The following is a 144,179-nucleotide window of genomic DNA, read 5'->3' as shown; positions in this document are numbered from 1 at the left end:
ATGCGCTTAGCGGCTATGATAGGTTCCAGCTCTTCATTATGAGATTGAAACCAGTCTGCATTCCTCTTCGCACGTTTGCCGTAGGTGGTCTAAGCTGACTCATAGATGGCGTCTCTGATGTGGGCCCACTTGGTCTCAGCATCCCCTGTGGGAGTGTTTTGAAGGGCTGTTAGAAGTGAATTTGGAAATTTTTGTAACAGCTGTGAATGAGAAATTCTGCTCGTGTTGATGCGTGGGTGGCCCTTCTGCTTGGAATGATGCAACCTCTTCACGGTGGTAGTGCTACACACGATAGGGGGTATCCTCAGTGTGAAGACAGCACCGTCTCCAAAAGGACTGTTTGGTGGTCACTCTTACTAATACTGCTATGGACAGCTGCGTCTGTAATAGGTAGATTGGTGAGAATAAGGTCCAGTGTTGCCAGAAGACTGGAGAATTGCAAATGATCAAAAAGTTGGAGAAGGATAAACCTGGCAATTAATGATGGTTTTGGGGAAGCTTTCAGAAACAATAATCCAGGACAAATTTAACAGCCACTGATGGACAGTCTCTCGAAACCATGTACTAATAATGAAATCCTCTGCATCAAAAAGAGACCTTCTGAAACACATACTGCCTGGCAACAGATGATGCATTGCAGATATATAATTTCATTGGTTGAAGTGTGTTTGATTTTATAATATTAATTACACCATGCAGGTTGAGAGATTGCAGTAAATCTGTTTATCTGCTGTTTGCATTCGGGGATTTTCCACTCACGCCCTTACCCCTCCGGGCAAAATAGGACCCAAGCGGAACTGCTTTGCACGTTCTGTGTTTCGCAATCTAGTGTAAACATACCAGTATCTTAATAGTAAATCTCCTATCCAGAAACTCCCTCCTCTGCCTGACTGAACTTATTCTCACATCAAATAACTTTTCCTTTTGTTCCACTCACTTAATCCAAATAAATCTGTTGCTATGGGAACCCCTATGGGTCCAAGCTATGCTTGTCTTTTTGTGGGTTATGTGGATCATTCCTTGTTCCACTCCTACATTAATGACTGTATCTGTGCTGTTTCCTGATCTCGCTCTAAACTGGAAAATTTCATCAACTTTGCTTCCTACTTCCACCCTTCCCTCACCTTCACATGGTCCCCCTCTGACTTTTCCCTTCTCTTCCTTGACTTCTTTGTCTCCAGTTCTGGGGATAGGCTGTTGACAAATATCTACTAGAAACCCACTGACTCCCACAGCTACCTTGACTACACTTGCTCACACCGCGCTTCCTGTAAAGGACTATTCCATTCTCCCAGTTTCTCCATCTGTTACATTTCTTCTGACGATGCAAGCTTCCATACCAGTGCTTCAGATACGTATTTCTTTTCCTTCAACTGAGAATTCCCTCCACCATGATTGATAGGGCCCTCGACCATGTCCATTCCATTTCATGCAATTCTACTTACACCCTTCCCTTCCTCCTAGAACCACGAAAGGGTTCCCCTTGCCTCACCTTTCACCCCATCAGCTTTCATATTCAGCAGCTCTGCCATTTCTACCACATCCAGTGTGTTTCCACCATCTTCCTCTCCCCTCTCCCTTTAGCATTCCAAAGGGACTGTTCCCTCTGTGACACCCTGGTCTACTCTTCAATTGCCCCCAACACCCCCTCCCCTTCCTATGGCATCTTTCCATCCAACTGCAGGAGATGAAACACCTGCCCTTTTATCTCCTCCCTTTTCACTGTCCAAGGCCCCTCTTTTTCAAATCTCTCTATGATCTTGTCCCACCCTATGCCTGTTGTTATGACCAAGGTGCGAGTAATGCACTGTTAATTCAGTCCCGCTACTCCACAGGTCATAGCATATTAGTAAAGTTTCCCACCTACTGGAAAATAACCAAATTAAACACTACATTTGTCCCCCGGAATAAAGCACACCAAACCAGGTTTCTTTTAACAGCAAAATTAACTATTTATTAATAAACTAAGTTTTAAACAATAATGAGATAAATCTATATGTAAAAAAGATTTTGTAACTCCTTGTTCTTCCTAACCCTCATGTACATACTTATGCATTCAAAAACCAGTTAACCGGGGAAAACTTTTCAGTTTCGAATAGTCTGATGCCACTCAAAGTCTCTCCAGGTGAGATTGATGAACACTCTGTGATGGGTAGGTGTTCACGGCACTTCGTCTGCAGCATGCATCACAGAGATCTTTCAGCAAAGTGTTTAGCAACAGGCCTACTTGGGTTTTGAAATAGCAATCTAGCAATGGAAGCTTTCTTGAGTTTTCAGGATCTCCCAAAACATAAGAGGCAACAGGGATCACTCCTGAGGCAGAGATTTTTCAGATACAGGTGGCCATAGGAATTGGCTACCTTTTAAAATGCAGGGTTTCCTCTCAGCAAAGGAGTCTTTCTCCACAGAGAGCAGCAGCAACTCTTTTCCTGGGTCTTTTCCTCTGTCTCCAGGCAGACCACAGCCACCACCTCAAATGTAGAAATTCTTTTTACAGGAGAGGCAAACCTTTTTTTCAGAGAGTAGATCTTTTCTCTGGACTGCAAACACAGGTCCCAGTCAGCTCGCTACTAGCTGCTTCCAGCTCCCTGGTCTTTTTCACACTGCAAAACTGAATCGCTAACGATAAGTCATGTGACATCCATAAATCTTCCTGTCATTTCCCTGTTGAGCTGCTTGGAAACAGGTGTCTTGCTGTCAATGCACTCAGGTCAAACACCAAGTTTCAGCATTCAGTGTTCACAGAGAAAAATCCTTTGTCTCAGTTTTTAAATGCACACTGAATTCTTAGCTTTCAATAAAAAAACAAAGCTCTTGTGACACTGTAACCTCCTCCAGCCCAACAACCCTGCGAGAACACTGATGCCCTCCAATTCTGAATTCTGGCCTCTTGTGGATCTCCTACTTTCACCACTCCATCACTGGCGGCTGCACCTTCAGTTGTCTAGACCGTAAGCACTGGAATTCCCTTTGTCCTCTCCGTCTTTCTACTCCTCTCTCCTCCTTTAAGATGCCCCTTTGACCAAGCTTCTGTCTGAACCTGCCCTAATATCTCAGCATTAATTTATGTCTGATAATGCTCCTTGTGATAGTTTACTATCGGAATGGTGCTATATAAATATAAGTTGTTGTTCGAATCTTTCAGATAAACCCCTGACCCCATGTAGCATGCACAGCTGGATGCTGTGAGTCTGAAGGAGACAGATAGGGGAATGTTTGGAGTGATATAGAGTTATTATAGATAGAGAATTGAAAGCACAGCTTGAGTGTGGTATACAGGTTACTGGGAGGTGCCGACAGGTAGATAGTGAACCAGTTAAAGAGCAGGTGTTGGTGTGTGTGGTACTGGTTAGTCCCCATGTGGGGTACTGTGCAGCACTGGGATCCACGACAGATAAGCAAGTGATATTGTGATATTGTGCCTATGGCAATTCTCCTGTGAAGTGCAGCACACCCAGCATGATTTCCCATCCATTAATATTACAAAATAATCTAACAGAGATTTCCAGAATGACAAAGAATTGATTTACATTGATGAAGGATTTAAAAACTAAGGGCCTGGTTTAAAGTGAGGAGTAAGTTCAAACAGATGTGTTTTACATGTGCAGCCACTAACATTTGATATAAGTGAGCAAGGAAAGGCAGGACAACCACATGACCTCACCCAGGTAGTTGGAGACCATGGACATATCTTGTGCTGAAACTCCTGATGAAGTATCTCAAACACAGCCTTGTATAACCTCATGCTTGTAGTTTAAGCAGAACATCCCACTGGAGGAGCATCACCGTGCACATTGTAGTCACACCATCCATCTAGGCCTCCCCAATACAACTGTCCCTTCACCAAGGGAGCCCAGTTCACTCGGCTGTACGAAGTCCTGTTGTCCAAACTGGCTGCAGTTACAGACAGCCTGGCATCAGAACATAAGAACTAGGAGCAGGAGTAGACCATATGACCTGTCGAGTTTGCTCTACTATACAATATGATCAGGGCTGACCTTCTGCCTCAACTCTACTTTCCCGCCCGCTCCCCAAATTCCTTGATTGCCTGAGAGACCAAAAATCTGACTATCTCAGCCATAAATATATTCAATGATGGAGCATCCACAACCCTCTGGGGTAGAAAATTCCAAAGATCCACAACCCTCTGAGTGAAGAAATTTCTCTTTATCTCAGTCCTAAATGATCCCCCCCTTATCCTGAGTCTGTGCCCCCATGTTCTAGATTCCCCAGACAGGGGTAACAACCTCTCAGGTTCGACCCTATCCAGCATCTAAATTGTGTATGTACATTAATGTATATTGTGAATAGCTGGAGTCCTAGCACCAATCCCTGCGGTACCCCACTAGTCACTGCCTGCCATTCAGAAAAAGACCCGTTTGTTCCTACTCTTTGTTTCCTATAGTTCCCTGTTTTCTCTCTCTCTCCTTTCTTGAATAGCAGTGTTACATTTGCTAACTTCCTGTCTACTGGGACCATTCCAGAATCCAGGGAATTTTCAAAACTTAAGACCAGTGCATCCACTATTTCTACAGCCACCTCTTTTTGTATCTGGGATGTGAACCATCAGGTCCTGGGGATTTGTCAGATTTCAGTTCCTTAAGCTTCTCCAATACTTTTTTCTACTGATAGTAATTACCTTACTTTTCTCACTCTTTCTAGCCCTGAGGTTACCCTCTATTTCTGGTATGCAACTTGTGTCTTCTATTGTGAAGAAAGACATAACATATTTGTTCAACATCTCTGCCATTTCCTTATTTCCCATAATAGTGTCTCCATCTCTGTTTCCAAGGGGCCAATTTTACTTCAGCTACGCTCTTCCTTTTTATATACTTGTCAAAGCTCATACAATTATGGGGCGGCATGGTGGGGCAGTGGTTAGCCTCACAGCTCCAGCGACCTGGGTTCAGTTCTGGGTACTGCCTGTGCGGACTTTGAAAGTTCTCCCTGTGACTGCATGGGTTTCCGCTGGGTGCTCCGGTTTCCTCCCACAGCCAAAGACTTGCAGGTTGATAGGTAAATTGACCATTGTAAATTGCCCCTAGTGTCGGTAAGTGGTAGGAGAATGGTGGGGATGTGATAGGGAATATGGGATTAATGTAGGATTAGTATAAATGGGTGGTTGTTGGTCAGCACAGACTCAGTGGGCCGAAGAACCTGTTTCAGTGCTGTATCTCTAAATAAATAAATCTGTTTTAACATTCCAAGCTTGTTTACTCTCATCCTTTTTTTTCTTGTTGGCCCTTAGCTGGTTTCTAAAACACTCCCAATTCTCATGTTGCTACTTATCTTTGCAACATTATAAGCCTCTTCTTTTAATCTAATGCTATCCTTAACCTCCTGAGTAAGCCATTGATGGATCTTTCTTGTTAAGTTTTTATTTTTTAATGGAACATATTTTTGTTGAACATTTTGACTTGTTTCTTTAAATGTTTCCCACTGTTTATTTACTGCCAGAATTTTAATCTACTTACCCAATAAACCCCAGGCAACTCTCTCCTCGTAAGCTTAAACAAAGCCAATAACATAGTTAAAATTCTAGTTTGTGATTGGAGTATGTCGCTTTCAGACTTAATATGGAACTCAATTGATTATGATCACTATTTCCCAGTGGATCTTTTACTATGAGATTGCTAATTAACCCTGCCTCATTACACAATACTACATCTAAAATAACTTTATATCTTGCTGGTTCCACGATGTATTGCTCCAGAAAACTGTCATGGAAACATTCTACAAATTCATCTTCGAGACCACCCTTGCCAACTTGATTGGTCCAGTCTATATGAAGATTAAAGCCCCTCACAATTAGTACATTGCCTTTGTTACAAGCTTCAATAATTTCTTGTTTAATACTCTGTCCAATGGTATAATGACTGTTAGGGGGCCGATAAACTGCCACCAGTGTTTTCTGACCATGATTCCTAATCTCCGCCCATACTGATTCTACTTCCTGATCTTCTGAGTCTAGGTGCTTTTTTTTTTACTAATTCCCTGATGTCATGCTTCACTATCAGGGCTACCCCTCCTCCATTGTCATTCTGTCTGTCTTTTTGAAACATTGTGTACCCTGGAATATTTATTTCCCAACCTTTGTCACCTTGTAATCAAGTCTCTGTAATGGCGATTAGATCTAAACCATTTATTTCACTTTGTGTCACTAGTTCATCTGCCTTATTGCAGCTGCTTCATGCATTCTGATAAAGAATCTTAAATTTCATTTTTTTACTGCTATTCCCTGCATGGGTATTACTCACTGGTGCACAATTACTGTTCAACTCTCTGTCTTTTCCTGTCTGTCTCTACTTGTTTTTACCCACATAACTAGACTGTTCTATTGCCTCGACTTTTCTCTTTGGATTTCTAAATTTCCCCTCACCCTTTGTTAGTTCAAAGCCCTATCCACAGGCCTAGTTATACTATTTGTCAGGACACTGGTCCCAGCCCATTTTAGAACAAAGAACAGTACAGCACAGGAACAGGCCATTCGGCCCTCCATGCCTGCCTAAACGAACACCTTCTGCACTTCCGGGGCCCATATCCCTCTATTCCCATCCTATTCATGTATTTGTCAAGATGTCTCTTAAACGTCGCTATCGTATCTGCTTCCACCACCTCCCCTGGCAGCAAGTTCCAGGCACTCACCACCCTCTGTGTAAAAAACTTGCCTCGCACATCCCCTCTAAACTTTGCCCCTCGCACCTTAAACCTATGTCCCCTAGTAACTAACTCTTCCACCCTGGGAAAAAGCTTCTGACTATCCACTCTGTCCATGCCGCTCATAACTTTGTAAACCTCTATCATGTCGCCCCTCCACCTCCGTTGTTCCAGTGAAAACAATCCGAGTTTTTCCAACCTCTCCTCATAGCTAATGCCCTCCAGACCAGGCAACATCCTGGTAAACCTCCTCTGTACCCTCTCCAAAGCCTCCACGTCCTTCTGGTAGTGTGGCGGCCAGAATTGCACGCAATATTCTAAGTGTGGCCGAACTAAAGTTCTGTACAGCTGCAGCATGACTTGCCAATTTTTATACTCTATGCCCCGACTGATGAAGGCAAGCATGCCGTATGCCTTCTTGACGACATTATCCACCTGCGTTGCCACGTTCAGTGACCTGTGGACCTGTACGCCCAGATCTCTCTGCCTGTCAATACTCCTAAGGGTTCTGCCATTTCCTGTATACTTCCCACCTGCATTTGACCTTCCAAAATGCATTACCTCACATTTGTCCGGATTAAACTCCATCTGCCATTTCTCCGCCCAAGTCTCCAACCGATCTATATCCTGCTGTATCCTCTGACAATCCTCATCATTATCCACAACTCCACCAACCTTTGTGTCGTCCGCAAACTTACTAATCAGACCAGCTACATTTTCCTCCCAATCATTTATATATACTACAAACAGCAAAGGTCCCAGCACTGATCCCTGCGGAACACCACTAGTCACATCCCTCCATTCAGAAAAACACCCATCCACTGTGACCCTCTGTCTTCTGTGACTGAGCCAGTTCTGCATCCATCTTGCCAGCTCACCTCTGATCCCGTGTGACTTCACCTTTTGTACCAGTCTGCCATGAGGGACCTTGTCAAAGGCTTTACTAAAGTCCATATGGACAACATCCACCGCCCTTCCCTCATCAATCATCTTCGTCACTTCCTCAAAAAACTCAATCAAATTAGTAAGACACGACCTCCCCTTCACAAAACCATGCTGTCTCTCGCTAATAAGTTCGTTTGTTTCCAAATGGGAGTAAATCCTGTCCCGAAGAATCCTCTCTAATAGTTTCCCTACCACTGACGTAAGGCTCACCGGCCTACAATTTCCTGGATTATCCTTACCACCCTTCTTAAACAAAGGAACAACATTGGCTTATCTCCAGTCCTCTGGGACCTCACCTGTAGCCAATGAGGATGCAAAGATTTCTGTCAAGGCCCCAGCAATTTCTTCCCTTGCCTCCCTCAGTATTCTAGGGTAGATCCCATCAGGCCCTGGGGACTTATCTACCTTAATGCTTTGCAAGACACCCAACACTTCCTCCTTTTTGATAATGAGATGACTGAGACTATCTGCACTCCCTTCCCTCGGCTCATCATCCACCAAGTCCTTCTCCTTGGTGAATACTGATGCAAAGTACTCATTTAGCACCTCGCCCATTTCCTCTGACTCCACACATAGATTCCCATCTCTGTCCTTGAGTGGGCCAACCCTTTCCCTGGTTACCCTCTTGCTATTTATATATGTATAAAAAGCCTTGGGATTTTCCTTAATCCTGTTTGCCAATGACTTTTCATGACCCCTTTTAGCCCTCGTAACTCCTTGCTTAAGTTCCTTCCTACTGTCTTTATATTCCTCAAGTGCTTCATCTGTTCCTAGCCTTCCAGCCCTTACAAATGCTTCCTTTTTCTTTTTGACTAGGCTCACAATATCCTGTGTTATCCAAGCTTCCCGAAACTTGCCAAACTTGTCTTTCTTCCTCACAGGAACATGCTGGTCCTGGTTAAGTGGAGACCATTGCAACAGGACAGTACCCTTTTCCCCCAGTACTGATGCCCCATGAATCAAAACCCCTTCTTCCCACACATTTTGTGGGATTACACAGGTCAATGGCTTTGCACTGTGAAATGTGTTAACATAATGCATGCATATTTCTAGATAAAAAGGCTAGAGCTGACTGTTTCATACTATGTGGGTCCCATGTGAGGCTTTCTGGTGTGTCAGTGTTCCCATGAACAGCATGGAGAGTATCCTGGGCAGCATCTACTCCTCATGGATCCTGCTGATTGATAATCAGATACAAACACCATGTTATCGACAAAACAATGGCTTCAAACAGGGGTTTTGAGAACGTTGACCATTAGCTATGAGGTACCTTTGAGCCACACATTTAATTTTCTAATCTGCTTGATCTTATGTGATTTGGTGCATTTCTCAGGTAACAATCCAGAGATTATTACCTTTGATGTTCTGCATTTTAATTTGGACCCAAACTCCTCACACTCCCTCAGCAGAACATCATTCCTAGTTCTACCTATTTCGTTGGTTCCTACATGGACCACGACAACTGGTTTCACCACCTCCCACTTCAGATACTCCTCCAGCCATGTGCTGTCCTTAACCCTGGCACCAGTCAGGCAACACAACCTTCAAAAGTCCCGGTCGTGACTGCAGAGAACAGTATCTATCGTTTGGTTCTGATGAAAGGTCACAGATCTGAAACGTTAACTCTGTTTCTCTGTCCACAGATGCTGCCAGACCTGCTGAGTATTTTCAGCAACTTTCTGTTTTTATTTCCAATTCCCAGCATCCACAGTATTTTATTTATATATCAGTATCTATCCCTATGACTATACTGTCCCCTATCACTAGTACATTCCATTTCACTCTGCCCATTTGAATGGCCTCCTGCGCCATGGTGCCATGGTCAGTTTGCTCACCCACCTGCAGTCCTTGTTCTCATCTGCACAGGTAGCAGGTACCTCATAGCTAATGGTCAATGTTCTCAAAACCCCTGTTTGAAGCCATTGTTTTGTCGATAACATGGTGTTTGTATCTGATTATCAATCAGCAGGATCCATGAGGAGTAGATGCTGCCCAGGATACTCTCCATGCTGTTCATGGGAACACTGACACACCAGAAAGCCTCACATGGGACCCACATAGTATGAAACAGTCAGCTCTAGCCTTTTTATCTAGAAATATGCATGCATTATGTTAACACATTTCACAGTGCAAAGCCACTGACCTGTGTAATCTGTAGACACAGATTGGAATGGCTGGATACCAAACATTGACTGTGTGACCTGCTCGTCACATATTGCAATGGCTCATTAGTCACGGACAGGTGTGATCTGCTAGGACATAAATAGTTCCTTTGGACATGATCATTTGCGAGGGCAGAGATTTGTGATGATTATGATGGGTTTGACACATTAAGGGTCTGATTTCCAGCTGGCCGATGCACAGTTTGTTACATATTTGTCTGCTTTTCTGTTCTGGGGCAAATGCGCAGCATCACTTCAGGCTCTCTGTGTCATTTTCTGAGATTGAGATGCTCAGAGTGAAGAGGCTGAGGGTGGAGAGGCTGAGGGTGGAGAGGCTCAGTATGGAGAGACTCAGGTGGAGAGGCTCAGGGTGGAGAGGTTCAGGATGGAGGGGCTCAGGATGGGGAGGCTGAGGGTAGAGAGTCTGAGGGTGGAGAGGCTCAGGATGGAGAGGCTCAGGATGGAGAGGCTCAGGGTGGAGATGCTCAGGATGGAGGGGCTCAGGATGGAGAGGCTCAGGGTGGAGATGCTCAGGGTGGAGATGCTCAGGATGGAGAGGCTCAGGATGGAGAGGCTCAAGATGCAGAGGCTCAGGGTGGAGAGGCTCAGGGTGGAGAGGCTCAGGGTGGAGAGGCTCAGGATGGAGAGGCTCAGGATGCAGAGGCTCAGGGTGGAGAGGCTCAGGGTTGAGAGGCTCAGGATGGAAGGGTCAGGATGCAGAGGCTCAGGGTGGACAGGCTCAGGGTGCAGAGGCTCAGGATGCAGAGACTCAGGGTGGAGAGGCTCAGGGTGGAGAGGCTCAGGATGGAGAGGCTCTGGATGCAGAGGCTCAGGGTGGAGAGGCTCAGGGTGGAGAGGCTCAGGGTGGAGAGGCTCAGGGTGGAGAGGCTGAGGGAGGAGAAGCTCAGGATGGAGAGGCTCAGGGTGGAGAGGCTCAGGATGGAGATGCTCAGGGTGGAGAGGCTCAGGGTGGAGAGGCTCAGGGCGGAGATGCTCAGGGTTCGATAGGCTCAGGGTGGAGGGGCTCAGGGTGGAGAGGCTCAGGGTGGAGGGGCTCAGGATGGAGAGGCTCAGGGTGGAGAGGCTCAGGGTGGAGAGGCTCAGGATGGAGAAGCTCAGGATGGAGAGGCTCAGGGTGGAGAGGCTCAGGGTGGAGAGGCTGCGGGTGGAGAGGCTGAGGGTGGAGAGGCTCAGGATGGAGAGGCTCAGGATGGAGAGGCTCAGGGTGGAGAGGCTCAGGGCGGAGAAGCTCAGGGTGGAGAGGCTGAGGGTGGAGAGGCTCAGGGCGGAGATGCTCAGGGTTCGAGAGGCTCAGGATGGAGAGGCTCAGGGTGGAGATGCTCAGGGTGGAGAGGCTCAGGGCGGAGAAGCTCAGGGTGGAGAGGTTCAGGGTGGAGAGGCTCAGGGTGGAGAGGTTCAGGGTGGAGAGGCTCAGGGTGGAGAGGCTCAGGGTGGAGAGGTTCAGGGTGGAGAGGCTCAGGGTGGAGAGGCTCAGGGTGGAGAGGTTCAGGGTGGAGAGGCTCAGGGTGGAGAGATTCAGGGTGGAGAGGCTCATGGTGGAGAGGCTCAGGGTGGTGAGGCTCAGGATGGAGAGGCTCACGGTGAAGAGGTTCAGGGTGGAGAGGCTCAGGGTGAAGAGGCTCACGGTGAAGAGGCTCAGGGTGGAGGGGCTCAGGGAGGAGAGGCTCATCGTGGAGAGGCTCAGGATGGAGAGGCTCAGGATGGAGAGGCTCAGGGTGGAGAGGCTCTGGGCGGAGATGCTCAGGGTTCGATAGGCTCAGGGTGGAGAGGCTCAGGATGGAGAGGCTCGGGGTGGAGAGGCTGAGGGTGGAGAGGCTGAGGGTGGAGAGGCTGAGGGTGGAGAGGCTCAGGGCGGAGATGCTCAGGGTTCGAGAGGCTCAGGATGGAGAGGCTCAGGATGGAGAGGCTCAGGGTGGAGAGGCTCAGGGCGGAGATGCTCAGGGTTCGAGAGGTTCAGGGTGGAGAGGCTCAGGGTTCGAGAGGTTCAGGGTGGAGAGGTTCAGGGTGGAGAGGCTCAGGGTGGAGAGGCTCAGGGTGGAGAGGCTCAGGGTGAAGAGGCTCAGGGTGAAGAGGCTCAGGGTGGAGAGGTTCATGGTGGAGAGGCTCAGGGTGGAGAGGCTCAGGGTGAAGAGGCTCAGGGTGAAGAGGCTCAGGGTGGAGAGGTTCATGGTGGAGAGGCTCAGGGTGGAGAGGCTCAGGGTGAAGAGGCTCACGGTGAAGAGGCTCAGGGTGGAGGGACTCAGGGAGGAGGGGCTCAGGGTGAAGAGGCTCAGGATGCAGAGGCTCAGGGTGAAGAGGCTCAGGATGGAGGGGCTCAGGGAGGAGGGGCTCAGGGTGAAGAGGCTCAGGGTGAAGAGGCTCAGGGAGGAGGGGCTCAGGGTGGAGGGGCTCAGGATTCGACTTTGCACATTTGGTTCGGTTGGCATCCTTCCATCTATGAAAGATGATGGATGTGCAGTAAACAGTCCGTTTCGGTGTGGTGTCTTCTCTTGGAACACCTTTGCTGATGTCTGTGAAGGCCATTCCTTGAGAGACAAGTCCCACAAGTGCCGAATGTGAAGCTGCCAAGTGTCGCTGTGATTTGTTATTTTTGATATTGGTGCCTGTTGCCAAGGCGCTGCTGCAACAGGTCATCGTGGCCATGCACACCATTCCACAGGAAGTGTCGCCATTTCCCTCTTTTACCAGCTAGTGACTCCCAAGTGTGATGATCGACATTTAGGGCCTTCATGTTATGCTTGCAAACATCCTTGAAGTGGAGCTTTGGGCGCCCCACTGGTCTTCTGGCCCTGGTAACCTCACCATACAGAAGCAGGGGCTGCTTACAGCTACCAGGAAAAGACGCTCAATAACGTCTTCACTGTCTGTGGCATGTTATGACTATATCCTGGCAGGACAAAATCACAATTACGACATTCTCTTAAAGGCAGAGTTTCCAAGATTGTTGGCACTAGACGAACAGAAGTGGCTTTGGTGGATCAACCACGTCTGCAGGATCGAAGATGATCACATGCCCACAATGCATATTGCTCGCTGCTTTAAACAAACACTGGCACATTCTGTGCTCTTCACTGGAGAATGTCCATTGTTAAAGCTGGGACTGGCTGTGTTTGGTAAAATTGCTTACAGATACGTTTTCTTACTTGCCTTATGATTGATGCAATACTAATACAGTGTCGTGGGGAAAGGCCCTCCAATAGATGGTGATGGGGAACAGCGATGGACAGCTTTGTCTTATCTTGTGCAAATGACCACTTATTGATTGTGAGGCTGCAGAGTGTTGAAGTGTTCAGGATTTGGGGATTATTCTTCAGACCCACATTAAGACTCTCACATTCCGGATATTGGCCCATGGCTCCCGGTGAACTCACCATCTGATAAGGTCCATCACAGTCAATTCTGTTCCTGGTTCCACTGCACTTCCACAACAGCAACAACCTACATTTATATAACGCCTTGAATGTAATGAAACTTCCCACAGGAGCATTATAAAACAAAGTATGACACCAAGCCACACAAGGAGCAATTGGGCAAATGACCAAAAGCTTAGTCAAAGTGAGAGTTTTTATGGAATGTCTGAAAGGAGGAAAATGAGGTAGAGAGGCAGAGAGGTATAGGGAGGAATTCCAGAGCTGAAGAATGAGGCAACCGAAGGCACGGTCACCATTAGTGGAGTGATAAAAATCAGCGATGCTCAAGTGGCCAGAATTAGATGAGCGCAGATATTTCCGAGCATTCTCGGGTTGAAGGAGAATTTTTAAATCAAAATGTTGCTTGACTGGGAACCAATGTCGGTCAGTGAGCATAGGGGTGATGGGGTTAGGACTTGGTGTGAGTTAAGACACGGGCAACAGATTTGGATGAACTCAAGTTTACAGAGGGTAGAATGTGGGAGAACAGCAAGGAGTGCATTGGAATAGTCAAGTCTCCGGGTCATGAAGGCATGGTTGAGGGTTTCAGCAGTAGATGAGCTGAGACAGGGGCGAGGTCAGGCGATGCTATCTATAGAGGTGGAAATAGGCAGTCTTAGTGATGGTGCAGGTCTGAGGTCAGAAGCTCATCTCAGACTCAATTGGGAAAGCAAGGTTACAAACAGACTGGTTTAATCTCAGACTATTGCCAGGGAGAGGGATGGAATCACTAGCGAGGGAACGCAGTTTGGAGCGGGGACCGAAAACAATGGCTTCAGTCTTCCCAATATTTAATTGGAGGAAATTTCTGATGATTCAGTGCTGTCAGATATGCAATCTGATAATTTCGCAATAATCAAGAGAGGTGGTGATGAGGTAAAGCTGGGTGTCGTGAGTGTACACGTGGAATCTAATACAGCACTTTTGGACAATGTAACCAAAGGGAAGCATGTAAATGAGAAAGAGGAGGGGTCCAAGGGTATTTCTTGAGGGACACCAGACATAACTGTGCGGGAGCAGGAAGAGAAGCCATTGCAAGTGATACTCTAGAAATGATAGGTAAGAATGGAATCAGGCAAGTGCAGTCTCACCCAGCTGGACAATAGTGGATGTACATTGGAGGAGAATCATGTGATCAACCATGCCAAAGGCTGCAGACAGGTCAATAAGAATGAGGAGGGAAAGTTTACTTTTGTTACAGTCACATAGGATGTCATTTGTGACTTTGATAAGAGCTGTTTCAGTACTGTGGCAGGGGCAGAAACCTGATTGGAGGGATTCAAACATGGAGTTCTGGGAAAGATGGGAATGGACTCGGCGGTGACTTGCTGCTGTTCAATATTCAGTGTATTCACACCTAATCTGTACTAATGCTTTGTCTTTCAACACACCATTAACATATTGTTTGCCTGTTCTCCGTGACCCTTTGGTCAGCTATGTGGCCTGGTCCAATCTGCACCTTCTCCTTTGTTATCTCTTGCCCCACCCCCACCTCACTTGTTTATAATCTGTGACTTTTCTAATATTTGTCAGTTCCGAAGAAGGGTCACTGACCCGAAACGTTAACTCTGCTTCTCTTTCCACAGATGCTGCCAGACCTGCTGAGTGATTCCAGCATTTCTTGTTTTTGTTTCAGATTTCCAGCATCCGCAGTATTTTGCTTTTATTTAAGCTGCTCACTGATGCTCAGTTTGGGTTCTGCCAGGAACACATAGCTCCTGACCGCATTATAGTCTTGATTCAAAGATGGACAAAAAGGCTGAACACAGGAGCTGAGGTGAGAGTGACTGACCTTGGCATCAATGCAGCATTTGTTCGAGTGTGGCTCAAGGAACCCTAGCAAAACTGGAGTCAAGGGGAATTGGGGGAAAACTCTCCACTGGTTGGAGTCATACCTAGTACAAAGGAAGATGATTCTAGTTGTTGGAGGCCAATCATCTCAGTCCCAGGACATCACTGCATGTTAATGTGCATGTATGTGAATGTACGGAGTGTGGTTAATAAGACTGGTGAGGTATAGGCACAGATTGCCATGTGGAAATATGATGTTGTGGCTCTAACAGAGACCTGGCTCAAAGAAGGGCAGGTCTGGGTGTTAAATATTCCTGGATACAAGGTGTTCAGGAAAGGTAGGAAAGAGAAAAAAGGGGGAGGATGAGAGTATTGATTAAGGAGAGCATTGCAGTGCTGGAGAAAATGGATGTCCCAGAGGGGTCAAGGATAGAATCAATTTGGCTAAAGCTATGGAATAAAAAAGGTGCAGTTATATTGCTTGGTGTTGTCTATAGGCCACCAGCTAGTGGGAAGGACGTGGGGGAACAAATTTGCAAGGCAATTACAGAGAGATGCAAAAATGATAAGGTAATTTTAATGGGGTCTTTAATTATCCAAAAATAGTCTGGATAATAGTACAGTAAAGGGCCGTGAGGGGCAAGAGTTCCTAGAGTTTGCTCAGGAAAATTTTCTCCAACAGTATGTTGTGAGTCCAATTGGAAAGGAGGGAGTGCTAGACCTGGTTCTTGGGAATGAGGTGGACCAAGTGGATCAAGTATCAGTCGGACAGTATTTAGAGGATAGTGCTCATTGTATCATAAGGTTTAGGCTGACTATGTAAAAGGACAATGAGCAATCCAGGGTGAGAATAATTAACTGAGGGAAGGCCAACTTCAATGGGGTAAGAACGGAGCTGGGGCAGATAAACTGAAGTCAAAATCTGGCAGGAAAACTAGTAGATGAACAATGGGCTACCTTCAAAGAAGAGATGGTTCGGGCACAGTCAAGGTATGTTCCCTCGAAGGGGGAAAGTAGGGCAAATAAATCTAGAGCTCCCTGGATGACAAAAGAAGTAGAGATTAAGATAAAGAAGAAAGAGCGTGCTTATGACAGATGCCAGGTAGAAAATACTGTTGAGAATCAGGCTGAATATAGAAGGTACAGAGGAGAAGTGAAAAAACAAATAAGAGAAGCAAAGAGAGAACATGAGAAGAGACTGGCAGCCAGTATTAAATGAAATCCCAAAGTTTTCTTTCGGCATATAAATAGTGAAAGGATGGTAAAAGGTGGAGTGGGGCCGATTCGAGACCAGAAAGGGGATTTATACATGGAGGAAGAGAGCGTAGCTAAGGTATTAAATGAATACTTTGCACCTTTCTTTACCAAGGAAGAAGATGCAACCCAGGCAATGTTGAAAGAGGAGGTAAGTCTGACACTCGAGGGATTTAAAATTGATAAAGAGGAAGTATTAATAGGTTGTCTGTACTTCAAGTGGATAAAACACCAGGGCCGAATGAGATGCATCCAAGGATACTGAGGGAAGTGACGATAGAAATCACAGAGGCAATGGCCATAACTTTCATCTTCCTTAGACTCAGGGGTGGTGTCAGAGGACTGGAGAATTGCAAAAGTTATACCCTTGTTCAAAAAAGGGTGTAAAGATAGGCCCAGTCAGTTTAATTTCGGTGGTGTGAAAAGTTCTCGAAAATAATAATTCAGGACAAAATCAATTGTCACATGGACAAATGCGAGTTAATTAAGGAAAGCCAGATGGATTTCTTAAAGGAAATTCATGTTTAACTAACTTGCTGGTGTTTTTTTGAGGAGGTAACAGAGAGGGTTGATGAGGGCACTGCTGTTGATGTGGTGTACATGGACTTCCAAAAGGCGTTTGATACAGTACCACACAACAGACTTGTGAGAAAACTTGTAGCTCATGGAGTAAAAAGGAATGGCAGCAACATGGTAATGAAATTGGCTGAGTGACAGGAAACAAACAGTAGTGGTTAATGGATGCTTTTTGGGCTAGAGGAAGGTTTGTAGTAGAGTTCCCCAAGGATCAGTGTTGGGACCCTTGCTTTTCCTGATATATATTAATGACCTAGACCTTGGTGTACAGGGCACAATTTCAAAATTTGCAGATGATACGAAACTTAGAAGCATTGTGAATTGTGAGGAGGATAGTGCAGAGCTTCAAAATGACATAGACAAGTTGGTGGAATGGGCAGACAGATGGCAGATGAAGTTCAATGCAGAGAAATGTGAAGTGATTGATTTTGGTAGGAAGAACATGGAGAGACAACATAGAATAAAGGGTACAATTCTAAAGGGGGTGCAGGAGCAGAGGGACTTGGGTGTATATGTGCATAAAGAACAAAGAACAGTACAGCACAGGAACAGGCCATTCGGCCCTCCAAGCCTGCGCTGATCTTGATGCCTGCCAAAACTAACACCTTCTGCACTTCCGGGGCCCATATCCCTCTATTCCCTTCATATTCATGTATTTGTCAAGATGTCTCTTAAACGTCACTATCGTACCTGCTTCCACCACCTCCCCTGGCAGCAAATTCCAGGCACTCACCACCCTCTGTGTAAAAAACTTGCCTCGCACATCCCCTCTAAACATTTCCCCTCGCACCTTAAACCTATGTCCCCTAGTAACTGACTTTTCCACCCTGGGAAAAAGCTTCTGACTATCCACTCTGTCCATGCCGCTCATAACTTTGTAAAGCTCTACCATGTCACCCCTCCACCTCCGTCGTTCCAGTGAAAACAATCCGAGTTTTTCCAACTCTCCTCATAGCTAATGCCCTCCAGACCAGGCAACATCCTGGTAAACCTCCTCTGTACCCTCTCCAAAGCCTCCATGTCCTTCTGGTAGTGTGACGACCAGAATTGCACGCAATATTCTAAGTGTGGCCGAACTAAGGTTCTGTACAGCTGCAACATGACTTGCCAATTTTTATACTCTATGCCCCGACCGATGAAGGCAAGCATGCCGTATGCCTTCTTGACTACCTTATCCACCTGCGTTGCCACTTTCAGTGACCTGTGGACCTGTACGCCCAGATCTCTCTGCCTGTCAATATTCCTAAGGGTTCTGCCATTTACTGTATACCTCCCACCTGCATTAGACCTTCCAAAATGCATTACCTGACATTTGTCCGGATTAAACTCCATCTGCCATTTCTCCGCTCAAGTCTCCAACCGATCTATATCCTGCTGTATCCTCTGACAATCCTCATCATTATCCGCAACTCCACCAACCTTTGTGTCGTCCGCAAACTTACTAATCAGACCAGCTACATTTTCCACCAAATCATTTATATATACTACAAACAGCAAAGGTCCCAGCACTGATCCCTGCGGAACACCACTAGTCACATCCCTCCATTCAGAAAAACACCCATCCACTGTTACCCTCTGTCTTCTGTGACTGAGCCAGTTCTGTATCCATCTTGCCACCTCACCTCTGATCCTGTGTGACTTCACCTTTTGCACCAATCTGCCATGCGGGACCTTGTCAAAGGCTTTACTAAAGTCCATATAGATAACATCCACCGCCCTTCCCTCATCAATCATCTTCGTCACTTCCTCAAAAAACTCAATCAAATTAGTAAGACACGACCTCCCCTTCACAAATCCATGCTGTCTCTCACTAATAAGTTCGTTTGTTTCCAAATGGGAGTAAATCCTGTCCCGAAGAATCCTCTCTAATAGTTTCCCTACCGCTGACGTAAGGCTCACCGGCCTACAATTTCCTGGATTATCCTTGCCACCCTTCTTAAACAAAGGAACAACATTGGCTATTCTCTAGTCCTCTGGGACCTCACCTGTAGCCAATGAGGATGCAAAGATTTCTGTCAAGGCCCCAGCAATTTCTTCCCTTGCCTCCCTCAGTATTCTAGGGTAGATCCCATCAGGCCCTGGGGACTTATCTACCTTAATGCTTTGCAAGACACCCAACACCTCCTCCTTTTTGATAATGAGATGACTGAGACTATCTGCACTCCCTTCCCTAGGCTCATCATCCACCAAGTCCTTCTCCTTGGTGAATTCTGATGCAAAGTACACATTTAGCACCTCATCCATTTCCTCTAGCTCCACGCATAGATTCCCATTAAAGTCATTAAAGGTGGAAGGACAGGTTGAGAGAATAGTTAACAAAGCATGCAGTATCCTGGACTTTATTAATAGGGGCATAGAGTACAAGAGCAAGGAGGTTATGTTGAACTTGTATAAGACACTAATTTGGCTTCAGCTGGAGTATTGCATCCAATTCTGGGGGCTGCACTTAACGAAAGACGTGAGGACATTGGAGAGACTACAGAAAAGATTCAGAAGAATGATTCCAGGGATGAGGAATATCAATTATGAAGATAGATTGGAGACGTTAGGACTGTTTTCCTTGGAGAAGAGAAGGCTGAGAGATGATTTGACAGAGGTATTCAAAATCATGAGGGGTCTGGACAGAGTAGACAGAGAGAAACTGTTCCCATGCATAAAAGGATCGAGAATGAGAGGGCACAGATTTAAAGTATTTGGTAAGAGAAGCAAAAGTGACATGAGGAAAATCTTTTTCATGCAGTGAGTGGTTAAGGTCTGGAATGCGTTGCATGAGAAAGTGATGGAGGCACGTTTAATTGAAGCATTCAAAAGGGAATTAGACAGTTACATGAAAAGGAAGAATGTGCAGGGTTATGGGGAGAAGGCAGGGGAATGGAACTGAGGGAATTGCTCTTCCAGAGAGTCAGTGCAGACATGATGGGCTGAATGGCCTACTTCTGCACTGTAACAAATCTGTGAATCGGAGAAAGATGGGCTGGTTGTCTCCTGGCAGGTCAAGAAGCAAACTGGCTTTTTTAACAGTCCAAATTTAAACTAAAACCTTCCAGAAGTCCTGTCTTATGACATCTATAAACCTTGGCCTGTCACTCTTTTGTAAACATCTCTCCAAGTTAAAAGAACCCCTGTTGGTTCCTTTGAAAACAGATGCCTTTCAGTAATTGTTAATATTCACAGAGTGGAATTGTAATCATTTGTCTGTCGCATGAGGCCACCTGTGATGGGTTACTTTTTTTCCTCCAGTAGCTTTTCCGCCAACATGGTGGATACTCTGCATTCATAATATTTTCAAACAAAATTAACCTCATTATTATTAAAGTTCTGTTTAGCTGGATTAACTGTCTTTGTTGACATTCCTTTTAAAAAACCCACAATGTTCAGCTTCTGCAAGGTTCCAGATAAATCAATGCCCATCATTCAACTATAGTTCCTTTAACAAAGAGATGGCAGTAATCTCATAATACCTCTATCCTTGGAGAAATGAAATACCATTTTAAAATGTGTTTCATTACAACATATAAAAAACAGTAGTTGAAAATATTTTTAAAATACATTTTCCACGCTCATTCCCATTCATTCTTTCCCTGCAATTAATACAATTTTGCTTTGCACCAAACAACTCAAAGTTAAATTTGCAATAAAGCAGCTGCAGTAACATTATATTTGCCCGAAATGTTGACAATCTTTCAGTGATAGGGCTGTAATAGTAGATTCCATTAGAATAGACTGACATTCTGGTTTTTAAATTTTCCCACGAAAGCTATCACCAAATCAGCCGATTGCAACCTTCCAAACAGAACCCACCAGTTGTTCCAAGTGTTTCTTCTAAGTATCACTGTAGACCAGCACGTCAGCAAGGTAAACTACAGAGTTGGAACACAGGCTACCACTGGATTCACTAGTCTCTGAAAAGTTTCTGGAGAACCCCCTAGCCTGTATGGTATCACTTGGCACTAAACAAACCGATCCATTGTGACAAAAACTGATATTTCTTTCACCTAGGGTGTTGAAAACAATAACTTATACAGCATGAGAGGAGAGTGCTGATTGGTTGGCAAGTGAACTCTGATTGGTAGAGGCATTCCTATGGAAAATGCACCAGTTTACGATGACTGATAGTTAACTGCCAAGCTGTGTTTGAAATTCAAACCAGGCAGCTTGAGTCTGATTGCCCTGAGGAATGAACCAGCGAATGGCTGTCATTTATTTTGTTCAGCTGGAAAAGGCGCAATGTGTATATGTGTTCTTTCTATCTGCAAAGAACAAGGCCCTGTCTATTAATATATATAGCTTTCAGCAAGTGCAGGTACGCCACACTGCGAGCCCTACTGACAATCTTAAATTGATGGTAAGCATAACTCAGCGTAACCAACCAGCCCATGCTTGCAAAACATTAGATCTGATTCTGCGATTGTGCGATTGGATAACATTTGCTAAATAATCCACAGTGTGCTAAGACTTATGCAGACAACATCCCAGACACTGCCATCGCCAACCCTGGGTTAGTCCTGTCACACCAGCAGAACAAAACCAACAGAGGTGGCGGCACAGTGGTATACAGTCATGAGGGTGCTTCCCTGGGAGTTCTCAACATCAACTCCAGACTCCATGAAGTCTCATGGCATCAGGTCAAACATGGGCAAAAAAAACGCCTTCTGATTACCACCTGCAGCCCTCCTCAGCTGATGAATCAGTACTCCTCCATATTGAACACCACTTGGAGGAAGCACTGAGGGTGGCAAGGGTGCAGAATGTATTCTGGGTGGGGAACTTCAATGTCCATCACTAAGAGTGGCTCATTAGCACCACTACTGACCGAGCTGGTAGATTTTTAAAGGACATAGCTGCTAGACTGAGTCTGCAGCAGGTTGTGAAGGAACCAACAAGAGGGAAAAACATACTTTGTCCTCACCAATCTGCCTGCCGCAGATGCATCTGTCCATAACAGTATTGGTAGGAGTGACCACTGCACAGTCCTTGTGGAGACAAAGGCCCGTCTTCACAGTGAGTATACCCTCCATTGTGCACAGCATTGTCAGTTTTAAGCCTGGTACCTGTCTCCCTCTTTCACTGTCTCTCTACAGATACAGCATAATCAGTTTTAGGCCACTTGCTCTCTCTACATACAGACATGGGTTGTGAATTTTAAGCCTGCTCTCTTGCTGTCCCAACATATACACAGCACTCACAGTTTTAGGCCTGGTCTCGCTCACTCTCTCTAACTGTACAGATGCAGCCTGGTCAGTTTTTGGTCTTTCTCTCTCTCTCTCTCTACAGATACAGCACTGTCATTTTTAGGCCTGGTCTCTCTCTCTCTCTCTACAGATACAACTCTGATAGTTTTAGGCCTGGTCTCTCTCTCTCTCTACAGATACAGCACTGTCAGTTTTAGGCCTGGTCTCTCTCTCTGTCTCTCTCTCTCTCTACAGATACAGCACTGTCAGTTTTAGGCCTGGTCTCTCTCTCTCTCTCTATAGATACAGCACTGACAGTTTTTGGCCTGGTCTCTCTCTCTCTCTCTCTGTCTACAGATACAGCACTGTCAATTTTAGGCCTGGTCTCCCTATCTCTCTCTCTCTATAGATACAGCACTGACAGTTTTTGGCCTGGTCTCTCTCTCTCTCTCTCTCTCTTTCTACAGATACAGCACTGTCAGTTTTAGGCCTGGTCTGTCTCTCTGTCTACAGATACAGCACTGTCAGTTTTAGGCCTGGTCTCTCTCTCTCTCTCTCTCTCTTTCTACAGATACAGCACTGTCAGTTTTAGGCCTGGTCTGTCTCTCTCTCTCTCTCTCTCTCTCTATAGATACAGCACTGACAGTTTTTGGCCTGGTCTCTCTCTCTGTCTACAGATACAGCACTGTCAGTTTTAGGCCTGGTCTCCCTATCTCTCTCTCTCTCTATAGATACAGCACAGTCAGTTTTCGGCCTGGTCTCTCTCTCTCTCTCTCTTTCTACAGATACAGCACTGTCAGTTTTCGGCCTGGTCTCTCTCTCTCTCTCTACAGATACAGCACTGACAGTTTTCGGCCTGGTCTCTCTCGCTCTCTCTGTCTCTCTGTCTACAGATACAGCACTGTCAGTTTTCGGCCTGGTCTCTCTCTCTCTCTCTCTACAGATACAGCACTGTCAGTTTTCGGCCTGGTCGCTCTCTCTCTTTCTACAGATACAGCACTGTTAGTTTTCGGCCTGGTCTCTCTCTCTCTCTCTGTCTCTCTCTCTACAGATACAGTACTATCAGTTTTAGGCCTGGTCTGTCTGTCTCTCTCTCTCTATAGATACAGCACTGTCAGTTTTAGTCCTTTTCTCTTTTGATTTCTACAGCATTGAGTGGTCCAGTTCTGTTCTTTGTGTTTCCTTGTTCTTCTCTCTGTGAGAAACGTAGCCCACTTGATAACAATTTACACCAAGTCAAACTCTGAAGAAGTAAGTTTATTTAACGGTCTTGCAAGATCGGGTGTCCTACAAGCAGGCACACCGATCAACATATTCAGTTCATGTTTATACAATACAAATCCATTTGTCCACGCCTTTATTTTACATTATTGGTTATAACGTATTATGACACTAACCTATCCTATGGTTGCTACAGTCTCCTCCTCTGTTTACTTCTCCCCCTACTCTAACTTTCTAGCCCCTAACTCTTGTTTTTGTTTTACCTTATTTGGCTCTCCATTATGTGTTTTAACTTGCAGCTGTCAGCCTTTATCTTAGTGGGGCAGTTTCTTATTCACTACATCCGTTGTTCTAACTCTTGCTGTTTCTCTGTTATCCGCCTAAGCACAATTTTTAAGTGATGTACTGTCCCAAGGTCTGTACTTACATACCCTTATCAATTCTCTTTGTCAGTGATGTACTGTCTTAAGGTCTCCACTGACATATCCTTATCAGTTCTCTTTTTCAGTGATTTCATTATGTTGTGCACAAATGACTTCTTGGTAACTTTCCACAAGCTGTAGAAACAACATTTCAGTATTTCTTATTCTCACAATTCCCCCTTTTCTTTTACTTAATCCTTGTTGTTTTCTACATACTGCGGAGGTTTCTCATATGTCCTCTCAAATCCTCTGAGCATTATTTCAGCCGCCTTTTCAATGTCTGTATCTCCGTTGATACTATCCACTTTGTCATTACCTAACAGGTATATACTTTCTTCCTGGCCTCTTTGTATTGACATCTGCTTCGTCAAAGCTGTCTCAATCAATCGCTGTGTCAGCCCTCTTACACAAGGAATAATACAACACCCGATGGCTATTAGTATTCCGACAACCATGATCAGGGAGGTAAAAACCGAGATTATCATGCCTTTCCATTTTCCAAACCAGGATTCAAGCCACCCCGTCAGGGAAGTGTCTGCTCCTGAATTTTCAGCCATCTCTTCTGCTAAAGTTGTTAACCCTTGCAGTGCTCGGGTGATTGAACCATCGGGTGCTGTGTTATTTGGGATAAATGTGCAACATTTCCCTCCTAACATTATACACACACCTCCTTTTTCTGCTAAGATCATATCTAGAGCCAGTCAATTTTCCCAAGCCATTCTACTAGTGGCATCTAATTGTTCAGCTATACCTTTTACCGCATCTCTAGTATAATTTATAAATCTTTGTTGGTTGTAATAAATATAATTTATCCAATCTACATTTTTGTTAATAGTGACCCACCACAACAAAGACTCGAAACCGGCGGTTATTTGGTTTCGGGCCTTGAATTCATCAGGTTACCCCTCTTGGGACCCCTATGAAATCCATGTATACCTGGTTGTCAAAAGAGTTCGCTATCGCTTCCCTTTTACCCCTTTCCCTCGTTATTATCTTTTGTTTCTCAAATGCCAAGGTGAATGGTATTGCCAATTGAACAATTGCGCACGTCCCCTTCCACTGGGAGGGTAGGGTCTGTCTCAGGATTTTTCCTCCGCAATACCACCATAAATCCGCTCTGGGGACATTCAATGATGAGTAGTTCCCTCCCCTGACTCTTCCAGTTACGTCCTCAGTCTCTATGCATGACTTCAACTCTCCCATATTTCTGGTTAGCTCCGCACCATGTCGACGTACGCATGATGTGTGATTCACACTGGTGGCTAAAAATGAAGGGGGAGTCCTTGAATCTTCTTTCTCTAGGGGAGGGAACATTATTGACAAGGATATGCAAGTTTGAATACCCCAAGCCGTCTTATCCTGATATAGGGCTAACATGCATTCCATGCCCTTTCGGTCACGCTCCCACCCCAGCGGGAAAGGTACTACTTGAGCTATCGGTCTACCAGATGCACAAGCATAGCAATTGTTTTTGTTCAAACTTTTTACAGGTAATTTTATCCATTCTACCCAGGCATTTGTGTCCCCGTAACCGGTTTCTATCTCAATTGTCTTTCTCAAGTCTTTTACCTCTATTATTTTTACTATGTTAGGATCGTTATGAGAGGTCCCTTTTAGTTTGTTAGATGGTTTACCAGTCTTATCTATTGTTACCTGAAAACAACATTTTAATTCACCTTTCTTTTTCCCTTCTCTAACTGTTACTCCAAACACCTTGTTGTCTAATTGGAAGTGGGTAATACAAAAACATCCAACCCATTTTATTTCCTGGCTATTTTTGAAAAGAAAGAGAGAAGGCACACAATATTACAGACAGTATTCCCGCGCTCGTGCCGCTATATAAAAAAAAGTTCGTTACTCAAAGTCTTTTAAGCTTTATTTTCAATGGTTCTTCCGTTAATTCGGTTGTCCAAGTTCCTTCCTCGGCCGGGGGTTGTACCGGCCCCTTGATTCTTGTGTAGTGGGTCCAACCTCTTTCTGCCGTTCTTCTGGCTGTTTCAGTGGTTAGGAGAGTCTAGTATGGTCTTTCCCAGTTCAGTTGTAGTTTAGTCTCTTTCCACGATTTCACCAGAACCCAATCTCCTGGTTGGATCTTGTGCACTGCAAATTCGAGAGGTGGGGTCTGTGCTAACAGGCCTTGCTTCCTGAGGAATGACAATGAGGAAGACAACGCCAGTATATAGTTCTTGAGAAACGAATCTTTAGTTTCTAAGGTTGGCATCTTGCCCCTGGTTCCCATATAGGGTAATCCGAATAGCATTTCATAGGGGGACAGTCCCACATCTTTTCTAGGGGCTGTCCGAATTCTGAGTATCGCTATAGGTAAACATTTTGTCCAGGGTAACCTTGTTTCAAGTATCAGTTTGGACAGGTGTTTCTTTAAGGTCTGATTCATTCTTTCCACCCGCCCTGAAGAGGGAGGGTGCCAAGGGGTATGGAAGTCCCATTGGATTCCCAATCCCCTAACTATTTCTTGTAATAGCTTCGAGGTAAAATGACTTCCTTGGTCTGAAGTGCTGTGGCTGCCACAGCTTGCACACACTCTGGCCATCCCTTTTAGCTATTTCATTGTGGTTTCTGCCACTTAAAATTAAAGCTCAGCAAAGCTACTATTCTTAACTTGGCTATATTTCCCATTAAGCATTGTGCCATGCCTTTCTGCTCACTTCCACATTCCCCCCTTTTATCATTCTATGATAACCTTCTCTCTACTGATCAACTTATATATGATTATATATATATATTCACTAGGATTATGTGGATCCATTTACTCAAATAACATTTAAAAAGTATAATATAAAAAACTCAGCAACTGCTGAATCAGAAGGGTAGGCTGAGCCACCCTCTAACAAGGGGGCGTGTATTAGCCTGGTCGGTATGTTTTTCATTCTAACTTTTCCCTAGGATTGTCATGTCTGGGTGATAAGAAGAGTGCTGTTGAAGTACAATGTCTCTCTCTCTCTTGCTGTACCAGCTGCAAGGCCAAGTTGCCTCTGCAGCCCTGAAGTTATGAAGTCATTTCTGATAAGCTGTCCCTCCCTACAGCACTGAAGCTAGCTTGTTAGCAGTACATGACTGATTAATTGTTTCAGGGTAGGCTGAGCCACCCTCTAACAAGGGGGCGTGTATTAGCCTGGTCGGTATGTTTTTCATTCTAGCCTTTCCCTAGGATTGTCATGTCTGGGTGATAAGAAGAGTGCTGTTGAAGTACAATGTCTCTCTCTCTCTCTCTCTCTCTCGCTGTACCAGCTGCAAGGCCAAGTTGCCTCTGCAGCCCTGAAGTTATGAAGTCATTTCTGATAAGCTGTCCCTCCCTACAGCACTGAAGCTAGCTTGTTAGCAATACATGACTGATTAATTGTTTCATCTTAAATGTTCCCATGTAATTCTGTTCTTAAAAATTCTAAAATCTAAATTCTGTTTACAGAATTCACAAAAGTCCCCCCTTTTGATTCTTCAAAACATTTTTAAAAATCAATCCCTTGATCCCACCTAGGTGCCTTTAATGGTCTCTATTTGTCTAGAAACAGCCTTCAACACCCAGAGGGGTCGCACTCAATACGTCGCCTGCTTGTGCCATAAGAGGGGCCTGCGGTAACTCTGTAAAGGCATAAGTTTTGCAGGGGCTTCAACTACTTGTTTACAACAATGCCTTTTACTATCAGATTTCTAAGGTCTTTCATCTGGCCCCTATGGCCGATATTATTGTTCTGCCACTGCGGGTCTTGATTAGGGTATTTTTGTTCGGCTGGTTCGTTTCCCCCTACCCCGGGAGGGTTTTCTCTTTCCCAAATTTTCAGGGGTCTTCTACGAGGACTTTCATTTCCTTTTTAAACACTCTTACCTCTCCTGATGTTAATGGTGCACTAACAAATCCAATTTCATTATTTCCTATTGGTACCTCTCTCAAGGTCATCATTGTCTTCGGAGACTCTCTGTCTCTATCGTCGTCGTTATCGTCGGGTTTAGGGGTGGTCCTTCTTGCTGTCCTTAGATCATATTTGGGTCTTTTTCTCCTTGGTTTTTGACTCTAAATCCCAATACTCCAACATCCGTCCCAATGGACTTTCTGGAGGGATGTTGCCGGCAGACTTTCCTTGTCTCCCATCGTCTTCCTTTTTAGACGATTTATTTCCCATGGTTAACTGAAGGGTCTTATACCCGGCAGTATTCACCTCCTAACTGAAGGGTCTTGTACCCTACGGTATTCACCTCCTAGCTGAAGGGTCTTATACCTTACGGTATTCACCTCCTAACTGAAGGGTCTTATACCATACAGTACTCACCTCCTAGCTGAAGGGTCTTATACTGCCCCACAGTATTCACCTCCTAACTGAAGGGTCTTGTACCCTACGGTACTCACCTCCTAGCTGAAGGGTCTTATACTGCAGTACTTAGAAGGTCTTATCCTACAGTTAACCAGTATTCACCTCCTAACTGAAGGGTCTTATACCTTACGGTATTCACCTCCTAGCTGAAGGGTCTTATACTGCTCCACAGTATTCACCTCCTAACTGAAGGGTCTTGTACCCTACGGTATTCACCTCCTAGCTGAAGGGTCTTATACCTTACGGTATTCACCTCCTAACTGAAGGGTCTTATACCATACAGTACTCACCTCCTAGCTGAAGGGTCTTATACTGCCCCACAGTATTTACCTCCTAACTGAAGGGTCTTGTACCCCACGGTATTCACCTCCTAGCTGAAGGGTCTTATACCTTACGGTATTCACCTCCTAACTGAAGGGTCTTATACCATACAGTACTCACCTCCTAGCTGAAGGGTCTTATACTGCAGGACTGTAAAATTCACTCCTCAAGGACTTTTGGTACTTAGAAGGTCTTATCCTACAGTTAACCAGTATTCACCTCCTAACTGAAGGGTCTTATACCTTACGGTATTCACCTCCTAGCTGAAGGGTCTTATACTGCCCCACAGTATTCACCTCCTAACTGAAGGGTCTTGTACCCTACGGTATTCACCTCCTAGCTGAAGGGTCTTATACCTTACGGTATTCACCTCCTAACTGAAGGGTCTTATACCATACAGTACTCACCTCCTAGCTGAAGGGTCTTATACTGCCCCACAGTATTCACCTCCTAACTGAAGGGTCTTGTACCCCACGGTATTCACCTCCTAGCTGAAGGGTCTTATACCTTACGGTATTCACCTCCTAACTGAAGGGTCTTATACCATACAGTACTCACCTCCTAGCTGAAGGGTCTTATACTGCAGGACTGTAAAATTCACTCCTCAAGGACTTTTGGTACTTAGAAGGTCTTATCCTACAGTTAACCATAAGTCACCAAGATAATACTTAAAAGTCGTTTTTCTTACCTTGGTCCGTGCACGGAGTTGCCTGACTTCACGTGTGTACCTGCCGCACTAAATACTCGTTCAGAGTGACTTCCCTAGGATCATTTTCAGTCGATTACTCGGGTCCGCTACCAACGAGAGAAACGAGACCGTTTTTAAATTAACGGGACGCGTCTTCTCGACTGTCGTCGGCCGCGGTCCCGGCAATGATGAAGAGATCCCGGACGAGCCCCCAATTGTGAGAAACGTAGCCCACTTGATAACAATTTACACCAAGTCAAACTCTGAAGAAGTAAGTTTATTTAACGGTCTTGCAAGATCGGGTGTCCTACAAGCAGGCACACCGATCAACATATTCAGTTCATGTTTATACAATACAAATCCATTTGTCCACGCCTTTATTTTACATTATTGGTTATAACGTATTATGACACTAACCTATCCTATGGTTGCTACAGTCTCCTCCTCTGTTTACTTCTCCCCCTACTCTAACTTTCTAGCCCCTAACTCTTGTTTTTGTTTTACCTTATTTGGCTCTCCATTATGTGTTTTAACTTGCAGCTGTCAGCCTTTATCTTAGTGGGGCAGTTTCTTATTCACTACATCCGTTGTTCTAACTCTTGCTGTTTCTCTGTTATCTGCCTAAGCACAATTTTTAAGTGATGTACTGTCCCAAGGTCTCCACTTACATACCCTTATCAATTCTCTTTGTCAGTGATGTACTGTCTTAAGGTCTCCACTGACATATCCTTATCAGTTCTCTTTTTCAGTGATTTCATTATGTTGTGCACAAATGACTTCTTGGTAACTTTCCACAAGCTGTAGAAACAACATTTCAGTATTTCTTATTCTCACATCTCCGACATCATTTTCTGAAGATTGGGGGAAGTTCAATCCTTGTATCTTCGATTGTTTTTTATTGCCCTGTTTATTTATTCAGAGGTTAACCCTGGGACATGGCTGATTAATGTCTACTCAAGGGTCTCCTCCTGATTCTACAGGTATTTTACCAGCTGCAGGGGTGACGATCCTACATGGCGATGCCGCCAGGCTATAACCAGGTGGCCTGATTGCAGGCTCGGCTGGGGGATGTGGGGGCCGTGGTCTCTCCTGCCTGTTCACCCCATGGAGGCCCCCCAGTGGAAAGGTGACAGCGGCTTTATTCCACCTCCCCCTCAACTACAGCTCCTGATTGCCTGCACCAACCCCTCCCCCCACCTCTTCCCTGAACTCTGTGTCACATTTGCTGGTTGGGTCTGGGTGGAGTGTGGTCTAACCATATTATAAGTGACCTCCTTGTTTATCTCATCAAGATGTGATATCTCACACTGATCTGTGCTGAAACTTTCCAAATACAGGCCCATTCTGCAAGATTATTGTTGTTTTTTTGTAATTTGTTGCAGTCCTCCTCAGTATTGATGATCCTCCAAATTTGGTCTCATCAGCAAATCTAGTTGCAAATTCTAAATCGTGATTATAACTTGTGAACAACTGTCGCACTGATCTTTGTGGTGCCCCACTTCCTACTTGCAGCCAGCTCGCTATGTATTCTGCAACTTACCCCCTGTCACGGCCTGTTCTGACCTTATTTATTTGTCTATGATGGGCTCAGATGTTACATTATGAGTTAAAACAGAACTGTTAACATTTCTGGGAAATGGTTTCATTGTGGAGAACTGATAAAGAAAGTAAAGTAAATTGGTTGCGACTCCACCTCTGAATCTCTCAGAGAAACCTGCAGCATTTCCTGTACAAGTTCAGAATGTTGTTACCTGCAAACACAGTCGGTTGCATCAGTGTCTATTGTAAAGAATCTTTTTCTGGATCTGACAGCACCGTTACTGCACATCAAAAACTGTTTGACACAAGACTTTTAATCACTGAAACACTTGGAGCCTGACTTCATCTCCCACCAGTCAGGAGAGTCTGAGCCAGTTTTCCTGGAGGTGAAAGCATTGTTTCCATCGTGCTGCTACAGCAATTCCCCCTCAGCTGGATAACAGATACTTCATGTACTGGTCAGTGAAATAATTTCATCGATAAGGGAACTTGTGAGTGTGAGGCTACCTGTTGATCTGTGTGAGTGTGAGGGTGTGCTTGTGTGTTAGTGTTAGACAGTGAGAGTGTGGGTGAGTGTGACAATGGTTGTGTGTGGTTAATAGTATTGTGTGAGTGTGAGCCACCATTCAGTTTTGTGTGAATGTATCACATTAGTGTGAGACAATGTTTGTGTGCATGTGTATGAGTGTGAGAGCATGATAGTGTGCTTGTGTGCAGCTAAGTGTGAGACAATGCTTATATGTGTGTGTAAGAGATTGTTTGTGAGTGTGAGACCATGAACGTATGTGGGTGTGTTTGATATTGGTGTTTGTGTGTGTGTTTGAGTGTGAGATATGTTTATGAGTGTGTGAGTGATCTTTAGTTAATTAATTTCTGTGTGTATGTAACAATGTGTTTGTATATCTGTGTGTGGGACAAGTTCCCCTCCAAGCCACACACCATCCTGACTTGGAACTATATCGCCGTTCCTTCACTGTTGCTGGGTCAAAATTCTGGAACTCCCTTCCTAACAGCACTGTGGGTGTACCTACCTCACATGGACTGCAGCTGTTCAAGAAGGCAGCTCACAACCACCTTCTCAAGGGAAATTATGGAGGGGCAATAAAGGCTGGCCTGGCCAGTGACAGTCACAGCCCGGGGACAAATTTAGAAACGTGTGTGTGTGAGACAATTTATGTGTGTGTGTTAGGGTGGGTGAGGAGCGGGGTCAGTGTGTGTGTGAGGAGGGGGGGCAATATGTGTGTGTGAGGAGCGGGGGCAGTGTGTGTGTGAGGAGGGGGCGCAATATGTGTGTGTGAGGAGCGGGGGCAGCGTGTGTGTGTGTGTGAGGAGGGGTTAGGGCCAGGCCACAACTTGAGTACTGTGTGCTGTTCTAGTCACCTCATTACAGAAAGGATGTAATTACACTAGAGAGGGTACAGGGGAGATTTACGAGGATGTTGCCAGGACTGGACAAATGCAGCGATGAGGAAAGATTGGATAGGCTGGGGTTGTTCTCCTTGGAACCGAGAAGGCTGAAGGGAAATCTGAGTGAAATGCACAAAATTTTGAGGAGCCTGGATAGAGTGGAGGTGAAGGGTCGATTCACCTTAGCAGAGAGGTCAGTGATGAAGGGGCAGAGTTTTAAAGTGATTGGTAAAAAAATTAGAGGGAGATGAGACCAAACTGGTTTTCACCCAGATGGTGTTGTATGTCTGGAACTCACTGCCTGAAAGGGCAGTTGAGGCAGAGACCCTCAGTTCATTCAAAAGGAGTCTGGATATGTACCCCAAGTGCTGTAATCTGCAGGGCTATGGGCAAAATGCTGGAAGGTGGGATTAGAATAGGTGGATCGTTTTTGGGCCAGCACAGATACGATGGGCCAAGTGTCCTCTTTCTGTACCATAAACTTTCTATGATTCTATGAATGTATGGGCCAATGTTTGTGCATGTGTGTGGATACTTATCTGACTGGGTGGGTGAGACAATATTTGTGTATGTATTTAAGACAATATTTGTATCTGTCAGGGACAATGTGTGTGTATTTTACATCAATAGAATGTGTGGCACAGAAACAAACATTCAGCCCAAATATTCCATTCTGGTGTTTATGCTCCATTTGAGCCTTTTCCAGTCTTTCTTTATCTAAATCTATCATCTTAACCCTCTATTCCCTTCTCCATGATATGCTTGTTCAGCCGCCCCTTAAATGTAGACCTCAATTGTTGACAACGCGATCGGTAGGTGGCGCTGTTTTGGCACATGCGCAAATACAGCATGTGCCACGAAAACGTCACAGCTTGCGACTGTAGCAGCTGCCAGGACTAAAGATGGCGCTGCTCAAAAAATCACAGAGATGAAACCTAACAAACACGTGGCAGAATACAATGGCTGGAGTGAGAGAGTGGAGCGGGCCGGGGAGAGCTGTGCGGGGGCCGGGGAGATCAGCGCGGGGGCCGGGGACAGCAGCGCGGGGAGACCAGCGGTAGCGGCGCCGGGGGGCGAGGGGGGGGAGGGAGAGGGAGGGGGGGGGAGAAAGGGGGAGAGGGAGGGGGCGGAGAAAGGGGGAGAGGGAGGGGGGGAGAAAGAGGGAGAGGGAGGGGGGAAGAAAGAGGGAGAGAAAGAGGGAGAGGGAGGGGGGAAGAAAGAGGGAGGGGGGAGAAAGAGGGAGGGAGAGGGGGTAGAAAGAGGGAGGGAGAGGGGGGAGAAAGAGGGAGGGGGAGGGGGGAGAAAGAGGGAGAGGGAGGGGGGAGAAAGAGGGAGGGGGGAGAAAGAGGGAGAGGGAGGGGTAAGGAAGGGGGGAGGGGGAGAAAGAGAGAGGGAGAGGGAGGGAGAGGGGGGAGGGGGAAAAAGAGGGAGAGGGGGGAGAAAGAGGGAGGGGGGGAGAAAGAGGGAGGGGGAGGTAGAGGGAGGGGTAAGGAAGGGGAGAGGGGGAGGGAGAGGGGGAGAAAGAGGGAGAGGGAGGGGTAAGGAAGGGAGGAGGGGGAGAAAGAGGGAGAGGGGGGAGGGAGAGGGGGGAGAGGGAGGGGTAAGGAAGGGGGGAGGGGGAGAAAGAGGGAGGGGGGAGGGGGAGAAAGAGGGGGGGAGAAAGAGGGGGGGAGAAAGAGGGGGAGGGGGAGAGGGGGAGAAAGAGGGAGAGGGGGAGGGGGAGAGAAAGAGGGGGAGGGGGAGGGGGGAGAGAGAGAGGGAGGGGTAAGGAAGGGGAGAGGGAGAAAGCTGGGGGGAGAGGGAGGAAGGGGAGAGAGTGGGGGGGGGGGGTGGGGGGAGCAGCGGAACGGAAGAGGAGTGCCTTTTTCTGTGCATGCGCTATAAACACAACAGCAAAAGACTTACTGGCCAGTCCCTGGACCCGGTGACACCAAGGTCTTCGCACGCTCGCTCCCCGCGGCTCTCTACGGCCTCTCGCTTCCGGCCCTCTCCATTCAGCCGTTCCCTCCAGCTGCGGATGCCCAATCCAGTTGCTTTCTCCCCTACCTAGTTGCTTTCTCTACTTCTCCACAGTACTTCAGGCATTGCAACTGTTTGGTCCCTGCATTTTGCATGCTCCCTCTCCCCACCCCTCCCCGCTCTCCCCACCCCTCCCCCTCTTCACCCACCCTTCCCTCTACCCTCCCCACCATAGTTGAATATCTGAAGTGCAGTTGCAAAGTCGGGGAAATAGCATGCAAAACAAAACCTCAACAATTCTGGGTTTAATTATTGAAAAGTTTTATTAAGTTCATTAAGTATCCGAGGAACTGCTGTGCATGGATACATGAGTGTTGTGTCCAGCATTCCCGTTAGACAGACAGGCCGAGTCTCTGCTATGCACAGCTAAAGAGATTGTTCCTGGAGAGCCTTGTGGTGAATAAAAGCCTGGCTCTCTATTCCACTACTGTATTGTCCATGTGAAGAAGGCAAAGTCACAAGAGTCTGAGCTCAGTCTATTCTTGGTGAATGTTCCCCAAGCGCATCCCAATGTGCATTCCCAATTCATCCATAAATGCAATGTTCCTTTCCACATCGTGATGAGCTCCGCAGCATGATCTAGTTGCCTTCGTTGCTTGAATGCTGACCTTAAGTCTCAAGGATTGTTTTCTCGACGGCATGTTTTACATGAAAAGAAATAAAGCAAATCAGAGTCAGAGCTTGCCTCCGTCCATCCACTGAAATTACTGTTGCGCACACCTTTTTAAGTTCTGCAGTGAAGGCACCAATTGATAATGTCGCCAATGAAGCACTTATTACCCACCTCAGATGCAGGAATCAGCACATCCTTGCGTCCTCTCCTGCACTGCCTCCTTTGCTGGAATGCCGTCCTTAAGTGTCAAGGATTGTTTTCTCAAGGGCACGTTTTACATGAAAGAAAATAAGGAAAGAACATCAGTGTCAGAGCTTCCCTCCCTCCAATGAAATTACTGTTCAGCATGCTTTGTGTTCTGCGGTAAAGGCATGTACTGATAACACCGCCAATTAATCACTTAGTACCCACCTCAGCTGTAGGAGGCAGGATGATGTTACTGCCCCTATCTCGTGATGGTTCAATGCTGCTCTCAGGGAAAACATGAATGATGTGAGGGTGCTGGAAAAGAAGCACATTTCTTTTGAGCTATGAACATAAAGCTGGCCATTTAGCCCAGCAGTTCCCTGCCAGTGGTTATGTTACACGTGCGTCTTCCCATCCATTCCCATTTAATCCTGCCTACTACTGTCACCAGTTGTGTTCACAGCAAGAGCATTCACATTTCTGCTACCACTGGACACGGCCTGCTTGTTTCTTTTAGTGCTCAGTCTCTTCTTGCTGAATGTTCCCCAAGTGCTTGACCCCTTTGGACACCCTCTCTGCTTGACAGGCAGCAACTGGCAATTGCGGAGTCTCACAAGGCTCTGCATGGTTGTTTCAACGTCGGATGGGGTAACAGGTGGCTGTGTGTCCATGAGCACTGCCCTGATGGGTGTAGGAGCAGGTAACTGTGTGCCCATGAGCACTGCCCTGATGGGTGTAGGAGCAGGTGACTGTGTAACTGAGCAGCAAGGAGAGGGTACCGCAGGTAGGGGAAGTGGAGATTTGAACAGGCAGGCATATGTATAGTCCATCAGATCATTAGGCTAGGGGGTGAGACGCTCAGGATCCAGGGTTTGTGACACGTGACTGATGTCCAGCGCGCGGCCACCTCCATCTGAAGGTGCTTCCGGGCAATTGTTGGGCATAGTAAATGGCTCCATCTCATCAGCCAGTCCTTGCTGCCAGCGGAGAGTCTGTTGCCGCAGCCAGTCCAGTCTCCTCATGAATGCTGCCGTTCCACTCTGCAGAACGGCCTGTTGTAGCTGGTACAATTGATCTGAAAGCAAGCGGTATTTTTCATTGTGGCTGAGGGGCCTTGGCTGTTCCTCTGTAATCACAATGGCAGCAGCCATGCCTGTCGTCGTTGGTGTCTGAGATGCACGCCAGCGACAATTGGGGGCGAGCCTGTCCAAAGGCAGACCCAGATGCCTCTGCACAACAACAGCATGTTTGCAGGGCAACAAAGTCTGAATGGAGAAGATGCAGCTGCAGGTAGCCTGGCCATCATGTATCTGCAGTGTGTACTGTTTGGCGCCAGAAATCACAGTCACTGTGCCTTCATCCTGCTACATGCGGTGGCCCAGCCAATGGAAATGTTTTCAGAGCAACTCACAACAGGGACTGGAGAACATGCGGTGGCCCAGACAATGGAAATGTTTTCAGAGCAACTCACAACAGGGACTGGAGAACATGCGGTGGCCCAGACAATGGAAATGTTTTCAGAGCAACTCACAACAGGGACTGGAGAACATGCGGTGGCCCAGACAATGGAAATGTTTTCAGAGCAACTCACAACAGGGACTGGAGAACATGCGGTGGCCCAGACAATGGAAATGTTTTCAGAGCAACTCACAACAGGGACTGGAGAACATGCGGTGGCCCAGACAATGGAAATGTTTTCAGAGCAACTCACAACAGGGACTGGAGAACATGCGGTGGCCCAGACAATGGAAATGTTTTCAGAGCAACTCACAACAGGGACTGGAGAACATGCGGTGGCCCAGACAATGGAAATGTTTTCAGAGCAACTCACAACAGGGACTGGAGAACATGCGGTGGCCCAGACAATGGAAATGTTTTCAGAGCAACTCACAACAGGGACTGGAGAACATGCGGTGGCCCAGACAATGGAAATGTTTTCAGAGCAACTCACAACAGGGACTGGAGAACATGCGGTGGCCCAGCCAATAGAAATGTTTTCAGAGCAACTCACAACAGGGACTGGAGAACATGCGGTGGCCCAGACAATGGAAATGTTTTCAGAGCAACTCACAACAGGGACTGGAGAACATGCGGTGGCCCAGACAATGGAAATGTTTTCAGAGCAACTCACAACAGGGGCTGGAGAACATGCGGTGGCCCAGACAATGGAAATGTTTTCAGAGCAACTCACAACAGGGACTGGAGAACATGCGGTGGCCCAGACAATGGAAATGTTTTCAGAGCAACTCACAACAGGGGCTGGAGAACATGCGGTGGCCCAGCCAATGGAAATGTTTTCAGAGCAACTCACAACAGGGACTGGAGAACATGCGGTGGCCCAGACAATGGAAATGTTTTCAGAGCAACTCACAACAGGGACTGGAGAACATGCGGTGGCCCAGACAATGGAAATGTTTTCAGAGCAACTTACAACAGGGGCTGGAGAACATGCGGTGGCCCAGACAATGGAAATGTTTTCAGAGCAACTTACAACAGGGGCTGGAGAACATGCGGTGGCCCAGACAATGGAAATGTTTTCAGAGCAACTTACAACAGGGGCTGGAGAACATGCGGTGGCCCAGACAATGGAAATGTTTTCAGAGCAACTCACAACAGGGGCTGGAGAACATGCGGTGGCCCAGACAATGGAAATGTTTTCAGAGCAACTCACAACAGGGACTGGAGAACATGCGGTGGCCCTGACAATGGAAATGTTTTCAGAGCAACTTACAACAGGGACTGGAGAACATGCGGTGGCCCAGACAATAGAAATGTTTTCAGAGCAACTTACAAAGGCAGAGCAACTTACCTTGGAACAATCTCCTGTGTCAAATAAAAATGAAGCAAGTCTCCAAAACGAATAAATAATTCAGATAAAATGCGAGAAAATGCCCGACGAAACCTCCCCTCCTTCCACTTTCAAAAAGTTGCGCCGAAGCTTTGACGCATGCGCAGAGGCCAAACTGGCGCGTCGGCGAGGAAGACGAAATAACGCGATGACGTCAACTGCGCCTGCGCACGACGGTCCTGGCAGGTCGGACCGCAGCGCATGCGCAGAGATGAGGAGACTGTGTGTGCATGCGCGTACCGTGTCGTCTGCGCATGCGCAAAGCGGTCCTGGTAAGCCGGACCGCAGCGCATGCGCAGGGGGCATGAGACCGTCTGCGCATGTGCGCACCGCGGCGCATCCTGATGACGTGACCGATGAAGTAGCGTTGTCATGAATTACTTTGTTTTTATCAGTTCAAACACTCCCGGTGTTAGCGAGTTCCACATTCTCACCACTCTTTGGGTGAAGATGTTTCTTCTGAATTCCTGATTGGATTTCTCGGTGACTATGTTATATTGATGGTTATACTTTTCCCCACAAGTGGAAACTGTCTCTCCCTATCCACTCTATCAAACCCTTTCATAATTTTTAAGACCTTTCTTCAATCATCCCTCAGCTGCCTTTATCAAGAGAAAATAGACCCAGCTTGCTCATCCTTTCTTGATAGGTATACCCACACATTTCGGTTATCTTTTCTTTTGCTGAAAATAGAGACATGTTGTCGAAGCTTTTCGTCTTGCACTCATCAGGACAATCACAAGAATAACCAATGTAAGGGAAAACAATAACTTATACTGCGTGAGAAGAGAGTGCTGATTGGTTGGCAAGTGAACTCTGATTGGTAGAGGCGTTGCCATGGGGAATGCACCAGTTTACAATGGCTGACAGTTAACTGCCAAGCTTTGTTTGAAATTTAAACCAGGCAGTTTGACTCTGATTGGTCATGGCATTGCCCTGAGGAATGAACCAGCGAATGTCTGTCACTTATTTTGTTCAACTGAAACAGGCGCAATGTGTGTACATGTTCTTTCTGTCTGCAAAGAACAGGGCCCTGTGTATTAATACATGTAGCTTCCAGTACACGCAAGTGTACTGCACTGTGAGCCCAGCTGACAATCTTAAATTGTTTGTCAGCGTAATTCAGCATAACCAACCAGCCTGTGCTTTCAAAACACAGTGTCCAACATTAGATGTGATTCCACGATTGGACACTTGCTAAATAATCCACAGTGTGCTAAGACTTACACAGACAACGTCCCAAACATTGCCATCGCCATCCCGGGTATGTCCTGTCCCACTGGCAGGACAGACCCAGCAGAGGTGGCGGCACAGTGGTATACAGACGTGAAGGAGTTTCCCTGGGATTCCTCAACATTGACTCCGGACTCCATGGAGTCTCATGGCATCAGGTCAAACATGGGCAGGGAAACCTCCTGCTGATTACGACCGACTGCCCTCCCTCAGTTGGTGAATCAGTACTCCTCCATATTGAACACCACTTGGAGGAAGTACTGAGGGTGGCAAGGGCGCAGAATGTACTCTGGGTGGGGGACTTCAATGTCCATCACCGAGAGTGGCTCGGTAGCACCACCACTGACCGAGCTGTCTGAGTCCTAAAGGACATAACTGCTAGACTGAATCTGCGGCAGATTGTGAAGGAAACAACAAGAGGGAAAAACATACTTCACTTCATCCTCACCAATCTGCCTGCCACTGATGCATCTGTCCATGACAGCATTGGTAGGAGTGACCATCACACAGTCCTTGTGGAGAGGAAGACCAGTCTTCACATTGAGGATACCGTCCATCGTGTTGTGTGGCACTATCGCCGTGCTAAATGGGATAAATTTCGAACAGATCTAGCAATGCAAAACTTGGAATTCCATGAGGCACTGTGGGTCATCAGTAGCAACAGAACTGTATTCAACCACAATCTGTAACCTCATGGCCTGGCATATCCCCCACTCTACCATTACCTTCAAGCCAGGTGACCAACCCTGGTTCAATGAAGAGTGCAGGAGAGCATGCCAGGAGCAGCACCAGGCATACCTCAAATTAAGGTGACATATGCTGAAGGTATAACCCAGGACTATCTGTGTGCCAAACAACATAAGCAACATGTGATAGACAGAGCTAAGCGATCCCATAACCAATGGATCAGATCTAAGCTCTGCAGTCTTGCCACATCCAGTCGTGAATGGTGGTGGACAATTAAACAACCAGCTGGAGGAGGTGGCTTCACAAATATCCCCATCCTCAATGATGGGGGAGCCCAGCACATCAGTGCGAAAGATAAGGCAGAAGCATTTGCAACACCCTTCAGTCAGAAGTGCCAAGTTGATGATCCATCTTGGCCTCCTCCTGAAGACCCCAGCATCACAGATGCCAGACTTCAGCCAATTCGATTCACTCCGTGTGATATCAAGAAACGATTGAAGGCACTGGATACTGCAAAGGCTATGGGCCCTGACAATATTCCAGCAATAGTACTGAAGACCTTTGCTCCAGAACTTGCCACGCCCCTAGCCAAGCTGTTCTAGTACATCTACAACACTGGCATCTACCTGGCAATGTGGAAAATTGCCCAGGTATGTCCTGTACACAAAAAGCAGGACGAGTCCAACTTGCCAATTACCACCCCATCAGTTTACTCTCAATCATCAGTAAAATGATGGAAGGTGTCATCGACAGTGCTATCAAGCGGCACTTGCTTAGCAATAACCTGCTCAGTGATGCTCAGTTTGTGTTCCGCCAGGGCCACTCAGCTCCTGACCTCATTACAGCCTTGGTTTAAACATGGACAAAAGAACTGAACTCAGGAGGTGAGGAGAGAGTGACTGCCCTTGACATCAAGACTCAGAGTCAGAAATTTAGATGCTACTAATGCCTTAGTCACCACAAACCATATAAATGCCCCTATTGCTAGTGAAAATGCTATGCCCATGAGAAAGTCAGTCATACCCAGACAGCATGCAGGAGGAGAGGAACCAGTCATGGTAAAGTTTCAGGTTGCAACAATGCAACAGATCGAGGTTGTGGTAGATCTAAAGCTAGTTCAGGAGCCTGGAAATCCTCAAATGTACATATAATAGAGATGGAAACAGAGTTGATGTTATCAAGCTGGAAGATGAAGTGTTGTACTCAGTCAGAGAGCAAAGAAAAACACATGGATGATTGGAATAATAAGGTTGACGATAAAATTCCAGCACCCACAGTAAAAATTTACAGTTACTTTCATCATTGATACAGCTGAAGCAGTGTTTGTTACCTTAGAAGGAGAGTACAAGAAGTCTCTAAATCACATTCCCTTACAAAAAACTGGTGTAAAACTGACTAGTTACCTGTGAATGACTTTACATACACAGAATCACATACCAGTGTCTGCCAGGGAAATTAGTGAAGAAGCTCACAAGGATGTGGTGCTCAGTAAAGTGCTCAAATATGTCTTGAATGGCTGGTCTAAAGAGTGTGATGATGAGAAATTGTCAGAATATTGGTAGATCAAGGCTGTCTTCTATGGGGTTCAAGAGCCATTATTACACCGAGACTTAGAGAGAGATTGTTAGAGGAATTTCATCAAGAGCACACAGGGATAGTCTGTATGAAAGCAGCTGCAAGAAGCTATTTTTGGTATCTAAAGGTAGATAGAGATATTGAAAAGTTGTTGTGAAGTGTGCCTTATTATGAGAAATGATTCAACTAAGGTCCCTTTCATTCCGTACACAAATACAAGAAAACTGTGGAAATGAGCACGTCAATTTCTTTGAAGTGGAAGAGAAAGAGTATTTTGTTTTGATTGATAGTTAGAGCAAGTGGATAAATGTTGAGTCTCTGCCCAATACCACAACTGACGAAACTATTGAGGTTTTGAGAAGTTGCTTTGCATCTTTTTATTTATTTCATAGGATGTGAGCATCACTGGCAAGACCAGCATTATTATTTTCTTCCACAGTTGCCCATCCCTAATTGCCCTTAAAAAGGTGGTGGTGAGCTGACGTCTTGACCCGCTGTAATCAATCTGGTGCGGGAACGCCCACAGTGCTGCTAGGGAATGAGTTCTCGGATTTTGATCCAGCAGCAGTGAAGGAACGGCGATATATTTCCATGTCAGGATGTTGTGTGGCTTGGAGAGGAACTTGCAGGTGGTGGTGTTCCCGTGCATCTGCTGCTCCTGTCCTTCTAGGTAGAAGAGGTCGCAGATTTAGAAAGTGTTGTCAAAGAAGGTGTGGTGAGTTGCTGCCGTGCATCCTGTATGTGGTACACACTGCTGCCAGTGTGTGTCGATGGTGGAGGGAGTGAATTTTAAGGCCATGGATGTGGTGAAAATCAAGTGGGCTGCTTTTGTCCTGGATGGCAAGGAGCATCCTGTGTGTTGTTGGAGCTGCACTCATCTAGGCAAGTGGAGAGTATTCCATCAGACTCCTGACTTGTGCCTTGTAGATGGTGGACAGGCATTGGGGAGTCAGGAGGTGAGTTACTTGCCACAGAATTCCCAGTCACTGACCTGCACTTGTAGCCACAGTATTTATGTGGCTGGTCCAGTTGAATTTCTGGTCAATGGTAACCCCCAGGATGTCGATGGTTGGGGATTCAGCGATGGTAATTTCATTGACTATTAAGTGGAGATGGTTAGATTCTATCTAATTGGGGATGGTCATTGTCTGGCACTTGTATGGTGCAAATGGTTCTTGTCATTTATCAGCTGAAGCTTGAATGTTGTCCAGGTCTTGCTGCATTTATGGGTTGCCAGATGTGTTGAGATCAGATAATTATCTATAGTGTGTGTCAGCAGAGTTTGAAATATTTGTAAAAATGGAGTCAAACACACCCTAACACTACAATATTACCCAGCATTGAATGGTGCTGCAGAAAGAAGTGTACAAATTGTGAAGACGTCTTTGTAGAAGTATTTGCTAGTGACAAGCTGGGCAGTAATTTCCCTATTTCTCTTCAACACAGGCTTGAATTTTTTCTATTCAGTTGCAGAATAATCCGACAGTCGACAACATGCTGCTCACCTTATGAGTTGGTATTTAAATATGCTCCTAGGACAAGGTTTAGTTTGCTTAAGCCTGACATTAGTAGAAACGTGCAAGCAAAGCATGACAGAGTGAAAATGAGTCATGATACACGAGGCTTGAGAATTAGAGCGCTCAGTACTAGTCAGTAGGTCATGTTGAAAAGCCACCGAGGTGATGAGAAGTATGTATTTGGAGTTGTTGTAAAAGGACTAGGTGCATTCATATATCTAGGGAAGACTGGAGAGAGACTCTGTCAGTGTCAGGCAGATCATTTGCTTGAAAGGGGAAATCTGACAAAGGGAGAACATGAGTCCGAATTCCTACAGTCCAAAGTGAAAGTCAGAAAGAAAGTACAAGTTTGCTGGTATTACAGAATCCACCAGTAGAACAAAGTGAGTTTGGGTGTTTGATTAAGATTAATCAATCAATTTCACAGTCCAACCTATTAATTGGAGTTGGTAGTCAATGTCAAAGCTCAGAGTTGACACAGTCTGCGATGTAGAGAGAGCAGAGTCAGGCTAATGAAAATGGAAAAGTTACCCAGACAAAGAAGCCAGATATATTAATTAAAAGTATGTAAGAAGAAGAAATAAGTTCTTTTCATTACTACTTGTCTTTTTTTTATTTTCATGGGATCTGGACATCACTGGCAAGGCCAGCATTTGTTGCCCAATCCTTAACTGCCCTTGAGCTGAATGGCTTAGTAGGCCATTTCAGAGGGCATTTAACAGTCAACAACATTGCTGTGGGTCTGAAGTTACATGTAGGCCAATAGATTTCCTTCCCTAAAGGACATTAGTGAACCAGATGGGTTTTTATGACAAATGATAGTAGTTGCATGGCACCATTACTGAGCCTAGGTTTGTAACTCCAGATTTTTATTAATTAATTGAATTTAAATTCCACCAACTGCTACGATAGAATTTGAACCCATGTTCTTGGATTACTCTAGTTTATTAATCCAGTAATATTATCACTGCACCACCATCTCCGCAGATAATAATATCCTGAGTGTGCTAAGAATTACACTAACAATCACTGTAAGATTATCAGTCAGGCATGCAATGTTGCTCACTCACACTTGCTAGAAGCTACATATATTCATATGGAGGGACCTGTCCTCTGCAGGCAGAAGGAACATATCCAGGCGTTGTGCCTTTTTAGAAGTAAACAAAGGTTTGAGGGACAATAGGTTTCTTGTGCATTCTCCATGGCAACACTTCGACCAATCAGAGTTGGCATGCCAACCAATCAGTACCCTTTCTCATGCAGTATAAACTGTTGCTCCCTTTGAAATTTGGCATTCTTGTGTATGTCCTGATGAGTGCAAGATGTAAAGATTCAATAGCATGTCTCTTTTTCAGCAAACTCAAGATGATATTTTTGGTAAAGGCATACTGGTGTTAAGGAAAACTGTTTTTTAACACACAAGTTATTGTGGAAATATTGGTCATATACCTTTTAGTTTTGATTACAGAAACAAACATGCAACCCAACCTGTACAATTTCAGGTATTATTATTTTATTCTGGGAAATTTTGCACATGTACCATTTTACATTTTAATGTATAAGCTTTTTTTAAGTGGGGACGGAGTGTAGTATATTTTAATAGCTCAGCATTTTGTTTTTCTGCCCTCTATTCTGCCCTCTCTTTGTTGGGGAGTTGTAAATAATGTTTGTTGAATAATGGCTGCTTGCTGTCCACATGTTAGACTTATTGAGTGAAATGCACAACAGTACTTTTACTACTTTCTGTGCATCCCTTTGCTGTTCTTTCTATCTCCCCCAGTCCTCAGGATCTCTACTGTTCTGTTCATTTGTACAACCTCTTTCTTTTTATTTTATACCATCTCTCCCTGCCCTTTTTTGACGGAGGTTCTTTAATTATACAAGTACAGTCCTTGCTCTTTCGAGGTATGTGCAGACCTTAGGTTCTATCAAATACTTTTTTTAACACCGCCCACTCCTCCTCTGCAGTTTTATCTGTTAACTGCTCTGTCGGTCTATTCCGGCCAATTCCTGTTTCATCCCTCATCAGCCTTGCCTAAATTTAAACCCTTAGCTTGTGACTTGCCCTTCTTCCTCTTGAGCCTAATATTGACTTTAATCCTGTTATGGCCACATTATTGCCCGGTACAGGCTCATTATTCATCACTAAACCTAAGATGGCCTGTTCTCATGTCGGTTCAAGAACAGATTGTTTCAGAAAACTGTCTCGAATACACTCAAGAAATTCATTGTCTTTGGGACTCCAATGTTTCCCAATTTAACCACTTTATTTTGACACCAAACCTCTCTGACCTCTATGTTTATACATCTCACTACCTTATCACTGCAATCAGGTCTGTAGATAACTCCCAACAAAATCTTACAGCAATTCTCCTCCTGCCTGTTCACCCTTACTGGAATTCCCTCTCTCCAATGCTGTAATGGGGTCCCTTACCAATATTGTTTCTCCTCCATATTTACCAATTTCCCTGTCCTTTCGAAAGACCTTTCACCCTGATATATTTGTCTCCCAATCCTGTCCAGCTTGTACCCGAGTCTCAATAACGGCCACAACGTCATACCCATTAATCAGAACTGGCATTTCTAATTCAATAAAAAAACCAAGAGCGAACTAGTCACCAATGGCGCATCACAGATGAATAAAGAGATAAGGGCAAAACTGAAACTAAAGGAAAAGCCATCCATTCAGTAAGTAGACATTAAAGGAGAGGAATACAAAAGGGGTTACAAAGAGATTAGGGAAGAATTTAAAAAAACACTCTTGGTTGGAACACACAGAGTCGAGTGAATGGTCCTGAGCTCCATATTCAATAGGGTAGATGCAGACAGGAAGTTACCACTTGTAGCTTGTCCAAAACTAGAGTCCATGAAGATAAGATAGTCACTAATAAATTTAATAAGGAATTCAGGAGAGATTTCTTTATTCAGAATGTGGAACTCACTACCACAGGGAGTAGCTCAGGTGATTAGATAGATGTATCAGGGAGAAGCTAGATAATTACATGAGGAGGAAAGGAATAACTGGATGTGCTGATAGAGGTAGATACAGTATGATAGGAGGGGGCCTGTGTGGAGCAGAAACACCAGCACTAAGCTGTTGGGCCGAATGGCTTGTGCTTTCTGTAAATCCCATTTAATCCCATATAATTCCCCAGTCTCTCACTCTCCCCTCTCAGTGTCCTGTACTCCCAGTACTGGAGATTCCCTCACACTCACTCTGTCCCCTCAGTTCCACATGCCCTCTCTCTCACTCTCCCCTCTCAGTGTCCTGTACTCCCAGTACTGGCGATTCCCTCACACTCACTCTGTCCCCTCCCATCCACATTCCCTCTCTCTCACTCTCCCCTCTCAATGTCCTGTACTCCCAGTACTGGAGATTCCCTCTCACTCACTCTGTCCCCTCCGTTCTACATTCCCCTCGCTCTGATTCTTACCTCTTCACTGCCTTTTCCAGATGACTATTCCGATTATTTTTTTTACTTTTATTTTATTTAGAGATACAGCACTGAAACAGGCCCTTCGGCCCACCGAGTCTGTGCCGAACATCAACCACCCATTTTATACTAATCCTACATTAATCCCATATTCCCGACCACATCCCCACAATTCTCCTACCACCTACCTACACTAGGGGCAATTTACAATGGCCAATTTACCTATCAACCTGCAAGTCTTTGGCTGTGAGAGGAAACCGGAGCACCCGGCAGAAACCCATGCGGTCACAGGGAGCACTTGCAAACTCCACACAGGCAGTACCCCAAATCGAACCCAGGTCGCTGGAGCTGTGAGGCTGCGCTGTTTGTCCTGTTCATACCATCTTAGATCTGAACGTAAGGCAACAAGTTTTATGCTTCTGCAAAATAATTGCAAAAGAAAATTGCAATATAATCTGTTTGAATTGGAACAACTTCTTTGTTTGAAGCTTCTGCAACTCTTTTCAAACATTGGAAACAGGTGTTAGAAACTTGCAAACCCCCACCCCAAGTGGACAAACATCACAGCACTCTTGCTGAAAGTAGAATGACCCAACAAGTCACTACCCTCAAAATATACATATCATAGAATAACACAGCACAGAACGAGGCCATTCAGCCCATTATGCCTGCCCCAAATACACACAGACACACCTGCAGCGTATTACAAACTCCTATTGCTCCACACCATGTGGGCAACTCCACCCTGAATTGAACCAATTCTACATGCTTGAATGTTGTGCATTAGAACAGATTACAATGACAAGAGAGTACCATAATTTGGGCAATAAAACATCTCCATGTTAGTCAAAGTATCTAACTGCAAAATACTGCGTCGTGCAATTTACTTTTAAAATAAAAGAATCCACTGTGCAGGTCCAGATCAGTACCTTGGATAAAATGTCCCACCTGGAGTCATTTTCACTTTGAAATGAAGTAATGAGATAACAGAAACTATGCAATATGCCAATAACCATGCATAGTGCCCCTTAACAGAGTACATTCATTCTCAAACTAAATTCTTGTAGTAAATGACTGAAACATTAATTTTTAAAAAGAACTTAAAACTCCTGAAACCGCTTCCTGTTAATAGGATCACAGATAATCTCCAACCCTACCCTTCTCCACAAAATTTTGAAACCCATTATGTTTTACTAATTGGAGCTGAAACAAGTTTTTCTGGAGTTTTCAAGTTCTCAATATTTAAGTTTAATCCTTTTAGGTGAATATACATATAAAGATAGGGAGTAGAAAGTACAATTGCAGCAGAATGAGGGAAATACAGTCAGTAACAGCTCAAAACCTGGAATATAACCAGAGGCTCATTAATAAAAAAGTGTTTGAAGTTCTGAAGCTTTGTTCTATCCCTACCCAATACATATACCAGAATTGTTGAATGAATGGTTTTGATATAGCAAAAGCTGTATTGCAGTTCTTATGACTTCCTGAAGTTCTAACAAAACTGGATGTTTCTTCTTTAAATGAAAAGAACGTTAGATGATACTGTTCTTGTTTGAAATCCAAATAAGTGTACTTGCTTACCATAAGTGCTTTTAGCACACATATTTGTGGATTAGAAATTACAGCAGATACAGAAAAAGAATGGTGACCAACCATAAGTTAAAGTTTTTTTTAAAATACTTTTTGTTACGTGTATGAGGCAAAATACAATCAAAATTGTTGAGACACAAACAAACCTACCCCCTCAACAGGAGACAAACTCACTTTTAGGCCAGTGCAACATTTGGCACTGTACCTTGTCTATCCCACTAATAGCCATGCTGTACTCCCATTCTGATTTCTTCCACATGACACACCATTCCCCAGCTGAAAGGGTGGCAAATGTCCTGGTTTCAGGCCTTTACCAATGTCTCCATTTGATCTGGACATTAGAATTACAATTTAACATCACGATGACAACACATCCTGCCAATTTTCCAGGTTGTGTTTCCAGAAGCATGAGTGGAGTACAGAAAGTGTAGGATGGAGCTTAAGAAAGCAATTAGGAGAGCAAAGAGGGGATATGAGAAAGCTCTGGCTGGTAAAAGTTGGGAAAATCCCAAGATATTCTATAAGTATATCAATGGGAAGAGGATAACCAGGGAAAGAGTAGGACCCATTAGGGACCAAGGGGGAAATCTGTGGGTGGAGCCAGAGGACATTGGTAGGGTGTTGAATGAATACTTCACATCTGTCTTCACCCCAGAGAATGAGGATGCAGATATGGAACTCAGATAGAGACTGTGAGGTTCTTGAGCAAATTGTCATAGGGAGTGACAAGGTATCGGAGGTTTTGGCAGGCTTAAAAGTGGACAAATCTCCAGGTCCGGACGATTTGTGTCCCAGGATGTTGTGGGAAGTGAGAGTGGAGATTGCAGGGGCTCTGACCCAAATTTTTAATTCCTCTCTAGCCATGGGGGAGGTGCCAGAGGACTGGAGAACAGCTAGTGTGGTCCCACTATTTAAGAAAGGTTGTAGAGATAAGCCAGGGAACTACAGACCAGTGAGTCTCACGCCAGTGGTAGGGAAACTATTAGAGAAAATTCTGAAGGAGAGAATCTATCTCCACTTGGAGAGGCAAAATTTGATTAGTTATAGTCAGCATGGCTTTGTTAGAGGGAGGTCATGCCTAACAAATTTGATTGAATTTTTGAGCATGTGACCAGGTGTGTAGATCAGGGTAGTGCAGTTGATGTAGTTTACATGGATTTCAGCAAAGCCTTTGACAAGGTCCCACATGGGAGACTGATCAAGAAAGCAAATGCACATGGGATACAGGGTAACTGGATAAGGTGGATTCAAAATTGGCTTAGCTGGAAGAGACAGAGAGTGCTGACAGATGGCTGTTTTAGTGACTGGAAGCCAGTGTTGAGTGGCATACCACAGGGATCTGTGCTGGGTCCCCTATTGTCATTTATATAAAACATCATGGATGACTATGTGGGAATAGGATCAGTAAGTTCGCGGATGACACAAAGATTGGCCGAGTGGTTAACAGTGAGGTTGAGTGTCTTGGGTTACAGGAAGATATAGACGGGATGGTCAAATGGGCAGAAAAGTGGCAGATGGAATTTAACCCTGAAAAGTGTGAGGTGATACACTTTGGAAGGAGTAATGTGACACGGAAGTATTCAATGAATGGCCTGACACTGGGAAGTTTCGAGGAACAAAGGGACTTTGGCGTGTTTGTGCATAGATCTCTGAAGGCAGAAGGGCAGCTTAATAGGATGGTGAAAAAGGCATATGGGACACTTGCCTTTATCAATCGAGGCATAGATTACAAAAGCCAGGAGGTCATGTTGGAGTTGTACAGAACTTTGGTAAAGCCACAGCTGGAGTACTGTGTGCAATTCTGGTCGCCACATTATAGGAAGGATGTGATTGCATTGGAGGGGGTGCAGAGGCTTCTGAATATAACATCCAGTGCAGCGATCACTAATCCATTTATAATTCCATGATAGGACAGTCAGTACTGAGGGAGTGCTACCCTGTCAGACAGTCAGGAATGAGGGAGTGTTGCACTGTCAGAGGGTCAGTACTAAGGGAGAACAGCACTGTTGGAGGGTCAGTACTGAGGGAGTGCTACACCATCGGAGGGGCAGCAATGAAGGAGCTCTGCACTTTTGGAGGATCAGTAATGAAGAAGTGCTGTACTGTCGGAGGGTCAGTACTGAGAGGTACTGCTTTGTTGGATGTGCAGTACTGCGAGAGTGCTGCACTGTCAGATGGTCAGTTCTGATGGAGTTTTGCTCTTTCGGAGGTGTAGTACTGCAGGAGTGCTGCACTGTCACAGGTGAAATAGTTCTATGAGATGTTAAAACAAGACCTGAATGCCCTCTCAGGTGGCCTTAAAAGATCCCATGGCACTATTTCAAAGGAGGTTAGGGAAGTTCTCCCCTGTGTCCTGGCCAAAATATTTTCCAGTCATTATCATATTGCTGTTTGTGGGAGCTTGCTGTGTGTAAATTTCTGCTGTGTTTCCTGCATTGCAGCAGTAACTACACTTTAAACGCTATAAATGGCTTTGGGATGTCCTGTGCTAGTGAAAGGTGTTATATAAATGCAAGCTTTTTCTTCTGAATTCCTCTGTTCATGTGCACCTGTGTCCACTTCAGTCACAATATCTAATGGTTATTAAGTAAGCACAGGCTCAAAGGTCATTCAGAGTTCAATTGTTACAGATTCAGGGAATTAAGAGATTGGAATTGCTTGAAGAAGAAGGGATTGTTTGCTCCGGGGGCTTTAGGTAAGAAAACAAGAAGAAAGGTCTGGCTTCTCTTTTCTGCTTGCTAAGATTGTTTGTGAAGTTATAGGACACAGACATTACAGCTCCCATGTCATTAAATTATTTCTGTTGTTGGGAGTCACTCTGCATCATCCAAATGATTGACGTTCTCTGTTTGTTTAATGATTGTTGGAAATGAACTATTTACGAGTAATTGGCTGCAAAATATTTGCCTTGAACAACATTTCTTCAAATTCCCTCTATATAAGTATGACAGACTGGCGATGTGCACAAAAGCCACATTTATCTTAGTGTAGAGATCTTTTTAACTATTCATTGTACACACACTCTTGCATGTATTACACAGTTCTGTCACACTCCCTGCATGTGTCATGAATATGATTACTTCCTGACTGAATTTAATGCATCGAATTATTTAGATGTTTGTACCGCCTTCTCTCAGGACTGTTAATTTCTCCAACTCCCCATCCCAGTGCCTTGAGTCTGACCAGCCCATTCCCCCGTCCCCCAGTCCCAGTCTCTCGAGTCTGACCAGCCCATCCCCCATCCCCCAGTCCCAGTGTCTCGAGTCTGACCAGCCCATTCCTCATCCCCAAGTCCCAGTGTCTCAGGTCTGACCAGCCCATCCCCTCCATTCCCCAAGTCCCAGTGTCCTGGGACTGACCAGCCCTTCCCCCATCCGTCAGTCCCAGTGTGTCCCGGGACTTACCAGCCCTTCTCCCATCCCCCAGTCCCAGTGTCTCTAGACTGACAAGCCCATCCCCCATCTCCCAGTCCCAGTGTCTCAGGTCTGACCAGCCCATCCTCCATCCCCTAGTCCCAGTGTCTCAGGTCTGACCAGCCCATCCCCCATCTCCCAGTCCCAGTGTCTCAGGTCTGACTGGCCCATCCTCCATCTCCCAGTCCCAGTGTCTCACGTCTGACTGGCCCATCCCCCGCCCCCTAGTACCAGTGTCTCAGGTCTGACTGGCCCATCCTCCATCCCCCAGTCCCTGAGTCTCAGGTCTGACTGGCCCATCCTCCATCCCCCAGTCCCAGTGTCTCACGTCTGACTGGCCCATCCCCCGCCCCCCAGTCCCAGTGTCTCACGTCTGACTGGCCCATCCTCCATCCCCCAGTCCCAGTGTCTCACGTCTGACTGGCCCATCCTCCATCACGCAGTCCTAGTGTCTCAGGTCTGACTGGCCCATCCTCCATCCCCCAGTGCCAGTGTCTCACGTCTGACTGGCCCATCCTCCATCCCCTAGTCCCAGTGTCTCAGGTCTGACCAGCCCATCCCCCATCTCCCAGTCCCAGTGTCTCAGGTCTGACTAGCCCATCCTCCATCCCCCAGTCCCACTGTCTCAGGTCTGACTGGCCCATCCTCCATCCCCCAGTCCCAGTGTCTCAGGTCTGACTGGCCCATCCCCCGCCCCCCAGTCCCAGTGTCTCACGTCTGACTGGCCCATCCTCCATCCCCCAGTCCCAGTGTCTCAGGTCTGACTGGCCCATCCCCCGCCCCCCAGTCCTAGTGTCTCACGTCTGACCAGCCCATCCCCCATCCCCCCAGTCCCAGTGTGTCTTGGGTCTGACCAGCCCACTCCCCATCTCCCAGTCCGAATGTCTCAGGTCTGACCAGCTCACCACCCACCCATTACACAGTCCCAGTGTTTCGGTTTGCCCAGCCCATGCCCCGTCCCCCAGCCCCAGTGTCTCGGGTCTGACCAGCCCATCCCCCATCCCCCAGTCCCAGTGTCACAGGTCTGACCAGCCCATCCCCCATCCCCCAGTCCCAGTGTCTCAGGTCTGACCAGCTCATCCCCCATCCCCCAGTCCCAGTGTCTCAGGTCTGACCAGCCCATCCCCCATCTCCCAGTCCCAGTGTCTCAGGTCTGACCAGCCGTCCTCCATCCCCCCAGGCTCAGTGTCTCAGGTCTGACTGGCCCATCCCCCATCCCTCTGTCCCAGTGTCTCAGGTCTGACCAGCCCATCCCCCATCTCCCAGTCTCAGTGTCTCAGGTCTGACCAGCAAATCTCCCATCCCCCAGTCTCAGTGTCTCGGGTCTGACCAGCCCATCCCCCATCCCCCAGTCCCAGTGTCTCAGGCCTGACCAGGTCATCCCCCATCCCCCAGTCCCAGTGTCTCGGGTCTGACCAGCCCATCCCCCATATCCCAGTATGCGTGTCTCGGGTCTGACCAGCCGTCCCCCATCCCCCCAGTCTCAGTGTCTCAGGTCTGACCAGCCCATCCCCCATCCCCCAGTCCCAGTGTCTCAGGTCTGACCAGCCCATCCCCCATCTCCCAGTCCTAGAGTCTCGGGTCTGACCAGCCCATCTCCCATCCCCCAGTCCCAGTGTCTCAGGTCTGACAGGCCCATCCCCCATCCCCCAGTCCCAGTGTCTCAGGTCTGACCAGCCCATCCCCCATCTCCCAGTCCCAGTGTCTCAGGTCTGACTGGCCCATCCCCCATCCCCCAGTCCTAGTGTCTCGGGTCTGACCAGCCGTCCTCCATCACCCAGTCCCAGTGTCTCAGCTCTGACCAGCCCATCCCCCATCTCCCAGTCTGCGTGTCTCGGGTCTGACCAGCCGTCCTCCATCCACCCAGTCTCAGTGTCTCAGGTCTGACTGGCCCATCCTCCATGCCCCAGTCCCAGTGTCTCATGTCTGACTGGCCCATCCCCCACCCCCCAGTCCCAGTGTCTCAGGTCTGACCAGCCCATCCGCCATCTCCCAGACCTAGTGTCTCGGGTCTGACCAGCCGTCCTCCATCCCCCAGTCCTAGTGTCTCGGATCTGACCAGCCGTCCTCCATCCCCCCAGTCTCAGTGTCTCAGGTCTGACCAGCCCATCCCCCATCCCCCAGTCCCAGTGTCTCAGGTCTGACCAGCCCATCCCCCATCTCCTAGTCCTAGTGTCTCGGGTCTGACCAGCCGTCCTCCATCCCCCCAGTCCCAGTGTCTCGGGTCTGACCAGCCTATCCCCCATCCCCCAGTCCCAGTGTCTCAGGTCTGACCAGCCCATCTCCCATCTCCCAGTCCTAGTGTCTCTGGTCTGACCAGCCGACCTCCATCCCCCAGTCCCAGTGTCTCAGGTCTGACCAGCCCATCCCCCAGTCCAAGTGTCTCGGCTCGGACCAGCCGACCTCCATCCCGCCAATCTCAGTGTCTCGGGTCTGACCAGCTCATCTCCCATCCCCCAGTCCTAGTGTCTCGGGTCTGACCAGCCCATTCCCCATCTCCCAGTCCTAGTGTCTCAGGTCTGACCAGCTCATGCCCCATCTCACAGTCCCAGTGTCTCGGGTTTGCCCAGCCCATGCCCCGTCACCCCGCCCCAATGTCTCGGGTCTGACCAGCCCATCCCCCATCCCCCAGTCCTAGTGTCTGACCAGCCCATCCCCCATCCCCCAGCCCCAGTGTCTCGGGTCTGACCAGCACATCTCCCATCCCCCAGTCCTAGTGTCTCGGGTCTGACCAGCCCATTCCCCATCTCCCAGTCCTAGTGTCTCAGGTCTGACCAGCTCATGCCCCATCTCACAGTCCCAGTGTCTCGGGTTTGCCCAGCCCATGCCCCGTCACCCCGCCCCAATGTCTCGGGTCTGACCAGCCCATCCCCCATCCCCCAGTCCTAGTGTCTGACCAGCCCATCCCCCATCCCCCAGCCCCAGTGTCTCGGGTCTGACCAGCCCATCCCCCATCTCCCACTCCTAGTGTCTCGGGTCTGACCAGCCGTCCTCCGTCCCCCCAGTCAGTGTCTCGGGATTGACCAGCTCATCCCCCATTCCCCAGTCCCAGTGTCTCGGGTCTGACCAGCACATCTCCCATCCCCCAGTCCCAGTGTCTCGGGTCTGACCAGCCCATCCCCCATCTCCCAGTCTGCGTGTCTCGGGTCTGACCAGCCGTCCCCCATCCCCCCAGTCTCAGTGTCTCAGGTCTGACCAGCCCATCCGCCATCCCCCAGTCCCAGTGTCTCAGGGCTGACCAGCCCATCCCCCATCTCCCAGTCCTAGTGTCTCGGGTCTGACCAGCCCATCTCCCATCCCCCAGTCCCAGTGTCTCATGTCTGACTGGCCCATCCCCCACCTCCCAGTCCCAGTGTCTCAGGTCTGACCAGCCCATCCGCCATCTCCCAGACCTAGTGTCTCGGGTCTGACCAGCCGTCCTCCATCTCCCAGTCCTAGTGTCTCGGATCTGACCAGCCGTCCTCCATCCCCCCAGTCTCAGTGTCTCGGGTCTGACCAGCTCATCCCCCATTCCCCAGTCCCAGTGTCTCAGGTCTGACCAGCACATCTCCCATCCCCCAGTCCCAGTATCTCGGGTCTGACCAGCCCATTCCCCATCTCCCAGTCCTCGTGTCTCAGGTCTGACCAGCTCATCCCCCATCTCACAGTCCCAGTGTTTCGGGTTTGCCCAGCCCATGCCCCATCCCCCAGTCCCAGTGTGTCGGGACTGACCAGCCCATCCCCCATCCCCCAGTCCTAGTGTCTCAGTTCTGATCAGCCCATCTCCCGTCCCCAGTCCCAGTATCGCGGGTCTGACCAGCCCATCCCCCATTCCCCAGTCCCAGTATCTCGGGTCTGACCAGCCCATCCCCCATTCCCCAGTCCCAGTATCTCGGGTCTGACCAGCCCATCCCCCATCCCCCAGCCCCAGTGTCTCAGGACTGTCGGAAAATCCACTCTAACGTCTGTATCACCCAGTCACTCTCTGATAAATTATATTTGCCACTTGCCTGCACTTTCTGCTCGCCTGTCTATGTCCTGTTGCAGTCGACTTGTATCATCTCATTGTTTGACATTCGTCCAAGTTTGATATCATCAGTAAATTTTGAAGTGTTACTCACTACTCCAATACCCAGCTCATTTATATACAGATCAAAAAAAGTATGTCTCCATGGAATTAACCTGGTCCTCTGAAGTACTAATCCAGTGAAATTACACTGCCCCACTGTCTTCTCTGTATTCTAAGATTCAAGTCAAACTACACTGTTACTGCAGCAAAAAATTCAATGCGGTTAGTCAAGCATAATTTGCTTTTTATAAATCCATACTGGCGATCCTTAACTAACTCAAACCTCTCCAAGTGTCTGTTGATATTTTCCCCCTGATTATTGTTTCTAAAACCTTACCCACCACTGATGTTAAACTGACCAGCCTGTAGTTGCCAGCATTGTCCTTACACCCTGTCTTCAATAAGGGGGTCATATTTGCCATTCACCAAGCCTCTGACACATCCCTGTATCTAGGAAAGATTGGAAGATTATGGTAAGCCCTTCCGTTATCTCCATTCCCATTTCATTTAGCAACCCGGGAAGTAAGCCATCCAGACCAGGTGACTTTTCCACTCTAAGCATAGCCAGCCTTGCCAGTACATCCTGCCTTACTGGCATATCCCTCATTCTACCATTACCATGAAGCCAAGGAATCAACCCCAGTACAATGGAGAGTGCAGGAGGGCATGCCAGGAGCAGCACCAGGCATAGCTAAAAATGAGATGTCAACCTGGTGAAACTACAACACAGGACTGCATCCATGCCAAACACAGCAGCAGCAGTGAATAGACAGAGCTAATTGATCCCACAGCCAAAGGATCAGATCTAAACTCTGCAGTCCTGCCACATCCAGTCATGAATGATAGTGGACAATTAAACAACTAACTGGAGGTGGTGGCTCTGCAAATATCTCCATCCTCAATGATGGGAGAGCCCAGCACATCAGTGTGAAAGATAAGGCTGAAGCATTTGCATCCATCTTAAGCCAGAAGTGCCGAGTGAATGATTCATCTTGGCCTCCTCCTGAGCTCTCCAGCATCACAGATTCCAGTCTTCAGCCAATTTGATTTACTCCACGTGATAGCAAGAAATGGCTGAAGTCACTCAATACTGCAAAGACTATGGGCCCTGATAACATCCCGGAAATAGTCCTGAAGACTTGTGCTCCAGAACTGGCTATATACAAAAAAAGGACAAATCCAATCTAGCCAATTACTGCCCCATCGGTCAACTCCTGATAATCAGTAAAGTGATGGAAGGTGTCGTCAACAATGCTATCAAGTGGCACTTGCACAGCAATAACCTGCTTACTCACACTCAGTTTGGGTTTCGCCAGGCCCACTCAGCTCCTGACCTTGTTACAGCCTTGGTTCAAACATGGACGAAAGAGCTAAACCCCAGAGCTGAGGTGAGAGTGACTGCCCTTGACATTAAGGCAGCATTTGACCGAGTATGGCATCAAAGAGACCAGGCAAAACTGGAGTCAATGGGAATCAGGGGGAAAACTCTCCGCTGGTTGGAGTCTTACCCAGCGCAAAGGAAGATGGTTGTGGTTGTTGGAGGTCAATCATCTGAGCTCCAGGACATCACTCCTCAGGGTAGTGTCCGAGGCCCAACCATCATCAGCTGCTTCATCAATGACCTTCCTTCTATCATAAGGTCAGAAGTGGGGATGTTCGCTAATCATTGCACAACGTTCAGCACCATTCGTGACTCCTCAGATACAGAAGCAGCTCATGTTCATATGCAGCAAGACCTTGAAAATATCCAGGCTTGGTCTGATAAGTGGAAAGTAACATTCGCACCACACTAGTGCCAGGCAATGACCATCTCCAACAAAAGAGAATCTAACCATCTCCCCTTGACATGGTAATACAACTGGTGAATTCCCCCACTATCAACATCCTGGGTGTTACCATTGATCAGAAACTGAATTGGACAAGCAATATATATACTATGGCTACAAGAGCAGGTCAGAAGCTGGGAATTCTGTGGCAAATAACTCACCTCCTGACACCTCAATGCCAGTCCACCATCTACAAAGCACAAGTCAGGATTGTGATGGAATACTCTCCACTTGCCTGGATGGGTGCAGCTCCAACAACACTCAAGAATCTCAACACCATCCAGGACAAACTGCCCGCTTGATTGGCACCCCATCCACAACATTCACTCCCTCCACCACCGATGCACAGTGGCAGCAATGTGTACCATCTACAAGATGCACTGCAGCAACTCATCAAGACTCCTTCAACAGCAGCTTCCAAACCTGCAACCTCTACCACCTAGAAGGACAAGGGCAGCAGATGCAGGTGAACACCACCACCTGCAAGTTCTGCTCCAAGTCACACAACATGCTGACTTGGAACTATATCACCATTCCTTCTCTGTCACTGGGTCAAAATCCTGGAACTCCCTTCCTAACAGCACTGTGGGTGTACCTACCCCACATGGACTGCAGCGGTTCAAGAAGGCAGCTCACCACCAACTTCTCAAGAGCAATTATGGATGGGCAATAAATGCTGGCCTAGCCAGTGAAGCTCACATAGCCATGAAAGAATTTGAATAAGCACTGTATCTGCAGAGAGACAGAGAGAGAAAGACCAGGCCTAAAACTGACAGTGCTGTATCTGTAGAAAGAGAGACCAGGCTCAAAGCTGATAGTACTGTATCTGTGGAGAGAGGGAGAGAGACCCAGTCCAAAACTGACAGTGCTGACTTTTCAAAGATTTTCCGCATCATTGCTGGGATTCCTTACTGGTGTCAGAAGCCATGTGCAGCCCTTATCCCGAAGATTCCACCCTTGAAGCCGAGTGGGATGGGTAGGGGGGGGGGGGGGGAGTGGGTGGGGTAGCACCTGGGACTGGCGAAGTATGTATGAGTCATGGCAGCTTCCCAGGAAGCAGGTACACACTTGAAGGAATCGCTTTCTGTGGTTACATACTAGTTGTTCATTAATGGAATGAAAATCTTCCTGTTGATGTAGGTGGCTGGTTGGTCGATGGGAGTCTTGATGTAAACATGCGTGCAGTCGATCACACCTTGGACTTGTGTGAATCCCACAATGGCCCCAAATCCAATGGCCTCCTGGGCCTGACTCTCTGTGTCTGTCCTGTAGTGCACATACGCGCCGGTCCTCCTGAACAGAGCATTGGTGACCTCCTTGTTGTAGTGGTGTGCTGTGGATTGAGAGATCCCACACATGTCCCCAGTAGATCCCTGGAATGTTCCAGAGGCATGGCACAGGTCGAGGGCGATGACTGAAACCCATTGGTCACAAATTGTCATTGAATATTCGCAGAGGTCTGTGGCGGCTCACTGGACAGCCACAGACTTCTCCGGCAGGCCCACTCAGACATCGACAGCTATATCAGGTGAGTTCTATATACTTACTGCTGTATCTTTGTTTTTTGTTGCATTCTCAGCTGCTGCTGCTCATGTCTTGGAGGCTCTTCTTGCCCAACAGTTGCCTCTTGGGCCCATTTCCAGCAGATACAACAGAGCAAGGTACAGAGATCCAAGACTCCAGGGTGAATCATTCCCAACTCTATCCTCCCCAGTCCCTCATATTCCTTCAAAGATTACGTTTGCCGATCTGTGCAAAGAGATGTTGGAATGTGGTGACAGGAAACTGACATTAGATCCATGGTATGGATTGATGTTGAAACCAGAACATTTCCAAAAGTGCAAGGTTTCATCAGCAAAATCAACAACAAATCACTGCTCCTCGCAGACACTCCACTTACAGAGTTCACCCCCCCTCACAGACACATCACTTACAGAGTTCACCCCCCCTCACAGACACATCACTGACAGAGTTCACCCCCCCTCACAGACACACCACTTACAGAGTTCACCCCCCCTCACAGACACACCACTTACAGAGTTCACCCCCCCTCACAGACACATCACTGACAGAGTTCACCCCCCCTCACAGACACACCACTTACAGAGTTCAACCCCCCTCACAGACACATCACTTACAGAGTTCACCCCCCCTCACAGACACACCACTTACAGAGTTCACCCCCCCTCACAGACACATCACTTACAGAGTTCACCCCCCCTCGCAGACACTCCACTTACAAAGTTCACCCCCCCTCACAGACACACCACTTACAGAGTTCACCCCCCCTCACAGACACTCCACTTACAGAGTTCACCCCCCCTCACAGACACATCACTTACAGAGTTCACCCCCCTCACAGACACACCACTTACAGAGTTCACCCCCCTCACAGACACACCACTTACAGAGTTCACCCCCCCTCACAGACACATCACTTACAGAGTTCACCCCCCCTCACAGACACACCACTTACAGAGTTCACCCCCCCTCACAGACACATCACTGACAGAGTTCACCCCACCTCGCAGATCCATGACTTAGAGTTCATCCCCGCCCCCCCTCTCCCCCACCCACACAGAAACACATGGATGAACTGCAACAATTGTTTATCCCTGTCTGGCACAAACGTAAAACGGGAAAGGTATCCAAACCATGGCTTACAAGCGAAATTAGAGATAGCATTGGATCCAAGGAAGAGACATATAAATTTGCCAGGAAAACAACAGACCAGAGGATTGGGAGCAGTTTAGAATTCAGCAAAGGAGGACCAAGGGATTGATTAAGAAGGGGAAAATATCGAGTACGAGAGCAAGCTTGCAGGGAACATAAAAACTGACTGTAAAAGTTTCTGTAGGTATGTGAAGAGAAACAGATTGGTGAAGACTAATGTAGGTCACTTACAGTCAGAAACAGGGGAATTTATTATGGGGAACAAAGAATTGGCTGACCAACTAAATGCATACTTTGGTTCTGTCTTCACAAAGGAGGACACAGATATCATACCAGAAATGTTGGGGAACACGGGACTTAGTGAGAGAGAGGAACTGAAGGAAATCAGTATTAGCAGAGAAAGGGCGTTGGGGAAATTGATGGGATTGAAGGTCGATAAATCCCCAGGGCCTGATGGTCTGCATCCGAGAGTACTTAAGGAAGTGGCCCTAGAAATAGTGGATACATTGGTGGTCATCTTCCAAGATTCTATAGACTGGAACAGTTCCTACAGATTGGAGGGTAGCTAATGTAACCCCACTATTTAAAAAGGGAGGTAGAGAGAAAGCAGGGAATTATAGACCAGTCAGCTTGACATCGGTCGTGGGGAAAATTCTAGAGTGCGTTATCAAAGATTTTATAGCAGAGTACTTAGAGAACAGTGGTAGAATCGGACAGAGTCAGCATGGATTTACGAAAGGGAAATCATGCTTGACAAATGTACTGGAATTCTTCAAGGATGTAACTAGTAGAGTTGATGGGGGGAGCCAGTGGATGTGGTTTATTTGGACTTTCAGAAGGCTTTTGATAAAGTCCCACATAAGAGTTTAGCGTGTAAAATTAAAGTGCATGGAACTGGGGGTAATGCATTGTGATGAATAGAAAATTGGTTGGCAGGAAACAAAGAGTAGGGATAAATGGGTCTTTTTCCGAATGGCAGACAGTGACTAGTGGGGTACTGCAGGGATTGGTGCTCGGACCCCAGCTATTCACAATATATATTAATGATTTAGATGAGGGAACTAAATGTAATATCTCCAAATTTGCAGATGACACAAAACTGGGTGTGAGGGTGAGTTGAGAGGAGGATGCAGAGAGGCTTCAGGGTGATTTGAACAAGTTGAGTGAGTGGGCAAATGCATGGCAGGTGCAGTATAATGTGGATAAATGTGAGGTTATCCACTTTGGTTGCAAAAACAGGAAGGCAGATTATTATCTGAATGGCTATAAACTGAGAGAGGGGAATATGCAGCGAGACCTGGGTGTTCTCGTACACCAGTTGCTGAAGGTAAGCATGCAGGTGCAACAGGCGGTAAAAAAGGCAAATGGTATGTTGGCCTTCATAGCGAGAGGATTCAAGTACAGGAGCAGGGTTTTCTTGCTGCAATTATACAGGGCCTTGGTGAGGCCACACCTGGAATATTGTGTGCAGTTTTGGTCTCCTTATCTGAGGAAGGATGTTCTTGCTATAGAGGGAGTGCAGCGAAGGTTTACCAGACTGATTCCTGGGATGGTGGGACTGACGTATGAGGAGAGATTGACTCGGTTAGGATTATACTCACTGGAGTTCAGAAGAGTGAGGGGGGATCTCATAGAAACCTATAAAATTTTGTTTAGTTTAGTTTAGTTTAGAGATACAGCACTGAAACAGGCCCTTCGGCCCACCGAGTCTGTGCCGACCATCAACCACCAATTTATACTAATCCTACACTATTCCATATTCCTACCACATCCCCACCTGTCCCTATATTTCCCTACCACCTACCTATACTAGGGGCAATTTATATTGGCCAATTTACCTATCAACCTGCAAGTCTTTGGCATGTGGGAGGAAACCGGAGCACCCGGAGGAAACCCACGCAGACACAGGGAGAACTTGCCAACTCCACACAGGCAGTACCCAGAATTGAACCTGGGTCGCTGGAGCTGTGAGGCTGCGGTGCTAACCACTGCGCCACTGTGCCGCCCCATTCTAACAGCACTTGACAGGGTAGATGCAGGAAGGATGTTTCCGATGGTGGGGGAGTCCAGAACCAGGGGTCATAGTCTAAGGATACGGGGTAAACCTTTCAGGACTGAAATGAGGAGAAATTTCTTCACCCAGAGAGTGGTGAGCCTATGGAAGTCGCTACCACAGAAAGCAGTTGAGGCCAAAACATTGTATGTTTTCAAGAAGGAGTTAGATATAGATCGTGGGACTGAAAGGGATCAAAGGATATGGGGCAAAAGCCCGAACAGGTTAATGAGTTGGATGATCAGCCATGATCATAATGAATGGCGGAGCAGGTTCGAAGGGCCGAATGGCCTCCTGCTTTTCCTATTTTCTATGTTTCTATGCCCACCACCATTCTTGACTGGATGCAGCAGGACTGCAGAGCTTAGGTCTGATCCGTTGGTTTTGGGATCGCTTAGTTCTGTCTATCGCATGCTGCTTACGCTGCTTGGCACACAAGTAGACCTGGGTTGTAGCCTCACCAGGTTGACACCTCATTTTGAGGTATGCCTGGTGCTGCTCCTGGCATGCCCTCCTGCCCTATTCATTGAACCAGGCTTGGTATCCCGGCTTGATAGTCATGGTAGAGTGGGGGATATGCCAGGTCATGAGGTTGCACATTGTGGTTGAGTACAATTCTTCTGCTCCTGATGGCCCACAGCGCCTCATGGCTGCCCAGTTTTGCTTTGATCCCACTGCTGTGTACACAATATCACACTGTCACTGTGCCTGCCGAATATACTGAGTGTATTTCCACTCTTTCAGTCCCTCCTTTTGGCCCTTGGTGACTACTCACCTATGATAGCCATACTAACTATCTACCATTGCTCTGGACTGCCTGCCCCATGCCGCTGGCCAGGCGGCTGTATAGGGCGGTCCAGGGCTTTGCTTTTGCTAGTCTAGATTATGCTAAGGCTTTGTACTTCCTGATCCCTTAACAGTTCTTTATACTCATGTACCGTGTCTTTAAGTTTCTGCCTCCTTCTCTTCCTTCTCTATGACTTACAGGCCAGGATTGACCATACCAGGGACAAGACAAGTTGTACAATCACAAGGATATGGGACACTATCCTGATCCAGGGCTGGATGTTTACATTTAACCCCTAATTCCAAATTTGTTGCTATCAGGGGTCTGTGCTCAGGGTATGATCTATATCCTCCCGGATGCGTTGTAGCTCCTCCTCCAACTCGTAACACCACTTGACCATCCGCTCCAGCTCTGCCCAGAGGGTGTTCAGCCTCTCTGGCAGCCTGGGCAATGGTGGTGCTGTCTGGGGAAGGTATTGGTCTAGGCCTCCTCCAAGTTTTCAGTGGCATGCAGACAAGCCTCTTCTCTCTTGTGTATGTAGACCAGATGGACCCCCCCTATGGTGGTTGGAGCCCGCGGCAACAGGCAGAAATTGGGGCTTGGTATTGGGCATCTTAAGGGTCCTTATAGGTACTCTGTTTCTCTAGTACTCCCCTTTTGCCCTGTATGCTTCGTGTGTGTGGGCTCATGCCTCAAGCTGCTGATTTGTACGGTGCAGTTCGCCATCCTGCTGAACCCGCACAATGCCTTCTCTCCCCTTCCGATGGGATGGGGGCATATGGTGTAGTCCCTGCCTTCCTACACCCCGTCAATATCACCCCGGTCATGGTCCCATTCCTGTCAACAGCATAGCTGGACACCTGGTGGTACTTGTCTCAAAGAACAAAGAACAGGACAGCACAGGAACTGGTCATTCGGCCCTCCAAGCCTGCGCCGATCTCGATGCCTGCCTAAACTAAAACCTTCTGCACTTCCGGGGACCGTATCCCTCTATTCCCATCCTATTCTCCTCTTATTACTCCAATGTTTTCAACCAGATATTGTGGATAGGCTTCCTGGTCATTTGGAACCACTGGTACCATCAGTATTAACCCTACCATCATCAGATTTACAGCAATACATCCTTGGATTACAGGATACACTCTGGTTAGAGCCTTGATCCTGCAATCATTCATATTGCCAGATGCTGTGCCATTTCCCTTAGGTGGGTGTAATTAATCCAATCTGGGATTTGTTGTTCCTGTATCTACCTGAGGTTGTGCCTGACCTGTCCCACTATCCGTGCTCCCTATGCATGGCATGTGACGGTCTTTTGTTCCTCTCTCCCTTGCTACTCTGTACGGTCTATCAGGCAGTTAATGGTATTGGCATGGCCCTCGATAATCGTTACCTACTCCAATATTTCCTCGATGGTGTGTTTTCCCAGTGTGGTCACTTTCTGGTCCACATCATTAGCCCTAAGATTCAGCTGCCACAGGTTTTCCGTCAGCATCTAGGTCTTGGTGTTTAATCCTGCAATATCTGGTGAGTTGATAGCCTGCTGCCCACCAAGTGGCGACATCATTCACCAGGCTTCGTTTGTGCCGGCTGAATGGGTCTCGCCCTCTCTTGGTGTGGTCATATACACCAACAGCGTCGGCTGCCTCCCTCACTACTCTACCATTCTCTGGTATAGAGCCCGTATCTTGGTTCACTTGCACCATTGTGGGAGGTTCAGTTGCGTCAGGCCAATTGCAACCGGTATTAGCTCACACTGTACATTATCATATAATTCACCCCTTTCGCGTCACATTGCCAACCCATTAGTTAGGCCAGGTGTCCATGGTGGGCATGTCCATGGGGTTGATATGGGGGCTAGAGTACTAGTTGGTGACTCGATCGTGGGGATCGGCCCCTCCCACCCTCGAAGAAAGATGGTCTGTATTTGGTTCTGCCCCACCTTGTCCTCACCCTGACAGATGGACATGAAGGTTTTGCAGGTATTGGGTTTGTTGGACGTTAACTCACAGTCATCATTGTTGCATGGTCATACCCATGTCTAGTGCTTCCACCTGGTTTTGAGTCCCTTATTCCATACCCTCCGCCCAGCCGAATCCCTCCAGGAGACTTTGTGCCGTACTGGGTTCATTACTGCTCCCAATTCTCTCAGCAGGTCCATCCCCATGAGGGTATCTTCTGGATTCTTACAAACCCAGAACAAACAGGAATCACCATTTCCCCCAAATCTGACATACAGGATTGTTGTAAATTTACCCCCCTGCCCACTCCCTGTCTGGTTAAAGTTATCTCCATAGTGTGAATTGTTAAGTCAGTTATTGAGACTGTGACTCCTGGGTCCACTACAATTTCCCAGTGCCGGCCCTCTAACACTGCTTCTATGTGGATCCTGGGGTCTTCATCCCAATTTGTCCCAGGGCCCGAGGCTACTTATTCGTCTGTTAGCTCCTTCACCAACTGGAGGCGCTGTTGTTGTTTATTCTGGTCTATTGGCTTAGCTTTTCCCTGTTGCTTTGATCCCTTACCTTCTTTGCCTCCACCTTTGGACCAGCTGTCCATCTTAGTATGTCCAGCCTTATGACAATTATTGCATGTTACCCTTTTGACCCCTTCCCTCAGAGCTCAGCAGTTGTGATGTATATGTCCCGGCTTTCCTCACTTATAACACTCACCTTTCAGACTGCCTGTTTCCTTTCTGCAAAGCGTCCACTACTGCTGACACCTCCCTCTGCTTGTGTGCGTCTACCTGACTCACCCAGTTAATCAAGTCCTTGTAAGTCTGTGAAATCACCAGGACTGCTTGGTGATACGGACTTAGCCCTTCCTTAAACATTTTAAGGAATGTGGGGTCAGTCCTGGCCGGATAAACCTGGCCCGAATACTCCTGGTCGGTGGTCCACAGCCGCTGCCCTTATTCGATAGACAACTCTCCCTTCTTCTGCCTGATCAAGGTAATTGCTCCCCAGATGGACCCATTGTATTTTGGACATCCTGCTTAACTTGGTCATGTGTGGTTCACTGTTCTGCTGTCATATCCCTCAGATCCGGGATTCAGTCCACATTCAGGATTTGATCCGGCATTTTAGTCCAACGTTCCCGTGGACACTTTGTCCTTACCAACATGTGAATGTCCCGACCATCATCCCGTGAATGTCAATCATTTCCTCCAACTTCCACCAGAACTGGGCATTGCTGCGTTTTAGCTACAATGTTGGGAGGTTTGTAAGAATAATTGTTTCTCTCTTGCTGTAAATGGTGTCTAAGGGATCAGCATTTGTCCCTGTCCGGCGATATGTGCATAGGCAAGTGGAACCATGTCCACCAGGCCATGCCCGTGATCCTCCATGGGTGCTGATGGAGGAGGTTGGGATACCTCTCCATTCGGAGGGGGTGGTGCCGATCCTTCAGCGCCATCACCCCCCCTTTGTTCCTAATCCTCATCTAATTAACTGGTCCTTCAAATTATTGAACTTAGATTCCAGGTCCTTGCACATTAAGTCAAGTTCTTTAACCTTTTCCTGGACTCGTTTTGAGAACCCTAGATACCTGTTAACTACGATGATAACTGCCTTTATCATCTTTATCCTTTTTCTGTCCTTGTCACCACTCCTTCTGTTCGAATGGTTCAGACTCTGCATCCCACTGGTCTTTAATCATTTTGTCATAGACTTTCTTTTGCTATTCCATGACTATTTTGGTGAGTGAGTCTTCCGGGCCCTACTGAGGGATCGATTCCATCATGATTACAAAGTCCAGATTCCCATGAGGTCCAGCTAACATCCGGGTATTTCCACAACTTAACAAGAGTGATTGATATTCACTTGTTGCTGTTGTTCCATCGTGCAGTGTTCCCGACTTTCGACGTGAATCTTGTCGACGACAACAAAATGTTGTGGGAATCAATTACAATCAATTAATCACTCTCCACACCATCTGATAGAGATAAACAGTGTACCGTTTTGTGTTAATTGCAAGGGAGAAATCTCTTCAGTCTCTAACCATCTTCCCTTGTCATTCAATGGCAATACAATCACTGAATCCCCCACTATCAACATCCTGGGGGTTACCATTGACCAGAAATTGAACTGGAGTAGCCATCTAAATACCGTGGCTACAACAGCAGGTCAGAGGCTAGGAATCCTGCGGTGAGTAACTCACCTCCTGACTCCCCAAAGCCTGTCCACCATCTACAAGGCAAAAGTCAGGAGCGAATGGAATACTCTCCACTTGCCTGGATGGGTGCAGCACCAACAACACTCAAGAATCTCGATACCATCTAGGACAAAGCAGCCCGCTTGATTGGCACCCCATCCACAAACATGCACTCCCTTCACCACCGACGCACAGTGACAGCAGTGTGTACCATCTACAAGATGCACTTCTGCAATGCACCAAGGCTCTTTAGACAGCACCTTCCAAACCCACAACCTCTACCATCTAGAAGGATAAGCACAGCAGACGCATGGGAACACCACCACTTACAAGTTTCCCTCCAAGTCACACACTATCCTGACTTGGAACTATATCGCTGTTCCTTCACTGTCACTGGGTCAAAATCCGGGAACTCCCTTCTTAACATCACTGTGGGTGTAACTATCTCACATGGACTGCAGCAGTTCAGGAAGGCAGCTCATCACCACCTTCTCAAGGGCAATTTGGGATGGGCAATAAATGCTGGCCTAAATAATGGGACAGACAGACTCAGTGTGAGAGCATATAGTGAGGGTGAGAGCTGCAGTCAGTGTGTGTGTACTTTAATAATGGGACAGACACTCAGTAAGAATGGGTACCATGGGAGTGAGAGCTGCAGTCAGTGTCTGTATACTCCCCCAAAGTCCTTCCTGTTGTCTCCCTTCCTCTTCCTCTTCCTCCACATCCTCTTGTACTTCTTGCTCCTCCTCCTGCATCTTCTCCCTCTTATAGCAGCTTGTCCTGCTGTGTATGACCTCTCTTTATTCTCTCAGTCATGTATAATTACCAGAGGAATTCCTCCCATGCCACCCATATCATCAAGCAACTTCTTTCACCACAATATTTTAGATGACATAAAACGTACTTCAGCAGCAGCCAGACCACTCCCTCTGGCTATTTAAATATTAGCCAATTATACAAACCACTGAGACAGCTCCAGTTGCACCAATAGTCAGAAGAAATAATTCAGCAACTAACATGCAAATTGCCTCAGTGACGGGAAACAGAGAATAATGATGAACGATTGTTTCTCAGACTGGAGGAAGGTGGGGTTTGCCAGGGGGTTGGTATCAGGACCACTGCAATCCTTCATCTATGTTAATGACCTGGACTTGGGTATTCAGGGTATAATTTCAAAATGTACGGATGACACAAAACTTGGAAGTATTGGAGGGTGACAGACCTCAAGAGAACAGAGGCTGGTCGAATGAAACATGTGCAGGTGAAATTTCATGCAGAGAAATGTGAAGTACTACATGTTGGTAGGAAAAATGAGGAGAGGAAATATAAAATAAAGGATACAATTGTAAAGAGGGTTCAGGAACAGAGGGTCCTGCGGATATATATGTGTTGAAGTCATTGAAGATGACAGGGCAGGTTGAGAAATCGGTTAAAAAAGCATACTGGATCGTTGGTTTTTTAATTAAAGCTTTAGAGTACAAAAGCAAGGAAGTGATGGTGTACATTTATAAATTTTGGCCTCAACTAGAGTATTGTGTCCAATTCTAGGCACCACACTTTAGGCAGGATGTGAAGGGTTTAGTGAGTGTGCTGAAAAAAATTATAAGAATAGTTCCAGGGAAGAAGGACTTCAGTTACATGGATAGACTCGAGAAGTTGGGACTGTTCTCCTTGGAGAAGAGGAAGTTAAGAGACGATTTGATAGAGGTGTTCAATCTCATAAGGGATCAGGACAGAATAGATCGAGAGAAAATGTTCTCATTGGTGGAAGGCTCAAGAACCAGAGGACACGGTCATTGGTGAAAGAAGCAATGGTGACATGAGGAAGAACTTTTTTAACAGAGTGAGTGGTTAGGATCTGCAATGCACTGACAGAGAATGTGATGGAGGCAGGTTCAATCACGGCTTTCAAAAGAGAACTGGATAAGTACCTGAAAACATGAAAATTTACAGGGCTATGAGGAAAGGGTGGGGGTAGTGGGGCTAATAGAGTTGCTCTTACATAGAGCCAGCATGGACTCAATGGGCCGAATGGCTGCTTTCTGTGCTGTAACTATTCTATGATCCTACGATTCAATGTTTTTATCCTGTCCCAGTCTTCAATACCAACTGTCCTTCAGGTCTCCAATACCCACCACAGGATGGCCATGGAAACAAATGCAACATCATTGGGACAAACCATTGACACCTCAAGCAAAGGTTTCACTGCTTAAATCACCCAGGGGGATCTCTGCATCCCAAGAGGGTCTCCATGTTTGTAGTCATAGAGTTATACAGTACAGAAACAGGCCCTTTGGCCCATTGTGTCTGTGTTGGCCATCAAGCACCGAATTATTCTAATCCCATTTTCCAGCACTTGGCCCGTAACCTTGTATGCTATGGTGTTCCAAGTGCTCATCTAAATACTTCTTAAATTTTGTGAGGGTTCCTGCCTCTACCACCTCTTCAGGCAGTGTGTTCCAGATTCCAACCACCCTCTGGGTGAAAATTGTTTTCCTCAAATCCCCTCTAAACCTCCTGCCACTTACCTTAAATCTATGCCCCCTGGTTATTGACCCCTCCGCTAAGGGAAAAAGGTTCTTCTTATCTAACCTATCAATGCCCCTGATAATTTTGTATACCTCAATCATGTCCCCCCTCAGCCTTCTCTGCTCTAAGGAAAACAATCCTAGCCTATCTAGTCTCTCTTCAAAGCTGAAATGCTCCAGCCCAGGCAACATCCTGGTGAATCTCCTCTGCATCCTCTCCAGTGCAATCACATCCTTCCTATAGTGTGGTGCCCAGAACTGTACACAGTACTCCAGCTGTGGCCTAACTAGCATTTTATACAGCTCCATCATAACCTCCCTGCTCTTATAATCTGTGCCTCGGCTAATAAAGGCAATTATCCCCTATGTCTTCATAACCACCTTATCTGCCTGTGCTGCTGCCTTCAGTGATCGATGGGTAAGTACACCAAAGTCTCTCTGACGCTCTGTACTTCCTAGGGTCCTACCATCCATTGTAAATTCCCCTGCCTTGTTAGTCCTCCCAAAATGCATCTCCTCACACTTCTCAGGAATAATTCCATTTGCTCTCCCCATCTTACCAGCCCATTTATATTGTCCTGTAATTCAAGGCTTTCCTCCTCACTATTTACGACACCACCAATTTTCATGTCATCTGCGAACTTACTGATGATACCTCCTATATTCATATCTAAATCATTAATGTACACTACAAACAGCAAGGGTCCCAGCACCGATCCCTGAGGTACACCACTGTTCACAGGCTTCCACTCACAAAAACAACCCTTGACCATCACCCTCTGCCTCCTGCCACTAAGCCAATTTTGGATCCAATTTGTCAAATTGCCCCGGATCCCATGGGCTCTTCCCTTCTCAACCAATCTCCCATTGGGACCTTATCAAAACCCTTACTGAAGTCCATGTTTACTACATCAACTGCTTCACCCTCATCTACACATCTAGTCACCTCCTCGAAAAATTCAATCAAGTTAGTTGAACACGATCTCCCCCTGACAAAGCCATGCTGACTATCCCTGATTAATCCCTACCTCTCCAAATGGAGATTAATCCTGTCCTCAGAATTTTTTCCAATATTTTCCCTCCCACTGATGTTAGACTCACCGGCCTGTAATTACCTGGTTTACCCCTGCTACCCTTCTTGAATAATGGTACCACATTCGCTGTCCTCCAATCCTCTGGTACCTATCCTGTGGCCAGAGAGGATTTGAAAATTTGTGTCAGAGCACCTGCTATCTCCTCCCTTGCCTCACATAACAGCCTGGGATACATCTCGTCTGGGTCTGGGGATTTATCCCCTTTTAATCCTGCTAAAACTGCTAATACTTCCTTCCTTACAATACTAATATGTTCAAGTGTATCACAATCCCCCTCCATGATCTCTACACCTACATCGTCCTTCTCCATGGTGATGTGCTGTCCGCTCCCAACCTCTCATGTCTGAGGATGCAGTCACTACCTCTTGGGGTCCAGAGGGCACCCGGGAGGAAGAGGATGAGACAGGAAGGAAGAGGAGGCAGTTTCCCACCCACTGAAAAAATAGCCAAATTAAACACTTTATTTTATCGCCAGAATAAAGAACACCAAACCAGGTTTTTTTAAACAATAACAAATTTAACTATTTATTAATAAGCTAAACTTAAAACAATAATGAGATAAATCTATATTTGAAAATATTTTATAATGCCTTATTCTTCTGAACCCTCATGCACACATGCATACATTGAAAATCCAGTTAACCAGGGAAAAATGCTTTTCTTTTTACAACTGTTTCTTTGGAATAATAAAATAACTGGGTTGTAACGATCTGGTAGGATATTTCTGGGTCGGTGAGGTGTCTCAAGTCGAAAAGTTGATGTCACTCAAGGTCTCTCCAGGCAAGGATTACGAGCAGTCTGCATTGGGTAGGCATTCAAGGCAATTCGTCTGCATTAGGCATCACACAGGTCTTTCAGAAAAGGGTGTAGCAATAGGTCTACTTGGACTTTGAAGTAGCAGTCTAGCAATGGAAGCTTTCCTGATCTTTCAGGATCTCCCAAATTTGAGGAGGCAACAGGAATCACTCTTGAGACAGCAATTTTTCAGAGACTGAAGGCAATAGGAATCTGTTACCTTTAAAATTGCAGGGCGTCCTCTCTACAAAGTAATGTTCCTCCACAGAGTGTAGCAACTCCTCTTTTCCTTGGTCTTTTCACTCTCCGGGTGTCTTTTCTCTCTCCAGGTGTCTTTTCCTCTCTCCAGGCAGACTCCAGACACTCCTCAAATGTTAGAATTCTTTTTTCAAGAGAGGGAAATCTTTTTTCAGAGAGTAGATCTTTCTCTGGTCTGTAAACACAGATCCCAGCCAGCTCACTGCATTGCTGCTTCCAGCTCCCTTGTCTTTTTAACACTTCAAAACTGAAACAAAAACCCACAATCAAATCATGTGACAGGCATCAATCTTGCTGTCATTTCCCTGTTAAGCTGCTTGGAAACAGGTGCCTTGCAATCTTCACTCAGTTCAAATACAAAGTTTCAGCATTCAATGTTCACAGAAAATCCTTTTTCTCAGTCTTTTAAAAGCACACAGAATTCTTAGTTTTCAACAGAAAAAAACAAAGCTCTTGTGACAGTGTGTAATGTCATCAGCATCTTTCTGTCGTCCGTCCCAATGAGGTCCTTATCTAGGTCCCCTGTAGCAGAACACATCTGTGGCCTTGCCCTCTGGGGAGTACACATACAAGCTGCCCTATCGCCCTGTCCTGGCTGCAGTTCACTCATACCCAGTGATTCACCATGTGCAGATCCTGATTCATAAACTAGCCTCTAACCTTTGTGCAGGGGCACTATGTGAGCTGGGGCTGTGAGTGTCAGGGTGAGTGAGGGTGTTTCTTCATTTGCTCCTCCTCTCACCCTTCCACCTGAGGCTGCAGTGTCTGAGTATCCAGAAGATCTTGACTATAGATGGGATGGGGGGTGGGGGGAGAGGTAAACTCTGCATTTTGAATATATATGGGGGAGGGGGAGGGGTCTACTCTGCATTTTAAATATATATGGGGAGGGGGAAGGGGTCAACTCTGCATTTTGAATATATATGGGGTAAGGGGAAGGGTCACCTCTGCATTTTCAATACATATGGGGAGGGGGAAGGGGTCAACTCTGCATTTTGAATATATATGGGGGAAGGGGAAGGGTCACCTGTGCATTTTCAATATATATGGCGGGGCTGGGGGGTGATGGTAAGGGGACAACTCTGCATTTTGTGTATAAATGGGGGGGGGGGGCGGGGGAAAGGGACAACTCTGCATTCAGTGTATACATGGCATGGGGGGTGGTGGGCAGTGGTGTGGGGGATAACTCTGCATTATTTGCTTAATGAGGAATGGGGCAACTCTGCATTTTGTTTGCAGGTTGGGCAGCTGTTATGTCTTTATGTTGTTTTCTGGTTCCCAGATGTCGGAAAGAATCACACTTTAAACTTGGATAAAGCTGGAGTAAGTCTGTTTATTTTCAGCACCATGCTGTCTGCTGTAGAACCTGATTCAACTGGTTTATGTGTTACATATAACATGACTCCCCAGTGCAGTTGTGACTGTGGCCCCCTACTGGAACACTTACACATAACAACTAGTTCTCAGCTAATTAGTTCCTAACACTTTACAGATAGCATAACAATATATAACATATATAACATCCCACTTTCTTGAAAACATACTGCCCCTATATCAATATAACTGTCAATATAAATAAAGAAGATCATCATCCAACTTGTGGAAATAATCTGAACCCTTTTTAGAGATTTTTATAGCATGTATTCTTTTTTTTTAAAAATTATTCACAGTATCGCTTGGGTGGTAAAATGTTGTGCCTCCATTTGTAGTTTTGGCATTTGTTGCTCTCAGTGGTGAGTTGGCACGATGTACAGGCAATGTTGTGTCACTTACTGGTGATGTTGTTAATGTTGTCTCACTGAATAGTGATGTTTCCAGTGTTGTCGATGGTCTTTTCTGTTCGAGCTCAGGGGTAGGTCGAATATGGATTTTGTTCCTTCTCATTTGGATACTGGTTTCAGTCTCAATGATATATGATTTTGGAGTCTCAGCTTCACCAACAACTTTTGCTGGGCTCCAGGTTTTCATGATTGGATCCTATACATGTACAGTTTGCCCTTTCAACAGCTCTAGTAGGGACTTAGCATATTTGTTGAAGTGTTTCTCTCCTTTTACCTGTGCTTCAGTGAGTTGTTGTCTCACTTCCTCCTGGTCACTTGAAGGATGTATTTTGCTTGGAAGAGTTGTCTTAAATTTTTTTCCATTTAACAGCTCTGCAGGTGATTTCATGTCAGCCTTGAGAGGTGTGGATCAGAGTGACGCCAGGTTTGGGTCCTCTTTCATCTCTTGGCATTTCACGCATGTTCTTTTGACCTTCTGGATGTGTCTTTCTATAAACCCATGTCCTGTGGGTAGTGTGGTGATGAGGTGATGGTGTTGAACCCATATTGGTCAGCGAATTCCTTACATTCTCTGGATGTAAATTGGATGCCATTGACACATATTAACCTTTCCGAATCCCTTGCTCAGTGAACAGAACTCGTACTGCTGAGATTATTGTCTTTCACCTAGATAAAAGGGAATTTTGAGTAATAGTCTGCGACTATGAGATACCATTCTTGATTATGTGTGAATAAATCGACTCCTACAGTATGCCATGGTCTGGGTGGTACTTCTTTCGCTATCATTTCCTCTTTTTGCTGTGTGTTTCTGTGCATCTGGCATACATTACATGTAGACACCATATTTTCAATATCTTTGTATATGCCTATCCAGTACACAGCTGATTTGGCTCTGAGCTTACACTTCTCCATTCCCATATGATCTTCATGTATCTTTTGGAGAAGTTCTTCCTGCATTGTTTTGGGTTTGATTATTCTGGATCCAGCCAGCAGAACACCATCTTCTTGTGAGATGTCATCTCTGATAGACCAGTACTGCCCTATTGCTGTCTGCGTGTGCTCTATCTTATCAGGCCATCCCTGGATCATTTGCTGAGATAGCATCTGTAACTCCTCGTCTTTGCTGGTCTCATCTCTAATTTGACTAAGTTATGGCGGTGTTACATTAACTAGGTGATGAATCTTTATACATAGATCTTCTATCTCATGTTTCTCCTGTGGTGACAACCAAGATAGGGTGTCTGTCGGCACAATTTCTCTTCCTGGCTTGTATTTCAGAATGAAATTGTAACTCTGAAGCCTTAAGAGTAACCTCTGATGTCTTGCTGGTGCTTTACATAAATTTTTCTTGTAGATCTGCTCCAGTGGGCAATGATCACTCTCCACTGTGAACGTTCTCCCATAGAGATATGTGTGGAACTTCTCACATCCATACACGACTGCTAAAAGCTCTCCCTCTATGTTGGCATATCTTGTCTCAGCTGATGTTAGATCTTTGGACGCAAATGCTATTGGCTTTCCCTCTTGTACCAGGGCTCCTCCCAGTTCTTTTGTGGAAGCAGCTACTTGTAGAGGGACAGGTTTCTTTCTGTCGCAATATGACAGACTTGTCTCCTTGCATACTACCTTTTTGAGTTTGTTGAAACTCCTGTCGTGTGACTCTGGCCACTGGTACTCTACAGCTTCTTTCATCAGCTCCTGCAGGTTTGCTGTGTGTTCCGACATGTGCGGAGTAAAGGAATTCATGTATTGTATCAAACAAAGGAAACTTCTGAACTCTCTCTTATCTCTTGGGGCTTCCATCCCCGAGATGGCTAAGATTCTTTCAGGTCTCGACTCTGTCAGGTGTGTACTGCATTCCGAAGAACTGGAATTCTGTCACTTTCACAATGCATTTGTCTGCGTTTAGCTTAATCTCAGCTTTCCTGGTTCCCTGCAATAAAGGCACACATACCATTTCCCTTCCAAATTGCTAGCTGTACCTTGATGCCAACATTTTGTTTAGTTTATGTTTAGTTTAGAGATACAGCACTGAAACAGGCCCTTCGGCCCACCGAGTCTGTGCCGACCATCAACCACCCATTTATACTAATCCTACACTAATCCCATATTCCTACCACATCCCCACCTGTCGCTACATTTCCCTACAACCTACCTATACTAGTGACAATTTATAATGGCCAATTTACCTACCAACCTGCAAGTCTTTTGGCTTGTTTCTTGCACAGGGACACCCAAGTCTCTCTGAACATCAACATTTAATAGTTGCTCACTATTTATAAATATTCTACTTTTCTATCCTTATTGCTAAAGTGAATAGCCTCACACTTCCCCATATTAAACTCTATCTGCCACCTTTTTGCTCACTCAGCTAATCTGTCTATATTCCTTTGCAGACGGTGTTCTCCTCACAGCTTACATTCCTAACCAGCTTTGTATCATCAGTAAACCTGGATACATTACACTTTGGTCTCTTCATCTAAGTCATTAATATAGATTGTAAATAGCTGAGGCCCCAGAACTGATCCTATCAGCACTCTGCTAGTTACAGCTGTCAACTTGAAAATGTCCTTCTTCTTGCTACTCTGTTTTCTATCCTTTAACCATTTCTCTATCCATGCTGATATATTAACTCAACCCCATGAGCCCTAATCATTTTGTGTGGCACCTTATCAAAATGCCTTTTGAAAATCCAAATACATTACGTTGCTATCCGTAATGAGAAGCTTTTTATGTCTGATGCAACATAAAATGAGATGCGTGCAGTTCAGGTTGTTGAAAATCTCAAACAGGTTTATTAAACAGCTAACAAGTATATACAGTGCAGAGCAATGCACCTGTCTTTTGGTGTTACAGATACAGAGTCAGCGTGGTATGTAATCACATGACTGCATCCTGGTGCTCAGCTTATTAGCATACTAAGATCTTAAAGCAACCTCATTCTTAAATGCAATCATACAACATCCCCCTTCTTTCCAAAGATAAGTCTCATATACTAAAAGTAAATAATACAAAGAATTTGATAACATCAAAATTATTTACATAGGTATAGATATTATGAACTTTACAAATATAGAGTTTGAAAAGTTCACAAATCGTCCTGGTGGTTTGACAACTCTTGCTCAGAGAATTTGTGTTTTATTTGTTGCTGCACTATTCATTCTGAAGTTTCTCCCTCGCTGTGAGTGGGACCAACCATACTTACCACACAGCTTGCTTGCTCTTTTCACCAAGCTTGCTCTTGGTTATGGTGTCAATAATGTTGGCTGCACCTACTGCTTGCAGATGCAGTGGTCCAGCTACAATGGCTTCATATTTCCTGCCATCTTCCAGAAGTGCATCAATGCTGTGACCTTTTTCCCCAAGAAGTCTTTCTGAAATGCTTCAATGGGTGTTGTTACGTTCACCAGCTCCATTATTCGGGCTGACAGCTCAACTTCTGAAAAATTGCACTTGTTGCCCTTGCTACGGAATCTGCTGATGAACTGCCCTTTTGATTCCTGTGGCTGTTGCCTGTAGGACATCAATTTTAGGTGGTGAATTTGAAAATTCACTCTCATTCGGAGCTGATCTTCCAGTACTTCCTATATCTTTGTTGGATCTTTTTTGTCCACTTCAGATATGCCTGAGATATTGATTCTCTGCAATCCCTGATTTCCAATAGCTATTAATATTTTTACAGCCTGTTTTTCTGGTTCTGCAATTACTTGGTCTGGAAAGCATATTTGCATTCTCTGTTGGAACAGTTTGAACTTGGATACAATATCCAAGGTTTTCCAGTTCATGCTGAGAAAATTGGTATGCATGTTCCTGCTGTTCTTTCACTTTAAAATGTGCTGTAAGAACTTGCTTTATGACTCTGTACGTGTTTCCCCTTTAAGAAAGCCTCTCTTGGCTGCTTTGATTGGCAGCAGCAGGTGTTTAATAGTGTTTAAATAAAAGCAAACTACTACAGTTGCTGGAAATCTGAAATAAAGACAAAAACTGCTGGAAATACTAAGCAGGTCTGGCAGCATCTCTGGAGAGAGAAGCAAAGTTAACATTTCACGTCAGTGACCTGTCATCAGAACTGGCAAGGTTAGAAATATAATAGGTTTTAAGCAAATAAAGCAGGGGTGGGGCAAGAGATAACAAAAGGGAAGGTGTTGTTAGAACAGAGGGTCACAGAGAATAACTGACCAGAAGGTCATGGAGCAAAGGCAAAGGGTGTGTTAATGGTGTGGTAAAAGACAAAACGTTAGTGCAGAGAGGGTGTTAAATAATGGAATAATGAAAAGCCCTGGCCAAAAGCAGGAATATGAAAAAACAGTAGGCATGCACGTGGTAAAAAAGCAGAAACCCAATCTGTGTTTGGTCTCCCCAATGTAGAAGAGACTGCATTGTGAGCCGTGAATACAGTATACTAAATTGAAAGAAGTACAAGATAATCGCTGCTTCACCTGAAAGAAGTGTTTGGGGCCTTGGATAGGGCACCTCCTGCAATTGCATGGGAAGGTGCCGTGGGAAGGAGACGAGGTGTCCGGGGCAATGGAGGAGTGGACCAGGGTGTCGCAGAGGGAACAATCCATTCGGAATGCTGACAGGAGATGCATTTGGTGTTGGCATCATGCTGGATGTGGCGGAAATGGTGGAGGATGATCCTTTGGATGTGAAGGCTGGTGGGGTGGAAAGTGAGAACAAGGGGAACCCTGTCGCGGTTCTGGGAGGGAGGGGAAGGGGTGAGAGTAGAAGTGCGGAAATGGGCCAGACACAGTCGAGGGCCCTGTCAATCACAGTGGGAGGGGAATCCTCGGTTACGTAGAAAGGAAGACATATCAGAGGTGCTGTTGTGGAAGGTTGCATCATCAGAGCAGATGCGTCGGAGGCGGAGAAACTGGGAGAAGGGAATGGAGTGGCAGGGTGCCTTCCGTAAGGACTCCAAGCAATTTACTTGTACTTTTTTCAATTTAGTATACTGTATTCGCTGCTCACAATGCGGTCTACTCAACATTGAGGAGATCAAACACAGATTGGGTGACCGCTTTGCGGAACACCTTCGCTTAGTCCGAAAACCTGAACCCAAGCTTCCGGTTGCTTGCCATTTCAACACACACCCTTGCTTTCATGCCCACATCTCTGTCCTGGGATTGCTGCAGTCTTCCAGTGAACATCCATGCAGGCTCGAGGAACAGCATCTCATTTACCAATTAGGCATGCTACAACCTACCGGACTGAACATTGAGTTCAATAATTTCAGAGCATGACTGGCCCCCCACCCCCATTTTTATTTTTATTTTTTCTTTTGTCTTTTTTCATTTTCTTTTTATTTTATTTTGATTTGTTTCATTATTCTTTTTTTTACCATGTGCCTTCCCACTGTTTTTTTTCCATGTTTGTGCTTTTGGCCAGGGCTGTTCATTATTCTGTCATTTAACACCCCCTCTGCCACCACTGGGACCTCTGGGACCAGCAAAGACGAGGAGTTACAGACGCTATCTCAGCAAGTGATCCAGGGATGGCCTGATAAGATACAGCACACACAGCCAGCAAGAGGGCAGTACTGGTCCATCAGAGATGATATCTCACTAGAAGATGGTGTTCTGCTGGCTGGATCCAGAATAATCAAACCCAAAACAGTACAGGAAGATCTTCTCCAAAAGATACATGAAGGCCATATGGAATGGAGAAGTGTAAGCTCAGAGACAGATCAGCTGTGTACTGGATAGGCATATACAAAGACATTGAAAATATGGTGTCTACATGCAATGTATGCCAGATGTACTGAAACACACAGCAGAAGGAGGAGACGATAGCTACTGAAAGACCACCCAGACACTGGAATCGTGCAGGACCCAATTTATTCATATACAATCAAGAAAGGTATTTCATAGTCACAGTCTATGACTCAAAGTTCCCTTTTATACAGAAGGTAAAAGACTTGAGAGCTACAACAATCCTCTCAGCAGTACGAGTTTGGTTCACCGAGCAAGAGATTCCCGATAGATTAATACGTGACAGTAGCACCTAATTGACATCCAGAGAATTTAAGGAATTCACTGAACAGTATGGGTTCAACATCATTACCCCATCACCATACTATCCACGGGGATACAGGTTTACAGAATAACATGTTCAGACCGTCAAAAGAACCCTTGCGAAATGCCGAGAGATGAAGAAGACTGAAACCTAGCCTTATTGTCACTCTGATCCACACCATAACATGATAGAATTCTTCATTAAGATGGAGAGTGAGAGAGTTGATCCTAGACTAGGGTCCTGAATCTAAATGAAGGAAACTATGAAGGTATGAGGCGTGAGTTGGCTATGATAGATTGGGGAACGTTACTAAAAGGGTTGACAGTGGATAGGCAATGGCTAGCATTTAAAGAGCGCATGGATGAATTACAACATTTGTTCATTCCTGTCTGGCACAAAAATCCAGTGCCTTGAGTTGTTTCTTGATATCACGTGGAGTGAATCGAATTTGCGAAGTCTGGCATCTGTGATGCTGGGGACTTCAGGAGGAGGCCAAGATGCATCATCAACTCAACCCTTCTGGCTGAAAATGGTTGCAAATGTGTCAGCCTTGTCTTTTACATTAATATGCTGGGCTCTCCCATCATTGAGGATGTGGAGCTTCCTCCTCCTCCTCCTGTCAGTTGTTTAGTTGTCCACCACCATTCAAGATTGGATGTAGCAGGACTGCAGAGCTCAGATCTGATTCGTTGGTTGTGTGATCGTTTAGCTCTGTCTATTGCATGTTGCTTGCGCTGTTTGGTATGCAAGTATCCTGTGTTGTCACTTCACCAGGCTGACACCTCATTTTGAGTTATGCCTGGTGCTGCTCCTGGCATGCCCTCCTGCACGCTTCATTGAACCAGGGTTGGTCTCCTGGATTGATGGTAATGGTAGAGTGGGGGATATGCCGGGCCATGAGGTTACAGATTGTGGGTGAATACAATTCTTGAGTATTGCTGGAAAAAGACATGTTGAAGCTTTTTGTCTTGCACCCATTAGGGTAATCTGCAAGGATACCAATGTAAGGGGAAACAACATATTTTTACGGTATGAAAAAAGAGTGCTGATTGGTTGGCAAGTAAACTCTGATTGTTAGAGACGTTGCCATGGAGAATACACCAGTTTATGATGACTGACAGTTAACTGCCAAGCATTATTTTAAATTTAAATCAGGCAGCTTGACTCTGATTGATCAAGGTACTGCCCTGAGGAATGAACCAGCGAATGACTGTCAATTATTTTGTTCAGCTGGAACAGGCGCAATGTGCATACATGTTCTTTCTGTCTGCAAAGAACAGGGCCCTGTGTATTAATATATGTAGCTTCCAGTATGCAGTCTTAAATTGATTGTCAGCATAATTCTTAGCACACTGAAGATTATTTCACAAATGTACAATCGCGGAATCACATCGAGTATTGGACACTGCGTTTCGAGTTTTGTAAGCACGGGCTGGTTGGGTAATAAATTACCCATCAACACCACTTCAGAATGGTCTGTCTCCATGTGAGTTGCTTATGGGTAGGTGGTTGAAGACAGAATGGTTCACACTCCCAAGAACCCTTCAGCCATGTGTTGGTGCTGAAGACCAAGAATGTGTGAGGGAGGGAAAAGAGAAAAAAGGTCATCTTAAATGGAAAATCATGCTAGATGCTCCAGAGCAAAGAACCAAAGAGACCTAAACCCTGCAGATGTAGTTTGGATTAAAGATCAGTGTTGATATGGGGAAGCAATGATACTCTCGATCGTACATTTTCCAGACAGACCAGGGATGGATAAGGAAAAAAGACAATTGATGAAAGTTCAAAAGAATCAGCTGTGGGAGGGTGAGTTGTGAGGAGGAAGCAGAGAGGCTTCAGGGTGATTTGGACAAGTTGAGTGAGTGGGCTAATGCATGGCAGATGCAGTATAATGTGGATAAATGTGAGGTTATCCATTTTGGTAGCAAAAACAAGAAGGCAGATTATTATCTGAATGGCTATAAACTGAGAGAGGGGAATATGCAACGAGACCTGGGTGCTCTCGATGGTCTTCATAGTGAGAGGATTTGAGTACAGGAGCAGGGATGTCTTGCTGCAATTATACAGGGCCTTGGTGAGGCCACACCTGGAATATTGTGTGCAGTTTTGGTCTCCTTATCTGAGGAAGGATGTTCTTGCTATAGAGGGAGTTCAGCGGAGGTTTACCAGACTGATTCCTGGGATAAAAGTATAATACTGCGGATGCTGGAAATCTGAAATAAAAACAAGAAATGCTGGAACCACTCAGCAGATCCGGCAGCATCTGTGGAACGAGAAGCAGAGTTAACGTTTCGGGTCAGTGACCCTTCTTCGGAATTCCTGGGATGGCGGGACTGACGTATGAGGCGAAACTGCGTCGGTTAGGACTATATTCGCTGGAATTCAGAAGAATGAGGGGGGATCTTATAGAAACCTATAAAATTCTAATAGGACTTGACACGGTAGATGCAGGAGGTATGTTCCCGATGGTGGGGGAGTCCAGAACCAGGGGTCATAGTCTAAGGATACGGGGTAAATCTTTCAGGACTGAGATGAGGAGAAATTTCTTCACCAAGAGAGCGGTGAGTCTGTGGAATTCGCCACCACAGAAAGCAGTTGAGGCCAAAGCATTGTATGTTTTCAAGAAGGAGTTAGATATAGCTCTTGGGGTGAAAGGGATCAAAGGGTATGGGGCAAAAGCCGGAACAGGTTAGTGAGTTGGATGATCAGCCATGATCATCATGAATGATGGATCAGGCTCGAAGGGCTGAATGGCCTACTCCTGCTCCTATTTTCTATGTTTCTATGATCCATCAAATCCTGCTGCTTCTTTATCCATGAAACACAATTCTACAGATGTTCTAGACAAACATTCATTTTCAGGTTGACTCTCTCCAAGTTAATGTTTCATTTCTGTTACAGGCTGTTCAAGTTCACACACACATTCTATGCAGAAACTGTGGCTGGAATTTTACGCCACCCCATGTCGGATGGTGGCGTGGAGGCAGTGTAAAATTGAATGGCAGGCTCCAGGAGACCTACCCGCCCCGCTTCCGCCTCCGGACAAGTTTACGGTGGTCAGGCGGGGGGTGTGGGAGGGGGGGGTGGTGGTGTTGGGAGGGGGGAAACGGCCCGTCCACCTGAGGCCAATCAAGACCTTTAAGTGGCCACTTAACAGCCACTTAAGGGCCCTCGTCCGCCTCCACGGGTATTTTACCCGAGGCAAATGGGTGTGCTGGAGTTGTGAAAGGTCACCCAGCGATAGCTGCCGGCCTTTCCGTGACCCAGGGAGGGGGGTGGTGGCATGTCAGTGCGGCACAGGGTGCCCGATTGAGGGTTGCCCCTGCCTCCCAAACCACCCCCAGGACCCAAGACACCCCTCCCCCCAAATGACCACTCCAGCCTCACCAGGGAAGGACCAATCCTCCTGGTGAGGCATGCCCCTACTGAAACTTCTCTCCTCGATCCATAGCGTCGGCTGGGCTGCAGTCCCAGCAATGGCCACTGCTCCCGATGGCGCTGCTAGGACTAAGAGCTGAGGCCTGCTGATTGGCCGGCAGCTCACGGAGGTGGGACTTCCTCCTTCAAGTGGGTGGAAGTCCCGCCACGGGACAATTAATGCCCGGGCTCCCGTAAAATACGGGATGGATCCCCGGGCTAAGCGGAAGCGGGATCACCACCCACTTTCACGTCGGAGTGTGGCTTCCGTCCATCCACTGTAAAATTCCGGCCTGTGTGAGTTCACTTACACCTTCCTGAACTGTGTATCATTGTGGGCCTGGCTCGTCTGAGTCACTTTACACTTACTCTCATTCCGAGTGTCAGTGATTTAGAGGAAAGGCTGATGCAAGGTGGAATATTTCAGCTTTTAACAATTCCGCACTTTGTAGCTCAAATATTATATTGTCTAATTAACCAACACTTCCTGCTTTCTCGATCTTATTCCCATTAAACTGCTGATCACCCAGTTTCCCTTCCTGTTTCCATGTTAGCTGATATTGTTTGCTCAGGTATTGTCCCGTTCTCCTTCAATCTGCTGTCATCAAATTTCCACCCTCAAAAAACCCACCCTTCATCCCTCAGTCCTTGCAAACTACTGATCCTTTTCCCAGCCTCCCTAATTCCAGCCTCCCTTTCCTCTCCAAAGTTCTTCAATTTGTTGTCACCTCCCAAATCCGTGCCCGGCTTTCCCGCAACTGAATCCCTCCAATCAGGTTTCTGCCCCTGTCACCGTACTGAAACAGCTCTTATCAAAGTCACCAATGACATCCTATGTGACTGTGACAAATGTAAACTTTCCCTCCTCGTCCTTCTCGACCTGTCTGCGACCTTTGACACGGACAACCACACTATTCTCCTCCAGCGCCTCTCCACTGTCTTCCAGCTGGGAGGGATAGCTCTCACCTGTTTCCATTCCTATCCATCCAATAATAGCTGGAGAATCACCTACAATGTTTTCCTGTTCTTACACTGTTCCCCCAAGGATCTATCCTTTTATTTCTCATGTACAAGCTGCCCCTCAGCCCCATCATTCAACATAACAATATCAGTTTTCTGGTGACACCAGCTCTACTTGACCACCAGCTCTCCCAATTCCTCCACTTCCTCTGGATTCTCACACTGCCTGTTCCATATCCTGTCCAGGCTGAGCCATCTGATCCAGTTAAACATTATGAAGACCAAAGCCAATGTCTTTCATCCTCATGGAAGCTGTCGTCATTGTTCCATCATTTTCTGTTCTCTCACTGTCAATTCCATCTCCCTCACTGATCACTGTCAGAGACTGAACCAGACTGTCCACAATCTCCACACCCTAATTAACCCTGAGCTAATCTTCTGACACCATATTGTCTCCTTCACCAAGACAGCTTGCATCCATCTCTGAATATTTCCTGTCTCTCTTCCAGTCCCAGCTCAGTTTCTGCTGAAACTCTTATTCCTGACGTTGTTACCTTTGAACTGACCTATTACAATTCTCCCCTCGCTGACCTCTCACATTCCACTCCCTGTAAAATTCAGCTCATCCAAAACTCTGCTGCCTGTGTCCTAACTCACACCAAGTCCTGTTCGCCCACCACCCCTGTGCTCGCTGACCTACATTGGCTCCCGGTCCAGGAACACCTCGATTTTAAAATTCCCATCCTTGTTTTCAAATCTTTCCATTGCTTCGCCCCTCACTATCTTGATAATCACCTCAAGAACAATAACTGTACAAAATATCAGCACTCCTGCACTGGGCTCTAATCCCGTGTTTTTCTCCCTGTCTCCCAGTCCTGTGATTCTCTCCCTGTAACAGGCTCTGGTCCTGTGTTTCTCTCCCTGTCCCCTGGTCCTGTGTATTTCTCCCTGTAACAGGCTCTGGTCCTGTGTTTCTCTCCCTGTCCCCCGGTCCCGTGTTTCTCTCTCTGTACCAGGCTCTGGTCCCATGTTTCTCTCCCTGTTCCCCGGTCCCATGTTTCTCACCCTGTCCCCTGGTCCCGTGTTTCTCTCCCTGCCCCCCGGTCCCATGTATCTCTCCCTGTCTCCTGGTCCCGTGTTTCTCTCCATGCCCCCTGGTCTCATGTTTCTCACCCTGTCCCCTGGTCCCGTGTTTCTCTCCCTGTCCCCTGGTCCCATGTTTCTCACCCTGTTCCCTGGTCCCATGTTTCTCACCCTGTCCCCTGGTCTCATGTTTCTCTCCCTGTCTCCTGGTCCCGTGTTTCCCTCCCTGCCCCCTGGTCCCATGTTTCTCTCCCTGTCCCCTGGTTTCATGTTTCTCTCCCTGTCCCCTGGTCCCATGTTTCTCACCCTGTCCCCTGGTCCCATGTTTCTCACCCTGTTCCCTGGTCCCGTGTTTCTCTCCCTGCCCCCCTGGTCTCATGTTTCTCTCCCTGTCTCCTGGTACCGTGTTTCTCTCCCTGCCCCCTGGTCTCATGTTTCTCACCCTGTCCCCTGGTCCCGTGTTTCTCTCCCTGTCCCCTGGTCCCATGTTTCTCACCCTGTCCCCTGGTCCCATGTTTCTCACCCTGTCCCCTGGTCCCGTGTTTCTCTCCCTGTCCCCTGGTCTCATGTCTCTCACCCTTGTCCCCTGGTCCCATGTTTCTCACCCTGTTCCCTGGTCCCGTGTTTCTCTCCCTGTCTCCTGGTCCCATGTTTCTCACCCTGTTCCCCGGTCCCGTGTTTCTCTCCCTGCCCCCTGGTCTCATGTTTCTCACCCTGTCCCCTGGTCCCATGTTAGTCTCCCTGCCCCCTGGTCTCATGTTTCTCTCCCTGTCTCTCTGGTCCCGTGTTTCTCTCCCTGCCCCCTGGTCTCATGTTTCTCACCCTGTCCCCTGATCCCGTGTTTCTCTCCCTGTCCCCTGGTCCCATGTTTCTCTCCCTGTTCCCCGGTCCCATGTTTCTCACCTGTCCCCTGGTCCCGTGTTTCTATCCCTGTCTCCTGGTCCCGCGTTTCTCCCCATGTCTCCTGGTCCCGTGTTTCTCTCCCTGCCCCCTGGTCTCATGTTTCTCACCCTGTTCCCTGGTCCCGTGTTTCTCCCCCTGTCCTCTGGTCCCATGTTTCTCTCCCTGTCCCCCGGTCCAGTGTTTCTCTCCCTGTCCCCGGTCCCGTGTTTCTCCCCCTGTCCCCGGTCCCGTGTTTCTCTCCCTGTCCCCTGGTCCCGTGTTTCTCTCCCTGTCCCCTGGTCCCGTGTTTCTCCCCATGTCCCCTGGTCCCATGTTTCTCTCCCTGTCCCCTGGTCCCGTGTTTCTCCCCCTGTCCCCTAGTCCCATGTTTCTCTCCCTGTCCTCCGGTCCAGTGTTTCTCTCCCTGTCCCCTGGTCCCATGTTTCTCCCCCTGTGCCCTGGTCCCGTGTTTCTATCCCTGTACCCTGGTCCCGTGTTTCTCAACCCCTGTCACCTGGTCCCGTGTTTTTCTCCCTGTCCCCAGCCCTGGTCCTGTGTTAATTATTCTGTGGCACTCATACAGTCATGAGAAATGTCGTCCATCTTGCTCACAATCACCTGACTGAATCAACCCCTTCTCATTTTGCAGCTCCTCCAATCTAGATTCTGAACTGAATTTTTAAAGGTAAAGCTCTAATTTCAAAACTCCCCAGTACAGTGCTCTAATGCACAGAATCTATCAATCGATATGTAAGTTCTGGGGAACAGATCCTGAGACGATGGACGGGCACATCGCAGACCATCAACAGGCACAATGCAGAACATTTGGGGCACAACACAGAACATCGACAGGCACAACGCAGACCTTTTAGGCACAACACAGACCATCGGGCACAGTACAGATCATCGGGAACAACGCTGACTATCGATTGGCACAACGCTGAACTTTGAGTACAACGCAGAACCATTGATGGGAAGAACATGGAACATTGATGTGAACATCTCACTCCACATTGGCCCAGGAGCATCACAATGCACCATTTGAACAATGGAGAGGCTGGATTTTGATTGTGAACATCTCTTACACATGAGACCCTGACTTCCTGCTTTGTTGAGATACCAACTTTGTTCTGTTAATGAAAATATACCACTTCACTTAAATAATAAACTGTATGTTGATAACTGTTAGGATGCTGTGTTCTAAAAAGTGATAGTCAATCCCACAAGAATTTCATGAACACTTTATAGCAGTTAACACAACACAGGTTTGCTTCTGATCATTAATTTCTAAGTGCTTGTGGTGGTGGATTGTTCACTGCTGTGTGTCAGATATTAAACCTTAAACCTTCAATTACAGGTAACTCCGTGGATTGAAAAGACTGGAACAATGACTCACGCAGAAGCAGTGACAATGGAACTGGCAGCTCTGGGCCGCCCATTCCAGCTGGGAATGTTGTACGACTGCCGATCAGACTCTCTTATTGCAGGTAATACAGTAATACTAGTAATAGGGCAACAGATACAAATCTCAAAGAATCGAGTGATCCTCTCCATCAGATTCTCCATTAATTTCCATGAGAGCCGTGCGATCTCCTCCATCAGATTTACCATTAATTTGTCGAAGAACTGTGCCATCCTCTCCTTCAGATTTTCTATTCTGTTCTGTGTGCGCAGTGTGATCCTCTCCATCAGATTGTCTATTAATTTCTATGGGAGCCATGTGATCCTTTACAGCAGATTTTTATTAATTTCAGTAAGCGCCAAGTGATACACTTATCAGATTCTCCATTAATTTGTTTAAGAGCACTGTGATCCAATCCATCAGATTCTCTGTCAGATCCACATGATCCTTTTCTCAGATTCTCAAATAATCTCTGAGAGCCATGTAATGGTTCAAATCCAGGGCTCTGAATCAATATTACCTGCTCTGCACCCGTTTTATTTTTCTAATTTCTTATCTTCATCTCATTGTGCATCTATTTCTTGATCTCTTTCTTTTGTAGGGGTCACATTGTGGGACTTTGAGACTCTTCAGAATGACCTTGTTATACAATCTCAGCGAAACACAGAGTTTCACATTATTGCATCCGACTCCATTGAGAAGAAAGCCTCTGCTCTGAATGTGGACGCATCAATGAAAGCAAGTTTCTTGGGTGGTTTGATAGCGGTGAAAGGATCAGCGAAATATCTCAACGACACAAAGAAATCGAAGCAACAGGCCCAAGTGACACTACAGTTCCGAACAACAACCAGGTTTAAACAGCTGACAATGAGTCACTTAGGTCGGCAGAATGTAACCTACCCGTATGTGTTTGATCAGGGGACAGCAACTCATGTGGTTACAGCAGTGCTGTACGGGGCTCAGGCTTTCTTTGTGTTTGATCAAGAGGTCTCCTCAGAAGAGAGTCTATGGGAAATTCAGGGTAACCTGGCAGGGATGATTAAACATATTCCCAAGATTGCAACTGAGGGCGAGGCCTCCCTAAAAATGACAGATGAAGAAAATACCAATACCCAGAAATTCAGCTGCACCTTTTATGGGGATTTCTCATTGGAAAATAATCCCACCACATTCCAAGATGCCATCAAAATCTACAGAAACCTCCCAAAGTTACTGGGAGCAGATGGAGAGCATGCAGTGCCCATGAGAGTCTGGCTTTACCCACTCAACAAACTGGACTCCAAAGCTGCTCAGCTGGTACGAGACATAAGCATCGGACTGGTCAATCGCTCCCAGTCTGTACTGGAGCAGCTCAATGAGACAGTGATGAGATGTAATGATCTGATGGGAGACAGTATCACTATTCAATTTCCAGAGATCAGGGACAGGATAGTGAAATTCCGAGAGATGTGTCTGGAGTATAAACTGGTTTTCCAGAAGACTTTAGCCAGTGTGTTACCATCTATCCGTGGAGGTGGGAAAGAGGAAGGATCACTGGTGGATATTCTGAAGAACAGGGAACAGTCACCATTCAAACACCAGTCACTGATCAAATGGCTGGATGACAAGGAGCGGGAAATGAATGTGGTGAGATCTTACCTCATGATATTGAAAGATATTCATTCTGTAAAATCAAGGAGTGAGTTGGATAGAGAAGTGTTGGATCCAAAGACAGATTATGTGGTCTGCTTCACATTTACATCACTGCATCAAGAGGATTTCTATCTGTCAGAAGCAGCCAGCTACCTACAATCTCACACAGCTGAGAAAATGCAGATACCAAATCCTGCTAACCGGGTTAGTGCAGAATATCACAACCAGCAGTGGTTTAACTCAGTGTCTGTATCCCAGAAGATGAGGGAGTGCTCTCGCTTATTCCTGGATTTTGCCACAGCCAACAGAGCACGAGGGAAAACAAAGTTCATTGTTGCTTCTGTGCAGGATGACAGTAATGTAGGAGCATCGATTTACCTGTATGAGAGAGGGTTTGTGGTGACCCAGTGCTTCAAACCCCCATCACAGCCGGAGAGACCTGTGGTTAGTGGAACAACACATGACAGTGTGACACTCCAATTACAGCCACCGAGATACGGTGCTGGTGAGATTGTTGGGTACAAGGTGGAGTACCGAGCTACCCAACAGGAGGAATGGACAACTGTGGATACATCCCATCAATCAGACTCCTTCACAATACCTGGGTTACAGACACACCAGGAATATCAATTCCAATACAGAGCAGAGATCAAGGCAGGGGTCAGCATGGCCAGTGAGAGTTACAGTGTCACCACACTTCCAACAAGTCCACCTGCTAAACTTTTAACACTCCAGGTAGACTGGTGTTCTGCAATACTCACCTGGGACAGGCCGACTGAGATTGGAGCTGGTGTCAATATAGTTCAGTACAGGATAGAATATAGAGAAGAAAAGGCAGTTACCTCTAGCACGGAGAATGGACATTGGGAGGAAATAAAGACAACAGACAGCGGATGTCGTTATACTTTAGAGGGATTGAAACCCAAGACATCCCACAGAGTGCGAGTGTCTGCTGACTGTGGAGAAGGAGGGTCTAGTGCAGCAAGTGATGAGGTTTTAATAGAAACAGAAAATGAACCCAAGAGACTGGCAGAGAAACTTCGCAGAGTAAGCAACTTAACAGCCAGTGGGAACCCTTCCATTTACACAATCCCCTTAAAGAAGAAGATACTTGACAAGGACGGACACTGTGTAAGATGCTCCTTCGGAAAGCCCACCACAAAACACAGTGTCAGGGCAATTCTCATTCTTGGAGCAACAGGAGCAGGAAAAACAACCCTCATTAATGGAATGATCAACTACATCCTGGGTGTGGAATGGAAGGATAACTTCAGATACAAATTAATAGATGAAGGGACAGGAAGATCCCAGGCTGAAAGTCAGACATCCTCAATCACTGCCTACGAACTCCACCATCGAGAAGGATTCCAGATTGATTACTCTCTCACTATCATAGACACGCCGGGATTCGGAGATACCAGGGGGATAACCCGAGATAAACTTCTCACTGATCAGATCCGAGAGTTCTTTACTTCCCCAGATGGTATTAATCAAATTGATGCCGTGTGTTTTGTCACTCAGGCCTCTTTGGCCCATCTGACTCATTCCCAGAAATATCTCTTTGATTCAATTCTTTCCATTTTTGGTAAAGATATTGCAGAGAACATCCGAATACTGGTGACATTCGCTGATGGGCAGGTTCGCCCTGTTCTAGAGGCCATCAATGTTGTTGAGGTACCGTGTCCCAAAGATAAAAAAGGTTTTCCAGTTCACTTCAAGTTCAACAATTCAGCCATACTTTCTCAAAGTTCAGCTGCTGAAAACCCTGCTGACAAGAGGAATCCTGATGATAGCAATGAGGAGGAAGAGGAGGAGGACAGTGAGAACTTTGATGCAACATCCTGGGAGATGGGATCAAACAGTATGAAGAAATTCTTTACAGCTCTGAGCAAAATGGAAACAAACAGTTTACACTTGACAAAGGAGGTGCTTAGGGAGCGTCAGCAGCTGGAGGCTGTGGTAGAGGGATTGCAGCTTCAGATCAAAGTGGGTCTGACAAAACTAGAGGTGATCAGGAAAATGATTGAAAAAGCATCTCAGAGCATTTTAAGACTTGAAGAAATCGCTCTCAGACCAAACCCGTTATCAACCCCAGATTACATCGACCTGCTGATTCAGTCTGAGAAAGAGGAGGCTAAGCCGGGGTTCCAGGAGCGAATTCAGTCACTGAATGTAGTCAAACAACAGGCTGAGATTATAGCAAAAGTTACCAGGAATGAGGAGCTGTTACCAGAGGAATGGAAACAGTATCACGCTGAAATGGATAAGAAAATAATGATCAGAAAAAGAGGTAAAGGAATGTTTGCTGATGGGTTCAATTGGTTCAGTAAATTAAGGAAGATTTCCAACTCAGTCAGAATAACTAATGAACATAACACGCAGCTGTTTTCAATACGGAAAGCAGATGTTTCGTCAGTTCAGAAACTAAACCCAGCCTGGAGATGCCCTGGCAATCGATCTCATTGTCCTGACACTCCCTGGTGTCCCATCTCACTGTCCAGCTCACATCCAACTCCCCACCCTTTCACACACACACTGTACCCAATCTAACTCCCCACCCTTTCACACACACACTGTACCCAATCTAACTCCCCACCCTTTCACACACACACTGTACCCAATCTAACTCCCCACCCTTTCACACACACACTGTACCCAATCTAACTTCCCACCCTTTCACACACACACTGTACCCAATCTAACTCCCCACCCTTTCACACACACACTGTACCCAATCCAACTCCCCACCCTTTCACACACACACTGTACCCAATCCAACTCCCCACCCTTTCACACACACATTGTACCCAATCTAACTCCCCACCCTTTCACACACACACTGTACCCAATCCAACTCCCCACCCTTTCACACACACACTGTACCCCATCCAACTCCCCACCCTTTCACACACACATTGTACCCAATCCAACTCCCCACCCTTTCACACACACACTGTACCCAATCTAACTCCCCACCCTTTCACACACACACTGTACCCAATCCAACTCCCCACCCTTTCACACACACACTGTACCCAATCCAACTCCCCACCCTTTCACACACACACTGTACCCCATCCAACTTCCCACCCTTTCACACACACACTGTACCCAATCTAACTTCCCACCCTTTCACACACACATTGTACCCAATCTAACTTCCCACCCTTTCACACACACACACTGTACCCAATCTAACTTCCCACCCTTTCACACACACATTGTACCCAATCTAACTTCCCACCCTTTCACACACACACACTGTACCCAATCTAACTTCCCACCCTTTCACACACACATTGTACCCAATCCAACTCCCCACCCTTTCACACACACACTGTACCCAATCCAACTCCCCACCCTTTCACACACACACTGTACCCCATCCAACTTCCCACCCTTTCACACACACACTGTACCCAATCTAACTTCCCACCCTTTCACACACACATTGTACCCAATCTAACTTCCCACCCTTTCACACACACACACTGTACCCAATCTAACTTCCCACCCTTTCACACACACATTGTACCCAATCTAACTTCCCACCCTTTCACACACACACACTGTACCCAATCTAACTTCCCACCCTTTCACACACACACTGTACCCAATCTAACTTCCCACCCTTTCACACACACACTGTACCCAATCTAACTTCCCACCCTTTCACACACACACTGTACCCCATCCAACTCCCCACCCTTTCACACACACACTGTACCCCATCCAACTTCCCACCCTTTCACACACACACTGTACCCAATCTAACTCCCCACCCTTTCACACACACACTGTACACAATCTAACTCCCCACCCTTTCACACACACACTGTACCCCATCCAACACCCCACCCTTTCACACACACATTGTACCCCATCCAACTCCCCACCCTTTCACACACACACTGTACCCCATCCAACTCCCCACCCTTTCACACACACACTGTACCCCATCCAACTCCCCACCCTGTCACACACACATTGTACCCCATTCAACTCCCCACCCTTTCACACACACACTGTACCCAATCTAACTTCCCACCCTTTCACACACACACTGTACCCCATCTAACTGCCCACCCTTTCACACACAATGTACCCCATCCAACTCCCCACCCTTTCACACACACACTGTACCCCATCCAACTCCCCACCCTTTCACACACAATGTACCCCATCCAACACCCCACCCTTTCACACACACACTGTACCCCATCCAACACCCCACCCTTTCACACACACACTGTACCCCATCCAACTCCCCACCCTTTCACACACACACTGTACCCCATCCAACATCCCACCCTTTCACACACACACTGTACCCCATCCAACTCCCCACCCTTTCACACACACACTGTACCCCATCCAACTCCCCACCCTTTCACACACAATGTACCCCATCCAACTCCCCACCCTTTCACACACACACTGTACCCCATCCAACTCCCCACCCTTTCACACACACACTGTACCCCATCCAACTCCCCACCCTGTCACACACACATTGTACCACATCCAACTCCCCACCATTTCACACACACACTGTGCCCAATCTAACTCCCCACCCTTTCACACACAATGTACCCCATCCAACTCCCCACCCTTTCACACACAATGTACCCCATCCAACTCCCCACCCTTTCACACACAATGTACCCCATCCAACTCCCCACCCTTTCACACACACACTGTACCCCAACCAACACCCCACCCTGTCACACACACACTGTACCCCATCCAACTCCCCACCCTGTCACACACACATTGTACCCCATCCAACTCCCCACCCTTTCACACACACACTGTACCCCATCTAACTCCCCACCCTTTCACACACAATGTACCCCATCCAACTCCCCACCCTGTCACACACACATTGTACCCAATCTAACTCCCCACCCTTTCACACACACACTGTACCCCATCTAACTCCCCAACCTTTCACACACAATGTACCCCATCCAACTCCCCACCCTTTCACACACACTCTGTACCCCATCTAACTCCCCACCCTTTCACACACAATGTACCCCATCCAACTCCCCACCCTTTCACACACAATGTACCCCATCCAACTCCCCACCCTTTCACACACACACTGTACCCCATCCAACTCCCCACCCTTTCACACACACATTGTACCCAATCTAACTCCCCACCCTTTCACACACACACTGTACCCCATCTAACTCCCCACCCTGTCACACACACATTGTACCCAATCTAACTCCCCACCCTTTCACACACACACTGTACCCCATCTAACTCCCCACCCTTTCACACACAATGTACCCCATCCAACTCCCCACCCTTTCACACACACTCTGTACCCCATCTAACTCCCCACCCTTTCACACACAATGTACCCCATCCAACTCCCCACCCTTTCACACACAATGTACCCCATCCAACTCCCCACCCTTTCACACACACACTGTACCCCATCCAACACCCCACCCTGTCACACACACATTGTACCACATCCAACTCCCCACCCTGTCACACACACACTGTACCCCATCTAACTCCCCACCCTTTCACACACAATGTACCCCATCCAACTCCCCACCCTTTCACACACACACTGTACCCCATCCAACACCCCACCCTGTCACACACACATTGTACCACATCCAACTCCCCACCCTGTCACACACACATTGTACCACATCCAACTCCCCACCCTGTCACACACACACTGTACCCCATCTAACTCCCCACCCTTTCACACACACTGTACCCCATCCAACACCCCACCCTGTCACACACACATTGTACCACATCCAACTCCCCACCCTGTCACACACACATTGTACCACATCCAACTCCCCACCCTTTCACACACACACTGTACCCCATCTAACTCCCCACCCTTTCACACACAATGTACCCCATCCAACTCCCCACCCTTTCACACACACACTGTACCCCATCTAACTCCCCACCCTTTCACACACAATGTACCCCATCCAACTCCCCACCCTTTCACACACACACTGTCCTCATCCAACTCCCCAAGTTTTCACGCACACACTATACCTAATCCAACTCCCCACCCTATCACACACACACACACACACACACTGTACCCCATCCAACTCCACACCCTTTCACACACACAATGTACCTCATCCAAATCCCCACTATTTCACACACACACTGTACCCTATCCAACACCCCACCCTTTCACACACACTCTCTACCCCATCCAACTCCCCACTCTTTCACACACACACTCTACCCAATCCAACTCCGAACTATTTCACACACACACCACAGTGGTTAGCACCGCAGCCTCACAGCTCCAGCAACCCGGGTTCAATTCCGGGTACTGCCTGTGTGGAGTTTGCAAGTTCTCCCTGTGTCTGCGTGGGTTTCCTCCGGGTGCTCCGGTTTCCTCCCACACGCCAAAGACTTGCAGGTTGATAGGTAAATTGGCCATTAAAAATTGCCCCTAGTATAGGTAGGTGGTAGGGAAATATAGGGACAGGTGGGGATGTGGTAGGAATATGGAATTAGTGTAGGATTAGTATAAATGGGTGGTTGATGGTCGGCACAGACTCGGTGGGCCGAAGGGCCTGTTTCAGTGCTGTATCTCTAAAAAAAAAACAACTCCCCACCCTTTCACACACATACTGTACACCATCCAACTCCGAACTATTTCACACACACACTGTACCCCATCCAACACCCCACCCTTTCACACACACACTCTACCCCATCCAACTCTCCACCCTTTCACACACATACTGTACCCCATCCAACTCCGAACTATTTCACACACACACTGTACCCCAACCAACACCCCACCCTTTCACACACATACTCTACCCCTTCCAACTCTCCACCCTTTCACACACACACTGTCCCCATCCAACTCCCCACCCTTTCACACACATACTGTACCCCATCCAACTCCAAACTATTTCACACACTCACTGTACCCCATCCAACTCCCCACCCTTTCACACACAATGTACCCCATCCAACTCCCCACCCTTTCATACACACACTGTACCCCATCCAACACCCCACCCTGTCACACACACATTGTACCACATCCAACTCCCCACCCTGTCACACACACATTGTACCACATCCAACTCCCCACCATTTCACACACACACTGTACCCCATCCAACTCCCCACCCTTTCACACACACACTGTACCCAATCTAACTTCCCACCCTTTCACACACACACTGTACCCCATCTAACTCCCCACCCTTTCACACACAATGTACCCCATCCAACTCCCCACCCTTTCACACACACACTGTACCCCATCTAACTCCCCACCCTTTCACACACAATGTACCCCATCCAACTCCCCACCCTTTCACACACACACTGTCCTCATCCAACTCCCCAAGTTTTCACACACACACTATACCTAATCCAACTCCCCACCCTATCACACACACAATGTACCTCATCCAACTCCCTACTATTTCACACACACACTGTACCCCATCCAACACCCCACCCTTTCACACACACTCTCTACCCCATCCAACTCCCCACCCTTTCACACTCACACTGTACCCCATCCAACTCCGAACTATTTCACACACACACCACAGTGGTTAGCACCGCAGCCTCACAGCTCCAGCAACCCGGGTTCAATTCCGGGTACTGCCTGTGTGGAGTTTGCAAGTTCTCCCTGTGTCTGCGTGGGTTTCCTCCGGGTGCTCCGGTTTCCTCCCACACGCCAAAGACTTGCAGGTTGATAGGTAAATTGGCCATTAAAAATTGCCCCTAGTATAGGTAGGTGGTAGGGAAATATAGGGACAGGTGGGGATGTGGTAGGAATATGGAATTAGTGTAGGATTAGTATAAATGGGTGGTTGATGGTCGGCACAGACTCGGTGGGCCGAAGGGCCTGTTTCAGTGCTGTATCTCTAAAAAAAAACAACTCCCCACCCTTTCACACACATACTGTACCCCATCCAACTCCGAACTATTTCACACACACACTGTACCCCATCCAACACCCCACCCTTTCACACACACACTCTACCCCATCCAACTCTCCACCCTTTCACACACATACTGTACCCCATCCAACTCCGAACTATTTCACACACACACTGTACCCCATCCAACACCCCACCCTTTCACACACACACTCTACCCCATCCAACTCTCCACCCTTTCACACACATACTGTACCCCATCCAACTCCGAACTATTTCACACACACACTGTACCCCATCCAACACCCCACCCTTTCACACACACACTCTACCCCATCCAACTCTCCACCCTTTCACACACAATGTACCCCATCCAACTCCGAACTATTTCACACACACACTCTACCCCATCCAACACCCCACCCTTTCACACACACACTCTACCCCTTCCAACTCTCCACCCTTTCACACACACACTGTCCCCATCCAACTCCCCACCCTTTCACACACACACTCTATCTGCAGGGAATTCCAGAAGGTGTAAAGTCATTCAACAGGAGGGAGAAATAAGAAACGTGTGAAGAGCAGCATCACATGTTGGGGTCTGGTCTAAATATTCATTCTTTATACAAATGCCAAAGTGTGTATGTCCATATTGAATGAATTGCAGGTGCAAATTTATCTTGGAGGAAACATCATACACGCACAGTGTTAAAAGGTATTTATTTAAATGCAAGGAGTATATTAAATAAAGCCGATGAGCTAAGGGCACTGATAGACACATGGTAACACAATATCGTTGCTATAACAGAAACTTGGCTAAAGGAAGGGCAAGAATAGCAGCTCAACATCCCTGGATATAGAGTTTTCAGGCGGGATGGAGAGGGAGATAAAAAAGGAGAGGGTGTAACATTATTAGTTTAGGAATCAATAACAGCTTTGAGGAGGGATGATATGCCAAATGAATCGATAAATGAGGCCAAATGGGTGGAGATCAGAAATAAAAAAGGGGCTGCCACATTACTAGCAGTGTATTATAGACTCCCAAAGAGTGAGAGGGAGGTAGAAGAACAATTGTGGAGGCAAATTCCTGAGTGTAAAAAGAATCGGGCAATAATAGTTGGGGATTTCAACTACCTCAATATCAACTGGGATACAAACAGTGCGAAGGGCACAGGGGGGGACAAATTCTTGAACTGCATTCAATAGAACCTTTTTAGCCAGCACATAACAAGCCCAATGAGAGGGGGCACAATTTTAGATTTAGTCTTCATAAATGAAGCTGGGCAAGTGGAGGAAGTAACAGAGGGTGGCCATTTTGGAGACAGTGACCATAATACAGTAAGTTTTAGCATAATCATGGAAAAGGACATAAAACAGGAGTAAATGTTCTAAATTGGAGGAAGGCAAATTTTAAGAAATTGAGGTGATCTGGCGAAAGTGGACTGGATATAGCTCGTTGAAGGAAAATCAGTGGCAAACCAGTGGGAGGCATTCAAAAGTGAGATACTACAGGCACAGTGTAGGCATGACCCCACAAAGATAAAGGATGGTACTGCCAAATATAGAGCCCCCTGGTTATCTAGAAGCTTACAGTGTAAGTTAAAGCTGAAAAAGAAAGCTTATGACGATTACAAAAATCTTAATACTTTAGAAAGCCGAGAGGAGTATAGAAAGTGCAGGGGTAAAATGAGAAAGGAAATTAGAAAAGCAAAGAGAGGACATGAAAAATTATTGGCAGGTAAAATCAAGGAAAAACCCAAAGATGTTTTATCAATATATTAAGAGCAAGAGAATAACTAAGGAAAGGGTAGGCCTATCTGAGATATACAAGGGAACTTATGCGTGAATGCAGAAGATGTGGACTGGGTTCTGAATGAGTTTTTTGTCTCTGCCTTCACAAAGGAGAGGGTTGATGCAGATGTTGTAGTAAAAGAGGAGGAGTGTGAAATATTAAATACGATAAGCGTAATGAGACAGGAAGTACCAGAGGGTGTGACATCCTTGAAAGTGGATAAACTGCCAGGGCCAGATGTATTGCATCCCAGGTTGTTAACGGAAGCCCGGGAGGAAATAACGGATGCTGACTCGATACAGGTGAGGTGCCAGAGGATTGGAGGTCTGCGAACATTGTACCATTGTTTAAAAAGGGTGTGAGGGATAGGTCAAATAATTTTAGCCCAGTCAGTCTGACCTCAGTGGTGGGTAAATTGTTAGAATCTATTCTGAGGGACAGAATAAACTGCCACTTAGAAAGGCACAGATTAATCAGGGATAGTCAGCAGGAATTTGTTAAGGGAAGGTCATGTCTTCCTAACTTAAATTAGTGTTTTGAGGAAGTAACAAGAAGGATTGATGAGGGTAGTGCAGTGGTTGTGGTCTACATGGATTTTACTAAGGCATTTGATGAGGTCCCACATGGCAGACTGGCCAGTAAAATGAAAGCCCATGGGATACAGGGGAATGTGGCAGGTTGGATCCAGAATTGGCTCAGTGACAGGAAACAAAGGGTAGTAGTTGATGGACGTTTTTGCGAATGGAAGGCGGTTTCCAATGGTGTTCCACAGGGCTGAGTGTTGGGTCCCTGGCTGTTTGTGGTATATATTAATGATTTGGATTTAAATGTGGGAGGCATGATTGGGAAATTTGCTGATGACACAAAAATTGGCCGTGTAGTTGATAGAGAAGAGGATAGCTGTGGACTCCAGAAAGATATCAATGGTTTGGTTGAGTTGGCGGAAAAGTGGCAAATGGAATTCAATCCAGAGAAATGTGAGGTAATCCATTTGGGAAGGGAAATAAAGTGAGGGAATACACAATAAACGGGAGGATATTGAGAGGGGTAGAAGAAGTGAGAGACCTTGGAGTGCATGTCCACAGGTCCCTGAAGGTGGCAAGACAGGTAGATAGAGTGGTGAAGAAGGCAAAGGAATGCTTTCCTTTATTGTCCAAGGCATAGAATTCAAAAGCAGGGAAGTAATGCTGGAACTGTATAAAATGATGGTTAAGCCACAGCTGGAGTATTGTGTAACAATTCTGGTTACCACATTACAGAAAGGACATAATTGCTCTGGAGAGAGTACAGAGGAGATTTGCAAGAATGTTGCCAGGGCTCGAAAGTTGCAGCTCTGAGGAAAGATTATATAGGCTAGGGTTGTTTTCCTTATAATGGAGGAAGATGAGGGGTGACTAGACTGAGGTGTACAAAATTATGAGGGGCCTAATAGAGTAGACAGGAAGGACCTGTTTCCCCTAGCGGAGAGGTCAATTACCGAGGGGCACAGATTTAAGGAGATTTGTAGAAGGATTAGAGGGGACATGAGGAAAAGCTTTTTCACCCAGAGGGTGGTGAGTGTGTGGAATTCACTGCCAGGAATGGTGGTGGAGGCAGAAACCCTCAATTCTTTTAAAAAGCACCTGGACATGCACCTGAAGTGCTGTAACCGGCAAGGTTATGGACCAGGTGCTGGAAGACGGGATTACAAAGAACAAAGAACAGGGATTAGATTGGATGGCTAGTTTTCTCGGCCAGCATGGACACGATGGGCTGAATGGCCTCCTTCTGTGCCATAATTTTTCTATGGTTCTATCATGGTTGTCATTACTGAGACATGGCTGCAAGATGGTCAGGTCTGGGAACTAAATATAACGCGGTATCCAGTCTACAGGAAAGTTAGGCTAAATGGTAAAGAGGAAGCAGTCAGCTAAATGATTCAGCATGAAATCAGCTCAGTGATAAGAGAGAATATAGCAAGAGCCAGGCAGGCAGTACAGATTTCACAGATAGAACTAAGAGATATGAAAGGATTTAATAATACAGTGGAAATTGTGTATGGGCCCACTGGTACTTTCTGTCAGGTGGCAGCTTGTATAATGGCTGTGATTAGAGAAGACTGTAGGAAGGGCAGAGTGGTTTTAATGGAGACTTTCAGCTTTCATATAGATTGGGATAAGTGGACTAACACATGTCAGAAAGGTAGTGAATTTCATGAGTGTATCCCAGCTAGTTTACTGAAACAAATGGCCCCATTTTAACCCACCCACATGCACAGATTTAAAATTGGACCCAATATGTTCTGGAACCACAAGTGGGGGGGTGGGGGGGTTGAGGCGGGGGGTTGGGGGAGGGGGAGGTGGTGGTGGGGAGGTGGGGGGTGGGGTTGAGGCGGGGGGGGAGGTGGTGGGGAGGTGTTGTCCACCATCTTAAATTTAGTAATGAGTAATGAGCCAGGTTTCGTGAACAGTCTGACAGTGTGTGAACATTTATCTAATACTGATCATATTTAAATCGAGTTCAACATATTGTGTGAAACAAAGAAATGTGAAGCAGCTACAAGATTGTAGATATAGATAAGGTTGATTTCAGTAGGATGAAAGAGTGACTGTCCCAGTAAACTGGGCAAATCTGTCCATGGTGAAAATGACGGATGATCACTGAGAGGTGTTGATAAAAGAATTTAATTTGATACATAAACAGTTCATAGACCTAAAGGGACAAAAGTTCCACATGCGAAAAAAAACAGCCATACACAACGAAAGAGTTAAGAGACATAAAACTAAAAGGAAAATCATACAAGAAAAGCACAGATCCTGGTGAATGGCGAAGGTACAAATAACAGAAAAAGTGACAAAACAGATAATGAAAGCTGAAAAAAGTGATTATGAAAAGAAACTTGCAAGTTTCCAAAATCAACACAAAAAATCTTTGACAATTACATTAGAAAAAGAGGGTGATCAGAAACAATGTGGTCCCTTTCAAGACTGATCATGGTGATATTGTCAGTGATAATAAGGGAATGGTGGACAAGCTGAATAATAACTTTGTGTCAGTATTTACAGTAGAGGAAGAGATCAGCATGCTGAACATCCCAAGGAAACTAATATTGATTCAGGGACAGGGACTCAACTAAATTAACATAAGCAGGATAACAGGAATGGAGAAATTAATGGTAATAAAGAGAGACAAATCCCCAGGATCAGATGGTTTCATCCCAGGAGTTTACAGGAAATGGATGAGAATATTGTGAATGACTTCAAAAATTCTCTCAATTCGGGAACAATTCTTTCAGATTGGAAAATTGTGCATGTGACTCTACTATTTCAGAAAGGTGAGAGAGAGAAACCAGGGAATTAAAGACCAGTTAGCCTAATATCTGTTGTCAGGAAAGTGCTCGAGTCTATATTGAAGAATAGGGTTCCTGAACAGTTTGAAAGTTCCCAGCTGATCAGAGGGAGCCAGCATGGATTTGTAAAGGGTAGATCATATCTGATGAATCTGATTGAATTTTTTGAAGAGGTTTCTGTGTTGGAGCCTCAACTATTTACTGTTTTCGTTAACAACATAGATAGTGGGATCGAAAGCCACATATCTAAATTTGCCGATGATACAAAGATAGGCACATTGTAAAGCATTGTAGATGGAAGCATAAAATTACAAAGAGATATTGATAGATTTAATGAATGAGAAAAACTGTGGCAAATGGATTTCAATGTAGGCAAATGTGAGGTCATCCACATTGGACCTAAAAGGATAGAATAGGATAATTTCTAAACAAAGGAAAGCTAGAAACAGTGGAAGTACAAACTGACCTGGATGTCCAGGTGCATGTCCAAAACAGGACAAATCCAACCTGGCCAATTACCACCCCATCAGTCTACTCTCAATCATCAGCAAAGTGATGGAAGGGGTCATCAACAGTACTATCAAGCAGCACTTGCTCAGCAATAACCTGACTGCTCACTGACGCTCAGTTTGAGTTCCACCAGGGCCACTCCGCTTGGGATCTCATTACAGCCTTGGTCTAAACATGGACAAAAGAGCTGAACTCAAGAAGTGAGATGAGAGAGAATGCCCTTGACATCAAGGCAGTATTTGACCAAGTATAGCATCAAGGGGCCCCAGTATAACTGGAGTCAATGGGAATCAGGGGAACAACAGTCCGTTGGTTAAAGTCATAACTAGCACAAAGGAAGATGGTTGTGGTTGTTGGAGGTCAATCATCTCACTCCCAGGACACCACTGCAGGAGTACTTCAGGATAGTGTTCTAGGCCCAGCCATCTTCAGCTGCTTCATCAATGACCTTCCTTCAGTCATAAGGTCAGAAGTGGGAATGTTCGCTGATGATTGCACAACGTTCAGATCGTTCACGACTCCTCAGATACTGAAGCAGCCCGTGTCCAGATGCAGCAAGACCTGGACAATATCCAGGTTTTGGCTGATAAGTGGCAAGTAATATTTGTGCCACATATGTGCCAGGCAATGACCATCTCCAACAAGAGAGAATCTAACCATCTCCCCTTGATACTCAATGGCATTACCATCAATGAAATTCGTACTATCAACATCTTGGAAGTGATCATTGACCAGAAACTGAATGGGACCAGCCACATAAATGCTGTGGCTACCAGAGCAGGTCAGAGGCTGGGAATTTTGCAGCGAGTAACTCACCTCCTGCTCCCCAATGTCTGACCACCATCTACAAGGCACAAGTCAGGAATGTGATGGAATACTCCCCACTTGCTTGGTTGGATGCAGCTCCAACAACACTTAAGAAACTCAACAACACCCAGGACAACACAGTCTGCTTGATTGGCAGCCCATCCACAACCTTCAGCATTCACTCTCTTCACCACCAACGCACAGTGGCAGCAGTGTGTACCATCGACAGCATGCACTGCAGCAACTCACCAAGGCTCCTCAGACAGAATCTTCCAAACCTGAGAACACCACCACCTGCAAGTTCCCCTCCAATTCACACACCATCCTGGACTGGAACTATATCGCCGTTCCGTCACTGTCACTGGGTCAAATTCCTGGAACTCCCTTCCTAACACCACTGTTGATGTACCTACCCCACATGGACTGCAGCGGTTCAAGAAGGCAGCTCATCACCACCTTCTCAAGGGCAATTAGGGATGGGCAATAAATGCTGACCTAGCCAGCGACACCTACATCCCATGAATGAATTCAAAAAATATATAATTTAAATGCCATGAGGAGGCACAGAAAATATTGAAAAAGGCTAATGGAATGCTGGTCTTTATATCGAGAGGACCAGAATACATGGGGGCAGAAGTCATGTTGCAGCTATACAAAGCCCTGTTACAACATCATATGGAGTTATTGAGAGCAGTTCTGGGCACCACACCTTCAGAAGGATAGATTGGCCATGGAGGGAGTGTAGCATTGACTTGCTGGAATAACTTGCTCTCGTCCGAGAGGGTGGGATGGAGTTTGCTCTACTCCGGGAGGGTGAGATGGAATCTGCTCAACTCCAAGAGGGTAGGATAGAGTTTGCTACATTCCATAATGTGGGATGGGGTTTGCTACACTCGGAGAAGGTGGGATAGGATTTACTCCATTCTGAGAGGGTGGGATGGGGTTTACTCCATTCTGAGAGGGTGGGACCGGGTTTATTCCATTCTGAGAGGGTGGGATGGGGTTTATTCCATTCTGAGAGGGTGGGACAGGGTTTACTCCATTCTGAGAGGGTGGGATGGGGTTTATTCCATTCTGAGAGGGTGGGACGGGGTTTGCTCCATTCTGAGAGGGTGGGATGTGTTTTATTCCATTCTGAGAGGGTGGGATGGGGTTTATTCCATTCTGAGAGGGTGGGACAGGGTTTCCTCCATCCTGAGAGGGTGGGATGGGGTTTATTCCATTCTGAGAGGGTGGGACAGGGTTTACTCCATTCTGAGAGGGTGGGATGGGGTTTATTCCATTCTGAGAGGGTGGGACGGGGTTTGCTCCATTCTGAGAGGGTGGGATGTGTTTTATTCCATCCTGAGAGGGTGGGATGGGGTTTATTCCATTCTGAGAGGGTGGGATGATGTTGTCGTGATGTTCTCGGGACTGGAGCAACATTTAGCCAAGTTTATTAAGAAATATGAGGCAAAGACTGAGACAGAGAAAGCTTGCTGTTCAACATAATGGAATCTTCTTTATTCTGTTTTACTTTCACTTTCTCTTTCAGCTCCCTCTGCTGGCTCATGTGTGCATTATAGCCTCAAGTGAACAATATGTACAATGCAATTTTTAAAACACTACTTCCCTCCTCTTCGTAAACGAAAGACAGCTGTTTCAGTGGTTTGTTTCCAAATGTGTAAACAATAAACTTAAACATAAATAGTTCACTTTGTAACATAGTCACTTCAGTCTGGGTAAGCATTTCTCTCAGGAATGGGATAGTGTCTCACATTAGATGTGGTCTCAGTTGACTCATATTCTTCACCTGAGATGTCGGAATCTGATTCAATGTTTGAGTGGTATTTTCAGTACTTTGAAGAATGACTTGTTTCTTGTGATGATTTGTGAGCTGTGTTTAGCAGTGATCATTGATCCTTTTGTGTTGGTCACAACAAATGGTTGGATGTCAGAAAGGGTTGTTTCCTTTCCAACATGACCATCACGTTTTACAAGTACTTTATCTCCTGGCTTTCGTGCTGTAGCTCTAAATTTCATGTTTCGCTCAGCATTTACATTTATTCAATCCTTCTGTTCTCGATCGTATTCACGTACATGTTGATCATTAACTCCACAGGGTAGCTCAGGAAGACGTGTGCACATAGGATATTCAAAGTTGAGTGTAACTGGAGGTTTTCCAGTAGTCGAGTGAGGTATCACTCTGTAATTATGAAGAAAGTGATATAGCTCTTGTTTACATGACTTGTTCTCAGCTGTAGCTGTACGTATCACTTTGTTCAAGGTTCACATAAATCTCCCAACTTCTCCATTAGCTCTTGGCCAATGACATGTGACTTTCTGATGAGTGAACCCTAGATAGTTTGTGAATTTTCTGAACTTATCGCTGTTGAATGGGGGTCCATTGTCACTTCTTACAGTTTGATGGATTCCAAAAAAGATGAAGATCCGGTCAAGCTTTGTCATGACTGCTTTTGTTAAAGTTGACATAAATAATTCCACAATTGGGAATCTGCTGTTGTCGTCAGTGACAACAAGCAGGTGTTCACCTGTGGGCAAATCTGTGAAGTCAACACTGACGTAAATCCATGGTCCTGGAGGTAGTGCAGACATCTTGAGAGGATCAGGAAGATTTGACATTGTGGTTGCTTGACACTGCAAACACCGAATGATTTTGTGTTCTTCCATGTGGTCAATTCCTGGGAATCATACCTTTTCCCTAAGGAGTTGTTTGGTCTTGGCTATTCCCTGGTGTCCTTTATGTGCTATATCGACAGTACATTCCCTCACTGAGTGTGGAATGACAATTGTTGTGTAAGATGAGAACAGATGTGATTGTAATAGTGAGCTCATTTCAAACACTGTAAAGATGTTGTAGTGTGTATGTGATTTTATTTGTAGATACTTTCTCGATCATGTCTTTCCAGTTTATGATCCTGTAACCTTCATACATAATTGCAAAGCCTCATTGTGTTTTATTGCTGCTTTGACATCAGCTGGTTTTAGAGACTTGGGCTTAAGCTTAAATAGTTAAGATGCTGTTCAGCGACCTTTTCCTCATGACTAGTGGGACCGACTGTCAGCAATGAATGTCATGAATGATAGTCTGCTGGGCTGAGCTTTCCTGGCTAATACTCAACATTGAACTCATAGTCTTGCAGTTTGACTATCCAATGTTCTATTTGAGTGGGTGGTTTACTGTATAGATTGTTGAACAAGTTCACTCGTGGTCTATGATCAGTTATTATTTTAAACTTGCTTCCATATAAATAGAGATGAAAGTGTAAGATACCCTTTGTGAATGAGAGTGCTTCTCTCTGTTTGTGAATAACATTGGACAATGGCTGTTAGCAATCTGCTCACCATCACAGTGAATGACGGGTTACCCATCTTGTCTTTCTGTTCGAGAAGTACACCCAAGCCAACCATGCTTGCATCCACGAATAGCTGGGTGGTTTTCTCAGGGTTTAAATAGGCGTTTGTGCAACTTGCTGACAATTATCATTTGATCTGGTGTACCATCTGTTCATTTGATTTAGTCCATTCCCACTTAGTGGTCTCTTTTGTCTGATCACGTAGTGGGTACAGATAGCACAGTGAGGTCAGGAATGAACTGACTGCAGTATGTGATGTCTCCTAGCAGTCTCCGGACTTCCTGCATGTTTGTAAGATCTGCAATGTTTGCAATAGCTTCAACTTTCCATGGATCTGGTGTCACTCCTTCACCATTCAACACATGATTGAAGAATTCTATTCTGTCTTCATTAGAATTAGAATTAGAACATTACAGCGCAGTACAGTCCCTTCGGCCCTCGATGTTGCGCCGACCTGTGAAACCATCTGACCTACACTATTCCATTTTCATCCATATGTCTATCCAATGACCACTTAAATGCCCTTAAAGTTGGCGAGTCTACTACTGTTGCAGGCAGGGCGTTCCACGCCCCTACTACTCTCTGAGTAAAGAAACTACCTCTAACATCTGTCCTATATCTATCACCCCTCAACTTAAAGCTATGTCCCCTCGTGTTTTCCATCACCATCCGAGGAAAAAGACTCTCACTATCCACCCTATCTAACCCTCTGATTATCTTATATGTCTCTATTAAGTCACCTCTCCTCCTCCTTCTCTCCAACGAAAACAACCTCAAGTCCCTCAGCCTTTCCTCGTAAGACCTTCCCTCCATACCAGGCAACATCCTAGTAAATCTCCTCTGCACCCTTTCCAAAGCTTCCACATCCTTCCTATAATGCGGTGACCAGAACTGCACGCAATACTCCAGGTGCGGTCTCACCAGAGTTTTGTACAGCTGCAGCATGACCTCGTGGCTCCGAAACTCGATCCCCCTACTAATAAAAGCTAACACACCATATGCCTTCTTAACAGCCCTATTAACCTGGGTAGCAACCTTCAGGGATTTATGCACCTGGACACCAAGACCTCTCTGTTCATCTACACTACCAAGAATCTTCCCATTAGCCCAGTACTCTGCATTCCTGTTACTCCTTCCAAAGTGAATCACCTCACACTTTTCCGCATTAAACTCCATTTGCCATCTCTCAGCCCAGCTCTGCAGCCTATCTATGTCCCTCTGTACCCCACAACATCCTTCGGCACTATCCACAACTCCACCGACCTTCGTGTCATCCGCAAATTTACTAACCCACCCTTCTACACCCTCTTCCAGGTCATTTATAAAAATGACAAACAGCAGTGGCCCTAAAACAGATCCTTGCGGTACACCACTAGTAACTAAACTCCAGGATGAACATTTGTCATCAACCACCACCCTCTGTCTTCATTCAGCTAGCCAATTTCTGATCCAAAGCTCTAAATCACCTTCAACCCCATACTTATACAAGCACTTGTCTTTGTTCAAGGATCCAGGATTGCTTTCCTTTCAGAGGAAACATCACTGCAATGATCCGTGATTTTGTTTTGATTGGATGGTTATTTTGAAGAGATCATTGTGTGTGCATACACTGCACAAGCTTCCTGTGTGTGTCTAACACAGTCTCCAATTTAAAAAAAACTTCCAAAAATGTCAAACCTGAAAGCAAGGTTTCCAGATTCTCACCATCCGTTTTTTTTTATCTCGTTGCCGTTGTGATGTTCTTGGGACTGGAGCAAGGTTTAGCCGAGTTATATGATATATGAGGCAGAGACTGAAACAGAAGCAGCATGCTGTTCAACACAGTGGAATCTTTCTTCTGTTTTATTGACACTTTCTCTGACTGCTCCATCTGCTGGCTCATGTGTGCATGGTAGCCTCAAGTGAACAATATGTCCAATGCAATTTTCAAAACATTACAGTTGTCTGTAGTTCGACAGGGTGGGTTGGGGTTGTCTGTAATTCGACAGGGTGGGATGGAGTTTGCTGTAGTCCGAGAGGTTGGGATAAGGTTTCATTTACTCTGAGAGGGTGGGATGGAATTTGCTCCACTCCGAGAGGGTGAGATGGAATTTGCTTCGCTCCGAGAGGGTGAGATGGAATTTGCTTCGCTCCGAGATGGTGGCAGGGAGTTTATTCCACTCCAAGCGGGTGGGATGGGATCTGTTCTACTCGAAGAGTCTGGGATGAGTTCTGGCAGGCATGACAAATAAGAATTCTGTCCAATTAAATTTTGTGTGAATGACAGCACCATGGCAGATGGACAGCTAGGGCCTCTTACCCAAATAAAATTTGTATTTACTGAAACACAGAGGATAAATAATTAATTGAGTGAATCAAAGTGTCACGCACAGCGGCTGGATCTTGTTGTTCCCCGGTGTTAGGCTCTGTGCAGCTCCGTGGTGACCCCCACCCTGTTACTGGGCAATTGCACCTCAGTTATAATATTCAAATGAATAAAATGATGACATTTACATCGACCAACCTGCAATCTTGAGGGCTCACCACAATCATCAGTACAACGGCCAGCACCCCCGTGCCTTCAATTCCCTGTCCGGGGAAAGGCAGTGTGACACTGCTGGCGAGAGGGAAGGAGTTAATATTTTCTGTTGGAGGGGGTGAAGACGGGGGTCAAATAAACGTAATGATGTAGGAAGGGGTGAACTTTAAACTTTGTGCAGTTGGTGGGGAATGATAGGTCACATTTAAAAAGATGTTTTGCGGGAGGAAAGTGCAAATAGTTATTGTAATTATTATTGGGTGAGTGAGAAAGGGGTGTTAGAAATTTATTTATTTAATTTTGGGAGTATATCTTTAAAAATTTAAATTAGGTGGCAGGGCTGCCCTTTAAAAATGGAGCCACGTCTGTGCATGGGCAGCTGATGCCATTGCCGAGGATGGACAGTCCGCAGCTCCAGGAGATTGGCGGGGTAGGGGCCTCCCAGGCTATTTAAATAAGTAACTGTGCTTGAGATCGCTGTGGCTGTTTTGAGATAGGAGTTTTTGTGCTCGCCACTGAGCTCAGCGTCAGGCTCTTAAAATCCAGTCCAGCATAAAAGGTGTGATATCAAGAAACATGGTCATAGTTAGGTGTTAAATATTCCTAGTGTTAACATCTTTTGAAAGGATAGGGCATTTGGAGGAGGAGGAGGGTAATCTTTTTATTGAAGAAGCTGTCACAACATTAGTTAATGAGAATAAGCAGAGACTCCATAATTTGAACTGAGGAACAAGACAGAGTTTGAAACTGAAATGGTGTCTACAACCTCCTTATAGCAGCAATGAAGTGGCAGAATTCATTATTATTGCAGAGATTAGAGAGGCTTGTAGCTAAAGCTGCTCCTGTGTTTTTATTTTCACACATAGATACCCTCCCACTTCTTGGTGAACTGTGACCAACAGTACGTTTTATTATTGTGGTGTTGCCAATTTCATCTGATTAACGTGAAACTACTTCACTTTTTTGGGTAGTTGAACTGCATACACCATTGGATTTATCAACTATGCTATAAGGCCCTTTATACAAAAGTTCAAAAACCCTCACCCTTGCACAATTTCAGACCATCATTTGGTCACCTATGTTCCACTGCTGAGGTTTATCAGGTGCCAGGTAAAGTCCGTTCCTTTGATGGTTTCCACCAATATTCATCGTATCCTGCTTATTTAGCTCTTCAAAGTCTGACTGTGATTCTATAAACTGGTCCTTCGTAACCTTCTTCCCCTGGCATTCAGGAGGTGCTGCGACCAGGAGGTGAGTGGGTGTATGCTCGGGGGGTGCTGGGACCAGGAGGTCAGTGGGTGTATGCTTGGTGGGTGCTGGGACCAGGAGGTGAGTGGGTGTATGTCTTGGTTGTCCAGTTACTCGCTCATGAGGTGAATAGCCTGTCCCTTTGGATGTAATAATTCTGATGTGCATTAGTTCCAAGGGCAGAACCTAGTCCCACTTTTTGGCCTGGTCACCTAATTCCTTTCGAAGGGCCATTTTAATGGTCCGGTTCATTCTTTCCACAATCCCCGATGATTGGGGGTTATGGGCCACATGCCATTTTTCTTCAATCCCCAGTAGTTTTAGGGTGACCTGCAGCATGTGACCCGTGAAATGACTACCCTGGTCTGACTCGACCACCTTGGGCAGCCGCCAGTGGGAGAATCCTTCCCTCATCAGAGTCTTTACCTTCAATAGTGCTGTGGCTGACCTGCAGGGGAATGTCTTTACCCACTTGGTGAAATTATCCACCAACACCAGACGGTACTTATGGCCTTTCTTGGGGGTTGGGAGAGGTCCTATAAAATCCACCTGGATGCACTGTCACAGACCCTCAGCTCGTTGTGTGTGACCAATGGGTGCTTTCTACCTTTGGGGGTCGGGGTTGTTGCCTGCACAGACAAGACAACTTTTACAGCAGTCCTCAACATTCCTCTTCCTGTGGGATCACCATCCCAGATGTGCATTTCTTTCCCAGGTGGTGTCCATCCCGGGTTCTCATGTGCCAACTGGATGACCTCTTCCCTATACCCTTCCAGCAGTATCTACTTGTCTCCCTTGAATAACATTCCATCCTTTCCCGTCACATCTGGCAAACCAAAGGGAACCTCGATTGGAGTTCCTTCCTGTTTAGCTTTCAGGATGGCTTTTCATGTCCCATCCCTCTGTTGGACCTCCTTTAGATCAGGTAGGAGGGGTACATCCCCTGTCTGTTCCTCTGGGGTCGTGGCTAATATTAATCCCAACTGGAAGAGGTCCCAAGGGGTTCCTTCCTCCGCCCCTTTCCTTGCTAACGCACCCACCTTCCTGTTTTCCTCCCATCTGGGCTCCACTTTGGAATGGGCCTTGACCCTGTGTGTGTAAAAGTCACTGCACCTCTCCACTATGGTTTGAACTATGGCTTACAACATGGGTGTGGAAATTAGGGCTTTTCCATCAGGCGAAGTAAACTCCCTTCGAGGCCATATCACTAAGTATTCTGTACAGGAGTTACAAGTAAACATAGAATCTGAATAGATATGTACAGGGTGGGAAATTCCTTTCAGTGTGTCACCAAATACGTTACTGCCGCCAATTCTCCATGCTGTGCACTAAATGTAATGGGCAGTTTAATGGTCAGTTAGACCTCCCTTTGTGGGTCTTAGATCCGACAGCCAGTTTTCCATTCACCCTGTTCCACAAAACTGGACCCAGCCACGGAGATATCCCATCCTTTTGGGTGAATTCCCACTTTAAATCCCCCTCTGTCTCCCATACTCCTTCTACAATACATGTCTGTGGTTCCCCTTTGTATAGTAAGTCAGCCACCAGTCATGGTTCTGACAGAGCCTTATCCTTCAACTCCATTCCTTCTAACAACAACATCCAAGCTGTCACCGAGGAACTAGACACTGTCCCCTCCTTTATCCATCCCTCCAGCACCAGTCAGGTGGGGGTGTGATGTGTGGTCAGGCTAATCGGCAGGTGCTTGTGAAAACTTCAAAATGTTTCACTGCCCAAAGGTTGTCTAGTGGATGCCTCTCAGAGTGAATATCCTTTCTCTACATCTGACAAAACTCACAAGGCATCGGCTACTGGTCTGAACTTCCCATTCACTTCCTGCTTCAGTACGACACTGAGGGTTATCTCAGTGACTGCCATCCCCAGTGTAAACTCCTTTTCAAGGTTTATGTCTCCAAGTGCCGGAACCACCTATAGGTCCCTTTCCAACTGTACAAAAGTGTCTTTGCACGCCTTGTCCCATTGCCATACCAACCCTTTCCTCAGCAGTCTGAGCAGGGGCACTGCAGCATCAGCTTCGTTATCTATAAACTTCCTACAATAACCTGTCAGTCCTCGGAAGGACCGGAATGCTTTAACAGATCTGGGATGCCTTAGCTCTTGCATTGCCCTCCGTTTGCTCTCCTCTATGGCCCTTTCTCCTGGCCTAATGGTCAGACCCAAAAACTGGATTTCCTCTTGGCTGACCTGGGCTTTCTTTGGGTTCACCTTTAACCCTGCCTTCCCCAGCAATTCAATCAACTTCCCCAACAATTCCTGATGTTCCTTCTCCATTCCTGGGAACAGTAATAAATCATCTCCGTACTGCACCATCATCCTAGGCTGGCTAAACTTCTCTAAACAACTGGTCATACATTGATGTAAAATGGAGGGACTGCTCTGGAATCCCTGGGGAAGACATATTCAGATGTCCTGTTGCTCCTTAAATATGAAGGTGAACTTGTATTGGTCTTCCACACACACAGGTACTGACCAAAATCCATTGGAAATATCTAACACAGTGAACACTCCTACTTTTTCAGTTATGGTCACTATTACGTCAGTCACTGCTGTAACCCTGGGGGCACAGGTGGTGATGTTCTTATTTAACACCCGATAGTCCACCTTCATTCTCCATGACCCGTCCGGCTTTCTGACTGGCCAAATCGGGGAATTGAATGGTCATCAGCCTTCGCACCATCTGGTCCATGAGGGACTGTACAGCCTGCTGGGAATCCTTGGGAAATAGAATCATAGAAAGTTTAAGGCACAGAAAGAGGCCACTTGGCCCATCATGTCTGTGCCGGCTGAAAAACATCCACCTATTCTCATCCCACCTTCCAGCATTTGATCTGTAGCCCTGCAGATTACCGCACTTGAGGTGCATATCCAGACTCCTTTTGAATGAGTTGAGCATCTCTGCCTCAACTATCCTTTCAGGCAGTGAGTCATGATCATCACCACCCTCTGGGTGAAAACATTTTTCCTCATCTCCCCTCTAATTTTTCTACTAATCACTTTAAATCTATGCCCTCATCACTGACCTCTCTGCTAAGGTGAATAGACCCTTCACCTTCACTTGATCCAGGCCCCTCAAAATTTTGTACATGTCAATCAGATCTCCCTTCAGCCTTCTCTGTTCCAAGGAGAACAACCCCAGCCTCTCCAATCTTTCCTCATTGTAGCATTTTTCCAGTGCTTGCAGCATCCTCGTAAATCTCCTCTGTACCCTCTCAAGCGCAATTACATCCTTTCTGTAATGAGGTGACCGGAACTGCACCCAGTAATCAAGTTGTGGCCTAACCATAGAAAAATTACAGCACAGAAGGAGGCCATTCAGCCCGTCGTGTCAGTGCCAGACTAAAAACGAGTTGCCCAAGCTAATCCCACCTTCTCGCACCTGGTCCATAGCCTTGTCGGTTACAGCACTTCAGCTGCATGTCCAGGTACCTTTTAAAAGAATGGAGGGTTTCTGCCTCCACCACCATTCCTGGCAGTGAATTCCAGACACCCACCACCCTCTGGATCAAAAGGTTTTTCCTCATGTCCCCTCTAATCCTTCTACCAATCACCTTAAATCTGTGCCCCCTGGTAATTGTCCTCTCCGCGAGGGGAAACAGGTCCTTCCTGTCTACTCTATTAGGCCCCTCATAATTTTGTGCATCTCAATTAAGTCACCCCTCAGCCTCCTCTGTTCTAAGGAAAACAACCCTCACCTATCCAATCTTTCCTCATAGCTGCAACTTTTGAGCCTTGGCAACATTCTTATAAACCTCCTCTGTACTCTCTCCAGAGCAATGATATCCTTTCTGTAATGTGATGACCAGAACAGTATGCAATACTCCAACTGTGGCCTACCCAGTGTTTTATACAGTTCCAGCATTACATCCCAGATTTTGTATTCTATACCTCGGCCAATAAAGGAAAGCATTCCATACACCTTCTTCATCACTCTATCTATCTGTCCTGCCACCTTCAGGGATCTGTGGACATGCACTCCAAGGTCTCTCACTTCTTCTATCCCTCTCAATATCCTCCCGTTTGTTGTGTATTCCCTCACTTTATTTGCCCTCCCCAAATACATTACCTCACACTTATTTGGATTGAATTCCATTTGCCAATTTTCCACCCACTCAACCAAACCATCTTTCTGGACTCTACAGCTATCCTCTTCACTATCAACTACACGGCCAATTTTTGGGTCTTCAGCAAATTTCCCAATCATGCCTCCCACATTTAAATCCAAATCATGGTCCAAGTCCAATGTGTATTGTTTCTGTGGTTTTATCATGTTTCCCCATTCACCTGTACTTCCACATTTTCCATATGACCACAGTCATGTTTGTGCTTCGCAAACACCTCCCTATGTCATTCTACCACGGACTGGTACCCAGGTGGTGTCCCCAGCAATAGGGATCCCGGGTTGTAAGATCTCACTGGTGTGATCACCCAAGCATTCCCGCTCCTGAGCAGTATCACCAACACTTCACCGTCCTCTAGGACTCCTCCCCATGAACAATTATTAGCCATATCTACTGCTACTCCGTGGAGCAGCATCCAATCCATCCCTACTATCCCTTTCTCCTTCTGGGCCCAGTTAATCATTACACACTTCCATTTGGTACTCAGGGATCCTATTTAAACTCATAAGAATTGAGATACCACCCTAGTCTGAGTATCTCCTGTGAATCCCTCCAGGACAAAAGGGGTGCCGCTTGACTATGAGGATATTAGCAGTGAAAGGCAAAATACTAATGTACGGGAGACCCCCTTATCCATTAAATACTTCCCTTTTCATCCTCCACCTCCATGTCCACCCACAGTTACCCACAATTGTCGTAGCTGAGTGGGCGCAGGTACGCAGGCTGGATGAGGCCTCGCCATGCTTGGCCATTCCCGGAGATTCGTTCCCCATCCATATAGTGTGGGCCTTCCCCTGGGAGGCCTCCAACTCCTTCACCCGATGAGGCAGTTCCTCAATTGTTTTTTTGGTAAGCAGGAGCACGGGGGGGCGGAGGGGCGCACCATCTCCTCGAGTCGCAGACCTCCTTTCCCCTTTAGTGGCTTCTTGTTTTCCCTCTTAAAGTATCTCATTGTTCCACAAGTATAACATTCACCGCTAACTTGCTCTTTGGCATCTCTTTTGTGCTGCCACCTCTTCTGGGCTACCCCCTTTATCACATCTCGGGCTGAAAGAATCACTTTGGACATCACAAATTTCATTTTAACAAAGATTTAACAAGTGTTTAATAAAGACTTCTGTTCACTGCTGCTGCAGATGCCTATCTGAACTTACAATAACCCCCAGGTCAGGTGTTTTCCCCAAAACACAAAGCTACTTTCAGTTTCTCATCCAAGAACAGTATAGTCTTTAACACAGAAGCCCACACATGCAATCATGACATTGCTCCCTTATGAGTCCAAAACCTGTCCATTTTCCTGCTTGATGCAAGTAGCTTAAATTCCATCTCTTACCAAACACAATGTAATAAATTTTGTAACAAAACTTAACAAAACATTATTTTCCTAATTCACTGAGTAAATAAATGTCTTCAATTTCATTTGCTTTCAAGGGCAGTGTTTGTCATGCACCCTTTGTGTTTTGAACATAATGACAACACAGAATCTTCATATTGCTTTGTTAGTCTCCTCTCGTGCTGTGGTCTTCCTGTTGTCTCAGGAACTCTGGTGGTCATGTCAGGATGAGGAAATGTCATTGGTCCCTCTGGAACCGATGTTTCTCCCTGGGATAACAAGCTGTCTGCCTGCCAACAGGATCACTGCTTGAACATCAGGATTGCTGGATGTCAGCTTCACCTCAGCTCCTACATCTGCTTCATCTGCTGCTGTGTCTTTGTCAGCATGATAATTTTTAACAGGTGAAGAATTTCTATCATACGGTAATCCTTCTGGTGACTGCACAGTCACACTGTTTCTCTTCTTGACAATAACAGTGTACGGCTTGGGATAATATAATGTATCCACATTACTCAGACTCTCCTGTCTCAGCAATACTTCATCACCTGGCATCACATCAGACTGTCTAGCTCTCCTTCTGTGCTCTGCATAAAACTTTGCAACACCCTTTTTCTCAGCATCATGATCTCAAAACTCCTGATCAACTTCCAATGTCCCTCACCTTATCTTGGTGTGTATTTTGCATCCAAATAACAACTCAGCTGGGCTCTTTCTTGTTGTAGTGTGTGTTGTTGCTCTATACATGGTCACATATGACAACAACATCTCCTTTAGTCTTTATCCTAAGCTTGAGCAATCCTCATCTATTTCTCCAAGGATTGGTTTTGTCTTTCCTCTTCCCCATTTACCTGTGGCCATTTAGATTTTACTCTGTGATGGAGAATGCCTGAGACTTGCATGTAACCTGCAAAGGTTTGTGAAATGAATTATGACCCATTGTCTGAGTACAGAGTGACTGGTAGACGGTGCCTTGTAAATATTTTAGTCAATATAAACATTGTTTTCCCTGCCATTGTAGACTTCATTCCCACATACTCATAATAACGGCTGTAATAGTCAATCAGCACTAGTATGGACTTTCCTGATGGAAATGGACCTAAAACGTCAACTGCTACATCCTCCCATGGTCCAGCCAGTAACAGTGTACTGCAAACTGGTTCTGGTAGATTGGGTCTACTGACAAATTGACACCCATGACAAACTGTTCCACATATTTCTCCACCTCTGGCTGCCATACTTTGGTTTATAAGTTTTGCTTAGTACCAACCAATCCCAAGTGACCCTCTCATGTGAGTGGGGGGGGTGGGGGGATGCAGTGAAAGGAGACATCGTCCTGAGTGAGACATTTACCAGAATGAATTTGGAAATTTAGTGAATGTGGAAAGTTCTGTTAAGGTTTTGTCCAGATTAAAATTTAGGTTAAGAGCCTGGCTTTAAATCAGCTGGTAAGATAAATAATCTCATTAAACAAGAAGCAGCCAGCAGTGGCAGTTACCTGTCAATCAATTGAAAGTAGTAAGATTCAGTAGGTGTTAATTATTGTACCAGAAAGCTGAGCTAGCTAGTGAGTTATCAGAATCCTTGTATTAAGCAGACCGATTTCTTAGCTGAATGGAGTGAGGGGATGCAGTTGAGAATGAATTTGGAAATTTGGTGCAGATGGGAATTCGGTGCAGAGGGGGAAGGAGGGGCTCCTTTTCCTATCTTTTTCAGTCTCCAGCTGTTGGTGAGTCTTCATCCTTTGACTTCAAGGTGCAACTTTTCATTACTCCAGCTTGAATTAACAACTAATTGACTCATTTAAAAATAAGGTTGTACAGAGATATCAGGGCCGGTGCTGTGCTGTAACTACAGCATGTGGGAATCTGTGAAATGCACTGCAATCCCAGACAAACATGTCTGAAGGAAGTGTTTGCAGCTTGCACGACTTCAACTCAGAATTGCTGAGCTGGAGACTGAGTTGCAAACATTGCGGAGCATCAGGGAGGCAGTCACACCCCTTAGAGTAGGGAGAATATTGGAGATGGCCAGTGGTCAGGGACAGGAGGGTGTGACTGCAAGTGAGGCAGGTAGGGGGAAATCAGCAGGTAGTGATGGAGCAGCCTCAGCCCCTGACCTTGTCCAACAGGTACGAGGTCCTTGCTACCTGTGTGGATGAAGAGAAGGACTGCAAGGTGGATGAAAAGACTGACAATGGCACCATGGTGAAAGATACCAGTCCGGTGGGGAGAGTGAAGAGGAATGTGGTAGTGATAGGAGACAGTATAGTCAGGGGGATAGATACTGTTCTCTGCAGCTGTGACCGGGAGCTCCGCCAGCTGTGTTACTGACCCAGTGCCAGGGTTAAGAACATCTCCTCGTGCTGGAGAGGAACTTGGAAAGGATCCAGTTGTTGTGGTCCATGTGGGAACCAATGACATCGGTAGAACCAGAAATAATGTTCTGTTTAGAGAATTTGAGGAGTTAGGGTCCAAATTCAAATGCAGAACAAAGGTGATCATCTCCGGACTGTTACCTGAACCACACACAAATTGACAGGGTCAAGCAGATTAGAGAATGTTGCTCAAAGAGTGGTGTGGGAAGAAGGGGTTTTGATTCTTGGGGCACTGGCATCAGTACTCATGGAAGAGGGAGCGATTCCGTTAGGGTGGGCTTCACTTGAACCGGGCTGGAACCCCCTAGTGTCCTGGTCAATCGCATAGCTAGGGCTGTGGACAGGGCTTTAGACCAACAGAGAGGGGGGAGGGCTTGGATAAAGGGAAATTTAGAAAATCGGAAGAGGTCAGGGCATCGGAGCAGGATAGTGATGTGGGTAACTCCCAACAGAATGGGATGGGAAGGGATAGAGAGTTCAACAAAAATTGTACATTGGCAAAGGAGGAGGAGTAGCCCAGATAGTAAAGGATGACATAAGGCCATTAATAAGAAGGGATAAAAACAAAAATGCTGGAAATACTCAGCAGGTCTGGCAGCATCTGTGGAGAGAGAAGCAGAGTTAACGTTTCAGGTCAATGACCCTGATGAACAGTTCTGATGAAGAGTCACTGACCTGAAACTTTAACTCTGCTTCTCTCTTCACAGATGCTGCCAGACCTGCTGAGTATTTCCAGCATTTTTGTTTTTATTTCAGATTTCCAGCATCTGCAGTATTTTGCTTGTATTTTAATAAGAAGGGATCTACCTCAGAAGATCAGGAAGTAGAATCAGTTTGGGTGGAAATTAGGAATAGCAGGAGTCAGAAAACACTGGTGGGAGTAGTTTACAGGCGCCTTAACAGTAGTTATATATTGGACAAAACATTTAACAAATTATTGGAGCATGTAAAAAAGGTAATGCATTAATTGTGGGGGATTATAATCTGCGTATAGACTGGAACAATCAAATTGGTAACAATGGTCTAGAAGATGAATTTTTAGAAAGCTTTTGTGACAGTTTCTTGGAGCAATACATTGTAGAACCAACTAGGGATAAGGCTGTCTGAAATCTCATGTTGTGTAATAAGCAATGTCAGAGTAAAAGATTCACTGGGAAATAGTGATCATAATACCACTGAATTTCATGTTAAGTTTGAAAGTGACACATTTCAATCACAAACAAGAATCTTAAACTTAAATAAAGCCAATTACGAAGGTATAGAACCATAGAACCTTAGAAAAATTATAGCACAGAAGGAGGCCATTCAACCCCGTTGTGTCCGTGCCATCCAAAAACTATCCGCCCAATCTAATTGCACCTTCCAGTACTAGTCCATAGCCTTGCAGGTTACAGCACTTCAGGTACATGTCCAGGTATGTTTTAAAAGAATTGAGGGTTTCTGCCTCCACCACTATTCCTGGCAGCAAATTCCAGACACCCACCACCTGTTGGGTGAATCAGTTTTTCCTCATGTCCCCTCTAAGCCTTTCACCAATCACCTTAAATCTGTGCCCTCTGGTAATTGTTCTTTCTGCTAGGGGAAACAGATCCTTCCTGTCTACTCTATCTAGCCCTCTCATAATATTGTACACCGCAATTAAGTCACCCCTCAGCCTCCTCTGCTCGAAAGAAAACAACCCTAGCCTATCCAATCTTTCCTTATAGCTGCAACTTTCGAACCCTGGCAACATTCTTGTAAATCTCCTCTGCCCTCTCTCCAGAGTAACTATGTCCTTCCTGTAATGTTGTGACCAGAACAGTACTCAATACTCCAGCTGTGGCCTAACCAGCATTTTATACATTTCCAGCATTACATCCCTGATTTTGTATTCTATACCTCGGCCAGTAAAGGAAAGTATTCCATAGGCTTTCTTCACCACTTTATCGACCTGTCCTGCCAACGTTAGGGGCCTGTAGACATGCACTTCTCTCACTTCTTCCAGCCCTCTCAACCCTTCTCAATATGCTTCCATTTATTGTGTATTCCCTCACTTTATTTGCCCTCCCCAAGTGCATTACCTCACACTTCTCTGGATTGAATTCCATTTGCCACTTTTCCCCCACTCAACTACACAACCAATTTTTGTGTCATCAGCAAATTTCCCAATGATTCCTCCCACATTAAGTCCAAATCATTAATATATACCTCAAACAGCAAGGGACCCAACACTGAGCCCTGTGGCACACCAGTGGAAACCGCTTTTCATTCACAAAAATGGAGGGGAGAACTGGCTAAGGTTAATTGGGTAAATAGATTGGAAGGTATGGCAGTAAATGAATAGTGAGAAACATTTAAAGAAACAATTCAAAGGGCTGAACAGAAGTACATTCTGTTAAAAAACAAAATCTCGTCCAGAAGTACCAATCTGTGGCTCACTCAGGAAGTTAAGGAGAGTATTAGACTAAAAGAAGTGGCTCACAGTGTTATGAAAAATAGTAGCAAGTCTGAGGATTGGGAGTGTTTTAGAAACCAGCAAAGGATGAACAAAAATTTGATAAAAAGGGAAAAAATAGAATATGAGAGGAAACTAGCCAGCAATATAAAAACAGATTGTAAGAGCTTTTTAAAGTACATAAAAAGGAAGAGAGTAGCTAAAGTAAACATTGGCCTATTAGAGGCAGAGACAGGAGAAATCATCATGGGGAATGAGGAAATGGCAGAGGCATTGAACAAATATTCTGTGTCTGTCTTCGCAGTAGAAGACACAAGTTCCATACCAGAAATAAGCAGTAACCTAGGGGCTAAAAAGAGTGAGGAAATTAAGGATATTGAGATCAGTCAAGAAAAAGTATTGGAGCAACCTGAGGAACTAAAATCTGACAAGTCCTCGGGACCAGATGACCTATATCCTAGGGTTCTAAAAGAGATAGCTGCAGAGATAGTCGATGAACTGGCTATGATTTTTCAGAATTCCGTAGATTCAGGAATAGTCCCATCAGGTTGGAAGTTGGAAAATGTTACACCGCTTTTCAAGAAAGGAGGTAGAGAGAAAACAGGGAACGCCAGGCCAGTTAGCCTAACATCAGTCGTTGTGAAGATGCTGGAAACTATTATTAAAGAAGTCTTAACATTGCATTAGAAAAGCATAGTGTGATTAGAACAAGTCAGCATAGTTTTACAAAAGGGAGATCCTGTTTGAAAAATTTATGAGAGTTTTTTGAGGATGTAACTAGTAGGGTAGATAAAGGGGAACCAGTAGATGTAGTAAACCTGGATTTTCAAAAAGCATTTGATAAAGTGCCACATAAAAGATTAATCGGCAAGATAAGGGCTCATGGTGTTGGGGATAATATATTAACATGGATAAGGGACTGGTTAACAGACAGGAAGCAGAGAGTGCACATAAATGGGACGTTTTCAAGGTGGCAGGCAGTGAATAGTGGGGTGCCGCAAGGATCAGTCCTGGGACCTCAGCTATTTACGTTGTATATTAATGACTTAGATGAAGAGACAGAGAGTAATATATCTAAGTTTGCTGATGATACAAAGCTCGTGGAAAGGTCTGTTGCAGGGAGGATGTAGAGAGGCTGCAAAGATATATAGACAAGTTAAGTGAGTGGACAACAAGATGGCAAATGGAGTATAATGTAGGGAAGTGTGAAGTTGTTCACTTTGGTTGTAAAAATAGAAAAGCAGAATATTTAAGGTATGAAACTGGTAAGTGTTGACGTTCAGATAGACTTGGGGGTACTTGTATAAGGAATACACAAAGTTAACATGCAGATACAGCAGGCTATCAGGAAGGCAAATGGCATGTTAGCCTTTATTGCAAGGGCATTGGATTACAGGAATAAAGAAGTCTTACTAAAATTGTACAGGGTTTTGGTGAGACTGCACCTGGAATACTGTGTGCAGTTTTGGTCTCCACATTTAAGAAAGTATTTCCTTTCACAGGAGGCAGTGCAGTAAAGATTTACTAAATTGGTCCCTGGGATGAGGGGGTTGTCCTATGATGAGAAGCTGAGTAAACTGGGCCTATATTCTCTGGAGTTTAGAAGAATGAAAGGTGATCTAATTGAGACATACAAGATTCTGAAAGGGCTTGATCGGGTAGAAGCTGAGAGATTGTTTCCACTGATCGGGGAATCTAGAACATGGGGACACAGTCTCAGGATAAGGGGTCAATCATTCAGGACTGAGATGAGGAGAAATTACTTCACTGAAAGGGTTGTGAATCTTTGGAATTCTCTACCCCAGAGGTTTATTGATGCTCCATAGCTGAATACATGTAAGGCTGGGATGGACAGATTTTGTCTCTCAGGGAATTGAGGAATGTGCTTCAATTTCTTGTGTTCAACTCCCCATCCTTTCACACACAAACTGTATCTCATCCAACTACCCAGCCATTCTCACACACACGCTGTACAACATCCAATTGAGCACCCTTACAAATATGCACTTTACCCCATCAAACGCCCTACCCTTTCACAAAAACACTGTAGACCTTCCAGTTCAGCACCCAGACACACACACTTTAACACATCCAACTCACCACCCTTTCACGCAAACACTGTTCCTCATCCAACTCCCCACACATTCTCAGAGACTGTAACCCATTGAACTGCCCACCATTTCTATAACACATTGTACAACATCCAACTCACCACCCTTTCACACACACACACTGTACCTGGTTGAAATGCCCACCCTTTCACACACGCACGCGCACACACAAAATGAACCCCATCCAACACCTCACCCTTTCACGCACACTGTACCCCATTCAACACCCCACCCGTTGACACAAACTATACACCATCTAAATGCCCACACAATCGCACAAGCACTGTAGCCGATCCAACTTCCCACCGTTCCATACATGCACTGTACCCCACCAAATCCCCACCCTTTCACACACACACACACCGTACCCCATTCAACACCCCACCCTTTCACACACACACTGTACTCCATCCAACTCCCCAACCTCTCTCACACACTGTATCCTTGTCCAAAAGGTGAGCAGCTGGAGAGACAGCAGCGACAGCAGAGCGGAAATTTAAAAAGCGCAGCAAAACATCAGAGATTGGAGCGAGAGCAGCGGGAGGAGTGTGGGAGAAAAAAATCAGAGATTGACAACAGATTGATTTCAAAATCACCAGCGAGAGCAAGGAAACAGAAAGCCAGCCTTGGTGAGTGTACCAAATTTGTTTCTTACTCTACTACAGGGGAAGAAGCTAGCTGTTTGGTGAGTATCTTGTAACTGGTTAAAGTTTATTCTATTCCTAAGTTTGAATGCAGTACAGGAACTCGTGGTAATGTTAATATAGTAGATCAAAAAAAGGAAAATAAATAATTGAATAAAATAATGAAGTAGTTCATTAAAAGACATGAATGATGGCAGGACAGGTGATGTGTCACGGCTGCAGCATGTGGGAACTCCTGGATGTCAGTGTGATCCAGGGCAAACATGTCTGCAGTAATTGTTTGTGGCTCGAAGAGCTTCGGCTTAGAGTCATTGAACTGGAGTCTGAGCTGCAGACACTGTGAGACATCAGGGAGGGGGAAAGTTACCTGGACACTTTGTACCAGGAGGCAGTCACACCCATTAGGATAGAGTCTACTGATATGGTCAGTGGTCAGGGACAGGAGAGTGTGACTGCAGCTGAGGCAGGTAAGGGGACCCAGTGGGCAGGAATACAGGAGCCTAAGCCTTTGCAATTGTCCAACAGGTTTGTTGTTCTTTCAGCTTGTTTGGATGAGAGTGGGGGCTGCAGGGTGGATGAGCAGAATGACCATTGCACCATGATACAGGAAACCATTCAAGTGGAGGGAGAAAAAAAAGGAATGTAGTGGTAGTAGTGGACAGTATAGTTAAGGAGATTGACACTGTACTCTGCAGTAAAGAGTGAGAGTCCAGAAGGCTGTGTTGTCTGCCTGATGCTCAGGCTCGGGACATCTACTCAGGTTGAAGAGAAGCTTACAGTGAGAGCGGGAAGATCCAGTTATTGTGGTCCATGTCAGTACCAATGACATAGGAAGAACAAGGAAAGAGGTTCTGCATTGTCAATATGAAGAGGAGTCAAAAACCAGGGGGCATAGATTTAAGACAAAAGGGCAGGAGGTTTAGAGGGGATTTGAGGAAAATTTGTTTCACCCAGAGGGTGGTTGGAATCTGGAACACACTGCCTGAAGGGGTGGTAGAGGCAGGAACCCTCACAACATTTAAGAAGTATTTCGATGCGCACTTGAAATGCCATAACAGATAAGACTACGGGCCAAGTGCTGGAAAACAGGATTAGAATAGATAGGTGCTTGATAGCCAGCACAGACATGATGTGCTGAAGGCCCTGTTTCTGTGCTGTGTAACTCTGACTGAATTATTACCTGAGCCCCATTCAAATTGGCAGAGGGAAAATAAGGATAGAGAAATGAATACGTGGCTCAGAGACAAGTGTGGTAGAAGTGGGTTCTGGTTCGTGGAGCACTGGCAGCAGTACTGGGGAAAGTGATGGCTGTACCGGTGGGACGGTCTATACCTGAACCGTATTGGAGCCAGTGTTCTAGCGAGTCGCGTAACTAGGGAAGTGGAGAGGGTTTTAAACTGAATAGTGGGGGAATGGGATCAAATTTGGGAAGATGTGATCAAAGAGTAGTGATCAGGGATGAGAGAAAGGTTTTGATATGGGAAATGATAAACAACTGTGACAGGAAGGGACAGTGATTACAAATCGAAGAGTAATACAGCAGACAAGGATAGAGCCTACCAAAGAAATAAAAGGAGAAAACTAAACGTAACATTCAAAACAAATCAGGTGAATTGATCGTACTTATTTCTATTTGCACTAACTGATAGTCATTCCAGAGACATGGCTGCATGATGACATAGATTGGGACCTGAATATTGAAGGGTACATGTCATTTAGGAAGGACAGGATGTCCAGAGAGAAAAAAAAGACAGGATCATGACAACGCACACTGTACCCCAAACAACTCCCCACAATTTCACTCACACTGTACCCCATTCAATTACTCACACTTTCACACACACACACAATGTACCACGTCCCACAACCCCACATTTTCACACACACATACAGTCGCCTATCACACTCCCCACCCATTCACACTCACACTGTACCCCATTCAACTCCCCACCCATTCACACTCACACTGTACCCCATTCAACTCCCCACCCATTCACACTCACACTGTACCCCATTCAACTCCCCACCCATTCACACTCACACTGTACCCCATTCAACTCCCCACCCATTCACACTCACACTGTACCCCATTCAACTCCCCACCCATTCACACTCACACTGTACCCCATTCAACTCCCCACCCATTCACACTCACACTGTACCCCATTCACACTCACACTGTACCCCATTCACACTCACACTGTACCCCATTCAACTCCCCACCCATTCACACTCACACTGTACCCCATTCAACTCCCCACCCATTCACACTCACACTGTACCCCATTCAACTCCCCACCCATTCACACTCACACTGTACCATGTCCAACTCCCCACCCATTCACACTCACACTGTACCCCATTCAACTCCCCACCCATTCACACTCACACTGTACCATGTCCAACTCCCCACCCATTCACACTCACACTGTACCCCATTCAACTCCCCACCCATTCACACTCACACTGTACCCCATTCAACTCCCCACCCATTCACACTCACACTGTACCCCATTCAACTCCCCACCCATTCACACTCACACTGTACCCCATTCAACTCCCCACCCATTCACACTCACACTGTACCCCATTCAACTCCCCACCCATTCACACTCACACTGTACCATGTCCAACTCCCCCCTCTTTCACACACACATAGTCGCCTATCACACTCCCCACCCATTCACACTCACACTGTACCCCATTCAACTCCCCACCCATTCACACTCACACTGTACCATGTCCAACTCCCCCCTCTTTCACACACACATAGTCGCCTATCACACTCCCCACCCATTCACACTCACACTGTACCATGTCCAACTCCCCCCTCTTTCACACACACATAGTCGCCTATCACACTCCCCACCCATTCACACTCACACTGTACCATGTCCAACTCCCCCCTCTTTCACACACACATAGTCGCCTATCACACTCCCCACCCATTCACACTCACACTGTACCATGTCCAACTCCCCCCTCTTTCACACACACACACTGTTCTACATTAAACTCCTCACCCTTTCATTCACACTGTACCCCATACAACTCCTCACCCTTTCAGTCACACATTGTCCCCCATCCAGCTATCCACAGTTTCACACAATTACTGTACCCCATGCAACTCCCGATGTTTTCATACACACACTATACCACATCCAACTCCCCATCTATTCACACTCACAATATACCCCATCAAACTCCCCACACTAACACCCATTCAGTTCCTCATCCTTTAACAGACAGTGTACCCCTTACAACTCTCAACCATTTGATACACACACTGAACCCGAGCCAACTCCCCACCCTTTCACATGCATACTGTACCCCATCCAACTACCCACCCTTTCACACGCATACTTTTCCACATTCTACTCTGCGCAGTTGACTCTCACACATACAGTACCCCATCCAACTCCCCACCCTTTCACACGCATACTGTACCCCATCCAACTACCCACCCTTTCACACGCACACTTTTCCACATTCTACTCTGCGCAGTTGACTCTCATACACACTGAACCCGAGCCAACTCCCCACCCTTTCACACGCATACTGTACCCCATCCAACTCCCCACCCTTTTATACACATAGTTTACCCTCCCTTTAACCCCTCACTGTTCCCAGTGTGGTACTGAGGGGAGTGGGGGGATTGGAGGGACTGAAATTTGCTAATTTACCCTCTCTTTACCACCTCACTCTTCCCAGTATGTAGTGGAGGGAATGGAATGGGTAGTGTACACATGCTATGCCTCCTCACAGTTCAGTGTTGTACTGAGGGATTTGAGTGATTCAGTGGGACTGGAATTCATTAGTTTACCCTCCCACTACCACCTGACACTTCCCAATGTGGTATTGAGGGGAGTCATGGGATTGGAGGAACTGGAGTTAGGTAGTTTACCCTCACTTTACCCCCTCACTGTTCCCAGTGTGATACTGAGGTGGTGGTGGGAATTGGATGGACTGCAATTGGGTAGTTTACCCTCCCTTTAGTCCCTCACATTGCCAGTGTGTCACTGAGGGGGTGGGGGAAATGAGAGATTCTGAGGGACTGGAATGGTGTAGTTTAACCTCCTTTATCCCCTCACTGTTCCGAGTGTGGTACTGAGGGAACTGGGGTTATTGGAGGGACTGACATGAGGTAATTTACTCTCTCGTTACCCCCTCATTGTTCCCAGTGTGGTACTGAGGGGTGCTGGGAGGATAGGAGGGACTAGAATTGGGTAGCTTACCCTCCCTTTACCCCCTGTTATATATGTATATATATTATACTATCTGTAAAGTGTTAGGAACTATAGTACAGTGCATGGTACTGGACTAAACCAGACTGACTCCAGCCTTCTTCAAGTTTAAAGTGTGATTCTTTCCAACATCTGGGAACCAGAAACATAAAGATGAAACATGGTGGCAATGAGTGTCTGTGGGTAAACCTACAACATTTTTGAAAGCATCATATTGAGAAAAGTGACTGAAATTAATGCCAGAGATACAGAAAAACTGAATGACTCATGCGAAAACTCAAAAAACAAAGAATGAAATGTCAGCCGGGACAGGAATGAATGCACTGCTGCAGCCCATAATGAGTTGGGGAGCTGATGATGTCATAGAGGCATTTGAGAAGTTCAAACAAAAGTGCAATTTGGCATTCAGTAATTTCCTAAAAGTCACTAGTGAAGAGGAGAGGGTCAGCTATATCCTTCTGTGCGCTGGAGATAAAGGATTAAATTTATTTAACAGCTGGGACCTAAGCGAAGAGGACAGCAGAAAGCCAGACAAAATTTCTGAAAGATTCAGCACCTAGCTCCAGCCAAAATCAAATCATCAGATATACCGATATGAATTTCAAGGCTTCAGACAGAAACTAGGTGAGCCTACTGACAATTTTGTAGCAGGATTGAAAAATGCAGCCAGAAAATGTAAATTTAAGGACACAGATGAACGGCTGATAGATCAGCTCATTTGGAGTTCTGCACATCCTGAAGTACAGAAAGCTCTAATCGGACAGGACAAGCTCACAATATTGCAGGTTGTAGACACTGCCAGAGCACATGAAGCCACGAGCAGACAGATGAAGACTCTGACCTCCCAAATAGCCAGCCTTCAGTTAAGCCAAGAGACAGGCAGCAGGGTCAATGCAGTGAAACATCTAAAGAATGTCCACCAAACAGAGAGAAAGATGTGCAGGAGCTGTGGACGACCACATGAATTGACAGATAAACGGAAATGTCCAGCATATGGATCAATCTGCAGAGCTTGCGGAAAGACTAATCACTGGGAAAAGATGTGCAGAACAAGGCAGGAAGTTGGTAGACGAGTCATCAGAGCCAGAGTAACAGGACGAAGGAATAGTGAAAGAAACCCAAACATCGACATCCTGGAAGATGATGGTGGGTTTGAGAACATGATAGACATAGGAATCATAGAATTGCACGAAATGTCTGGATGTGGCAGTTGTCAGAGAAAAGAAATTCACACAACCATTCAGATCAGGAAGAGGGTGAGAAACAAGACCACAACAATAAATCTAAAGGTGAAGATTGATAATGGAGTGCAGAGTAACATCACCCCATTCAGACTATACCAGAAGATCTTTCCTGAAAATTTGGAGAAAAATGGTTATCCAAGTGAAGGTGCTCTGAAACCAAACAACATCATGCTAACAGCATACGGGGAACTGAGATTTAACAGCTTGGATCAATCCAAATCAGAGGGACACTCAAAAGGAAAAGATGTTAACTGTATGTTCAACGTCACAGAAACAGATGGTCCAGCTATCCTGGGGTTGAGCAGTTGTGAAGAGCTGCAGATTATCTCAGTAAACCATGGGGTGAAGGAGGCAATACTGAGGGTTGAAGATCATACACCTGTTGAAAAGTGTCCTCCGATCAGAAGCAAAGAAGATCTGGTACAAATGTAACCAGAGTGTTTTGATGAGACAGTTGGATGCTTCGAAGACTTTGAGTATCACATCACTATTGACCCATTGATGAAACCAATGATTCATCCCCCATGTAAAGTACCAATGGAACGAAAAGGAAATCTTGAAATGAACTGAGAAATGGAAGAAATTAAAGGTAATCATCAGAGTCACAGAGCCGACAGATTGGGTGAATTCTATCGTGGTGAGAGAGAAGCCAAATGGACGGCTTAGAATTTGCCTAGATCCCAAAGATCTTAACCAAGCAATAAAGAGGGATCACTACCCTATTCCAACATTGGAAGAAATCACACCAGCACTGGGAAGGGCAAAAGTTTTCAGCAAACTTGATGTCAGAAATGGCTACTGGAATGTGAAGCTTGACGCAGAATCTTCACTGTTGACAACATTCAACACCCCCTTTGGACGGTACAAATTCCTGCGTCTACCCTTTGGCCTCAAAGTGAGCCAGGATGTGTTCCAACAGAAAGTTGATGAGACTTACATGGAATGCAAAGGTGCAGTCGACATAGCTGAACATATCTGGATATATGGTGTAGATGGAAAAGATCATGACAATCATATACATAAAGCCCTGGACAGAACCAGAAAAGCTGGGATTAAGCTAAACACAGACAAATACATTGTGAAAGTGACAGAATGCCAGTTCTTCGGAATGGTGTACACACCTGACGGAGTTAAGCCGAGTCCTGAAAGAATCTCAGTCATCTTGGGGATGGAAGTCTCAAGAGATATGAGAGAGTTGAGAAGTCATATTATGACAGAAAGAAACCTGTCCCTCAACAAGTAGATGCTTCCACAAAAGGACTGGGAGGAGCCCTGGTACAAGAGGGAAAGCCAATAGCATTTGCATCCAAAGCTCTGACATCAGCTGAGACTAGATATGCTAACATGGAGAGAGAGCTTTTGGCAGTCGTGTATGGATGTGAGAAGTTCCACACATATCTCTATGGGAGGAAGTTCACAGTGGAGAGTGATCATTGTCCACTGGAGCAGTTGTACAAGAAAAATCTATGTAAATCACCAGCAAGTTTGCAGAGGTTACTCTTGAGGCTTCAGAGTTATGATTTCACTCTGAAATGTAAGCCAGGAAGAGAAATGGTGCTGACAGACACCCTATCTCGGTTGTCACCACAGGAGAAACATGAGATAGAAGACCCAGGTATAAAGATTCATCACCTAGTGAATGTAACACCACCCAAACTGAGTCAAATTAGAGATGAGACCAGCAAAGACGAGGAGTTACAGACGCTATCTCAGCAAGTGATCCAGGGATGGCCTGATAAGATACAGCACACACAGACAGCAATACGGCAGGACTGGTCTATCAGAGATGACATCTCACTAGAAGATGGTGTTCTGCTGGCTGGATCCAGAATAATCCAACCCAAAACAATGCAGGAAGAACTTCTCCAAAAGATACATGAAGGCCACATAGGAATGGAGAAGTGTAAGCTCAGAGACAGATCAGCTGTGTACTGGATAGGCATATACAAAGATATTGAAAATATGGTGTCTGCATGCAATGTATGTCAGATGCACAGAAACTCACAACAGAAAGAGGAGATGATAGCTACTGAAGTACCACCCAGACCATGGCATACTGTAGGAATCAATTTATTCACACAATCAAGAATGGTATCTCAGTCGCAGACCAGTACTCAAAATTCCCTTTTATCCGGAAGATGAAAGACTTGAGAGTCACAACAATAATCTCAGCGATACGAGTTCTGTTCACTGAGCAAGGGATTCCTGAAAGGTTAATATGTGACAATGGCACCCAATTTACATCCAGAGAATTTAAGGAATTCACTGACAAGTATGGGTTCAACACCATCACCTCATCACCACAATGCCCACAGGAACATGGATTTATGGAAAGACACATCCAGAAGGTCAAAAGAAAACTTGTAAAATACCAAGAGACAAAAGAAGACCCAAACCTGGCGTTATTGTCACTCCGATCCACATTTCTCAAGGCTGACATGAAATCAACTGCAGAGCTGTTAAATGGAAGAAAATATAAGTTAACTCTGCCAAGCAAAATACATCCTTCATGTGACCAAGAGGAAGTGAGACAACAACTCACTGAAGCACAAGTAGAAGGAGAGCAACACTTCAACAAGTATACTAAATCCCGACCCGAACTGTTGAAAAGACAAACTGTACACGTACAGGATCCAATCATGAAAACCTAGAGCCCAACAAAAGTTATCAGTGAAGCTGAGACTCCAAGATCATATATCATTGAGACTGAAACCAGTAACCAAATGAGAAGGAGCAGAATCCATATTCGACCTACACCTGAGCTGGAACAGAAATCATCAACACCGGAAACATCACTATCCAGCGAGACAACATTAACAACATCACCAGCAAGTGACACAACATCACCTTTACAGCATGCCAACTCACCACTGAGAGCAATAAATGGCAAATCTACAAGGTGGAGGCACAACATCTTACCACCCAAGCAGTACCGTGAATCATAGTAAATAAAAAAAGAATATAAATTATAAAAGATTCTAAAAATGCATTGAGATTATTTCCACAAGTCGGATGATAATCTTCTTTATTTATATTGACAGTTATACTGATATAGGCGCATTACAGCACCAGACTGACTCCAGTCTTTTTCAAAGATTAAAGTGTGATTCTTTCCAACATCTGGGAAGCAGAAACATAAAGACGAAAAACCTCCTCACTGTTCCCAATGTGGTACTGAGGGAAGTGGAGGATTGGAGGGACTGGAATTGGATAGTTTACCTTCTGTTTACCCCCTCACTGTTCCCAGTGTGGTACTGAGGGGAGTGGGGGATTGGAGGGACTGGAACTGGGTAATTTCTCCTCCCTTTACTCCCGCACTGCTCCTAAAATGATACTGAGGGATGTGGGAGAGATTGGAGGAGTGGAATCAGGTAGTTTCCCCTCCCTTTACCCCCTCAATGTTCACAGTGTGGTGCTGAGTTGAGTGGGGGGATTGGAGGGACTGGAATTGGGTAGTTTATCTCCCCTTTTCCCCCTCACTGTTTCCAGTGTGGAACTGAGGGGAGTGGGGAGTGTGTGAGAATCTCCAGTTCACAGAGCCTGGTGTTACGACCAACTGCTCCAGTCAAAGCCCCCCATCAAAATATATTATTCTGATTGTGGTGGGAGAAACACACTGTTAATTCAGTCCCGTTGCTCTTCAGATCACCTAATATATCATTTTTAAACTTTCCAAATTAAAGACCCAGCCAAATTGTACCATCTATTAACCCTCGAATGAGGCTAACGAAGCCAGGTGTCTTTAAGTCAACAAATTAGCTGTTTAATTTTTAAAAATTCTTAAACACTAAGATATAAACAACATTCAAAATAGAAAAAATTAGAGTCCTTGCAAATTTACAGTCCAATGTTGCTTGAAGTCCTCACCGAATGTCACTTGAATCCCTCACAGAATGTCGCTTTTCTTCTCCAGCAAGTTTCAACAATTAATGGCATGCAAACACTTTCAATAGAATCAATCTGACTTTAGAGCTTTTGAGAGATAAAAGATTGTCACAGTCTAACTTCCCTTCCTTCAGTTCAAATTATCAGAGATCTGTTTTGGCTTGACTTTTTTTTAGAATATTGAGATAATAATTAAACAGACTAAAATTCTCTTCCTTCAGTTTAAATGGTTTGGAGCTCTTTTTTCAGGTGCTAAGCACTACAGCTATCTGGCTGTGTGTCCTCTGTTAGAACAAAACTGACATCAACTGAAAAGCCAGTTCAGAATTGAATTGTAACAAATGTATTGCTGAATACTCACTCCCAGTGTCTGTATCTATGGGAACGAGAATGAACCCTTTGAATCACAGTCTCCAAATGGCTGTTTCTAAGGCAACGAAAATGCACCTTCCTATAACTCCTGAGGCTTGCTGGTTCTCAAAGCAATACTGATCCTTTGTGAGCCTTAAAGGCAAACCGCATATTCCTGGAAAGAAATACCACAGGACCATAATACTGGTGATTGGGGTTCATGGGCCCAGGAAGGGCAAAAGATCCTGGTCAGAGTGCAGCTTGAAGGTTGGGACGAATAACAAGAACATCCCAACTCTGGAATACAGGAATGTCCCACAATAAAGATCAGAAGCTGTCACATCTCAGTGTGTAACATGTGGTTAAAAAGAGTTTCCAAATGAAAGCTCCGTACTCTCATCCATAGAAACAGATAAAACAGAAAACCACAGTAACTATTCCATATGAACACTGGGAAAGGAGAGCAAACCAATGAGATTCCAAGTTTCATAAAATAATATTTAAATTATTTGCCGATTAATGTCCACTGTTACACTTTTCTCAAATATTGTCTAGTTTACTTGTTTAATATTTTAATTAGTTTCAGCGCAACAATTTCTGGAAACCGATCCCACACTCCATCACCTACAAACCATGGATAATGTGGACCGGGAGCTGACTGAATCCAACCCACAGATCAAAACAGAGACTTTTCAGAGAGAGTCACAGGTCGGAGCAAGTCCACATGACCCAGTGAAAGGTAACAAAGCCACAACTGTACAAGAACAGAGTTCAGTCCAAACAGACACTGCAATTCCTACAAACAATGTTTCTGATGTAAATACAGTAAAACGTAATCCAGACAACAATAATGCAGAATTCTTAACCAAGCTGGGGTTAGAAAACAAGAAGTTGTCCCTGAGCGATATCCTTAACATAAACACTGAAACACTTGAAAATAAATCGCCCAATTCACCTCAGGATATTCCAGGATATTTTCTCCGGAATTTAATGATGGTCAATTCAGAGGCAAGAAACTTGAAATACAAACCAACTGACACACAAAATCAGTCAGAATCAGATGAGTTGGATTTTCTCTGTCAGGATGAAAACTGTGAAGGTTTATACCATCCCTTGGATATCATTGTGTCTATTTTCCTTTGTGCTGACCCATTCCTCCAGCAGGAGCTGATATTGAAGATGTCCCTGTGCCAGTTTGCATTGCCTCTATTACCTTCGGAGAATACTTGGCATCAGGTGGCAGGACTATATCTCCAACACAGAAGTCCTTGAAGCGGCCAACACCCCCAGCTTATACACACTACTGAGTCAGCGGCGCTTGAGATGGCTTGGCCATGTGAGCCGCATGGAAGATGGCAGGATCCCCAAAGACACATTGTACAGCGAGCTCGCCACTGGTATCAGACCCACCGGCCGTCCATGTCTCCGTTATAAAGACGTCTGCAAACGCGACATGAAATCGTGTGACATTGATCACAAGTCGTGGGAGTCAGTTGCCAGCATTCGCCAGAGCTGGCGGGCAGCCATAAAGACAGGGCTAAATTGTGGCGAGTCGAAGAGACTTAGTAGTTGGCAGGAAAAAAGACAGAGGCGCAAGGGGAGAGCCAACTGTGCAACAGCCCCAACAAACAAATTTCTCTGCAGCACCTGTGGAAGAGCCTGTCACTCCAGAATTGGCCTTTATAGCCACTCCAGGCGCTGCTTCACAAACCACTGACCACCTCCAGGCGCGTATCCATTGTCTCTCGAGATAAGGAGGCCCAAAAGAATTACTGCCTGTTGGTAACAAGGGCTGCACCTTCCTACTGTGGGCCCTGCGCTCCATCGTCAAGAAATGGCGCCCACTCTCACTCCCAGAAAGTGCAGGCTTTAAGGAAACAAACATGGTGACCGCCAGCATTCCGACCTTTTCCTTTATTAGACTCGGTTCCTGTTCCATCTCTAAATCTATGATTCTAAATGAAGTCCTCAGTCCCTCCCAGCAACATCACAACATCTTCATCCATCACCATATGGAGTGTGGAAATCTACCTCGCAAGATTTCTGCTGGTCTTGTCGAGTTGTGCTGGTACCTGCCCAGTGGGAGTGAGGAACTGGATCTTTTCCCAGAACCAATGACGATATTAAACCTTCGAGGTGATGCTAAAGAGTTCTACACACAGCTTCAATTTCTGGTAAATGTCTCTTCAGCTGTTTTTATTTTTATTGATAATATTGACAGCAGTTTAAGCAAGAGCTGAAGTCCCTCGGCCAGTCTCCAGCGAGTACATTCATAGTGCTTACTGGGAGCAGTGTGAGCGGTGAGACTAAAGAACACTTAAAGGACTTCATTAATTCCTCAGAGTTTAAAAAGAATCAAATTTTATCACTCGGAAAGAGAAATAATGCAGAGTTTACTGAGACACTGCGATCCACATTGAATAAAGCCCTGGAAATAACCCAACAACAGAAGACTGGTCAGGACACCAAGAGTTTGGAGGAAATGACAGTAACTGCAAGAGACATGGGAATTGTAATAGATGAGGATGACAAGCTGTGTTCACAAGGCAAAGCAAGGTCTGAAAACATTTATAATTCTATTAAAAGAGAGGCCATTAGTCAATACAAATCAGAAAATATGTCTTTTCAGGGTTTCACTTGGCAACAGATTTCCAAAATAGAAAAACAACAATGTCGTCCAGAACAGGGAGATGAAAAGTCGATACAAACATATTGTAATGAACTTGAGGAAAAGAAGAGAAAACTGCGAAATGAGCAACGAGAGAAAGTTATATCAGCTGATATGAAAACATTCATTACAGCCCTGATAGACAGGAAGGAGAGGGAATATTTCCTGAAATGGATGAAATTCGGGTTAGATTCCAGAACAAGAGAGATTCTCTCTGTTTTACGTGAAGATTACAAAGCTTTGTATCAGAAATCACAGGAACAGGCAAAGAAGCAGAAAGACTCAACAACCAACAAGCAGTTACAGGAATTAGACCAACAGATAACTACCAGCTCCCTTGGACTCGAACATTTCATGCGAGAAATCGGGCTGATCTATGAAACGTTGATAAACCAGAATAATTGTGATGAGGAAGAGAAATCCATTGTACAAAAGTTACCCCACATTGCTGCTGATCTGATGTTGGATGGGTTCCCTCTGGAGCTCATTGATGGACATGTTTCCAACATCCCTTTACAGTGGATCACTGATGTACTGGAGGCAGTTGAACAGAGGATTGGCAGAGAGACCCGTGTGTTTGTACTGACTGTGCTGGGTCTGCTGAGCACAGGCAAGTCCACACTTCTCAACACCATGTTTGGTTTACAGTTTGCTGTGAGCAGTGGTCGGTGTACTCGTGGGGCCTTCATGCAGCTCATTAAGATTACAGGGGATCTGCAGACTGAGCTGGGCTGTGGGTACATCATGGTGATCGACACTGAGGGGCTGAAAGCACCAGAACTATCAAACATTGATAACAGCTATGAACATGACAATGAGCTCGCCACCCTGGTGATCGGGTTAAGTGATGTAACATTAGTAAATATAGCCATGGAAAACTCCACAGAGATGAAGGACGTGCTGCAGATAGCAGTCCATGCATTTATACGAATGAGAGAAGTGGGGAAAAGGCCAGTTTGTTACTTTGTTCACCAGAATGTGAGTGATGTGTCTGCTCATGATCAGAATATCGCAGGCCGCAAACATCTGCTGGAACAGCTGGATGTGATGACACGAGCAGCGGCTAAAATGTAAAAACAAGATGGACAGTTCACCAAGTTCTCGGATGTGTTGGAGTACGACGCGATGGAAAATAACTGGAATATCCCAGGCCTGTGGCACGGGAATCCTCCCATGGCAGCTGTTAATACCGGCTACAGTCACAAGGTGTTTGAGCTGAAAAAAAGGATTTTTGAGAATCTGAAAGAGAAGAGAATTAAAGAGAGAACATCGACCATCTCTGAGTTTATCCAGTGGACCAAATCCCTGTGGAACGCAGTGAAATATGAAAATTTCATCTTCAGTTTCCGGAACAGTTTGGTAGCTGAAGCTTACAAGGAACTTTCTGTCAAATACACTGAGCTGGAGTGGGAACTGAGGAAAGAGATACATTCCTTCATGGAAAAGGCACAGAACAAAATTTTTAATACCGAACTGGATCCAGAAAGTGTAGCTCAAAGTTTGAAAAGAGAACAGGATGTATTTCTCAATGAATTGAAAGAAAAAGCTCTCCAACAATTGGAGGATTATTATTCAATCAGCAATAACTCAAACCTTGTTGAAAAATACAGGGAGGATTTTGTCTACAGCATCGACTCTCTGATCATTGAACGTGGAATGTATGTGGACAGGAAGTGTGATGAGGCAGTGCAGAGGAGGAGAGCTATGCAGGAACTGAATGATATTAAGGCCAAGTATCAGAGTCAGATTGAAGACCAGGTTAATAAACTTCTGCAACAGTGTAGGCAGGAGAATAGGAAAATGAATGAAACACAACTGGAGAATGCATTTGAGGATATGTGGCAGAAAACAATTTCAACATTTAAATATTCTCCACCACAGAGAGCCAATATTATGAAGGACACGGAAAAGAGTCTATACTGGAATGTGCCCGGGATCACCAAGCTCCTCAACCAAAAACTTAACAAGATAAACCTGTGTGAGCTGAATTACTTGGAGTTTTCTATCAATAAAGACCATCTGTCCATTCCTGCACATCTTACTGATCGATTCACAAACCGAAAAGACAAAGTAATTGAAAGAGCCCAGCAGCTGGTAGATCAGTGGGCGAGTGAGTGTAAACAGTTTGTGAAGCAGACCGCAGACCGGGAGCAGGATTATGATTCTAACCATTACAGAGAACTCCTGAAAGTAATAGATGATAAAATCCAGAAACACCAGGACCAGACATTCACTTTTAATGAACGTTTCAGTGTGGATTTTAAGCTTCACATTTGTGGATTTGCAGTTATAAAATATGAAAAAATGCACACAAGGTTCAGGAAGAGAAATGATCCCCTGGAACAGTTAGACAAGGAGAAAGCAGCCTACTGTCAAAGCTTTAAGGATATTTACCAGGAGAAAGATCAAACCAAACAGAGAGCAGAACTGTTCTGTAAAAATTGCCTGATCCCGGCCATAATCCAAGCTGTTGATAATAAACTGGGATTGGAGATTGTGCAGCACATGAGATACCACTGCAAAGGTGGGAAATTCTTATACCGGAAAAACTTCCAAGTGGCTTTGATGCTCCAATTGAAGGAGTCAGGCAGTTCTGATGAATATTACCGATATATAAAACACACGGTGTCATTGGAAAAAGATTGGCTTGAGGAACAAGTTATACAACACTGTGCAGCCACACATGATAAACAAGTTCCTCTGCTGTGCACTCTCGCACTGGATATTCTGCAGGGGATTATCAGTCGGGTGAGGGAAGCTCTCAAGGATATAACACCTCCAGATAATGAGAATTCAGTGGTCGGTTTTATTCAGGCAGTTAAAGAGAAACTGGGTGATGAGATACAGATTCCACAGGAGACATTGGGAACTGTTACTTTTCAGTCTGAAAAGATTAACCCACTGAACTTTAAACAAGAAATTGAAAGTTTTATCAGTAAAAATAATCTAACTGAAAGGGTTAAAGATTGGGGTAAGGATATTGCTGGGAAAATCACTGCTCTCCCCATAGATCCATCCAGTGAATTGTACACAATGTTAGGTGGCTGTGGGGAGCAGTGTCCTTTCTGTGGTGTCCTGTGTGATTGTACAAACAGGGAGCACTCACAGCACAATGCTGAATATCACCAGAGCAGAGGGCTCAGTGGATACAGAAACATTAATACTGAGAAACTAATATCAGAGAATTGTACAATGGGTGTTGCTGGTGATGTCTCTTTCAGGAATAAAGACACCGACTGGAAACAGATTTCTTACAAGAACTACAGAACTGTCAATGAGCGGTACAGTCACTGGAATATTCCTGCTGATACCAGCATTGAAACATCAGCCTTTTGGAAATTGGTTTTCTACAAATACAACAAACAGTTCGCTGAGAAATACTCAGCAAAACCAGCAGCAGACATTTCCAGTTGGAAATTACCCTGGGATCAGGTTGAAAGAGACATTGAAGATAAATACAATGTGAAGATTAGTGAGTTCATTTAATGTGTTAGTTTCAGGGATGGGAATCTGAGAACCTCCCTCCATCCTCCTCCTACTCCCACTCCGAGTACCTACCGAGGGGGCTCTGACAGCTCTACCTCCCTCCATCCTCCTCCTACTCCCACTCCGAGTACCTACCGAGGAGGCTCTGACAGCCCAACTTCCCTCCACCCTCCCCCATCACAAGTACCTACCCACTGGGCTCTGCCAGCCCTCTCTCCCCTCCCCCACTCCTAGTACCTACACACACGGCTCTGCCAGACTTCTCTCCCTTCCCCTCCCCACTCCAATTACCTACCCACTGGGCTCTGCCAGCCCTCTCTCCCTTCCCCACTCCTTGTACCTACCCATGGGGCTCTACAAGTCCTACATCGCCTCCCCTCCCCCACTCCTAGTACCTATCTACAGGGCTCTGCCAGACCTACCTCCCCTCCCCCACTCCTTGTACCTACCCATGGGGCTCTACCAGTCCTACATCACCTCCCCTCCCCCACTCCTAGTACCAACCCAAAGGGCTGTGAAAGCAGCACCTCATCCTTTCACTCCGAGTGTTTACCCACCGAGCCCGGCTGGTGTCCTGACTGCTATTCCCCAGGTCATTCCTTGTTCTTGGAGTTAGCTTCCAGTCTGATGAATTTTCCAGCCCATTTAATAGATTCAAAGGAGTTTCTCAACCAGTGAGCAGATGAATTTTAAAATCATAGTGTAAAACAATGATGCCGAAGATTTTATTCTGAAATTCTTACTGCAATAGTTTGGAATTTTAATTACATAATAAACAAACGCTTGGTTTCTGAAAAGCAACTTAACTGAATTTTCTATGTTTGCTACAAGTGTTTCAGCACTCCACGAATAAAGTGTAATTTATCACATGAATCGCAATGAAACGGTATAAAAAATAAACAGCTGTCATCTGCTTATCAATAAAACAAATGATTTAATCAAGCTCAGTGTCATCATTAATAACAATCAAATACCTGGACAAAGCTGTGTAGAGAGTCAGTGTCCGGGAATAAGTGTCTAACCTTCCCGAGTAATATGTGTAGAGTGTCAGTGACTGGAGGATCAGTGTCTAACGTTCCCGAGTAATATGTGTAGAGAGTCAGTGTCCGGGAATAAGTGTCTAACCTTCCCGAGTAATATGTGTAGAGAGACAGTGACTGGAGGATCAGTGTCTAACCTTCCCGAGTAATATGTGTAGAGAGTCAGTGACTGGAGGATCAGTGTCTAACCTTCCTGAGTAATATGTGTAGAGAGACAGTGACTGGAGGATCAGTGTCTAACCTTCCCGAGTAATATGTGTAGAGAGTCAGTGACTGGAGGATCAGTGTCTAACCTTCCCGAGTAATATGTGTAGAGAGTCAGTGACTGGAGGATCAGTGTCTAACCTTCCCGAGTAATATGTGTAGAGAGTCAGTGACTGGAGGATCAGTGTCTAACCTTCCCGAGTAATATGTGTAGAGAGTCAGTGACTGGAGGATCAGTGTCTAACCTTCCCGAGTAATATGTGTAGAGAGTCAGTGACTGGAGGATCAGTGTCTAACCTTCCCGAGTAATATGTGTAGAGTGTCAGTGACTGGAGGATCAGTGTCTAACCTTCCCGAGTAATATGTGTAGAGAGTCAGTGACTGGAGGATCAGTGTCTAACCTTCCCGAGTAATATGTTTAGAGAGTCAGTGACTGGAGAATAAGTGTCTAACCTTCCCGAGTAATATGTGTAGAGTGTCAGTGACTGGAGGATCAGTGTCTAACCTTCCCGAGTAATATGTGTAGAGAGTCAGTGACTGGAGGATCAGTGTCTAACCTTCCCGAGTAATATGTGTCAAGAGTCTGTGACTGGAGGATCAGTGTCTAACCTTCCCGAGTAATATGTGTAGAGAGTCAGTGACTGGAGGATCAGTGTCTAACCTTCCCGAGTAATATGTGTAGAGAGTCAGTGACTGGAGGATCAGTGTCTAACCTTCCCGAGTAATATGTGTAGAGAGTCAGTGACTGGAGAATAAGTGTCTAACCTTCCCGAGTAATATGTGTAGAGAGTCAGTGACTGGAGTATCAGTGTCTAACCTTCCCGAGTAATATGTGTAGAGTGTCAGTGACTGGAGTATCAGTGTCTAACCTTCCCGAGTAATATGTGTAGAGAGTCAGTGTCCGGGAATAAGGGTCTAACCTTCCCGAGTAATATGTGTAGAGTGTCAGTGACTGGAGTATCAGTGTCTAACCTTCCCGAGTAATATGTGTAGAGAGTCAGTGTCCGGGAATAAGTGTCTAACCTTCCCGAGTAATATGTGTAGAGTGTCAGTGACTGGAGGATCAGTGTCTAACCTTCCCGAGTAATATGTGTAGAGTGTCAGTGACTGGAGGATCAGTGTCTAACCTTCCCGAGTAATATGTGTAGAGTGTCAGTGACTGGAGTATCAGTGTCTAACCTTCCCGAGTAATATGTGTAGAGAGTCAGTGTCCGGGAATAAGTGTCTAACCTTCCCGAGTAAGATGTGTAGAGTGTCAGTGACTGGAGGATCAGTGTCTAACCTTCCCGAGTAATATGTGTAGAGAGTCAGTGACTGGAGGATCAGTGTCTAACCTTCCCGAGTAATATGTGTAGAGAGTCAGTGACTGGAGGATCAGTGTCTAACCTTCCCGAGTAATATGTTTAGAGAGTCAGTGACTGGAGGATCAGTGTCTAACCTTCCCGAGTAATATGTGTAGAGTGTCAGTGACTGGAGTATCAGTGTCTAACCTTCCCGAGTAATATGTGTAGAGTGTCAGTGACTGGAGTATCAGTGTCTAACCTTCCCGAGTAATATGTGTAGAGAGTCAGTGTCCGGGAATAAGGGTCTAACCTTCCCGAGTAATATGTGTAGAGTGTCAGTGACTGGAGTATCAGTGTCTAACCTTCCCGAGTAATATGTGTAGAGAGTCAGTGTCCGGGAATAAGTGTCTAACCTTCCCGAGTAAGATGTGTAGAGTGTCAGTGACTGGAGGATCAGTGTCTAACCTTCCATTGTAATATGTGTAGAGAGTCAGTGACTGGAGGATCAGTGTCTAACCTTCCCAAGTAATATGTGTAGAGAGTCAGTGACTGGAGGATCAGTGTCTAACCTTCCCGAGTAATATGTGTAGAGAGTCAGTGACTGGAGGATCAGTGTCTAACCTTCCCGAGTAATATGTGTAGAGAGTCAGTGACTGGAGGATCAGTGTCTAACCTTCCCGAGTAAAATGTGTAGAGCGTCAGTGACTGGAGGATCAGTGTCTAACCTTCCCGAGTAATATGTGTAGAGAGTCAGTGACTGGAAGATCAGTGTCTAACCTTACTGAGTAATATGTGTAGAGAGTCAGTGACTGGAGGATCAGTGTCTAACCTTCCCGAGTAATATGTGTAGAGAGTCAGTGACTGGAGGATCAGTGTCTAACCTTCCCGAGTAATATGTGTAGAGAGTCAGTGACTGGAGGATCAGTGTCTAACCTTCCCGAGTAATATGTGTAGAGAGTCAGTGACTGGAGGATCAGTGTCTAACCTTCCCGAGTAATATGTGTAGAGAGTCAGTGACTGGAGGATCAGTGTCTAACCTTCCCGAGTAATATGTGTAGAGAGTCAGTGACTGGAGGATCAGTGTCTAACCTTCCCGAGTAATATGTGTAGAGAGTGAGTGACTGGAGGATCAGTGTCTAACCTTCCCGAGTAATATGTGTAGAGAGTCAGTGACTGGAGGATCAGTGTCTAACCTTCCCGAGTAATATGTGTAGAGAGTCAGTGACGGGAGGATCAGTGTCTAACCTTCCTGAGTAATATGTGTAGAGAGTCAGTGACTGGAGGATCAGTGTCTAACCTTCCCGAGTAATATGTGTAGAGAGTCAGTGACTGGAGGATCAGTGTCTAACCTGCCCGAGTAATATGTGTAGAGAGTCAGTGACTGGAGGATCAGTGTCTAACCTGCCCGAGTAATATGTGTAGAGAGTCAGTGACTGGAGGATCAGTGTCTAACCTTCCTGAGTAATATGTGTAGAGAGTCAGTGACTGGAGGATCAGTGTCTAACCTTCCCGACTAATATGTGCAGAGTGTCAGTGACTGGAGAATCAGTGTCTAACCTTCCCGACTAATATGTGCAGAGTGACAGTGACTGGAGGATCAGTGTCTAACCTTACTGAGTAATATGTGTAGAGAGTCAGTGACTGGAGGATCAGTGTCTAACCTTCCCGACTAATATGTGCAGAGTGACAGTGACTGGAGGATCAGTGTCTAACCTAACTGAGTAATATGTGTAGAGAGTCAGTGACTGGAGGATCAGTGTCTAACCTTCCTGAGTAATATGTGTAGAGAGTCAGTGACTGGAGGATCAGTGTCTAACCTTCCCGAGTAATATGTGTAGAGCGTCAGTGACTGGAGGATCAGTGTCTAACCTTCCCGAGTAATATGTATAGAGAGTCAGTGACTGGAGGATCAGTGTCTAACCTTCCCGACTAATATGTGCAGAGTGACAGTGACTGGAGGATCATTGTCTAACCTAACTGAGTAATATGTGTAGAGAGTCAGTGACTGGAGGATCAGTGTCTAACCTTCCCGAGTAATATGTGCAGAGTGACAGTGACTGGAGGATCAGTGTCTAACCTAACTGAGTAATATGTGTAGAGTGTCAGTGACTGGAGGATTAGTGTATAACCTTCCCGACTAATATGTGCAGAGTGACAGTGACTGGAGGATCAGTGTCTAACCTAACTGAGTAATATGTGTAGAGTGTCAGTGACTGGAGGATCAGTGTCTAACCTTCCCGACTAATATGTGCAGAGTGACAGTGACTGGAGGATCAGTGTCTAACCTAACTGAGTAATATGTGCAGAGTGTCAGTGACTGGAGAATCAGTGTCTAACCTTCCCGTGTAATATGTGTAGAGAGTCAGTGACTGGAGGATCAGTGTCTAACCTTCCCGAGTAAAATGTGTAGAGAGTCAGTGACTGGAGGATCAGTGTCTAACCTTCCCGAGTAATATGTGTAGAGAGTCAGTGACTGGAGGATCAGTGTCTAACCTTCCCGAGTAATATGTGTAGAGAGTCAGTGACTGGAGGATCAGTGTCTAACCTTCCCGAGTAATATGTGTAGAGAGTCAGTGACTGGAGGATCAGTGTCTAACCTTCCCGAGTAATATGTGTAGAGAGTCAGTGACTGGAGGATCAGTGTCTAACCTTCCCGAGTAATATGTGTAGAGAGTCAGTGACTGGAGGATCAGTGTCTAACCTTCCCGAGTAATATGTGTAGAGAGTCAGTGACTGGAGGATCAGTGTCTAACCTTCCCGAGTAATATGTGTAGAGAGTCAGTGACTGGAGGATCAGTGTCTAACCTTCCCGAGTAATATGTGTAGAGAGTCAGTGAC

The 144,179-nt window shown here is 45.9% G+C and overlaps 2 pseudogenes; one reads left to right on the top strand and one right to left on the bottom strand.

Moving 5' to 3' along the window:
* Nucleotides 1–23,286: 23,286 nt before the first annotated feature.
* On the bottom strand, nt 23,287–25,430 carry LOC137345837 (uncharacterized; annotated as a pseudogene).
* A 5,101-nt stretch (nt 25,431–30,531) lies between these two features.
* LOC137346285 (interferon-induced very large GTPase 1-like) lies at nt 30,532–139,735 on the top strand (annotated as a pseudogene).
* Nucleotides 139,736–144,179: the final 4,444 nt, after the last annotated feature.

This window comes from Heterodontus francisci, chromosome 29 (genome assembly GCF_036365525.1).
Source record: "Heterodontus francisci isolate sHetFra1 chromosome 29, sHetFra1.hap1, whole genome shotgun sequence".
Taxonomy (NCBI): Eukaryota; Metazoa; Chordata; class Chondrichthyes; order Heterodontiformes; family Heterodontidae; genus Heterodontus; species Heterodontus francisci.
The sequence above is the reverse complement of the archived record's forward strand: the minus strand, read 5'-3'. Positions and strand labels throughout refer to the sequence as shown.